Source organism: Ambystoma mexicanum, chromosome 1q (assembly GCF_040938575.1).
Source record: "Ambystoma mexicanum isolate Mex_15411 chromosome 1q, UKY_AmexF1_1, whole genome shotgun sequence".
Classification (NCBI taxonomy): domain Eukaryota; kingdom Metazoa; phylum Chordata; class Amphibia; order Caudata; family Ambystomatidae; genus Ambystoma; species Ambystoma mexicanum.
In genome coordinates, this window is record NC_090922.1 from 1,554,003,188 (window position 1) to 1,554,125,083 (window position 121,896).

General features: G+C 46.7%; 1 protein-coding gene across 1 annotated transcript; it reads left to right on the plus strand.

The window, feature by feature from the left end:
* Nucleotides 1–35,145: 35,145 nt before the first annotated feature.
* Nucleotides 35,146–118,687, plus strand: LOC138552279 (zinc finger protein 850-like). Its single transcript, XM_069642526.1, has 4 exons — nucleotides 35,146–35,209; nucleotides 42,142–42,242; nucleotides 69,608–69,670; nucleotides 113,698–118,687. The coding sequence occupies exon 4, from the start codon at nucleotides 114,420–114,422 to the stop codon at nucleotides 116,586–116,588; it is 2,169 nt and encodes a 722-aa protein (XP_069498627.1). The 5' UTR covers nucleotides 35,146–35,209; nucleotides 42,142–42,242; nucleotides 69,608–69,670; nucleotides 113,698–114,419; the 3' UTR covers nucleotides 116,589–118,687.
* Nucleotides 118,688–121,896: the final 3,209 nt, after the last annotated feature.

A 121,896-nucleotide genomic window follows, 5' to 3' on the forward strand; every position in this document is an offset into this window, starting at 1 on the left:
TGCTGGGGTAGATGTACCCGCCCTGTGTCCTACATCTATAATAGAGGTAGTAAGCCAGCCTCGTGCCTGCTATTATTAGATCAGGCCTTGAGCCTATGCTGGGGTAGATGGACCTGCTCTGTGTCCTGCATCTATAATAGAGGTAGAAAACCAGCCTCGTGCCTGCTATTATTAGATCAGGCCTTGAGCCTATGCTGGGGTAGATGTACCTGCTCTGTGCCCTGCATCTATACTAATGGAAGTAAACCAGCCTCGTCCCTGCTATTATTAGATCAGGCCTTGAGCCTATGCTGGGGTAGATGTACCTGCTCTGTGTCCTACATCTATACTAAAGGTAGTAACCCGCCTTGTGCCTGCTATTATTAGATCAGGCCTTGAGCCTATGCTGGGGTAGATGTACCTGCTCTGTGTCCTGCATCTATAATAGAGGTAGAAAACCAGCCTCGTGCCTGCTATTATTAGATCAGGCCTTGAGCCTATGCTGAGGTAGATGCACCTGCTCTGTGTCCTGCATCTATAATAAAGGTAGTAAGCCAGCCTCGTGCCTGCTATTATTAGATCAGGCCTTGAGCCTATGCTGGGGTAGATGTACCTGCTCTGTGTCCTACATCTATACTAAAGGTAGTAACCCGCCTTGTGCCTGCTATTATTAGATCAGGCCTTGAGCCTATGCTGGGGTAGATGTACCTGCTCTGTGTCCTGCATCTATAATAGAGGTAGAAAACCAGCCTCGTGCCTGCTATTATTAGATCAGGCCTTGAGCCTATGCTGAGGTAGATGCACCTGCTCTGTGTCCTGCATCTATAATAAAGGTAGTAAGCCAGCCTCGTGCCTGCTATTATTAGATCAGACCTTGAGCCTATGCTGGGGTAGATGTACCTGCTCTGTGTCCTACATCTATACTTAAGGTAGTAAACCCGCCTTGTGCCTGCTATTATTAGATCAGGCCTTGAGCCTATGCTGGGGTAGATGTACCCGCCCTGTGTCCTACATCTATAATAGAGGTAGTAAGCCAGCCTCGTGCCTGCTATTATTATATCAGGCCTTGAGCCTATGCTGTGGTAGATGTACCTGTCCTGTGCCCTGCATCTATACTAAAGGTAGTAAACCAGCCTCGTGCCTGCTATTATTAGATCAGGCCTTGAGCCTATGCCGGGGTAGTGGAACCTGCCCTGTGTCCTACATCTATAATAGAGGTAGTAAGCCGACCTCGTGCCTGCTATTATTAGATCAGGCCTTGAGCCTATGCTGGGATAGATGTACCTGCCCTGTGCCCTGCATCTATACTAAAGGTAGTAAACCAGCCTCGTGCCTGCTATTATTAGATCAGACCTTGAGCCTATGCCGGGGTAGTGGAACCTGCCCTGTCTCCTGCATCTATAATAAAGGTAGTAAACCAGCCTCATGCCTGCTATTATTAGATCAGGCCTTGAGTCTATGCTGGGATAGATGCACCTGCCCTGTGCCCTGCAGCTATACCAAAGGTAGTAAACCAGCCTCGTGCCTGCTATTATTAGATCAGGCCTTGAGCCTATGCTGGGGTAGATGTACCTGCCCTGTGTCCTGCATCTATACTAAAGCTAGTAAGCCAGCCTCGTGCCTGCTATTATTAGATCAGGCCTTGAGCCTATACTGGGGCAGATGTACCTGCCCTGTGTCCTGCATCTATAATAAAGGTAGGAAGCCAGCCTAGTGCCTGCTATTATTAGATCAGGCCGGGAGCCTATGCAGGGGTAGATGCACCTGCCCTGTGTCCTGCATCTATACTAAAGGTAGTAAACCAGCCTCGTGCCTGCTATTATTAGATCAGGCCTTGAGCCTATGCTGGGGTAGATGTATCTGCTCTGTGCCCTACATCTATACTAAAGCTAGTAAGCCAGCCTCGTGTCTGCTATTATTAGATCAGGCCTTGAGCCTATGCTCGGGTAGATGTACCTGCTCTGTGTCCTACATCTATACCAAAGGTAGTAAACCAGCCTCTTGCCTGCTATTATTAGATCAGGCCTTGAGCCTATGCTGGGGTAGATGCACCTGCTCTGTGTCCTGCATCTTTAATAAAGGTAGTAAACCAGCCTCGTGCCAGCTATTATTAGATCAGGCCTTGAGTCTATGCTGGGGTATATGTACCTTCTCTGTGTCCTACATCTATAATAAAGGTAGTAAACCGGCCTCGTGCCTGCTAATATTTGATCAGGCCTTGAGCCTATGCTGGGGTAGTGGAACCTGGCCTGTCTCCTGCATCTATAATAAAGGTAGTAAACCAACCTCGTGTCTGCTATTACTAGATCAGGCCTTGAGCCTATGCCAGGGTAGATGTACCTGCCCTGTGTCCTGCATCTATACTAAAGGAAGTAAACCAGCCTCGTGCCTGCTATTATTAGATCAGGCCTTGAGCCTATGCTGGGGTAGATGTACCTGCTCTGTGTCCTACATCTATACTAAAGGTAGTAAACCCACCTTGTGCCTGCTATTATTAGATCAGGCCTTGAGCCTATGCTGGGGTAGATGTACCTGCTCTGTGTCCTGCATCTATAATAGAGGTAGAAAACCAGCCTTGTGCCTGCTATTATTAGATCAGGCCTTGAGCCTATGCTGAGGTAGATGCACCTGCTCTGTGTCCTGCATCTATAATAAAGGTAGTAAGCCAGCCTCGTGCCTGCTATTATTAGATCAGGCCTGGAGCCTATGCTGGGCTAGATGTACCTGCTCTGTGTCCTGCTTCTATAATAGAGGTAGAAAACCAGCCTCGTGCCTGCTATTATTAGATCAGGCCTTGAGCCTATGCTGAGGTAGATGCACCTGCTCTGTGTCCTGCATCTATAATAAAGGTAGTAAGCCAGCCTCGTGCCTGCTATTATTAGATCAGGCCTGGAGCCTATGCTGGGCTAGATGTACCTGCTCTGTGTCCTACATCTATACTAAAGGTAGTAAACCCGCCTTGTGCTTGCTATTATTAGATCAGGCCTTGAGCCTATGCTGGGGTAGATGTACCCGCCCTGTGTCCTACATCTATAATAGAGGTAGTAAGCCAGCCTCGTGCCTGCTATTATTAGATCGGGCCTTGAGCCTATGCTGGGATAGATGTACCTGCCCTGTGCCCTGCATCTATACTAAAAGTAGTAAACCAGCCTCGTGCCTGCTATTATTAGATCAGGCCTTGAGCCTATGCCGGGGTAGTGGAAACTGCCCTGTCTCCTGCATCTATAATAAAGGTAGTAAACCAGCCTCATGCCTGCTATTATTAGATCAGGCCTTGAATCTATGCTGGTGTAGATGCACCTGCCCTGTGCCCTGCAGCTATACCAAAGGTAGTAAACCAGCCTCGTGCCTGCTATTATTAGATCAGGCCTTGAGCCTATGCTGGGGTAGATGTACCTGCCCTGTGTCCTGCATCTATACTAAAGCTAGTAAGCCAGCCTCGTGCCTGCTATTATTAGATCAGGCCTTGAGCCTATACTGGTTTAGATGTACCTGCCCTGTGTCCTGCATCTATAATAAAGGTAGGAAGCCAGCCTAGTGCCTGCTATTATTAGATCAGGCCATGAGCCTATGCTGAGGTAGATGCACCTGCTCTGTGTCCTGCATCTATAATAAAGGTAGTAAGCCAGCCTCGTGCCTGCTATTATTAGATCAGGCCTGGAGCCTATGCTAGGCTAGATGTACCTGCTCTGTGCCCTACATCTATACTAAAGCTAGTAAGCCAGCCTCGTACCTGCTATTATTAGATCAGGCCTTGTGCCTATGCTGGGGTAGATGTACCTGCTCTGTGCCCTACATCTATACTAAAGCTAGTATGCCAGCCTCATGCCTGCTATTATTAGATCAGGCCGTGAGCCTATGCAGGGGTAGATGCACCTGCCCTGTGTCCTGCATCTATACTAAAGGTAGTAAACCAGCCTCGTGCCTGCTATTATTAGATCAGGCCTTGAGCCTATGCTGGGTAGATGTACCTGCCCTGTGTCCTAGATCTATACCAAAGGTAGTAAACCAGCCTCTTGCCTGCTATTATTAGATCAGGCCTTGAGCCTATGCTGGGGTAGATGCACCTGCTCTGTGTCCTGCATCTTTAATAAAGGTAGTAAACCAGCCTCGTGCCTGCTAATATTTGAGCAGGCCTTGAGCCTATGCTGGGGTAGTGGAACCTGGCCTGTCTCCTGCATCTATAATAAAGGTAGTAAACCAACCTCGTGTCTGCTATTACTAGATCAGGCCTTGAGCCTATGCCGGGGTAGATGTCCCTGCCCTGTGTCCTGCATCTACACTACAGGAAGTAAACCAGCCTCGTGCCTGCTATTATTAGATCAGGCCTTGAGCCTATGCTGGGGTAGATGTACCTGCTCTGTGTCCTACATCTATACTAAAGGTAGTAAACCCACCTTGTGCCTGCTATTATTAGATCAGGCCTTGAGCCTATGCTGGGGTAGATGTACCTGCTCTGTGTCCTGCATCTATAATAGAGGTAGAAAACCAGCCTCGTGCCTGCTATTATTAGATCAGGCCTTGAGCCTATGCTGAGGTAGATGCACCTGCTCTGTGTCCTGCATCTATACTAAAGCTAGTAAGCCAGCCTCGTGCCTGCTATTATTAGATCAGGCCTTGAGTCTATGCTGGGGTAGATGTACCTGCCCTGTGTCCTACATCTATAATAAAGGTAGTAAACCAGCATAGTACCTGCTATTATTAGATCAGGCCTTGAGCCTGTGATGGGGTAGATGTACCTGCCCTGTGTCCTGCATCTATAATAAAGGTAGTAAGCCAGCCTCGTGCCTGCTATTATTAGATCAGGCCTTGAGCCTGTGATGGGGTAGATGTACCTGCCCTGTGTCCTGCATCTATAATAAAGGTAGTAAGCCAGCCTTGTGGCTGCTATTATTAGATCAGGCCTTGAGCCTATTCTGGGGTAGATGCATCTATACTAAAGGTAGTAAACAAGCCTTGTGCCTGCTAATATTAGTTCAGGCCTTGAGCTTATGCTGGGGTAGATGTACCTGCCTTGTGTCCTGCATCTATACTAAAGGTAGTAAACCAGCCTTGTGCCTGCTATTATTAGATCAGGTCTTGAGCCTATGCTGGGGTAGATGTACCTGCTCTGTGTCCTACATCTGTACTAAAGCTAGTAAACCAGCCTCGTGCCTGCTATTATTAGATCAGGCCCTGTGCCTATGCTGGGGTAGATGTACCTGCCCTGTGTCCAGCATCTATACTAAAGGTAGTAAACCAGCCTCGTGTCTGCTATTATTAGATAAGGCCTTGAGTCTATGCTGGGGTAGATGTACCTGCCCTGTGTCCTGCATCTAGAATAAAGGTAGAAAGCCAGCCTTGTGCTTGCTATAATTAGATCAGGCCTTGAGCCTATGCTGGGGTAGATGTACCTGCCCTGTGTCCTGCATCTATAATAAAGGTAGTAAGCCAGCCTCGTGCCTGCTATTATTAGATCAGGCCTTGAGCCTATGCTGGGGTAGATGTACCCGCTCTGTGTCCTGCATCTATCCTAAAGGTAGTAAACCAGTCTCGTGCCTGCTATTATTAGATCAGGCCTTGAGCCTATGCTGGGGTAGATGTACCCGCCCTGTGTCCTGCATCTATCCTAAAGGTAGTAAGCCAGCCTCGTGCCTGCTATTATTAGATCAGGCCTTGAGCCTATGCTGGGATAGATGTACCTGCCTTGTGCCCTGCATCTATAATAAAGGTAGTAAACCAGCAGCCTCGTGCCTGCTATTATTAGATCAGGCCTTGAGCCTATGCTGGGGTAGATGTACCTGCTCTGTGTCCTGCATCTATACTAAAGGTAGTAACCAGCCTCGTGCCTGTTATTAGATCAGACCTTGAGCCTATGCTGGGGTAGATGTACCTGCCCTTGCCCTGCATCTATACTAAAGGTAGTAAACCAGCCTTGCGCCTGCTATCATTAAATCAGGCCTTGAGCCTATGCTGGGGTAGATGCACCTGCCCTGTGTCCTACATCTATAATAAAGGTAGTAAACCAGCATCGTGCCTGCTATTATTAGATCAGGCCTTGAGTCTATGCTGGGGTAGATGTGCCTGCCCTGTGTCCTGCATCTATACTAAAGGTAGTAAACCAGCCTCGTTGCTGCTATTATTAGATCAGGCCTTGAGCCTACGCTGGGGTAGATGTACCTGCTCTGTGTCCTGCATCTATAATAAAGGTAGTAAACCAGCCTCGTGCCTGCTATTATTAGATCAGGCCTTGAGCCTATTCTGGGGTAGATGTACCTGCCCTGTTTCCTGCATCTATATTAAAGGTAGTAAACCAGCCTTGTGCCTGCTATTATTAGACCAGACCTTGAGCCTATGCTGGGGTAGATGTACCTGCCTTGTATCCTGCATCTGCAATAAAGGTAGTAAACCAGCAGCCTCGTGCCTGCTATTATTAGATCAGGCCTTGAGCCTATGCTGGGGTAGATGCACCTTCTCTGAGTTCTACATCTATACTAAAGGTAGTAAACCAGCCTTGTGCCTGCTATTATTAGATCAGGCCATGAGCCTATGAAGGGGTAGATGTACCTGCCCTGTTTCCTGCATCTATAATAAAGGTAGTAAACCAGCCTCGTGCCTTCTATTATTAGATCAGGCCTTGAGCCTATTCTGGGGTAGATGTACCTGCTCTGTGTCCTGCATCTATACTAAAGGTAGTAAGCCAGCCTTGTGCCTGCTATTATTAGATCAGGCCTTGAGCCTATGCTGGGGTAGATGTACCCGCTCTGTGTCCTGCATCTATACTAAAGGTAGTAAACCCGCCTCGTGCCTGCTATTATTAGATCAGGTCTTGAGCCTATGCTGGGGTAGATGTACCTGCCGTGTATCCTAGATCTATACTAAAGGCAGTACATCTATCCGGAGATCGAGTGCTCCTAAACTGTTGTTAGGTATGAGCTTCTATTACCGGACATCTGTTTTGTTATTGAATACTTGGCATTTGAATCTAGACCTTGCTTCTGTCTTGCCCTTTTTCTGTCTCCCGACGCTTGCCTCCCCGGACTGCCTCCCCTGGAAAACTCGAACCCGGCTTCTCCACCTCGACCTCCCATTTCTGAATCCTTACACTTGGGCGACCTGATAAACCTGAACAATTCTGCAATGGAACTAGAGTGAGGCGAACGCTCGTTCCTCTGGATATTTCTTTTACTATTTTTTTGTGGTTTTGTTCAACATTTTTTGACACGTGTGTTTATTCCTTGGTACACTTTTGGGACGCTTTGCTGTTTTGAACATTGGATTGCTGTGGTACACTTTTGGACGCTTTGCTGCCTCAACCCTGGATTGCTTTACACACTTTTGGGACGCTTTGCTGTTTTGAACATTGGATTGCTTTGGTACACCTTTGGACGCCTTGCTGTTTCCACATCGGTGTTCCTAAAATATTGGCACACCCCTCCTTCACTTTACAATCTCCTTGTTTCTGCACTCGATACTAGTAGGTTACTGGTATATTGTCTCTACGGAGCAGGTAAGAGCAGGTACTTGTGGGCGGTGTTGGCTGTCAGTATTTTGACACTGCATGGCTGTATTTCTTGAACAATTGTTTTGTTCTTTGTCCCTCTAGCTCTGACGATTCTGCTCCTGCCTTTTCACTCAAGCCCCCGGCCTACCAGGTGTGTTGATCCCTGTAGGCTGAGCTCTTGGGAGGGAAGTCTTTGGCACATCAGCATAAAGACTCCATATTCCCGGAGGAAAGGAAACCTCCCCAAAAGACTGGGAGACATTATCCGCAACAACTGGGATACCAGCCCTGAGTTGTGACAGCGCAGTAATACTTTGGCAAAAGGATTCGCAAATGAAAACTGAGCAAAATGGCACTTCACGTTTTAAAACAGTGGGAAGGAAGAGGGGCTTAAGAGATTGAGGTGCATCAAGACAATTCTATATGAAAACCAATTTAGAGAGAGCAGGTTTAACAACAATAGGCCTGTGCCAGAGTCAGTGGTACGGGTTCAAAAGTCTATGAGCAAAAAATTTTCTCGTAGCTGCAGTCACTTCTTTGTTAGACAAATATTTGAAGAGGTAGATGCAAGGCGAAAGACAATGTTAGTCGAGAGGGCGGCCGACCCCACAAGTAGATAAAGGATTTAAAACACCTTTAGGGCTACCACGGAGAAAAGGCGGCCTGGCGGAACAAAGTACCTTAATATGAAGAAGTGGCTCCTGCGGTGGCGGTTGTTCCTGGTAGTACTTGCAGTTCGGTGGATTCAGCAGAGGAAGAGAGGATCTCGTTGTGGAAGAAGGTCCGAGTTACTGCACTACCCAGGGATGAAACCAGCCGCGGTGCTGCCAAACGAATAAAAGGTACGTTCCCTTAAATCGCGCCCCGGGTGGACGGGTGCCTGGCTATCCGGCCTCCAAGTGCTGGGCACTGGCGATTCGACCAAGGCAGGTCCGAGGGTGCAATTGGTGAACTGGTTGATCCCACCAGCTCAGGGGAAGAAGGCTCTCGTCAAGAAGATCTTCTCTCGTCGTGTGGAAGAAAAGTGGTGAGACACTGCAGCAGGGCTTCACCGGTGGTTCAGGTGCTGAAGATGTCTTTGGCTTCTCTCCCCTTCGGTTCCGTAGTTCCAGTGGCGACGTCTTGCTCTTCCAGTCCTCAGGACCCTGCTTTTATGCAGGAAGAGACCCATTCATACAGCCTAGCTGTCACTCACACAGTGGAGTGGTCACTTTTTGGCGGGAGACCCTCCAGCCTATCAGGCTAGACCCTCCAGCCTATCAGGTTAGAGTGCGACTTGAGTTGCTGAGTCCCCCTCCCCAACAGTGGACCCACCCCAGACTCGGTGGCGCCGAAAGGACAAACAAAGGATCCCAAACCTGGTTTAGGAGTTTCGAGTAAGACACAAGAAAGAATTTATATAAAAGTTCTGGCAATAAAAACCCACCGGAGTAAAGTTAATAAAAGAATAAACCGGCGGTATGTTAGAGGCTGCCAGTAAAAGTGTTAGCCTCGAACAATGGGAAAATCCCATAGGGATTTATTCGCGGTCGAATAATCCCGGTAGTAACCACTGCCACCAGCCAGAAACCTTTGAGAGAGGGACTGTACGCTACCCTCTCGAAAATGAACGCAAGGGAAACTCTAATAACCCTTACCAGTACTTCCACAATATGATGGTTGGTACTGGTTTTATGCATAAGAGATGACTAGTAAAGTCAATGGGGAATTTACATGCCCTGGGAGACAGTAGTCAGTCCCAGGGTATGGAGTCTATGTTTGGGGGTCGCTACGACACTCCTGTGTTACGGCACGGAGGGTGCTGTGTAACACACAAGTGAATAAAGATGGTTCCTATGAGAGAGAGAGAACTCATAGGCAATAAACACATAAAAATAGCCTAGAACACACACAGCAAGAATGTCTAAGAGTGAGAAAAAGAGGCTCCTTCTTAGCAGGCAAAGAAAATAAATCCTTCGAATCCAGCAAAGCTGCTGGGGGACTCTATAGGTAAGGGAAATTAGCCATAACATGAGAATTCTCCCTATCACCCCTGAATGACAGGCCCTGTCAAAACAACGCTATGAAAAATCGACAAGAAACTTCACTTTCTGCCATGCACGGGAAACACTTTATTTTGTGCTACAAAGTGTCAAAGGAATGAGCCCTGCAAAAGAAATCATAGCCATTGTCCATTCCAGGAACCTTTGCCTTGTACAGACTGTTGTGTACAAGAAACTAACTACGGCTGCAAGACAATATTGGGAAGTCAGATGGCAAAATCGAATTTGAAAGGAAATGCTAGCAGTTTTCACCATATGTGTAAAATGGGCTTTGCAAACCAAAGACAAATAAATGCCCGTTTTAAATGAAAGCTTGTCTGTGCCTAGCAATGAGAAGGGGTTGGCTGCTGGGAAAAACATATGGGCTATTTTTATTCCACAGGCTTGTTTTCTTTGATTCAGGACCAAATAAAAGAAAAAAAAGGTTTTGAACTGACTTGGATAGATTTTGCAAGCTTCCAAAAACAAGTTATTCTAGTTGGCAGAGCTAAGGCTTCCCCCAAGGAAGGGAGCCGCCATAAACTTCCAGGGCACGAAAGTGATAATTGCTAGGTTGGAAAACTGTGACTGGCAAAAAGGTCTGTCGGAAGTCTTTTCACCTCATAAAAGTACAACCCCTAAACTGAGTCACATCCTATGGGAGGCATCCAACACTGATTGCCCACTCCAGTTGGCAGAGGCGTGTTTAGCAGACTGTGCCCAGCCATATACTTCTATGATGTCACTAGGCATTATAAATAAGAGTCCCTGACAAGACTCCAGAGACACACACTCTTCCTGAAGTTCCTGCGCTGCGTTCCTGTTCCATTCATCATCCAGATTCCAGACCCCGCTACAAGGCCAAAGCATTGCTGACCCTACTCCAAGGCCCACTACAAAACCCAAGCAGTGCTGATCCCATTCCCAGCAAGGCCTCAATTTTGAAAACCCACTAACCCCCCAATAAAACCGCGAAAGCTGTGGTCCCTTTTGCATCCTGAACCAGCCTGGCTTGCTGCCCACTAACTGCATGCCCGCTGCCATCCTGCCACCTAGCTGACCTTTAATATCCAGTGACCAGAATAGCCATTCCAAAAGTGCCATCCGGTGACCAGAACTGCCCCGCTGTTTGCCAGGCGTGCCGCCGTGTAGTGACCAGAACCGTTGACGGTGCAAAAATCCCAAAACTAAAAGTGCACTGTGAGTATAAATCACCACCCCATAGAATTCCAAAGTATACCTTGTCTTGCCTTTGTCCTTATCCCACTCTCTAAGTCATCCTATCCTTATCCTGATAACCTGTTAAAACTGTCAGAATTATCCGTGCAACCCTGCCCTTGGTTTCTAGTGCTCGCGCCATCTCTCTTTTCAATTTTGTCGTGTGTAATCCTATTCCATTAGTCATATTTCGAGTGATCGGACTGGTTTCCGCCAAGGTTGGGTGCTGGGGTGATAGGGTTGAACTCGCGAATCAACCTTGGATCTTACTGTGTCCATCTTTGGTGGTCTTGCCTGAATACTTTAGTGTAAAGTAAAACTGTTCTTGTCACAACTGCTTTCCTTATTTCACGGCTTCACTTTTTATATCTTGTATAACTCCTCCATTTTACCAGCTAGAGACTTACTTTCACTCCCAGAATATCCCTGTGATATACCTCCCCAGCCCAAAAACAAATCAGTGTATTTCACCCGTTTTTATTACAAACCGGTTGGGCAATTTAAGGCGGGAATTAAGAAAATGCAACTTTTACACGTGTCATTTTTCTGCAATCTGTTTTAAACTTTCCACTCATTTTCGAACTGTATGCTCTTGGTAATCCATTCTTTGTGATGGTTAGTGTCTTTGCATTGTTGCGTTAGTGAGGAATTATATTTGCTTAAAGGTTTTTAACACACATTCATTATTTATTTGTCCATTTCTGAGTGTCATTTCATAACTTTGCAAGGGGTTTCAAATCCCTTTTTCTCTCTTATTTGGGGAGGGGAGGTCAGATTTGGATTCCGTTTCCTGTTTCATATTCCTGATTACCTGCTGCTTCTTTCCTATCTTTCTATCCACTCAGAATTGATTATTTGTGTGTTGAGGGAACATTGCAGGGGGACATTTTCACTTGCGTGCAATCTTTCCTAAATCAAAAAGTGCTAATATTCCGCTGTGCTGTGTATATGTTCCACCAGAAGGTTAAACCCAGTTCATGGCTCACATTCTCATTGTAATTATCACCCCATTGGTGATTGCTGCACCATATTAAAAAGTATATGATTTATTTTTAATTTTAAAATAAATAAATAAAAATTGCATTTTACCAACCAGCCTGGTTCATGGTCCATTGTGACCCGGGGTATTTGAAAAGGGTGTGTGATATGAGTGGTGTACCATTTCAAAATTGAATCGGCATAAAAATAAGGAGAAAAGCATCTCAATTGTGCGCTACATACTAGGCCGAGACCAAGGTGTGTGTCGCTTGATTGAAATCCTTAACAACCCAATACAATAAAACAAACATTAGGCAGAAGACATTGGTAATGGCTGCACGAAATTCAGTTAAAACAGCTGTTTGTGGGTTAAAATAAACGTTTAAAAGAATGAATATTTAAATTTCGTGCAAGAGAGGATCAGGCCAAGTTATCTTACAACCCAGGATGTCAGAACGACCAACTTGTATATCAACAATGTTAGTGTTTGAAGAGACACGCCAAGCACAGAGTAAGCCTCCATAAGGGCGACCCTTTATGCCTTTCCTTGCTGGCTCATGTACGACAGTAAACCCATCAAGCAGAGGAACATCTAGCATAAGTGATTCCTGTATGCAGATAAGGTCTGCCTGAATGCTAAGTGTTGTATTTGTGCTCAAGTGGGCAAACCCACGTGTATTCCAGGAAACGGGTCTAATCATAGAGGGTCAGCCAGAATGACTTCTTGCTGGATTATGTGGAAGTAAGGAATTGATAATATGAGACCAGTCATAGGTCACCTGGCGCTTGATCGGACCTTTATGTCAATACGTGGATATCGCATGGACTATAATACCTCCGTCCCCAAGTACCAGCCAGGGAGGGTGAGATGACTCACTGGCCGGTCTTTATGGCCATAGGTGGCTGGAACAACAGCACCGGGTCCTCAGGTGGCTGCAAAGAAAACAAAGCAAGTAAGTGCCAAAGCGATATGTAATGAAAACACAAGACAAAACAACCAATCCTTTGACCTACCTAATAGAAGACTGCAAGGGCTCTGAAGCGGGGAATGTGAGCAGAACTCCTGATGGCATAGCTCTCAACTCTCACGCTTTGCAGAGGGATGAAAAGCCGGTTACAGCAGCTAGAGGGAGCCCTGATGGTGATTGGGAGTGGGGTGTCCCACCAACGGAGCAGGGAAATACTCCAGGATATTACAATGTCCCCAGTTCCAATGTGCATAGTAGAGGGAAATCCAAAAACAGGTCCATTCTTCGGGACTGTACCCCTTCCAATCGATAAGATACTGCAGGCGACCCCTGTGGATGCGTGAATTCAGAATGGCATGGACCTCATATTCATCGGTGGTAGAGCCATGCAACAGGGGCGTGGGAGGCAGCACCAGCCATGTGGAAGGAGGGCAAGGCTTCAGAAGAGAGGGGTGAAAGACGGGGTGGTTCTGCCAAGAGGTTGGCAAGGCCAGGCGGTAGGAGACAGTGTTGATAACTTTGGTGACTCTGTATGGGCCTATGTACCTGGGCAGCAGTTTGCGACAGCCTTGGATATTGAAATGCTTCGTCGACAACCAAACCCTGTCACCAACCACATGAACAGGAGCCGGGCTCCGTTTCTTGTCAGCTGAGCGACGCATAGCATCCTGGGCTTCTTGTAGATGAGTGAGGGCCTGTTCGTGTATGACTGTGAGATCCCTAAGACAGGCATAAGCTGCAGGAGTGGTGGAGACTGGGAGATCGGATAGGGGCAAGACACAGGGATGCTGACCATACTGAGAGTTAAAAGGCAAGAAACCGGTGGAGGAGTGGGGTGCATTGTTATAAGCAAACTCAGCGAGGGGAAGGACTTGATACCAAGTGCACTGATAATGTAGACAAAGGCAATGTAAGTATTGTTCGAGTGTTTGGTTCGCGCGTTCCATCTGTCCATCCGATTCTGGGTGATAAGATGATGAGAATCGTGAGTCGATGCCCAGAAGAGCCGTGAGAGCCCTCCAGAACCTAGACGTGAACTGGGAACCTCTGTCCAATATTAAGACTGAAAAGACAGAAGATGTTTCTAAGAAACTACCTGGCCAACGCCAGGACAGAAGGAACACCTGTGCAGGGGACAAAGTGAGCCAACTTAGTGAAGCTGTGCACTACTACCCATATAGTGTCGTAACCCTGCACTTTTGGTAGATCAGTGACGAAGTCCATGGTTACGGTGTGCCAAGGCTTCTGAGGGATGGGCATGGATTGCAAGAGCCCCAATGGCTTACCCTTCCGAATCTTGCACTGGGCACAAATGGAGCAGTTTCCAATGTAGTCGGCAACGTCCTGCCGCAAGGTGGGCCACCAGCACCAATGTTGGAGAAGGGAAAGGGTGCGTTTCTGTCCAGGATGGCCATTAACCACAGCGTCATGGGCCACTCTAGAGCTTGGAGCCGCGTATTATGGGTGGGTAAAAACAGCCAGTCCTGGACAAAAGGAAGGCCTTCAAGGAGTACAGGGCTCCAGTCACAAACCTGCTCTGGATGCTGGGAGACCCATTGGCATATGTCTGTGAGTAATGGCGGCAACGAGAGCCTGACAGGGAGATCAAGGCGCTGCATCTTGTTGCAAACAGTGTTCTTGGCAGAAAGAGGACTCAAAGGAAAGGCTACCCTGAGACCAATCAACAAGGGGATTGTGTTCCCGTAACCAAGGGAGGCCTAATATGATGTAAAATTGGGGAGTGGTGATCAGGTCGAATGTTACTGTTTCCCTGTGGATGCCATAGATTATCAGTGTGAGTGACACGGTCTGTTGTTTAATCGGGCTTGATACAAACTGGGACACGCTCACTGCTTGCACTAGCTCGGGTTTACTCTTATTTTGCATGGGCAGGTTCAGGGATGTGGCCGGGGCAATGTTGATGTAGTTGCCTGTGGCTCCTGAATCTAACACTAGGTGCACCAATTGGTTGCTACCGTCGGGAGACAAGAGAACGGCCTCTAGTGTTATCGGGGCAGTACGAGAAAAGGTGGGCTTGGTGTGTGGGGGCGTCATTGCTGGGCGCATCCGTGCCCCCTCCCCTAGGGATGAGCCTTCTGAAAACCCATGGGCCTTTTGGGTCGTTTGGGACATTCCTTCACATAGTGGCCATTTAGACCACAGTAAAAGCAGGCATTGGATAGACGGCAACGTTCCCGTTCAGTATGGGTCAGAGGACCACAGACGCCCCCTATCTGCATCGGGTCCCCTAACGCCTCGGACGAAGGAGAGCATGCCAAAAACAGGGACAAAGGGGACCTGCCGGACTCTGTCTTTCACTCAAACCTACGGGCGTCCACTTGTAAAGCTAGATCAACCAGTTCAGGGTACTGGACGGGTAGCATGGGTACCACGGCTAGTGTGTTTTTCATGGGATCACTAAGCCCTCTGTAACAAACCACTGCTTTTTTGTTTTCAGGCCTGGTTGTTTCAACAGTTAACTGTTTAAACGTGTGATATATTCAATGAGACTAGCTTTTCCTTGCACTAAATCCAGTTGCTTGAGATCTCGTGTTTGTGACTTATACCGTGTATCAAAAACCTGAGTCATTTCGGCCACTAGTTGGTCAAAGTCATAAAGCACCGGGCTATTGCTTTCAAGGAGAGGGTTGTCCCAAGCAGCCGCTATTCCGCTAAGATGAGACAGTGTAAAGGCGGCCTTGGTGGTAGGGTTCGGGAAAGCCTGGGGCGACGCAGGAAGTGAAACTTGCACTGATTGAGGAATGTATGAAATTTCCTGGGGTCTCCATGGAATTTTTCTGGGGCAGCCAAAGGAAAAGGGGTGGGGGTGTACACAGGATTTTGCGGCTACCTATTGCTAGATGCGGATGGCTGGGCAGGCGCATCCCCAAACTCATGGTCAGCAGGAAGGGCATGACACTCGCTCTGGATGGCGTCTAAATGCTGGTGAATGGCAGTGGTGGTGGCGGACATATCTGCCCTTAGCACCGTGATAGCCTGTACCAAAGCGGCCACTGGGCCCCCTGTTGCCATATTCATAGTCCACGTGATAAAGAAAGGCTTCTCAGTCTGTCAAGACGTGGATATCACGTGGACTATAATACCCCCGTCCCCAAGTACCAGCCACGGAGGGTGAGATGACTCCCTGGCCGGTCTTTAGAGCCACAGGTGGCTGAAACAACAGCACTGGGTCCCCAGGTGGCTGCAAAGGAAACAAAGCAAGTAAGTGCCAAAGCGATATGTAACAAGAACACAAGACAAAACAACCAATTCTTTGACCTACTTAATAGGAGACTGCAAGGGCTCTGAAGCGGGGAATGTGAGCAGAACTCCTGATGAACATGTCACAGTTCCCTACCCAACGTGGTGCAGAGGGATGAAAAGCCGGTTTCAGCAGCTGGAGGGAGCCTTGATGGTGATTGGGAGTGGGACCCACCAGCGGAGCAGGGAAATACTACAGGATATTACAATTTCCACTGTTCCAATGTGCATAGTAGAGGGAAATCCAAAAACAGTCCGATAAAGCAGTCCGAGTCCGTGCAAGGAGGTAATCCAGCAAGGAATCAGATGAGGAAGAAGGTTAATCCGTTATCGAAGTCCAAAGTCCAGAGTCAAAAGTTCAGAGGAGCCAAAAAACCTGAAGAACAAAAATGAAGAGCAACCTGAAACACAACCCGCCATCCAACGACACAGCTGAGAAGCGGTGTCAGTAGCGCTGGAACTGTATTTAAGCGGGTTGCCCCGGCAAGGGGTCACGTGACAGCCTACGCCGCACACATGCAACCGCAGGCGCTCTATGAGCGTCCTGCAGTCACCAGGGCAACCGCCAGTGTGACCAAGGCTGGAACCGCAAAGGATATGATCTCCGATGCAGCGGGTTGGCCCATTCTGGTGCGTGGTAATGGCGGGGGCGTGGCAAGGCCAGCAGGCACACAGAGTTGGCGGAGAGACGGATATCGGGGAAGGAGCTGACTCTGCAACCATTGCGTGAGTGTTGGCATGACACTTGAGGACCCTCGTTACCCACTGGCCCACCCTTTGCTTGGAGATTTATCTTTAGGGGTTCACACACATTGTGACCTTCCTCACCAACTGGATTAGACTTAGGCGTCACCTCTTCAGGGCAAACACTTGAGAGCAATTCCCATATTGCACAAACATTCCCCTTCGGCCATAACCAGGTTGTAAACTAGTTTTGAGTAGAACCCAATTTTGACCATTCAACTCGACGGAAGTCTGTAAAAAAAATTCTTGCAATATCTTTTGATGACAAAGATTGGCGGCTAGATATTTGGCTAAACAGGGCCGGAATATATTGGGCCTCATTACGAGAGGGGCAGTAAGGGGTTAATGGCGCCGGTATAGGTGCCTGTGCCGTTAACCCCTTACCACCCCATTACGAGGTCCTTTCGCGGGACCCGCTCTGGACGCCTGGTTTCGCCAGACGTCCTTAGCGGGTCCCGCGAGAGGCCAAGCATGCTAACAACGGGCCCGTTGTTAGCATGCTGCCCATTCCCATTCAGCCCTATGGGGGCTCAAATGGGAATGGGGATGTACCGGGTTCCCTGGATGGGGAAATACCAGGCCCTAAAAAGTCAGAATGGCACAGTATTTCCCCATTCAGGGAACCCGGACCCGGACCCGACTTTGGAGGCAACCATGTCCTTATTAAGGGCATGGCTGTCTCCAAACTCGTAATGAGGCCCATTGTCTGTTTAGTGGATAGAGGTCCTTGACCTTGAAGGTACGACTCAAACGACTTCAAAAAGCAACCACTTGCTTTGCAACTCGATTTTGCCAATAGATGAAAAATACTTGGGAAAAAGACAGCGGTTGCCATGCCTGTAATACAGGCAGGCTACCTCGGAACTTGCATACAAATCTGGCAACCGCGAATGGGCAATTACCGGGTCATGCCGACTTTGGCGGATCTGGTAATGGCCCATTCGCAGGTGCTGGTAATAAGGGACTCCCCATCCCCATTCGGCCCCATAGGGCTCAATGGAAATGGGGAGGGTGGTAGCATCGGTACCGTTAATAACGGTACCGGTATTACCATCAAGTTCTGCTCGCGGGTGCCGGTATGGCCACCTGGTCAGACCAGGTGGCTGCAAGGGCACCCTCGAGCAGAACTCATAGTATGGCGGTATGGTAACAACGGTGCCGGTAGCAATAGTGGCGCCGTTGTTGCCTAACCGCCATACTCGTAATGAGGCGCAGTGGCTTTTATTGATCGTGTGGATCATCTGGTGACTTATTGCCTTGCTTGGACTGCTGCACTTTGCGATGTTTTAAATCCCTGTTAGTTCAATCTGCCTTTGTTTGCTGTTTTTTCGCAGCATTTTTTCAAAATGGACACCGCATTTTCCCTGTAACAGTGGCTTCCTCTGTGGGCCTTTCCACCCTCATCTGTCCTGCGATTGCCCACTTAGCCAGCCTTATTGGCCAAACGGGGACCGGCAGGCTTTAGCCAGCCTGTTGTTCTAAGGCCCACTTCTAAGGCCCCTGTCAGCTTCCCTGCCTGCTGCCAGTTCGCTACATGAAGCCAATACCGCACCTTGACCCTTCCTTGGTGCTGTCAGTTCACAGGCATGATTCTGGTCTACTAAGACTTGTACCTCCCGCGCCATGGGTTAGTTTCCATCCTTCTGCTGACCCTTTCTATTCCCCTCATTGACTTTCACTCTTCCCTCTGCTAGCTTCAACTGGTCTCCCTGTACGCTATCAAATGCTCTAGGCTCAGCGCCTGCCTCTAACTCATACCTCATTTCTTTCACCAATGTCGCCTTAACATTACAATTTGGGTTGGTTCTGAAAGTCAAATTTGGGTGTGTTTTGTAACTGCATTTTGGGTTGTTCTGAAAGTCAAATTTGGGTGTGTTTTCCAGGTCCTAAATTGTAACCGGATAGCCCAGTGACTGTTCCTTACCGCTTCTCTTGCATATTTATCCTACTGCCCCCTCTCTCTACTCACTCATGGCGTTATCTATCTTTCCTATCTACTCCAACTGCTTCTCTATCAACTATCCTTCCCTTCTCACTAAGTCTGGTAAGAAGAAATTCAAAAAGGATATCCTGGCTTCAAACCCAGGTCTCCCCATCGCCAATACCTATTCTAGTGCCTCTGCCAGACAAACCCTCACTGACATTCTCTTTTTCGTTCCTTCACCTGATCTATGGACCCCTCATATGATCTCTGTGCTTTGTCCTGTCTCCTCCTCTCCCATTAATGGTGGCACTCGCTGGGAAGTCCTCATGGCTTTCTTTGACTCCTCCAGAGTCATCATTAATGTCTACCTAAGTGGCACTATCATGGTGCAAGGCCCTCAAGCTAATCTCCTACTCTTTGATAGACGGTCCCCTCGCCTCATCAACTTCCTCTCATCTCCAGCTGTCCCCTACTCTCCTCCATTGACTACCCAGCCCTCCTTTCCATCAGGCTCTGCCCCATCTTTAGCTCCCTCCACAACTCTGCACGGCGTACCCCTTAGTTGTACCCCCCAAAGTTTTTTAAGGCTGGCAACCTTCTTCATCTCGCCACTCTCAAACACTCATCTGACATCTGCCACCTCCTCGAAGAACTTGACCTTGATGTCCTCTGCCTTACCAAGACCTGGTTCACGGCCAGCTATTGGGATCATTCCGAGTTTGGAGGCAGCCATGGTGCTATTAACACCACGGCTGCCTCCAAACCCGGGTCCGGTGTCTCTGAATGGGGACTTACCGGGTCATTCCAACCTTGGAGGACCCGGTAAGTCCCCATTCAGAAAACCATTCCCCATTCTCATTTGAGCCCCCATAGGGCTCAATTGGAATGGGGAAGGCGCTAATAACGGGCCCGCAAATTACGGGCCCGCTATTAGCTCGAAGGTCCCTTAACGGGCTCCGCTAAGAACGGCTGGTCAGACCAGCCGTTCCTGGTGGGACCCACTAAGGGACCTCGGAATAGGGCGGTGCCAGTAACCCCTTACCGCCCAACTCGGAATGACCCCCTATGTCACGAGTTTTGACACTGTCCTCCCTGACGGCTACAAGATCCTCTCCGCTCCCAGATCCAACCAGCCTAGAGGGGGTGTAGCCCTGATCTACCCGGGGTGGATTCCAGCCTCTTTCATCCCTACTCAGACTTACTCTTCTTTCGAATGCCTTGTCTGCAGGCTCTCTCTCTCTCTCCTAGCCACTCTCTCAGTGTTGCTACTCTCTACCGGCACCCTGGTCAAATGACTTATTTTCTCTCTGAGTGGGCAGACCTCTCCTCCTCCCTCCTGGCCTCAACCACTCAACTCCTCCTCATTGGTGACCTCAATATCCATCTGGATTCTCCCTGTTCTTCATCTGTGCTCTTTCGCAACCTCTGCGATTCACTCTCCCTCTCCATCCTCCCCTCCGGCACAACTCACTCTGCCGGTCACACACTTGATGTCTCGATCTCCTCTGGCCTCCCCCTCTCCATCCCTCTGACTACTCCTCTATCCTGGAGTGACCACTGCCTCCTCTCCTCTCATCTCTCACTCTCTTCCCCCCAAGCCAAGACTACCCCAACACTGCCACCTACCTTCTCGGACATCCGGCCCATGAAGCGCATGTCAGTTGATGCTTTCGCTGACACATTCTCTCCTCCCCCTCATCCTCTGGCTGACTCAGAACCAGACACAGCCCTGTCCCTTCTCTACTCTTCTATTTCTGATACTTTTGATGCTCTTGCCCCTGTCATGAGGATCAGTTTGAAGTCCAAAGCCAAGTGCAATTCCTGGTATGAACTAGCTACACTTAAACGTAAGTGTAGGGCGGCTGAGAGGAAATGGAGGGCTTCTTGTTCATCCTCTGACAAACTGGCCTGCTGCCTGCTCCAAAGGCAATACAGACTCTCTGTCCGCACCAAGAAGAGAGTCCACATTCAAGCCCATGTCTCTGCGGCATCTGTCAACTCGGCTGAACTCTTTAAAATCTGCAAGGAACTGGCCAACCCTGCTGCAGTCTCCACCCCCCCTCTCACCTCTCAGGCTCTTTGCAATGCCCTTGCCGCTCAATTTATCTCTAAAACCCAGGACTTCTTGTCCACCCTCTCCACCGCTCCCCCCCTCTCCCCTCTCTGTCTCTGATTGCTGTCCCTCCTCCAGCTACCCCTCCCCCACCCTCTTTCTCCTCCTTTTCTTTTTTCTCCCCTGATGAGGTTGCCAGACAAGTCTGATCTATGAAAGCCTCATCACAGGTCCATCCCTGTTCCTCTAAAACTATTAAGGACCACATTGATACCCTCGCTCCGGCCCTCTCTGATTTCCGTAACCTCTCCTTTGCCTCTGGATCTTTCCCCTCCCCTCTGAAGCACTCTCTTATGCATCCTCTCCTCAAGAAACCCACAGCTGATCCTTCTTGTCCGGCTAACTATCGCCCAATTTCCATTAATCCCTTTTTGGGTAAACTCCTGGAAAAGCTGGCCATCTCTCAGCTAAACCTTCATTCCAATTCTGTTGGCTCTCTCCATGATCACCAATCTGGCTTCAGAGCTGCCAGAAGTACGGAAACTGCTCTCCTGAACAACCGTGAAGATCTGCTCTCCAATATTGACTCTAACATTCCCTCTGTCCTTATCCTACTTGATCTCTCCTCTGCCTTCGACAGAGTCAACCACACCACCCTGCTGAACCGTCTCTGTGACAACCTGGGTATCACTGAACAGGCTCTGGCCTGGCTGACCTCTTTCCTCGCTGATCGACCCTCCCAGGTACAACATGGGTTCTTCCTTTCATCGATCTCCCTCGCTACCTGTGATGTTCCCCAGGGGTCTAACCTCTCGCCCTGGCTTTTCAACCAATACCTGGCAGCTCTCGCCTACTGCATTTCCATTTTCTGTTCAAACTTCCAGTGCTATGCCGATGACACTCGACTCATTTTCAGGCTGACCTCGGCCACCGCCTCTCCCTCCCTCATTTCTGATTGCCTAATTGCCATTTAAAATTGGTGTAATGCCAACGATCTTTGTCTAAATGCAAACAAGACTGAGATCCTCCTCATCGGTACACCTTCACCATCCTTTCCCCTTACTCTCTGGCCGGCCTCCCTTGGCCCTCCTCCTACCCACACCTGCGAGGCCAAGAACCTCAGGGTCATCTTTGACTCCACACGTTCCTTCTCCGAACACATTTCTGACGTCTCAAAAAAGTCAAACTTCTTACTCCACCTCCTCAGAGGTACTCTGCCTTTCCTCTCCTTTCCCCAGAAGCTCACTGTCTCTCAAGCTCTGGTTCTCTCCAGGTTGGACTACTGTAACAGCCTCTTTCTAAATCTACCTGCCTCCACTCACCGCCCTCTACAATTAATCCAGAACAGGACTGCGCGACTTGTCCTTGGCCTCAAGCCCTGGCATCGTATCTCTCCAGCTATGAAATCCCTTCATTGGCTCCCAGTGGATGCAAGGATTACATTTAAAACTCACTCTCTGCATTGTCCACAAGGCTTTCTGGGGCCTGGGTCCAAAATACCTTCAACTATCCCTCTGCAAATACCTCCCCTCTCGAGCCCTTCACTCCTCTACCTCTAACTCCCTCAGGGTCAGTCGTTTTTCAAAGAAACGAGCTGGGGGCAGATCTCTGTCTTTGGCTGGGGCCTCCCTTTGGAAAAGCGTACCGGCCACCTTGAAACTTGAGGAGAACCGTCTCCGGTTCCGGAAGCACCTCAAGACCTTCCTCTTCGCTTCCCCCTTTGCCTCTCTTCTCCACTGCTGACCAGTTTTTCTCTCTTGGCACTGTGCACCTGGACACCCTCTGTCCTTCGGGCCCAGGTACCTGCTCACCCTGCCTCCCTCAAGCACTGCCTCCGGGCCTCCCATTGCACTGGGTTCTGTATCTGTACCCATACAGATCCCCACTCTTCCTCTGCACTTATCAGATATACCTTATCTGACTAATCTTGCACTTGCCACTTGCTGGCTGCACTACCACATTTTCATTGCCTGTATTTATTCATTTATTTAACTTATTCTTTTCTCTCCTCTGTTCTGCACTTTCCCTTTTCTCCCCCTTCCACACACCTTCCCCCTTTTCCCTTCTCCATGCACTTGCGCGTTCTTTATGTCACTGGGCCTAGTAAGATCGTTGTTTTTATTTTTTGTCCTCCCTTGTTCCCCTCCCTTTGCTTGGTCGCACTCTGCAACACTTGTGTACGAGCGCAATATAAATAAAATATCATATCATATATCATAAACGGACATAACTTAAAGGGAACTGGCTGGGAGGTGGACAGTGACACTGACGCTGCCTCAATGGCATCACTGCGTACTGGGAGTCGAAAAACTGAACCCCTGTTGGACTCCTGAGGGGTCTGTTGGGCAATAGCAGCCGACCGCCCAACACAGCTCCTGGAAGCAAAGACTTACTTCTCTCCTCCAAGGTCAGAAAATCCAAAGGAGCCATCCGAGAAAAAAGTTGGTTTCACAAGAGGCAAAAATTGACAAACTGGCAGATCAAGGTTAGTTGGGACACAACAGGGATCAGATGAGGACGCCTGAGCCTCTTGGCTACCCCCACTTAGAGCCCTCGATCGAGACGAGAGAACTAAGCCTTCTTCTTGGCGAGTATCAGTCTCAATTTCATCCGAGGCGTGACAATGGGCCTCATCAGGACCCAGGCGGTAAGTTACCGCCTGGGCCGTGACTTTACCACCATGGCGTAAACTATGTTTACGCCATGGTGGTTGGCGGACTTACCGCCCCATTCGGACCTTGGCGGGGCGGTAAGTCCCCAATCCCCATTTACCCTTCCCCATTCCCATTTTTGCCCCATAGGGGCAAAAGCAGGTGTTAAATTCGCCATGGCGCTAAGGGACCTCGTACTCAGGCGGTAAGGGTCGGCGCTGTTTACGGCGCCGTAAACCCCTTACCGCCTGGGTCGTGATGAGGCACAATATGTGTATAAAGAAGAAATATTAAGTTTGTCACCCTTAGCATCGACTTTCTGAGATGTAAGATAGTCAGTAATCAGCAATTTCGTATTCACTGTCACTGGAGCAGTGGGGCGAGGGCCCTCAGATAGATTAGGGCACCCACTTTTTCGCAGCCCCATTCCAGGTGCACCCTTCTCCTTCCGGTGGCCGCTCAACTTGCCCAAAGTGGGTCCTCGTCCTCCGAAAAGACTTCTGCCTGAGCCTTCAGAGATCTCAAAAATGTTACTGAGCCTTTGTCACTTCTGAAGGAAACCCATTTTGGTTGGGTGGACGGCTTGATTCTCTTTCTTCTTCTCCGCCCAACCATAGTTGTTACTGGTAAGCCTTCCCCACTCGCAGGTTCAGAATTAGAATCCCCTATTGTGACTCATGGTGTCAGGTGAGCAGGTTCAACCACCAAATCTGCACTTCCCCCTGAAGTAGGGATGGACGCTGGAGGATGATCCGTCACAGCCTAACCCAAGTGTGGCCCTTCCATGTTGTTCTTTTGGGAGCCAGAAGCTACAGTTTGAGTGGCTTCAGAGACTGTGCACACACCATTCAGTGCAAGGGTTTTCTCAGGTGTCCGTGGGACATTCATTGCCATAATAAAACCTTCCAAGAAATTCATTTTTCCCAATAGTTCTTTCACACAAGTTCAAACTTCTCTGAGTTCGTACATATTCATTGCGTGGCCCTGGTCCATGGTATCCAATATACGATTCAAAACAGGAAAAGAGAAGGAAGGTGTCAACAATGGGCACCTCGTGAATCTTTAGATTGAGAGATGACTCCATATGCTTGCTCTTAATGTCCGAAGAACTAGCATCCAACACTGGAGACAAGCAAACTGACCTTCCCAGCCCTGGTTGATTGAAGAAGGATCGAGCCTCCCCAATGGAGGGGAACCGTGATAGACAATAGCTGATTTATCTTCCTCACACCGATTTGCTAGCGGGGTAAGTGAGGCAGTGTTGTACAATATCACCTCGTCCTTGCATCTTGTGCAAGATGGGGATCCATGGATAGGCACTACATTAGGGCCACCCAAAGAAATGCAAACTATTTTTGCAAATTCCGAAGATACAACCGGTGCCAAAATAGAAATGTCTGAGATTAGATTAGAGGCCACACAATCTATAGGGACCTCTGAGTCAGCATGCATTAAAAAAGGAGTACCATCTGAAGTAAACGGTGTATCCAAAAGAATGGATTCTATGACAAGACAGGAGGCTCATATTACGCATTACAATCTTTACTCTGAAACCACAGCAGCAAAGAAAAAAACTTTTACAAACAAAAAAGTTGTAACAAACAGAACCAAATAGAGTTCAATGTCAATGTAAGGGAGCTTCCCAATCCATCATGGAGGACAGATCATGCCCTGCAGGGGATCAATGAGCAGGGACCCTCCCTTATATAAGTCCATTACTCTAATCCCAATTCCTCTTTCTTTGCTGCTGAAATCCACAGCTAAATCACTCCTCCTAGTTCTTGCCTTAGTGTTGAATTTATGGAGTTTAGAGTGTTATTTTATGTATATGGAAAGAGTTTGGTGATTTATTGCACTGTGCCAGTAAAAAGGTCATGTATTTTCATGTCATATTGGTAATTGGCTGAGTGCCGTGTTCGCGTTCAAACGCTGACTGCCAGGTCAAGTTGAGACTTGGTGGCGCTCCGCTGGGGACGTTCTACTTCTACAGTGTTCGTTTGTTTAGTCTTCGGCGGCGTTTTCGCCGCGTTCACTGTAATTTAATCGCTTCGCCTGCCTTCATTGAACTCAGGTGGTGTCGCAGGGAAGTTTGTTTATCTTTGCGCGCGTCTGCCTACAGTCCCCGGAATCAGCGCGCGCATTGCCCACATGTTATTCGAATTCCCCCGGGGCAAGTGGGTTTCTCTTGTGCGGCTGCCTCCAGTCCCCGGAGCCAGCGCGCAACGCCCACATGTCCGTTGGTGACGCGCGCGGTCTGTTTAAGAAGCTCAGCTTCTTACCGACACGTGTCACGGCTGCAAAGCAGTTCCGAGTAGTTTCATTTTTCTTCACACGCGCCGCGTGTGTGTTTTTTCTATTTATACGCTGCTCGCGTATGAAATCATGGGCACCCAGGCTATGCCTGTTCTTGGGACCCGGCTGGGAGCCAGTTTTGATAGACCCTCATTTCGTTGGTGAGCCTCTTTATTGAGCATTCCTACAACGTGCAGCTGTGCCCTCTCCCTTTTAATTTTAACACCTCCATGTTTTCTTTGTTATATTCATTAATATATTTATATGTATATGGTTCCAGGATGGCTTCTGTTTCAGCACACAAGCGACATAGCTCAAAGTGAAGGTTGCAGGTTTACCCTGCAGAGGGACCTGGGTTCGCTGCCCGCCATTGGCAGTGTGCACATATGGATGTGTGTTTATATATATGTTTATGTACATGTATTTACATATATGTATATACGTATTTATATATATTTAAAAATTGATATTTTATTTTGTGTTTAAATTGATATTTTCAGTATATATTAACACCAGTTTGCCTACTGAAGAGCCTCATACGCTGCCAAAATGCTGTTTTTTATTTTCTTATTTATTTAAGCGCTGCACAGGGCATAGGTGATTTGCCTTCATGGTAGGTGCCATAACCTGTTCGGCTTCAGGTTCTGCCTGACTTCTATGATGAGGTTAACCCCTCGTATACTGCTGGTTTCCAAACCCTGATGGGGTGAGCAGTTTCAGGTACACTGGCTCAGTATATTCCTCCCTTAAACTTGGCAGTTTTTGTTGAGGTGCTGCTGGTGGCAGATGGCATTATCCTCCCTGGAAAGGTACCGTCACCTGCTCGGTGACAGGATTGGCCTGTGTTTTTCTGCGAGGTGATCCCTCGTACACTGCTGGTTCCACACCCGGCTAGGGTGAGCAGTTTGAGGTACACTTGCTCAGTGTATTCATCACTTAAAGTTGGCAACTTTGTTGGCGTGCTGCATATGGCGTTGGTGATTACCTTAACAGTTTGTGTGCCATAACCTGTTCGGTTTCAGGTTTCTACCTGAGTTCTAATGCAAGGTTACCCCTCGTGTACTGCTGGTTATCACGCCCTGCTCGGGCGAGCAGTTGGAAGGAACAATTGCTCAGGGTATTCCTTCCTTAAGGTTAGCAGTCTGTTTAGATGCTGCATATGGCAGATGTCATTATTTCTGTAAGCACGCCATAACCTGCTCGGTTTCAGGCTTTGCCTGGATTCTACTGCGAGGGACCCCCTCGTGTACTGCTGGTTGCCACACCCTGCTAGGGTGAGCAGTTAAGGTGCACTTGCTCAGTGTACTCTTTTGCTAAACAATATGTTTAAGTGATGAATGGAACACATTTGCATTTTCAGAATTGTCAGTAGCCCGGATAGCTCAGTAAGTAGCCGCTTATAGAAGGGCCGGGGGTTCGGACCTCTGTGAGGGCGTAACCCCTCTTCTTTGGATGTTTTATATGTCTATTTTTATATAATCTATTAAGTACTTTAAAGAAAAGAGTGTGTGAAGGTTGTTGTAAGACAGGCCCATGTGGGGGGTTGTACCTTCCTCTCTAGACACTGGTGTTAACCTTTGTCTTTTAGTTAAACTTCTGTCGCCCTTTACCTTAGTTAGTTTCAGGACAACTCAGTCCTTTCCTTAGGTTTTGCTTTCCCGATATCAATTCTCCACCTAATACCTGTGCTGCTTAAGCCGCAGTATTTTCTCTCAACATGAGGAAGGAAAAGATGATGCGTTGCCTCTATTGAGGTCTGCAGGGCTTGAGGCTCTTTCCCTTTCGATTTGTCCCATTGGACATTCATTATTTTATTGAACTATTGGTGGAGAAAGGGTCAGCTCGAGGGTAACTGTTCAGTTTTGTTGCATGGTAAGGTGAGCAACCATTTTCTACTTGGAGGAAGTGTTTGGAAACACTTGATGGTATCAGATAGATGTGTTACCAAATAATAACTTTATGACGCCTGCCCATGGTTTTCCTCTCAAAGCTTGGCCTGTGGTTCAGCTACCCGTCTAACAGTGTGTTGCAATTATCCTCTGCTCGAGGAGTTCATGTCATGATGCCTGCCTCCAAGGAGCCAAACCAGGCCCGGCACCCTCAGAGACAGACACCATGCATTCAAGGAAAGTTCCAGCAGCCCCAGATGGGGGCCCTTTGGACTCAGTCCTGGCGCCGTTGGCGTCAGGCTCATAGGGGACATCAGTCCTGGCGCCATCGGCGCCAGGCTCATACAGAAGTAGGTTGGGAGTAGTGCTTGGTGTAAACTTACCTGTGCAGACCATGCTGCAACTTCCAAGACTGGAAGGAACTATTTTCTAGGGACTACTTGATCTCTAGGGTGTGACCGGTGGAGGAATACATATTTCTGGGGGAAGAATACATACCTGGAACTACTTGAAAGGCTATTTAAGCCACACCCAAGCAGCAGACCACGCTTCGCATTGTTCTGCACTTAGCAGCTGGGCGCTCACTGTGCCTGCTCCTGCCTTGGTCCTCCATCATGCCTGCCAGCATCCTGGAAACACCTAAAGAAGAAAAGGGAAGAGAACAGGTGAAAACAAGAAACTTACCTGATACATCTATACTCCGGATTCTGCACGCCGACGATCCTGCAAAGAAGGCAAACATTTTAAACGCGCATCGCGTCACGCGCAGCACGCTGCATTTCACTCACCTGCATGTGGCGTTGTCGAGTCCTGCGACGTCCATCCGGAGCTTCCACCGCCATCCAGCACCTATTGGAAGGAAGGAGAAAGAGAGGTGAGAAGGGAAACACAAATCTAAGTAGAACTTACCTGTGGTTCAATTCCCTCTCCGCCTTTGGGTTTGTGCCATACCTTCGGCATCTCAGCACCCCGGCCCCTAAGGGGAAAAGAAACAGACATTGTATTAGTGAGAGCATGTGAGAACATTAGCAATACGCTCACTCAAGACTTACCCATTTGCAAGAGAGACACAGCTGCTCTTTTCGGGTCGGCGCCTTACCTCCGGCATTGCCGTACCCCGGCCCCTATGGGGAAAAAGACATTGGACATTAAAGGAGATACTTAAAACTGCAAAGGAATCTCTCATCGGAATTCTTACCAGAATTTGGCTTCATTCAAATCGCCTGCAGCCCGGAATCTTCTCCAGCACCTGCGAAAGAAAAGAACAGATGAGTGAATATAAACCCAAACTTGCCATAAACATTTGCGGTACGACGGGAATGGACAAACTAGTTTAAACTCATCAATCCAGTGAAGTAACTGGAATCACAACGCGCCCCTGCATCAGAAGCAGGATGGAGAGCTCGTCATTTTGGTCTCTAAGGTGAGTCTTCGCAGGGAATCCCAAAAGGGTTTCACGGAGGGAGAGAAGGGAAGTGGGAGGTCGGAACATCACCCGCAGACTATTAACCCTTCCTTTTCACACACAGTGGGATATTCCTCCGAGCCAGAAAAGCCAGGTTGGGGAATCCAGTCCATCTTCCGGGTCTTACGCATCTCTGCAGAAGAGGTCACAGCAGTCCCAGCCACGCCCGCGCCTCCGTGGGAGCCAGGTGAGCGTTACAGTTCAAGCAGGTTTCTGTACCCTCAAGAGCGTTGTTTAGCCTCTTTTGTTATATATATTTTTGTCTACAGTGCAGCGAATAGAGTGCTGGTTTTCACATCCGGGCTGACCCTACTGATACAGGTTCCTAATTTCGAAAGGTCTAAATCAGTCTATTATCCTGCTGAGATCGATAAGTGGACACCTCACACCACACCCCATTCATAGTAGTGATAAGCACCACTCGTATACTTGAGGGTCGTAGTATTATATTAGTGCTGTTTGCTATGGACCATGTGCTTAATTTCCTTCCCCTGATTCCCTTATGGCCAGTCAGCCTCACACGAATACAGAGACTCAGACCTCAGGGGTTGAGGGGACAGTGGTCCCAGGTTTCTTTCACAACCTTTAATTTGCGGGGCATTGATAGTTATCCCAGAGTCCTTTTCTCCCTCGTTCCCTTTCCCGCCATCCCTTGGGGAGATTGCATCATGATATACACCTCTTGGAATGTCTCCCGATGGTTTTTTGTTCCTTTTTTACAGGAGTTCCGGCTCGTGACCAGTGCAGACTCGCGCTGAGCATTTCCCTCCCATCAGTTACTTTCCTTTGCCTAATTCCTGGTATTTCAATAAGTTAAGCGGAGCCCGTCCACGGTCAGGGGATTGGTTAGAAGTGCAAGAGTGTATGTATTTCTCTTAAGGGTGTAAAGCGGGGCTTTAATGTGGTCCTCAGGGTAGCCTTCTTCTGGGTTGCAAGGTTTTCCCCTGGATAAGTGAGGGAGGGTTCTCCCCCTTTGGGAAGGCCAAATATCCCTTGGGGGGATAGAGGGGTCTGGGAGTGATACTAATCTCCCATCCAAGTTATTATGACCCCCTATCACGATGCGTTCCAGCGTCTCTACATTAACTATCAGAAGGTGTCTGCCAGTGTGACTCCCAGAGGGCTGGAAATATACATTTAGTTAATGACTTGATTCTCCTAGTCTCCTGTATGACAGGTGGACCTTTGGGTTTTCACAAGAGTTTGTTTTGCAATAAGGTGCCAGCTCAGGGTGCTGTGAGCTTCAAGGATCTTCAAATTAGCTAAAATAGAGGTTAGACCTCTTCTGGTGAGCAACTTCAGTTTAACTGTTTGGTGATCAGTTCTTTGCAGTTTAGAGTCTTGTTAAGACTGGAATTTAGGAGTCCTCCTTCGGTTAGTTTTTGATCCTCTAGGGGTTTTATCAACCGGGGAGGAGGGAACAAGTTTCAAGCACTGGGCATATCTACAAAGGGGTTTACTTATCACTATAATGGTAAAGATTGGTTGTAAGATGCAGTTTTCTCCTTGCCAGGTTTGGCCTCTTAAGGGTCAGGTTTGTAAATATCTGCCTTTGTCATGGTAGCAGAGTTCTTTAAGAGCTCAGGAGGTCTAAAGGTCTCTGTGTTGGCAGTTCGACAGGTTTAGCTTCTCTGGTGGGGCTCCTCTCTTCCATTTTGCTTATGCCTCCAGAAGACATCCTTCCTTAGTATATACATATGTTTGAAGACAATTGTGGGTTAAGTCTATTGCTTTTCTGCTCAGCTCAGGATAGGTTGTTCTATTACAAATTAATAAAATGGCTTTTTACTCCCATTTTACCTTTCATGAAGGTTTGTCTTTCCCACCTGTTCTCCAGTGTAGTTATGTGACATGCCCTGTTTCCAATGCGATATCTTCCTTTAACGCATGGGATGGAGCCTACAAAACCTTCACCCCTATGGGGTTCTTTCTTTATCTCTAGGAGAGCTAGTGCTTATTTTTTCTTTGGTTTGCTATCTAGGTTCCCAAAGAGGGTATGAATTTAAGTGTTTTAATGTTTGATTAGACAACAAAGGCGTTTATTTCGATGGGGGTTTTTCCTAACCTATTGATATAGGAGAACTTTGTTCAATGTTTCCCCTATTGTAACCAGTTGGTTTTGGTGGCCTGTAGGGAACGCTGGAATTGGCACATCTTCCTGTTTTTCTTGCAGTGGATTTGTCTATGCCTTATAAGTCACTTATTTGGGCAGTCTAGTCTTAGGCAATTCTCTTGCGGTCTGCTGACTGACTTAATGAAAGCATTTAAAACATTTTCTTTCCTATTATTTTATTATATTATTCTATTATATGGATCATGTTGTACTAATGAGCTGCAAGGGCTTTGAACTTGCATAATATGAGCCTCCTGTCTTGTCATAGAATGACTAATCCCCCACACTAACGTGAGATGGGGGTTTAGATTCTATTAAAAAGAAGGAGGCGATTATTATCCCACCCACCCACCCTTGATATGATATATGATATGACAGTTATGACACGTATGCACACAGGTGGTTCAAGAGAGAAAATTCTTTGGTTTGTTGTTCTTCCCATCCACCCACCCTTCTTGCTTGTTGTTCTTTCAGCTACGAGTTGAGGTTCTGATCAGGAGTGTGGCTCGCAGTTACAAGTTATGGAGTGCGTGTACGAGAGCTTCACTGGATTTACCTTCATCGTTTATCATCTGATCTGTGCAGTGGACGTCTGGTTCAAGACAGCTACAGAAAGAGGAATTGGGATTAGAGTAATGGACTTATATAAGGGAGGGTCCCTTCTCATTGGTCCCCTGCAGGTCATGACCTGTCCTCCATGATGGATTGGGAAGCTCCCTTACATTGACATTGAACTCTATTTAGTTCTTTGTTACAACCTTTTTGTTTGTAAAGGTTTTTTTCTTTGCTGCTGTGGCTTCAGAGTAAAGATTGTAATGCATAATAATCATCTCCTTGTCTTTAGTAGAATCTAAACCCCCATCTCACGTTAGTGTGGGGGATTAGTCATTGTTGTATAGCATCAGAAAAGACCCCCTTCAAAGGATCAGCAATAGGTTGCGCTTCCATAAGGTCCAGATTGCAAGAAGTAAATCTCCCACTGAGCAGACCCGGCATGGTAAGCAGGAAGGCACTCATGAGGGGCTCAGACTAGGTGTTATGCACTGCAGAAACCAATGAGAAAAATCAGAAAACAAATCCAGGGCAGTTAGACTGCAAAAAACAGAAACCACCCAGAGAGCTCAAAGGCGTTCTGCCCACAGTAACTCTCTGTAGAGTAAGCCCAGAATACTGCTTGCAAACGACTCCCTTCAATGGTGGTAGATAGCTGCTATTATGCCACAACAACGGGTAAGTCTATAGACAGCTCAAAGGCAATGCGCCCACAGCCACTATCGGTACAGTGAACCCTGCACGCTGTTTCCAAACAAGCTTGCAGAAAGGTATAATTGACACTATTGTAGTAATAGTATTGAAGGAAGCTCCAAACCAAGAACGCAAAGACGTTCCGTCCGGAAATAAACACACTCCTTGCAATGTCACAGTACAGGCATTTAAGTCCTCGCTCTCACAAATACAATAAGCACCAGGGAGTGACTTACCGACATGTGAGCCATCTGCCACTGTTGGAGACATCAGAAGCCGAAGGAATAAAACCGGAGAGCGAGTGTTGGCCGGACCTAGCCACCCGCCAAACAGCAAACACTCGGGCGCACTCTGCGTTGCTCTGCTTCCCGCAAGGGTTTTAAAGAAGCACAGTAAACACTGAAAGCACACTCTGTTACTCCGCTGCGTAGTTTCAGCAAATGGAGCAAAAACAATGTAGCAATGTGTTCAGTTCACCAACCACTCTGACACACTGCGTGTTGCTCCCCTTCCTGCAAGAGGTTTTAACGAGGCACAGTAAACACTGAAAGCAGACACTGCTACTCCATTGCGTAGTTTCAGCAAATGGAGCAAAAAGAATGTAGCAATGTGTTCAGTTCACCAACCACTCTGACACACTGCGTGTTGCTCCCCTTCCTGCAAGAGGTTTTAACGAGGTGCAGTAACACTGAAAGCAGACTCTGTTACTCTGTTGCGTAGTTTCAGCAAATCGAGCAAAAACAATGTAGCAATGCGCTCTGTTTGTACTATTAATTCAATTATTTATCTTTGTTGTAATTCATGTCTACCTTCCCCTGTTCCCACCCTGTTGCCCTGTGGGCGCTTTGAAACAGGTTTTGCTAACGTATAAGCGCCTAACAAATGACCAATAAATAAATAAATAAAATATCTAGTATGTTATCACAATACAAAACATCAAGACTGTAACCCACCACACAGAACATTTTAGCTAAAAATATTCACAAACTCTAAAACCACCTAAATAATCTTGAAGAATGGTGAGAAAGAAATAGCTCTCTTTAGATGACTAGCACTTGTTTTCTTTTTGGTGGTGCATTAAGGCATTATTGTATTAGTGTCTGTTCTCTCCGCATCTACTGCGTCATTTCCTGTCTGGACCCTAGATCATCACTGCGCATGCTCTCTCTCATCTCCTATGCACGCGCGCACGATTGATCTTTTTCTCAGTAACGCGCATTCTCTGTCCTTTATGCTCATTCTGCGCACGCTCCGCTTAATCGGCTGTGCTGTGGAGCCTACTCTAAGGTCTCCCTTTCTGCGCATGCTCAATTAATTCACCTCTTCCCACTGCGCATGCTCGATCTAGTGTCTCGGTTCTGCGCAGGCTTGATTAATCGGCGTTTCTGCTTCAATGATAAGTATCGCTGCAATGCGCACGCTCACACCAGTAGCTCCAATCTACGCATGCTCGGATTGCCGTCATATCTGCAATGCGCATGCTTGAGAGACAAGTATCTCGGCAGTGCGCATGCTCAGGTTTTTCTCTCTCCGATTAACGCATGCTCCGGCGAATCGGTGCCTCTGCACTGCGCATGCTCGTGGCTTTGCTGCGGAAGTCGTGTCTCGGCCACCTGGAGTCACTCTTTGGTCGCCGCCGGGGCTAATCGTCAGACAAGGGAAGGTGCCAGGGAGGGGGGACTGGCATGTTTCGGGAAGGTGCTTGGGCTGTTGAGAGGTGTTGCGCGGATGGCGGTTGCGTTTGGAAGTGACGGGTAGTTGGCGGAGCTGGGGGGGGGTGAGTTGGTGGGGGCGTTTGTTTGCGGTCGGGTGGCTGGTGGTGTTGAATTGGGGGTAGTGGTTCTTTGTGGTTTGGTGGCTGGAGGTTCGTGTGGGTGTCGCTCGGGTTGGTCGCGGTGGGTGGGCGGCAGCGCGCGGTACCTCGCCTGAAGCGCATGTGTAGGGGGGTGGGGGTAGTCTACACCCCTGGGGTGAGAAGAGTCTACAGGAGGCATCTTGCCTTGCCTCTGCTTTCCCTTCTCAGGCCTTTCTCCTGTCTGTGCTATGGGGGGGGGGCAGTGTACACCCCTGGGGTGAGAAGAGTCTATAGGAGGCATCTAGCCTCTGCTTTCCCTTCTCAAGCCTTTCTACTGTCTGTGCTATGGGGGGGGGGCAGTGTACACCCCTGGGGTGAGAAGAGTCTATAGGAGGCATCTAGCCTCTGCTTTCCCTTCTCAAGCCTTTCTACTGTCTGTGCTATGGGGGGGGGGTCTACACCCTTGTGGTGAGAAGAGTCTATAGAAGGCATCTTGCCTTGCCTCTGCTTTCTCTTCTCAAGCCTTTCTACTGTCTGTGCTATGGGGGGGGGGCAGTGTACACCCCTGGGGTGAGAAGAGTCTATAGGAGGCATCTTGCCTTGCCTCTGCTTTCTCTTCTCAAGCCTTTCTACTGTCTGTGCTATGGGGTGGGGGCGAGTGTAGAGGGGGGAGGGGGTTGAAGTCGGGTGGGGGTATACATGTAAGGTATTTTAACGAAGCACAGTAAACACTGAAAGCAGACTCTATTTCTCCATTGCACAGTTTCAGCAAATCGAGCAAATCGAGCAAAAACAATGTAGCAATGTGTTCAGTTCACCAAACACTCTGACGCACTCCGTTTGTACTATTAATTTAATAATTTATCTTTGTTGTAATTCATGTCTAACTTCCCCTGTTCCCACCCTGTTGCCCTGTGAGGGCTGATACTATACTGGGAGGAAGGGGATGATATAGGCCGCTCCCGCTCACTCTTTGGACTTTCCGATTATATATGTAAATGCAGTATTTACTTTAGATCATTCTTATTGTAGATGAATTAATCATATGATAATGTTTGCTTCCTCCAGACCTGAAAACTCTATTGGTGTGTCCTCGTGTTCATCAATAAGTAAGAAGCAGACTACAAAAGGTAAATAATAATAATAATAATTTGGCATTTATATAGCGCTACGAACCCTCGGGTATCTGAGCGCTGCTGATTATTACCCATTAACTGCTGTCTCTCTGCACACATTGTGCTTTGCTTGCGCCCTTCCTGCCTGTGACACCCCCCCCCCCCTTACCTCTTCCATTTCTCTAATCTTTTTCCTCCCCTCGGACCAAGTGCTGAACCCAAAAGGGGCCCTGGAGAATGTTTTAAAAGTGGCCCCATGTTGCACTGAGGAGAGATGCATAACAAGCATTCCCAACGCAGAGTTTGAATGCTGGCTAAAGTGTGCATTTCAATGCACATTCTCTCCAAAAAGTCATGTTTTAAACTTTTTATTTTAGAGCTGATGCAGACAAATTTGCCTTTGGATTCAAGCCAAAGACCTAGAGAGATATCCAATAATCTCTGTTCCCCCACCACCGTTGCCCCTTTCATAACTCATAGCTTGATAAGCTGACCTGGCAGCGATCAACACCCGCTCTGTTGAAGTCTCCCCCCCCTTCCTCCCCATCCATGCTGGACACAATAATGAATAGATGCCTTTTCAAGGGCAGCATCAGCATTCCACAGTGATGGTATTTGCGTTCTAGCATAGGGACAAGGCTCAGTCTAATAATGGCAGGCATGGGGCTGGTTTACTACCTTTAATATAGACAGGTGCATCTACTCCAGCATAGGCTCAAGGCCTGATCTAATAATAGCAAGCACGAGGCTCGCTTACTACCTTTAGTATAGATGTAGGACACAGAGCAGGTACATCTACCCCAGCATAGGCTCAAGGCCTGTCTTAATAATAGCAGGCATGAGGCGGGTTTACTACCTTTAGTACAGATGCAGGACACAGAGCAGGTACATTTACCCCAGCATAGGCTCAAGGCCTGATCTAATAATAGCAGGCACAAGGCTGGTTTACTACCTTTATTATAGATGCAGGACACAGGGCGGGTACATCTACCCCAGCATAGACTCGAGGCCTGCTCTAATAATAGCAAGCACGAGGCTGGTTTACTACCTTTATTATAGATGCAGGACACAGGGCGGGTACATCTACCCCAGCATAGGCTCAAGGCCAGGTCTAATAATAGCAGGCACGAGGCTGGCTTACTACCTTTATTATAGATGTAGGACACCGAGCGGGTACATCTACTCGAGCATAGGCTGAAGGCCTGATCTAATAATAGCAGGCACGAGGCTGGTTAACTACCTTTAGTATAGATGTAGGACACAGGGCAGGTACATCTACCCCAGCATAGACTCAGGGCCTGATCTAATAATAGCAGGCACGAGGCTGGCTTACTACCTTTAGTATAGATGTAGGACACTGTCATAAAGCACCAAAGTATTGACTGAAAAGGATACAGTACTCAAAAGGATACAGATGGTAGGGTCTTCCGGATCCCTGTTCACACGATTTGATAGTTGTGAAGTCAAGTTTAGACCTTCCAAATGATACAACTCTCTGACTGATAAAACAGGCAGAGAGATGGATCACTGGAAAGGGCGTGGGTAAGGTATAGGAAGTCAGCCTAGAACAAAATAAAGTATCATAAGAAACTGCCCCAAATTGACTCTCTATGATAGAACAGTATTTGGCATTAATTCACACACTGACCTTATGCCTAGGGTAGAAGAATCCAGCAGAAGTCTCTTGAGGAAAATCCAGAAGTAGAACAAACGACAAGGAAGGGAAGATTAGTAAGGGAGACTTATCCCGAACGGAACGAGGCTCACGCTAGATACCGGGTTGATGCACCACAGGATAGCGTCCAAAGTACTGTTCACTATCACCTTCCAACAGTCCTTGAAAAGCTTCCTTCCCACGTAGAGAAAAGTATAGAAATGAATAAATCCACCTGTTAATATCACAGGTGCAGGAGTTGGAAATAGCGCCCTTTTGTGGAATAAACAAAGTACACGCGGTTCTGAACAGTCGCGAAGAAAGTAGTGTGCGCCTGTGGAATTACACGCGAATAGGATTCACGCAGTCTTGGAAGCAGGCTTGAAGACAACGTGTGCGTATGAAATTACACGCGAACAGGATTCACGCAATCCAGGCCAGCCGCGCTTGAAGACAGCGTGCGCTTGTGGAATTGCACGCGAACAGGATTCACGCAGCCCAGGCCAGCAGCGCTTGAAGACAACGTGTGCGTGTGGAATTACACGCAAACAGGATTCACGCAGTCCAGGCCAGCCGCGCTTGAAGACAGCGTGCGCTTGTGGATTTGCACGCGAACAGGATTCACGCACCCAGGCCAGCAGCGCTTGAAGACAACGTGTGCGTGTGGAATTACACGCGAACAGGATTCACGCAGCCCAGGTCCACTGCGCTTGAAGACAACGTGCGCTTGTGGATTTGCACGCTAACAGGATACACGCAGCCCAGGACAGCCGTGTTTGAAGACAACGTGCGCGTGTGGATTTGCACGCTAACAGGATACACGCAGCCCAGGACAGCCGCGTTTGAAGACAACGTGCGCGTGTGGAATTACACGCGAACAAACAGCTCCAGGAATCAGCGTGTGGCGGAAAACACGCTATAGAAGGCCCAAGAAGCAGCTGAGGAAAACTGCAAGGACGTAGATCGGAGGTTCAGCTACACAACGCCAAATGATTCGATCAGAAGCAGCGAGTGAAGTTTCCACGCTACTTATATACGTAATGCCGTAGTTCACGTGACGAAGCAGAATACACGTGAATTTAGCGACGTGAAAAGTGCAGACATCGTTTTCCCGGCAATGTATCGAACAACCGCCATTTGGAATAGAACGGTCTAGCTGTTCTATGAGCGTAAGAGGTAGAACCACGTCCAGCATGCATGACAGACACAGGGCAGGTACATCTACCCCAGCATAGGCTCAAGGCCTGATCTAATAATAGCAGGCACAAGGCTGGTTTACTACCTTTAGTATAGATGTAGGACACAGGGCAGGTACATCTACCCCAGCATAGGCTCAAGGCCTGTCGTAATAATAGCAGGCACGAGGTGGGTTTACTACCTTTAGTATAGATGCAGGACACAGGGAAGGTACATCTACCCCAGCATAGGCTCAAGGCCTGATCTAATAATAACAGGCACTAGGCTGGCTTACTACCTTTAGTATAGATGCAGGACACAGGGAAGGTACATCTACCCCAGCATAGGCTCAAGGCCTGATCTAATGATAGCAGGCACAAAGCTGGTTTACTACCTTTATTATAGATGAAGGATGCAGGGCAGGTACATCTACCCCAGCATAGGCTCAAGGCCTGATCTAATAGCAGGCACAAGGCTGGTTTACTACCTTTAGTATAGATGAAGGACACAGAGCAGGTACATCTACCCCAGCATAGGCTCAAGGCCTGATCTAATAATAGCAGGCACAAAGCTGGTTTACTACCTTTATTATAGATGAAGGACGCAGGGCAGGTACATCTACCCCAGCATAGGCTCAAGGCCTGATCTAATAGCAGGCACGAGGCTGGTTTACTACCTTTAGTATAGATGAAGGACACAGAGCGGGTACATCTACCCCAGCATAGGCTCAAGGCCTGATCTAATAATAGCAGGCACGAAGCTGGCTTACTACCTTTATTATAGATGCAGGACACAGGGCAGGTACATCTACCCCAGCATAGGCTCAAGGCCTGATCTAATAATAGCAGGCACGAGGCTGGTTTACTACCTTTAGTATAGATGAAGGACACAGAGCAGGTACATCTACCCCAGCATAGGCTCAAGGCCTGATCTAATAATAGCAGGCACAAAGCTGGTTTACTACCTTTATTATAGATGAAGGACGCAGGGCAGGTACATCTACCCCAGCATAGGCTCAAGGCCTGATGTAATAGCAGGCACGAGGCTGGTTTACTACCTTTAGTATAGATGAAGGACACAGAGCGGGTACATCTACCCCAGCATAGGCTCAAGGCCTGATCTAATAGCAGGCACGAGGCTGGTTTACTACCTTTAGTATAGATGAAGGACACAGAGCGGGTATTTATTTATTTATTCAAATTTGTTGAGCGCACATCAGCCCAGAAGCATCGTGGCGCTTGTTACAGACATCTTAGTTGCAAAGGAAACCGTAGTTACAAGCAGTACATAAATTACAGAGGAAATATATACAATAGCAAGGCAGTATATTTACCTGGCTTCCTGAGAGTTTGCTAATTATTTTGCAAGGAACAAGGTTTTCAGTTTCCTGCGAAAGATGGGAAGTGAGTTTTCCGTTCGGATGTCTGAAGGGAGAGCGTTCCATGTCTGTGCTACATCTACCCCAGCATAGGCTCAAGGCCTGATCTATTAATAGCAGGCACGAGGCTGGCTTACAACCTTTATTATAGATGCAGGACACAGGGCAGGTACATATACCCCTTCATATGCGCAACGCCTGATCTAATAATAGCAGGCACGAGGCTGGCTTACTACCTTTATTATAGATGTAGGACACAGAGCAGGTACATCTACCCCAGCATAGGGTCAAGGCCTGATCTAATAATAGCAGGCACGAGGCTGGTTTACTACCTTTTATTTATTTTTTAATTTGTTTGGCTGATAGCATCAACCTTTCAAATCATCAAATATAAATTGTTTGAAACAAATAACAATATAAAACATAAACAATCAAAAATAACAATTAGAATCACAGTCCACTTGAGTTTCTAAAGACACAATATTCAAGAACAGCTAAAAACAATGGCTAAAACAATATGTGCGTTTTAGTTTTGCATAGTGCAGTATTAAATGTCAAAGTAATATGCATTTCCATCATCACTTTGTTTGAGAAAAATACACTTTTTTGCCCACTTGGATTTTAAGAATGTATGATTAAAACTACTTCCCAAATAACAAGTGTGACGTTTTAGGTATTAGGAGTCAAGATTGAATCAAGGAAGTGCACTATTGCAATTTTAACAGCAAGCCTAGGACTGGGAAACATATGCTGTCAGAGTCTAATGGTCGATGTATACAGACTACATTTTTAAAGTACAATTGCCATTTGGCTATCAAAGCAGGACAGATCACAATGAGATGTTGTAATGTTTCTTTTTGCATAGCATTAGTGCAAAACCGACAAAAGTTCTGGCCTTTTGGTAGCTGGCCTCTTCTGGCTAAGACATCATTGGTATGCCATACATTTAACCTGAATCGTAGTGATTCCGAATTTGGGTCGATGGACATTTGACCAAATAGTCTGCCATCTCATCAAATCTCTTACAACCAAACACAGCCATATCCAAGTCTTTGTAGGTGTCACATTTCTCTCGATTGCAGACCAGTCATGTTCAAATAACTTGATCTTAGCACGAGCTGGATCTGCTAGTAGTAGATCCAGCATTATGGATGCATCCAAATGTGCCTCCAAAATATAAGTACACCCTTTACAAGGAAAATTATGTTTGGATTCCAGAAGATAATATGCTGCCACACTCAGGACATTTGCAGAGTAATGATGACATCTTCCATAGAATGTGGACATGTAAAGACAAGGAACCCAATTCATAACGTATAATCGGTAATGAGGTGCATTTCAGCAATTTTAGTACTTGCCTCCAAAATCGACCCTCAAGCATATCCCAACTTTTTTGTTCCTTCAGGAGCCTTGTCTCTGCGCCATAAAGGAGAATTGGTACTACTTTTTGTTGAAAAAACATCATGACACGAGTACAAGAAAATGTACCATATTTATAAGTCAATGGGCCTCATTCCGAGTATGGCGGTAAGGGATACCGGTCACCGTTAAGGAGACCGGTGCCGGTAATCCCTTACCGCCACATTCCGAGTTCCCTTTGCGCCCTCGTCCTTAACGCCTGCTTTTAGCAGGCGTTACGAACGAGGGCGCAAAGGGGCTTTTAAGCCAGTAACGGTGACCGTAAAGTACGGTCACCGTTATTTGCAATTTCCCCATTCCCATTGAGCCCTATGGGGGCTCATTTGGGGATGGGTAAGCGCCCTGGGGAATGGGAAATTACCGCCCTGGTCAACTCGGAATAGGGCGGTAATTTCCCATTCCACCAGGGCGGTGCCGGTACGGGTCCGGCGCCGACCAAGGCGCTAATAGCGCAATTGGTTAGCGCCAGACTCGGAATGAGGCCCAATATCTTAGATTGAGAGATTAAGGTAGTTAGTTTAAGACCTAAGCCATGTTCATAGATGGCATCAGACATTGAGTGATTAAATGGCATACCCATATAGTTGTATGGTGTCACTACCAATAGTTCAGACTTGTGTAAGAGCCATTTATATTTAGATGTACCTCTATTACAGACCATTATTTGTGTTTTATCTGTGTTTATTAACAGATTGTTTGCTGGTGCATATGAGTCGAGATTGTCTAAGATTTTGTAATCCTTTGGGTGTCTGGGAAAGGAGGAAAAGGTCGTCTGCATAGAGCAACCATGCAACTTGCTGTAAACCCAATTTTGGAGCATCTTGTATTGTGGCTGTGAAATATTCGCCCATATCTAAGATGAACAAGTTAAACAAAATAGAGGCCAAGATGCAACCCTGCTTTAAGCCTTTCTCGTCGAAATACATGAGGAAAGTAATCCTTCAAACGTTAATCTCACTTGCTGAATTGTATCTGTATGAAGATGTTTAATTAAAGAGATAAGTGAGCTAGGGCATTTATAGCGAGTTAGTTTATCATATAGTAGATAACGATCAATACAGTCAAATGCCACCCGGAAGTCAACAAATGCCAAGTATAGAGGTTGTCTCTGGGTGGCATATTGAGACTTGATCATGTTTAATATGACGATGTTAAGCGATGTACCCACGCCGGCCACAAACCCTGATTGGAATGGGTCTCTCATGTGCCTGTGAGGCACTGTGGGTAATAATAAGCAGCGCTCAGATACCTGCGGGTTCGTAGCGCTATATAATTGCTAAATTATTATTATTATTATTTTTATTATTATTATTTGTTTAGGTCCCTCAGAGTGATTAGACTGAAGATCTTACCGGGGGCATCCAGGAGGGCGATTGGCCTGTAACTAGTTGGTGCACTTCGGTCCCCCTTTTTGTAAACCGGTAAGATCATTTAATGTTTCAGAATGAGTGTGGAAGAAGTTGTGTATTATTTATATGATTGAAGATGTTATACAATCTCTGCCCAGATCTCAGGGTGCTGTTTTAACATAAAGTTAGAAAGGCAATCCGGGCCTGGAGCCCTAGAGCGACTCACTCTATTTATAAAGTACAGAATGTCTTCTTTGTCAAAATTAAGATGGAATTTCATGGTTTCTGGTGGAGCATTAGTATATGTTGTAACATCTGGAAGAGCATATAATTGTGAAAAGTATGTTATCCAATTATATTCTGATACCCCTTGTGATTGTAATTCCACTTGGTGCCCTGTAGATGCTTGATTAATAACTGTCCATATTTCTGCTGTATTCTTATTTTGTAAAGCACCTAGCATCTTGGCCCCATATGCTTGATAAATATATGATTTTCGACCTCGTAACCAGTTTTTGTATTTAGTTTTTATTTGAGTCAGATCTGCCCCTCGAACATCATCTGGTCATTTTAAAGCCTCTCGTTTTTCTGATCGAAACAGGGTTTTCTGCTCTTTTATTTCTTGACTGTAAACATGTAGTTTTAGTGCATTCTTCAGTTGTTGACGAGAGACAGGCTGATAGAGCTGCATCAGATCATGGTATATAATTTCCTGATCTGTTGTACCAGTAGAATGTCTGTGCTGTTCTGAAGTCAAATGGTTACTGAAAGTGAGCGTCCCCCAAATAGGCATTTAAAACTCCCCAGTGAGAGTCAATGATGGACACACCCCAGATGGGAATGAGACCAAGACCAAGTGCGGGTGAAGTCAAAAAGTAAAAGTTTATCCAAACCAATATAGGGCAAGCAGAGAACTCTGCAAACTCTGAGAGCGCTTTGCCAGACATCAGCAAACATTCACATTTTGTTACAAAAACACACCACCTATGACGTGGGAGCTAAGGGATACATGAATCAATGAGATTGGGCAATGGAGAAGGGCACCTATAGGTGCAAAGCTTAGGGATTGGTGAGGCTCCTTGAAGGGCCATGATGATGCGAGCAGGTCAGCTGGACTCATCAGGGTGGAGCTCCGGTCAGATGAGGGTTGATTGATACCTCTTGACTATTCTAACATTTGCCCTTGCGGCCACACATACTCACTCAGTGTCAATAGTAATTCATGATGCCCTGTAAAAGCAACTCGTTATTCTAACATCAAAAGAAAAATAACACATAACTCTAAGTGCAAGTATTTCATCATCACAGGATATATTATACACTAGGTGGGCTGCCACATGGGTTCAGGTGGCTTATGAAGGCAAGCGTCCCCAACCAGCACGATCCTCCCCGCAATGAGAGACAGTAAAGGACTCTCCCAAATCGGGAATAAAGCCAAGACAGAGTGCGGGTGAGCTTAAATGGGAGTTTATCAATCAGAATAGGGCATGCAAAGAACTCTGCAAACTCCGAGAGCGCTCTGTCTGACAATAGCAAAGACAGGCGTATATATTTACAAAATACGTCATAAGAACCTACATACTATAGGGGGCACAAGTTCAATGGGATTGGGTGGCGATGACTATCTATAGGTGCTGCTGCGAGGTGGTTGGCCTTGGCTGGAAGACGTCACTGGTCAGCCTCGTGGGTTGGGCTGGGCCTGGCGGGTTGGCTGAGTTCATCCGGGCGGTGTCGTTGTGCCATCGCGGCCAGTGTCAGAGATGAATGTCTTTTCCTGACTTATTTGCCCTAGGCCATGCACACCGCAGTCATTCAGTCATTGCAATATTATCTCCTTTAGTAAATCTTCCAATAGGTTATTCTACAGGTTAATGCAACACAGGAGGAATGCACCTTATGAAGGGTCTGATGGTAATACGTCAGGACATGGTTACCAGTGTCCTGTTGACCGGGGCCATAGGTTGAGGTGCTAAGCTTCAGGGCCTGGGACGGACGGTACAGGTCTTTCTGTCTTGTTAGAAGTTGTTATGGATGCGCCGCTGTTGGTTGTCAAAGTATTGGGTGTCCTGATTGCACAGGGCCATAAGTCTGAGATGATCCGGTGGGTTGTGGGGTTTACGAGGGGGCGCCTTTGGAAGTGTGTGTTCAGGCGGAGGTTTACTGCTGTGCTGTAAATAATGCAGGTGGCGGGCCGCGGCCTTGGGTGCTGCAGAGGGGGCTACAAATCTTTGAAGCGCCTCCAGTCTGGTTGGGGGAGGTGGGGAAGCGCAGCGCGGGCCTCTGCTCTCATGTCTTGGCAGCCTTCGCAGGGTGGGAGGGGGAATGGCCTTGCACCTATTCACAAAGGTATCTCCCTCGTGTGTTGCCGACTTTAGGTAAAAACATCACAAACATTTGAACACTCTATAATACTTATTCAAATCACTTTAAAACATGCATTTAAACTTTGCTGGATGTGTCTTGATTATACCCAGTCTGAGCACCGTATTCGTACACTATGTTTTAACAACTACAGTATTTAGTTACATGCATATACATTTGCAGTAAGTGTAGTAGTCGGGTTGGTGGAGTACATAGAAAATGACCCGCCACTGTACGTGACGGTGGTGGCACATAAGGGGCTTAGACATACACACATGACAAGTGCATTCTCGCGCATCCTTCACATGAGTCCACAGTATGGTTACATTCGTCTTCTCGTGTACTCTAGCAGCATTAGTTTGGTTATGGCGCAAAACCATGGAGTGTAGGTTTCCCAGTGATACACGTAACAAATAGATCCCTGGAACGCTCCTTTGTTATTAGCACCCAACTGCAGTGGTGTGGGCTCGCCATTGCTTATATCATGGAAGCATGCTTTCTTATGTTTATACATTTTACAGGCTTTTGTAATATAAGAGATTTTGTGGAGAAAAGCATACTTTGCAAGTGGTCCTGGCACTAATATGTAGAGACTTTCTGCCATCTGAGGACCATTTTACTGTTCTTTTCATTGCCCAGGCCTGCTGGCCGGGTCATGCTGGGACCGATGATACACTGCGGAAGGTGAACTGTTACAATGTTAGTGTATTACGCTAGCTCATGTCCGTCTTGTTCGTGGGAACGGGCTCGCAGCGGATCTGCCAGGGTGCTGCGGCGACAGGGATAACTGAAACTTCCCGAAGGTGGGGGCCGCGCTACAGTGCGCTGAGCTCACACCATCTTTAGTTGACAAAATGGTTTCTGAGGCCTAACTAAATTCAATACGTGCGGGCAATGTCTACAGCAGGTGAGCCATCCACCACCTGGGCCCTGGTGGTAAGGAGGGGACGCCCGATGAGCCATGGCCCTCACCTGGGGTGGAGGTGCAGGCAAGGGGGGGTCTTTTGGACCACTCCTCCCCTACATTTCCCCCCTTTGGTTACTTAAGTAACGAATACTTTAAGTCCTCCAACCTTCTACATTCTTCTTCGTCCATCACTGCCTCATCCCATGCAGGTGTGCCTTTTATGGGCATCCATGCTCTACACACTCCCCGTAAGCTTTCCCCTCTTCTGGCATATTCATCTGGGGTACAAGTCAGGTATATGCATCCGCCATCTCCCGCCAAATCTACCCACACCTCCTGGTACCATTCTAGTACACGGGCCTCTCTAATGGTGGTGTGCCATGCTTTATCTATGATATCTTTGTCGTGATAGATAGGCACTAGCTGATATCTTGGTGTGTCATCTGTTCCTGTTTGTGCCTGCACTTCCTGCATGTTTTGTGTTGTCCCACGGGTGTTGCCCATTGTCACCATCATCATTGCACCATTCGGTACTGCGTTGGCACAAACTCGAAGACCCACCTGGCACAGGCAAAAAATTAAAAGGAGGAACACCACAGCTGGCATCAAAAATTTCACAGTTGTTCCAAGCCATGAGGGGACCCAGGAGAAGAAGTTATCGAACCACGTATTGTCTTCTGCTCCACCTTCCATTTTCATTTTTTCTCCTAGGTTGTGGACTGCTTCGATCACATGGGACAGGGAGCCGTTCTCTGCGTCTTCAGAAGGTACGAAAGTGCAGCAGGAACTTCCTATTTTTCGGCAAACACCTCCATCCATTGCCGTCAACAGGTCCAGGACATACCTGTTCTGCATGGTCATCAGTCGTAAAGCCCTTAGTTCCACTTTTATTACGTTGAACCCTTCTTCCGTGTCGTTTGCCAGCTGAATCAATTCCCAGCGTGTTATCTGGAGCCATTTTGCGTTTGCTCTTGCTTGGACACTTGAGACGAGTGAGGCAAAGAATGTTTCTGCTGAGCTGAATAATCGATATTTATCTGGGATCTGAGCCAATAGTTCTGATGATTCCTTTGATATGTAGTTTGATGCACGTCTGTTACGGGTCAGCACTTCTCCCTTGTTTCCGGAAGACAGGACATACATTTGTGACTCCGCAGTTGGCTGGGCTGCACTCTGTTGCAGGTGTTCCTGTGTCTTTTTGCTCCCGTCGATGTGGCTTTCTGGTATTACCATTAGGGCTGAGTGCAGAGTGGCCATTGAGCAGCTGTCACTCCATGACTGGGGGAGGTGTAGGTATGCCCGGTTGCCGCATACCCAGTACGTGTCCATAAGGGCCGCTGTCCCTTTTCTTAGATCTGGGATGGTGAGGGTCCGGTTACAGTTCTTGTTTGTTCCCATGGAGGTCTTCCCCTCTCCTTTAAAACATAGTTCATAGTCTATTTCGTTCTGTAGTTTGAAAGGTTTTTCAATGGCGGTTACCCAAGTTAGTTTTGAAATGTGTTCTTTCCATATTGGTGTGCATGTTTCTTCTATCCACTGCAATTTCTCTGGTGCCACACCTCTCAGTGCTTCAGCTTTACACATTACTTCTTCATCCTTCCATTTGTTATCAGAAAAAAGTGTCCCTTGTATTACAAAAAACGGTTCTTTCAAACATACCACCCCTGCCGTCTTTGGATAGCACGTTTTCTCGTTCTGCAGCATTTGAAAAGTAACTTCATGTGCCTGGAAGGTGTTCTTAATCCTGCACAACGTGAGATGAAGGAGACATTGGGCATCTATAATGGGCAACTCTTTGGGTAGCAATACTTTGGGTGTACCTGAAGCGTGAGGGATGAGGGAGCAGACATAACAGCTCTCGTTTGTTGTTTGTTTAGCTGTGGCACTCATATCCGCATACCATTTGTTTGTTTGGTGGGGGTGTCGTGGGTCTTCCATCTTATCTAGACCTAGCCCATAATACTCATCATACTTCCTCCTCCCTGCTTCCCTCTTCCGTCTGTTGTTCTTGTTCCTCATGTACTTCCCACCTTCCTGGGCGAGGGATAAACTAGACCCCCCTTTCTCATTCCCGCCCCCCGTGACCCATGCATCATATAATATTTCGTGTATTGCTAGCAGCTTTTCCTTTTCGTCCCTGACGTTATCTTTCAGGTTCTTTTTTAGGATGGGGGCAGGCTGGCTGGTGGGGGTGTTATACAACCATGATATGGCAGACGGGTTTCGGTCATTTAAACTGCGGGCATTGTAATTAGATATCCCGGGTGGAGACACTGGGCCTCATTACACGGAAGGCGGTGATCCAGGGTGCTATTAGCACCCTGGACCATGCCGGTAAATTACCGGCACCGCCTTGGCGGTAAGGGGATTTACCGCCCCATTCCAAGGTCGGTGGGGCGGTAAATCCCCCTTCCGCCATTGCCCTTCCCCATTCCCATTTCTGCCCCATAGGGCTCTATGGGAATGGGGAAGGCGCTAATTACGGCACCGCAATTTTGCGGTGCCGTAATTAGCTCCGAGGTCCCTTAGCGGGTTGGTTTTTAACGCCTGCAAAAAGCAGGCGTTAGAGCACCAACCCGCTAAGGGACCTCGTAGTACGGCGGTAAGGGTTAACGGTCACCGTTGCCATTAACGGTGACCGTTAACCCTTACCGCCGTCCGTGTAATGAGGCCCACTGTGTTGTTTTGCATTCCACCCTGTGGCTTTTTCTTTTGTAAGATGACGGCACTGGATGGTGTGGTATGATAACCCCATACAAGTTTAATTCCGTCCCATACCAAAAAATCACCTTCCCTAGTATTGACACTTGTAGTTGTTTTGGTCCCAGTAGTGCTGTTAATCCCAGTGCTGTTAATCCCTCCCCCCTCGTTCATCTCGATAGAGATGAACGCTACAAACCAATATGTAACCAGGCCAAACATTACTATAAAAAACAACGTAATGCACACAGATAATCCACATTCATACGAATATCTGCATCTCTCATGTAATAATTCTCTCATTCTACTAATTCTATCCGTTGCAGGCTGCCCGTTAGATGCCATGGTAGCTCCTATTTGAGATATAAAAGTGCATTAAGTGCATGCATGTAAACATTTTGTTGGCACCATTAGTGCCAATATATATTGACGGGTAATGGAAGCGGGTGGGGTTGTGGGGAAGGGTATTCACAGACAAGGGTGTAAACATGTCATAATTTGTTCACTTCAATAATCACATATAAGTCTTTAAAAAAACCTTTTTTTTTTCCAGCAATATATATATATATATATATATATATATATATATAAAAAAAAATGCAGCAATACTTCATCAGTCACTTTCCCATTTGCGTTCATTGCTGACGTACATACACACAAGTCAATATTCAGACATTTTGTTCAGTTGAATTGGTTGCTGTTGTCTGTGCCTCCTCATCTACCTCCTCTTGCACATTATTATAAGCTCTTCGCGCATCTGTCAAGTGTACCCAGTACCTCAAGCCCTTCACTTTTACAGCTGTGGGCGTGCAGTACACTACCTCGTATGGGCCGTGGAACCGTGGTGCATTCCATCGACGCACAAAACTCCTGACATAAATTAGTTTGCCTGGCAGTAGCTGTAGCTGTTGCTCAGGCTCTGTGACAGACCCTGTTAGATTTCCCTCCTCTCTAGTGAAGGGTGGGGAGAGCTGCTTTGATAGTGCGCGCGCTGCTCTTGTTAATTTTTTCAAATAGTCCGTAAATTCTTCTCCCAATATCGCAGCGCTCCTGTGTGCATCTGAGTGTTCGCGCAGTGGGGAGTGTGCTGTGTGCATTCGTCTCCCAGTCACAATTTCGTGCGGGGACAAATGGTGGTCTTTACTTGGCTGGTTTCTCAGTTCAAATAGCGCAAGGGGCAGACAGTATATCCAATTCTTCTTCAATGAAAAGCATAGTTTTGATAACCTGCCTTTTAACAGTCCGTTCATCTTTTCCACTACGTCATTACTTTGAGGATGATAAATCGAACACAATTTATGTTTTATTCCCAATAATGTAGTGACTTCCTTGAAAAGTCCATTCACAAAATGAGTGCCATTGTCTGAGCGGATCACGTCACAAATTCCCCAGCGCGGGAACACCTCCCTCACTAGGAACTTGGCGGCGCTTTTGGCATCAGGTCGTGCACATGGTCCAGCTTCTACCCACCTTGAGAATGGGCACACAACCACGATCATGTACCGTGCGCCATTACACCTTTCCCCCATGTCTGCGTAATCAATATTCAGTTCTCTGAATGGGCCAATGGGTTTAGGAATTGTTCCCCGGAGTGTGCGTAATGTCATTCCTGAATTGTAGATCTGACATGTTGTGCATTCCATTGCTAATCGAGATACGTGCTCCTGGAGACAGGGCACCAACCATTCTTCCTGTATTTCTGCTGCAATGTGCTGTTTGGTATTATGTGCGGGGAAGTGTAGTTGTTGAAACGCAATTTCTAGTAACTGGATGGGCATTACCACCTTCCCTGAGTTATTTTGCCGCCACAGCAAGTCTGTTCCCGACTTGCTGCACCCTCGTTTTGTCCACATCAATTTTTCATCTGCACTAGCTCCTTCCTGCAATTCTAGTATTTGTGATATGGGCATCATGCTATACCCTTCTGGGGGCTCTTCGTTTCTCTTATGCTGCAGCATGTATTCACCTGCGTCATATTTCTGAAAATAGGAAGCCTCCTTGGCGGCAGCTTCCGCTGCCGCGTTCCCCAAAGACACAACGTCTGTGTTGGAGGTATGTGCTTGGCACTTTACTATTGCTACTGCAGTAGGGTTTTGTAGGGCCTCAATTAACTCTTTCAACAATTCTGCATGCTGTACTAGTGTCCCGTCTGCCCGTCGAAACCCCCTACGCCCCCATCTTGCTAGACCTGTACTGTCGTTGTCATGTAAGCTGAGTCTGTGTATATTGTCACTGCGCAACCCTTTGCTGCATGTAGTGCTTCTATGAGCGCAATCAGTTCTGCTGCTTGTGCGGAGTAATGTGATGGGAGGCGGTATTGTACTAGTGTTTCATACTCACCGTCTTCTAACCTCACTACTGCCATACCAACATGTTTTTCTCCCGTGTCCACGTCAATCGATGCAGACCCATCCACGAAGTACACTTCCCCCTCGCTCAGAGCGTTCTCACACACCACCGTGTCCTCCCCTTTTTCTCCTGTGTAGGTTGCGCAATCGTGGTCCTGCATGTCCTCTAGTGTGCACGCTTCGGTAATGAATGTGGCGGGGTTCACTGTCTTGCATCTCACCACATGGATGTTGGCGCTAGACAATATAATCCCGTAGGCTGTCGCCCGCTGTGTTGTCAGTGTGCTTTTTGACCTCTCAAGTATTGCAAATAATGAATGTTCCACAAACAATGTCGCAGGGCAACCCATTACTATTGTGGCACTTTTCTCAATCGCGAACGCGGCTGCAGCGAGTGATTGCTCGCACGCGAAATGGCCTTGCATCACGGCATCCAAAGTACCACTATAGTAAGCCAACGGCTTGTGTCCTAGGGACGTCTTTTGTGTCAGTACAGCTGTCATGAGTGTTCCCTTGCAGTGTGAGAATAGGTAAAATTCGCGTCCATAATCAGGGTTTGCTAGTACTGGAGCGCTTGAAATTAGCTCTTTTAATGATTGAAATGATGCGCTCATCTCTTCTGACCATTCTATTTTTTTGTTCTCCTGTTGTGCGTCCTTGAGTGCTTGTAGGAGGGGCCTCGTGTATGCTGCATAGTCTAATATCCATGCTCGGCAATAGTTGCACATCCCCAAGAATTTCTGCATGTCTTTCACTGTTGTGGGTTCTCCTACTGATCTTATTGCTTCTACCCTGTCGGGAATTATTCTTTTTCCATCTTTTGATATCAGCTGTCCCAAGTATAAGACCTCTGTCAGGCAGTACTGTAACTTCTCCTTGTCTACCTTGTACCCCTTGTCGGCCAGTAGAGTCAGGAGTGTTGTTGAATCCTTTCTACATGTTACTTCGTCTTGTGCACACACTAATAAATCGTCTACATACTGAATAATCGTACTCTCAACTGATAGGTTTCCCAAGTCTTCATGCAATATGCAGTTGAATATGCTCGGGCTCTCACAGTATCCCTGTGGTAGTCTGCAGTGTTCATATCTTTTACCCCCCAGTGTAAATGCTGTAAGGTATCTGCTCTCTTCAGCCAGGGGGATTGAGAAAAATGCGTTTTTCAAGTCCACTACTGTGAAATGTGATGCCACTTTCGGGATGCTGCATAATATTGATGCAGGGTTCGGGACCAGAGGGAACTCCTTCTGAATTACATCATTTAGGGGGCGTAAGTCCTGTATCATCCTCCAAGACCCTCCTTTTGCTTTTTTGATTGGATAAATACATGTGTTACATGGGGAGTTTGAAGGCACTATTATTCCTTGTGCTAGTAGTGCGTTTATCGTCTCTTTTATCCCTTCTTCAGCTTCACGGGACAATGGATACTGTTTCACTCGGGGTAAAATTGCTCCTTGCTTTAGTTTTATTACCACAGGTTGTACTCCGTGCAACAGCCCTACATCATGGGGGCCTGTTGTCCACAAATTATTCGGTACGAGCCTCATGTCGTCATCAAAAAATGACGGCGGTGCTCCCACCACTGCCATCAATTGGACTGGGGTTTCCCTGGTTTCAATCAAAATGTCACAGGGCATCGCTATTTCCATTACTATCTCACCATCCCCTTCTGTGTCTGAAAAGAGATCCTCATCTATTAACTCTCGTAGGGCGATGTTGGCATTTGTACACAGTACTGTACGCCACTCACATCCCTCCCTATCCATTCCAATTGCAGCGATCCTTTTCGCTGACACCTGTACAGCGTGCAAGTCTAATGATACCACCGATCCTGGTGCTGTGTCGGGACACACTATGGGGCGGAAGAGGAACGCCGCTGGGATCCTCCAGTCCTTTCTTCTTTGTTCCGGAATTATGAGGGCCAAAGTCTTTATCCCTTCAATAAACATTTCCTCATTTTCCGGCAGCCCTCGTACTTCCTGTGTGGTTGTGTAGGCTTGCACTACCAACATCGCACGCAAGGGGCATATCCCGGGTGTAGAACACACTATTCCTCTCTCGGTAAATGATATGGTCATGTTAAGTTTACTCAGGAGGTCCCTCCCTAACAAATTTATTGGTGAATGTTCATAATACAGTAAGGGTGCCTTTACAGTTTTACCCCCCACTGTTACATCCAAAGCTTCTGTGTAAGGAACTTCAATTACAGCCCCAGAGAACCCCTGCGTCTCTAACTTCCGGTTAGATAACGGGAACCGGCCCTCTTTGATACATGATTTCTCCGCTCCCGAATCAACCATGAATATGAACTGCTTGTCTCCTATCTGCGCCCCTACCAATGGTTCCTCTGCTGCATTGTAGGTGGTAGATAGAACTGGACACGCAAGTGTTCTCTGTGGGCTGTCCTATGCGGGGTGTCTCATCGCCCCCCCCCTTCATTAAAGACACTTCCTGAAACCACTGACATGCCGTTGTAAGGTGCTGGTGCGGGGGCCCCGTTTGCTGTTGTCGCGAAAGGGTTGCCTGGCGTATACTGCATATTGTCATTGTTTTGTGGGTGGTTCTGTGTTCTATACTGGTGTCCCTGTTGCTGCTCAGCATTACCTGGGCCTGGGTTTCTCAGTTGTTGTTGTCCCATTGGAAGACCATATGGGCTCCCCGGGTGGGGATGGCCATATTGTTCTACCTCTTGGAACCCGTTGTTGGATCTAGCTCTGCACTCCCTAGAGTAATGCCCCCACCTTCCGCAGTTCCAGCAACTCCCTTGTGCACCTCTGGGGCCCTGCCATCCATTTCCTCCCATTCCTCCGTATCCCGGCCCACCTCCTCTACGGCCCCTGTACCCACCTCGTCCCCCTCGAGGGGTCCACTCTTGCCACTGCGGACCTCCGCCTTGCTCCTGCTCGTTCCACTGCCGTTGTCCTGTTCCTGCCCAATTAGTTGCCATCCTTCCTTGTACCGCTTTTAGCCCCTCCTCCTCGTCATCTCCCTCCCTGCTGTGTGGGAGCGCGGCTACTGCTGCTGCAACCTTCACCAACTTTGTCTGTACTAACTTCGCTTCGTCTGCCAATCTTTTCTGCGCCACCTCCTTCTCCCTTTCCTTTATTCGCTTACAATGGTGTACTATTATGCTCTGAATCTCAGGCCATCCCTTTGCTTCAATACCTGCTATCTTGTCGAGCGCCTTCTGCACTTCCTTTGGGAGCCCTCTTTTTATAATGAAGTAAAATAAAGATGTCGATTGATACCAGGGCGTGCCCGTTTCTGCTCTCCACATCTCTTGGACCCGGAAAATGTAATCCATAGCCTCCTCCCCGTCATTCATTGTACACTGCATCACTGACTGTAAGTCTGGCGTATCTGGGAATGTTTCGCGTAAGGCATCCCACACCCTGGCACGCACTGTGTTAAAGGAGGCCCCATCATGGCGGTCACAGTCTAATGTTACTCCCGGGAAACCGGCCTTAACCCCATACTCTCTCAGCCTGATCTCCCACTGCTGATACGAGTAAGCTCTTCACATCTCCTATTGCTAGGGGTACCCCGGCAGTATGTTTCTCGAAAGCATATATCCACTTACTTGCCCCTCCTGATAACGGGGGCAATAGTTTTAATAAATTGGCTTTATCCATCTGAGCCCATGGGATATAATTCGGCCTCCCTCCTCCCCTATGTATCAATGGGAGTTGTAACCTTCCTTTCGTCGTTGAATCTACACCTGTTTTGGCTGCTGATGTTCCCAGTGATGCCATTTTCCCCACCCTGTTCCTTAATCGCCCCGTCCACTCATCATCCAGTGTTCTCAGTGAACATGTACCATCCACCCCTTCACTTCCCCCTCCCATTGCCATGCTCAACCTGTCGCTTTCTTCTACATCGTCCCTTATATCACATAGTAGTTCCTCTCTGGCCCCTATAGGCCTCTCTTCATTATCGATACCTCCCTCTTGTGCCCCTACTTCAATTATTCGCGTTGGTTCTTGCTCAATTCTGAACAGTATCTCACCTTTTTTCCACCCGTCTTCAAGTGTTCTATTCTCACTCGGCGCTCTAGACGTACGCCCTGATCTTGCAGCATTAAGTGCTGTTTGTTCACATATGTCTCTTATCCTTGAGAGCTCATCTTTCGCTATTGAGAGCCTTGATTGTAAATCATCTGTTAGCTTTTCTACGTCCACCCTTTGTGTACTTGTCTGGGCTCGCTCCCTTGTACTTTCATATGGTGGGGGTGCCGTTGGTCGGTGGGGTGTAGTAGTTGCCGGGGGAGGCACATAAGTGGGGTCACTGTACCCCTCTGCGGGCACAGATTTGTTCAATATCTGGTACAAACTTATTACCTCTGTTGGTGGCTCTACTTTTGACAATTCTTTAGTATCTTTCTGTATCATCAGTGGGTTGTCTGTGGTGGATGGTAGGTCAGGGTTTGCTGCTGGTGCCTTAGGCGGTGGTATCTCTTCAAATAATCTCCAGAGATCCAATAATTCCCTCCTATTATGCAAATGCTTCCCCTTGTATTTCAACCAAATGCATGTGGCTACCATATCCAGAACACTTTTATCAAAGGACCCTCCCTCGGCCCATATCTGGGGTAACCCCTCTCCCTTCAACTCGGTTATCCATTGGTCGTGATATTTCTTAATCCGCTCCGCGTACCCTGGTAGATTCTTACAAATATGTGATAAGGGTGTTTCGGCCCCCATCTCTATGCCCTCCTAGTACTTGTGTGTCCCTGTGTGTCTGCAACCACAATGTAGATGTGTTATCAATATTATTTTACGTTTTCTACTTCACATTCAATAATGGGCTCCTTTGTGCTCTTCCCCCTCCCTGCACAATACAAAACTGGCTGTACACAGTTTCTATTCTATTCTCTTTGGGGGGCACATACAAGAGCAAACCATCATTTATTTTGACAATATCAACCCGGAAATCAAAAAGGTACCCACTCACTTCACTGTGTCATTTTTGTCTTCAAAAGGTTCTGTCCGGTCACACTTACCATGACCATTCAATTACTATACATTTACAACCATTTTACACATTCACAACATCAAATTGTCGTCTGACACATACGAGGTGCACACACCTCTTGGTAACACTCTGTTCACAATTCAAGCTGCCCTCCCTTTCCTCCCTAGCCGGCTGTCCCTGTCGGTCTTACTCGGATATATGGATGCGCATATATATATAAATATATATTGGTCTGCTCTTCCCTCTTCAAGTAGGACTCTTTCTCTCTTCCTTTCTCCCTAAGTTTGTGCCAATCTCACTTTTTATTTTCCCCCTAACCCTAAAGAAAAGAAAAGAAAGAAGTAATAGCGGTCACTAATATATTCTCAGTGCCCCCTTTTGCTGGACACTTATATTCCACTTCTTCATATATTCCCAGTACTAGTCAAGATAGCACTATGCGGCGCCGCCTTCCACCCCCTTTCGGAGCTAGGTTCCCGTCACTTTTATCTCTTATTCACCTCTTAATCCTAATGGCCATATGCAAAGAAAAAGCAAGGAAAGTTTAGGATGATCCTTAGTAGATTTGCGCACCCCCTCTTCGTTCCCTGTCCTACACTTCTTTCCCCACTCCCTTTACAATCGCTCGCACTCAATACTCAAGTGCCCGTCTTGAACCGATAGTCTCCGAAACTGGGTCCGTCCAGGCAGTGTTGCCGTCAGCTCAACAGTCACCCCGGCTCCGGCGAGCGGTACTCGAAGGGGATTTTTCAACCGGAATCCCGTACCCTCTCTCTATTGAGTGCGCACTTCTTAGTGTACCGGTCGCCGTTGGCGGGCAGCCTCCCGGAGCCGGCTCACCGTGCGTATCCCTTTTCGACCGGAGATTCTCGTGCCAAAAGGGGACGGTAATGTTAGGTCGGGAAAGAAGAATAATAATAATAAAAATCACGCTTTCGGGGTCACCACTGAAGGCAAGCGTCCCCAACCAGCACGATCCTCCCCGCAATGAGAGACAGTAAAGGACTCTCCCAAATTGGGAATAAAGCCAAGACAGAGTGCGGGTGAGCTTAAATGGGAGTTTATCAATCAGAATATGGCATGCAAAGAACTCTGCAAACTCCGAGAGCGCTCTGTCTGACAATAGCAAAGACAGGCGTATATATTTACAAAATACGTCATAAGAACCTACATACTATAGGGGGCACAAGTTCAATGGGATTGGGTGGCGATGACTAGCTATAGGTGCTGCTGCGAGGTGGTTGGCCTTGGCTGGAAGACGTCACTGGTCAGCCTCGTGGGTTGGGCTGGGCCTGGCGGGTTGGCCGAGTTCATCCGGGCGGTGTCGTTGTACCATCGCAGCCAGTGTCAGAGATGAATGTCTTTTCCTGACTTATTTGCCCTAGGCCATGCACACCGCAGTCATTCAGTCATTGCAATATTATCTCCTTTAGTAAATCTTCCAATAGGTTATTCTACAGGTTAATGCAACACAGGAGGAATGCACCTTGTGAGGGGTCTGATGGTAATACGTCAAGACATGGTTACCAGTGTCCTGTTGACCGGGGCCATAGGTCGAGGTGCTAAGCTTCAGGGCCTGGGACGGGCGGTACAGGTCTTCCTGTCTTGTTAGAAGTTGTTATGGATGTGCCGCTGTGTGTTGTCAAAGTATTGGGTGTCCTGATTGCACAGGGCCATAAGTCTAAGATGATCCGGGGGTTGTGGGGTTTACGAGGGGGCGCCTTTGGAAGTGTGTGTTCAGGCGGAGGTTTACTGCTGTGCTGTAAATAATGCAGGTGGCGGGCCGCGGCCTTGGGTGCTGCAGAGGGGGCTACAAATCTTTGAAGCGGCTCCAGTCTGGTTGGGGGAGGTGGGGAAGCGCAGCACGGGCCTCTGCTCTCATGTCTTGGCAGCCTTCGCAGGGTGGGAGGGGGAATGGCCTTGCACGTATTCACAAAGGTATCTCCCTCGTGTGTTGCCGACTTTAGGTAAAAACATCACAAACATTTGAACACTCTATAATACTTATTCAAATCACTTCAAAACATGCATTTAAACTTTGCTGGATGTGTCTTGATTATACCCAGTCTGAGCACCGTATTCGTACACTATGTTTTAACAACTACAGTATTTAGTTACATGCATATACATTTGCAGTAAGTGAGGTAGTAGTCGGGTTGGTGGAGTACATAGAAAATGACCCGCCACTGTACGTGACGGTGGTGGCACATAAGGGGCTTAGACATACACACATGACAAGTGCATTCTCGCGCATCCTTCACATGAGTCCACAGTATGGTTACATTTGTCTTCTCGTGTACTCTAGCAGCATTAGTTTGGTTATGGCGCAAAACCATGGAGTGTAGGTTTCCCAGTGATACACGTAACAAATAGATCCCTGGAACGCTCCTTTGTTATTAGCACCCAACTGCAGTGGTGTGGGCTCGCCATTGCTTATATCATGGAAGCATGCTTTCTTATGTTTATACATTTTACAGGCTTTTGTAATATAAGAGATTTTGTGGAGAAAAGCATACTTTGCAAGTGGTCCTGGCACTAATATGTAGAGACTTTCTGCCATCTGAGGACCATTTTACTGTTCTTTTCATTGCCCAGGCCTGCTGGCCGGGTCATGCTGGGACCGATGATACACTGCGGAAGGTGAACTGTTACAATGTTAGTGTATTACGCTAGCTCATGTCCGTCTTGTTCGTGGGAACGGGCTCGCAGCGGATCTGCCAGGGTGCCGCGGTGACAGGGATAACTGAAACTTCCCGAAGGTGGGGGCCGCGCTACAGTGCGCTGAGCTCACACCATCTTTAGTTGACAAAATGGTTTCTGAGGCCTAACTAAATTCAATACGTGCGGGAAATGTCTACAGCAGGTGAGCCATCCACCACCTGGGCCCTGGTGGTAAGGAGGGGACGCCCGATGAGCCATGGCCCTCACCTGGGGTGGAGGTGCAGGCAAGGGGGGGTCTTTTGGACCACTCCTCCCCTACACTTATCAGGGGGCACATTCCAGGGATACATCTATCACGTTCTCTTCGTTAGATCTAGCAGAGGGGGGGGCATCTCTATAGCATGTTAGTATAAGAGTAAATATATGGCCACCATGGTCAGTCAGGATTGGGGTGAACTGGACTGCTTTCCAGTCAGGGGGCACATGATATACATCAGTGAAGCGGTGGGATGCGAGGGGCCTGAGGGCACGGGAGGGTGAATACCTGGTGCAGACTCCGGGGGGAGGTGAGAGGTTACAATCACAGCATCACATCGCCGGTAGAACCAAGGCTTTACATCTCTGCCTGGCTAGAGGGGGGAAGAAAGGTGGGGGCTGGCATGCGGTGCTGCTGGAGAGGGAAGAAGAGGCCCTGTATTCCTGCTGGCCGTGCCTTGTTTAGTTGTGCAGGGGACACACACACGGAGCATATGAGGTAGGAATAGGTTAGTATGTGTGTAAATACAATAACAGGGTGTACAATACGCCACTTATTACATGGGTTTCACGATTCAATACTCAGGAATTATACGATTGAGAAAACTGCTCTATATACACTTTGCCACATACCATGAAAAGACCATACATATGGCGATGCTGATTGGTCATGCAGAGAATTATACATGTTTAGAAAATCATTGGGCCTCATTACCAGTTTGGAGGCAGCATGGCTGCCTCCAAACTCGGGTCTGTGGTCCCTGAATGGGGAAATACTGGGCCATTCCGCCTTTGGAGGGCCCGGTATTTCCCCATTCAGGGAACCCGGACCATTCCCATTCGAGCCCCTATAGGGCTCAATGGGAATGGGGAGCATGCTAACAATGGGCCCGTTAATGACGGACCTGTTAGCATGCTGATCGCCTCGCGGGATCCGCAAAGGACGTCTGGTCTGACCAGACGTCCAGAGCGGTTCCCGCAAGGGAACCTCGTAATGAGGCGGTATGGGGTTAACGGCGCCAGCACATTTACCGGCGCCGTTAACCCCTAACCACCTCACTTGTAATGAGGCCCATTGAGTACATATTGGTATTAAACATTGCCTTGTGCAGTCTACAGCAACCAATGCTATTTGATCGAGGGCGAGGAGCTTAAACATACAATTCATGGCGTCTCTCTGTGCAGTTGGGGGATAGTTGCGGGTCACCTTGTTTCATTATTTGCAATCAATCTCGTGGTATACAACAACAGAAGTGAATTTATAGTCCCTTAAGAGGGATTATCTGCATAGGTGAAACAGGGTGGCACACGGGCTTGGCATACGTGTCTGGCACTTCAAACGGGGTACAGGATTGGGGGGTTATCCACAGCATATGTTGAGGGGACAGGACAAGTTTTATGGAGACAGCTTGTTTTTCTCAAACCCCGGCTTCGGCCCGGTCATTTGCTGGTCAACGATGGACTGCGGAAGGTGAAAGAAAGTGTTTGTCATGTAACTTGTTTGCGCCTATTCTCCCATGAGAACAGGCCTGCAGCAGGGCCGCCGGGGGGAGGAGGACGAGGGAGTTGACTTGCTAGCTGTGCGCGATCAGGAGGGGAGAGCTGCAGCCCTGCAGGCCGCTTGTGCCAGTGAGGCCTAAGTTATGTTCAAAATGGAGTCTGAGTGTGTCACAAAATGGAGTCTGTTACCATACTACTGGATGAGCATTGCAGCCACATGTGTCAACCCGCAGTCATCCCGCATCCCTGGCCACAGGCGAATGGGTGGCTGCTGGACGAGTCATAGGGGGTCATTCTGAGATTGGAGGTAGCCATGGCGCTATTTGTGCCATGGCTGCCTACAATAACGGGTCCGGCACCGGTCTGGTTCAATGGGGACTTACCGGTGCATTCTGACCCTGGAGGGACCGTTAAGCCCCCATTGAACCAACCATTACCGATTCCCATTTGAGCCCACATAGGGCTCAATGGGAATGGGGAGAGCGCTAATAACGGGCTCGAGTATAGCAGGCCCGTTATTAGCGCTTTGGTCCCTTAGCGGGACCCGTAAAGGACGTGTGGTCAGAGCACACGTCCTTTACGGTTCCCGCTAAGGGACCTTGGAATTGGGCGCTAAGGGATTACCGGCACCGGTCTCCTTAATGGTGCCTGGTATCCCTTACTGCCCAACTTGTAATGACCCCCCCATAGTCTGAATGCTGGTGGGAATGGAGGGGAGGTGGGCCTTGAAGACCTTTCAATCCATACATTACTAAACAACTTCAAAGATGTTTCTGACCAGCGTAGTCTATTACCACTAGAGTTGAGTGAAAAATATCCTTGTGTTTGTTTGGTTAAGTAAGTGACTTGGGAGTTGTCTACAGTCCATGCCATGGTAAGCATATTATGGTCACTCAAATCTGTTGTTAGAACTCGAAAGTCTGTTACTTGAGATATGAGGGCAGAATCCACATAGTCAATGATAGCCGCATAATGTCCTCTATACCATGTGGGTTTAGGTGGAATGTCTGCTACAAAAGTTCCATTCTTTCACAAAGTGGTTCCGTTTTGTCAATCTCCCGATAGATTTGGGTGATATGTTCTGTAAGCAATGAAGATTCAAAACCCCAGCTATTATGATTTCTGAGATGTTCGGATCAAGAAGAATGAGATCCATCAGATGATTTAGATCTTTAAAATATCGATCATCTGATATCCCCATTGGGTTCCAGTAAAGACTGACTAGAGCATAAGACGTGCAAGAATAGCAAAGTTTTGTCATCTGGAGTAAGGCATTGGGAGAAGCCCAGGCCTCCAATGTAAAATTCAAGCTTAATTTAGCAGCAGTTAACATCCGTGATGTGGGTTACCACGTGTGGCTTTATTGGCTAGAATGAGTTGTACGTCATAATTGTCCCAAATGGGGACAGAAGTAAGCCACGTCTCCTGCAAAAGTACAACATCAAATTTACTAATCTCGATGGAATGATTATTTAGCAGATGTGTAAAACCTCGAGAATTCCAACTAAGTAAGGTGAGTAATCGAGGTAAAAGTAATCGGTCCAGTTACTGTTGATTGTTAAATTTGCAGGCACATTTTGATCCCAACTGATTAGGTTTTTCATGTCGCAGTTTCAGGGGCACTGTTGGTGTGGGACCTGAAGAGGAAGCAAGTGATACTGAGCTCAAGTTATTACCCGAGGACGTACCTGCTAGCAGGGTAACGTCCATACTGCGGCACAGTGTTTTTGCAAGCCATATGGTGTTTTGGACTAGTCGAGATTTCATCCAGATCTCTACTGAATTTAACTTATTTTCATGAGTGAATTGAACCAGTTCTATGTCTGAAGATACAATGGGCTTCATTGTAAGTATGGCAGTACGGTAACAACAGTGCCGTAAGCTACCGGCACCGTTGCTACTGTACCGCCATACTGTGAGCTGTGCATGCCGGCGCCTGACAGCCCGCCAGGTCTGACCTGGCGGGCAGAGCGGCACCCGCGAGCACAGCTCGTCGGATGCACCATTGGGGCTCAAATGGAAATGGGGATCTATCGGTACCGGCACACGTGAAAGGGCAATTACTGCATCCGCTGAACTCGGCATGACCCAGTAATTGCCCATTTGCCGGTGCCGGGCCCGGATGCAACTGCCGGTTTTACAGGCACGGCTACCGCCGGGGTTGTAATGAGGCCCTATGTCTTCTAATACTGGAACATCGGAAAAGATCTCCATAATTGATTGCCTGTTCAAATCATATTGTATGTATGGAAGAGGCCTGTTGGATAATACCAGAGAAAAAGGGGCTGGACGTTTAGTTGTCCGATTGGGTTGAGATTTTGATTTGGCCAAAATGTGTTGACTTTTATCTGGCTTTACCAGTGGAGAGCTCTTTGTAACTTTAATGTTTGTCAGAGCAGTTTCAATTAATTGTAATATCGCAGGTGCAAGAGAAGCCAGAGAGTTGGCATCAGGCACACGTTCTATGTCGGAGACGGGAATCACATGATATGCTTTTTCGAGCACCAGAGTGTTTTGTGAGCCTAGAGTATTTTCATGGACCTTCGTTGCAGTCGAGTCAGCGCGTATATGCGTCTACTCCTTTCCTAATGTCCTGCGATAGAGGTCATGAACAGGCTGTGCAATCATTTTATTGGAGGGCGCAGCCTTTAGTGGATCACAAACAGATTGTAAATGTGTTTGTGGATCTCTTTCAGCAGTAGGTCGTCAAATGGGGCATAGGGAAGGATATTCAGATTGGCGCTGCTGAGGGTATTACTTTTTCTGGCTTGGGCTTGTAGAACATATTTCTTGGTCACGGCCTTAGAGGCTAGAGACGAGGCTCTCACTGGTTGGTTCATCGATTTGAAAAATTGTTTTGTTTTTGTTGAACATTTTACAGATTTAAGATTTTTCGTTTTTTTCAACTGCTGGTTAGGTAGTGATGTATGATTATTTTTGGAAGTAGCAGAATCAAAGATCGTATATGCACGTTTAATATTGCGAGCTGTCAACGAGTCCCCAAACAGCTAACACATTTGATGGCACCACACTTTGCGATTCAGTATTTTCATCCTGAATAATATCTGCAAAATGTGGCAACATAGATGACATCTCTGTTACGCAATCACAAACCACAGCAGAAGGTAGATCTTGTTCTTTTGTACAAATAGTAGTTTGACATCCTTTAGAGACATAATAGATTTCCATCGAGAGGAATCCATGTAGGCTCGTGCCTCGGGGCTCAAGATGTTGTGTTTGTTATTCTGCCAAATTAAAATTGTGTCCATTTGAGCAGCCTGTTGTGAGATCTTTACATCAAGGGTTTCGTATAATTTGGCCATCGAGTGTAAAGCAAGATTCATTGCATTAAGCGTTATTTCCAGCAACTTAAGGGAAGACTCAGATTGGCTGCGAGACTTAGAACCCACTGAAGACTCGCGCAATTTGCGTGGAATGGGAGCTGTATATGAGACTGCTAAAGCTGAATTTGACTGACTTGGGTCAGGGAAAAAGGTCAGGCGAACCAGAAAAGTTATGAAAAGATGCATGTGCCGAGAAGCACGAGCCATTTGATTCTAGATCAATCACGGCCATGTCAATTGGTTCAAATTGTTTTTGTTCATTGCCGACAGATTGTGCCAGAGCAGATAAAGCATTGCATAGAATAATACTATCGGTTAAGGAAGCATTTATATCCCGGTTTGTTTGCGAAATATTTACAATAGATGACTCCAAAGTTGTTGGGTTTGCAGAAAAGGAAGTTGCTTTTGGCGAAAGATCATCAACCCAGGGGGTCGTTTCTATGACAGGCAACAAGCCCGTTGGCAAATTTGTCAGGCCAGTATTCACGTCGGATGAAATGGACATCTGTTGATGGAAGAGTAGAGAAGAGACAGGGTTGTGTCCGACTCCTGATAATAGGAGCGTATATCCGCGTTCGTGGCTGGCTTAGACAATGTTGATGTTGATTTCTTGATAGATCGTAAAGTTGGGGTGGAACATGTTTTTTTGGGTTCCCTTTTCCTGACGTAAACAGGTGATTTGAATAGGGCAGTGTTAGTTTGAGTGAGAACCGGAGGAGGCATGCCGGTTGTCAAAGTGAAAATGCCTCGTTGCATTTGAATATCAAAATAAAATAAAGAAAATGGAACCAAATACCGCTACAAGAATTTTCTAATTTGCGAACGTACCGACCAAGTAAACCGACCTAGCTGCAATGCCGCGACAAGCAGCACTTCACAGGTACTTCGCTCAAGTGCGCGCGCAGGTGGGCGCGCATGCTACCTTTTGTAGCAACACGTCCAAAGAGGCGGGGCTTTAATTGTTAAAGAGCTAATCTGCTCAAAATAAGCCAGTTAAACAAAGTGATGATGGCGTAATCCACAAGGTGACGAGCAGGGAGAGCGGCCAAGAGGCACTTCACAGGTACTTCGCTCAGGTGCGCCTTTATTATAGATGTAGGAAACAGGGCAGGTACATCTACCCCAGCATAGGCTCAAGGCCTGATCTAATAATAGCATGCACGAGGCTGGCTTACTACCTTTATTATAGATGAAGGACACAGGTCAGGTGCATCTACCCGAGCAGAGGCTCAAGGCCTGATCTAATAATAGCAGGCACGAGGCTGGTTTACTATCTTTAGTATAGATGTAGAACTCGGTGTTAGGGAGAATTCTGTGTTTAGGCTGAATGTCCTAACCTAGTGAGTCCCCCAGTAGCTTTGCTGGATTTCTGGAATTTGTTTTTTTCTCCTGCCAAGAGTGAGACTCTTTTCCTCCCACTCTTGGACATGATTTGAGGTGTTCCTTTGACTGTTAATGGGCCTCATTACGACCCAGGCGGTAAGTTACCGCCTGGGCCGTGACTTTACCACCATGGCGTAAACTACGTTTACGCCATGGTGGTTGGCGGACTTACCGCCCCATTCCGACCTTGGCGGGGCGGTAAGTCCCCAATCCCCATTTACCCTTCCCCATTCCCATTTTTGCCCCATAGGGCATAATGGGAGTGGGGAAGGTGTTAATTACGCCACCGTAAATTACGGTGGCGTAATTAACTCCATGGTCCCTTAGCGCCATGGATTTTAACACCTGCTAAAAGCAGGTGTTAAATCCGCCATGGCGCTAAGGGACCTCGTACTCAGACGGTAAGGGTCGGCGCTGTTTACGCTGCCATAAACCCCTTACCGCCTGGGTCGTAATGAGGCCCAATGTGTTTTATGGGCTATGGGGTCTTTTACTCCATAGGGTCTCATGTGTTTTTACTATGTGTGTTACACAGCACCCTCAGTGCAGTGACACAGGGGTGTCATGGTGACACCCCCCCATAGACACCATACCCTGGGACTGACTACTGTCTCCCAGGGCATGTAAAGTCACCATTGGCTTTACTAGTCTCAAATTATGAACAGAACCAGTACAAACCATCATATTGTGGGCGTACTGGTAGGGGTAATTCGATTGCCCCTGGGTCTGTTTTTCGAGGGGTACTGTGCAGTCCTCCCTCGTCGAGTTTCTGGCTGGTGGCAGTGGTTACCACGCGTAATATTCCTTAAGAATATTCCCTATGGGATTTTCCCATGTATTTTAAACGCACCACTTTTGGTGCAATATTAAAGATACCGCTGGTTTATTTATTTAATATTAATTCACTGGTAGGGTCTTTTTGCAATGGCGTTTGTGTTCGCCTCTGTAAGTCCAAACCCAAGTCGAGCCCTTTGTTCCACTTTTGTCCGGCTTCTACGCAGAAGCCCTCCAAAGTGGTGCCACTCTGTCTGGGTACCACAGGGGGTGTGGGAGGGGGTTTAGGCACCTTGGACTGAGTTGCCTTGCCAACTCAGGTCGCACTCTTGCGTGATTGGCCCAAGTGGTGAGCCGCCCCGCTCACCACTTAGCATGTTTGATTAACAGCTAGGCTGAATGAATGGGGGTTTTCTGCATAAAAGCAGGGCTTTGGGGACTGGAACTTCAGAAGTCGCCACAGGACCTGAAAATCCAAAGAGGGAGAAGCTGAGCCGACCTGCAACGACGACACCACCGGTAGAGCCCTGCTGAACCGTCTCACCACTTCCCAACGACAGAGGAGATCTTCGTCAAGGAAAGTCTCTTCCCCTTGAACTGGTGGGGACAACCAGTTCGCCTTCTTTTCGCCTACCAGGACGTCGAGTAGTCGAATTGCCCGCGCCAAGCACCCCGGCAACCGGATAGCCACTTACCACTGAACCGCGAATAAAAGGACCGTACCTTTTAACCCGAGAACTCCGCGGCTGGTTTCTTCCCTGGCAGTGCAACGACCTCCTGCTTTCCTCCACGACGAGATCTTCTCTTCCCCCGGACAAAGCACCGCTGCCAGGAACAACTGCCCCCGCTGGAGCGTTCTCACCCTTTCAAGGTACTGTGTCCGTCTGGCCTCCCTTTCTACAGATTGCTACAAGGTGACAGTAACTCCTTAGCCTTCTATACTGGGTTGGTCACTCAACCTTCTAACTGGTCTCTTTCTGTTGGTCCAACTTCTTTCTGAACCTTTACAAGACTTTTATGCACTTTTTAAACCGTGTGACCTTGGACACATTTCGTTCTGATCCTCTTAAAGTGGGTCCGGCTTTCTGAACTCTAACTTCACGGTTTTATTCTGCCTTCCTATCTTGTTGTGTTCTACTGAAAGTGTTGGGATCTGTTTCAATTTATGCTCTGCCTTTCTCTTCCTTTTAAACCGATTTATTAGAGTGCCATCTTCGTTAAGCGCTCACCGCTGTCTGAAAATAAGTGGTGCTTTACTTTAGACTTGTCTAATAATCTTTTAAGGGAGTGTATATACTTTAGTAACTGTGTTTTGAACTTGCATGATATTAGTGCCAGTGTGTTTTCTTAGATGTGTTTTTAAATAAATAATTATATATCTTTTACACCAAAGCTCTGGTCAGTGTTTGCTTGTTTTACTGTGTTTTTCTGCCCTATTGTGTATGCTCTGTATACTGCCTAACTCTTCTTGAGAGAAGTCTGACTGCTCAGCCACAGCTACCAGGTAAATCTGGGTGGTACAGACTGCTACCAATTGGGTTTACTGCTAACTCCTGTGGTCTTAAACGTTTTGCAGTGGTCCCTAAGGGAACTGCACAGGTTTCTGCCTAACACTCGGAGGAGGTACATCCCAGCATAGGCTCAAGGCCTGATCTAATAATAGCAGGCAAGAGGCTGGTTTACTACCTTTAGTATAGATGCAGGACACAGGGCAGGTATATCTACCCCAGCATAGGCACAGGACCCCTCTCTCAGCACTGAGTATGTCTGTTTACCAGCTCTGTATTCTGGCTTTGCTGGTGAAGATGCAGCTCGAGTATCTTCAGTCACTCTGCGAAGTTCTGAGCAGTGCTTGTGTTCCTGAGGCTTCTTGCCCTCTCTCCTGCTCATTTACATCTCAAATGCTGTATGGGGAAAGTGCAGCACAAACAAAGCAGTATGGCTAGTCCACACTCTTGTAGTGAAAAAAGTTTTTTTAGGCGAACTTTTGACTTGTCTGCTTTTCCTACGCAACCCTTCCATTAAGCATTTCTCTAGTGTATATGATGGAGGACGGGTTATGATGGTGGGGGATGAGATACTCGTCTCTTTCTTTGGAAATTTGATTATATATTTTCTCCATCATATAAAACAAGGCGTACATTAGTTTTCAAAAATTGATTAACAGAGTTTGCTAATCAAAATGTTTTTGATTAGCAAACAGACCAATTTGATTAGCGATTTTTTACTATTACTGTTAATGTCACCAGAGGTTATTTGTACCCAAGACATGAAATGAGCAATACAGCTGTTTTGCATACCGCTGAAATAAGACATTAGTGAGAGGAGTCCGGCCTGGCAAATTCTTTAAACTTCAGCTAGACCTGCAGGTCGGGTAACTTAGTTTACCTATTAAACCTAAGAGAAATGCACTTGACCCATAGCAACGGAGGACAACACATTTTAAAATGATTTCTGTAAAATGGTGCATGTCACTACAAACCCACTTAATGTTAGGCACACTGCTGCCACTCAGAGGCCAGCCATGCACAGTGAAACTTGTATTTGACATTTATTGCAAACAAAGTAAATGTTAAAGAAAAGTTTCAAACATCTCTTGTTAATGCTAGTCGCCCTTCATAAAAATCTACACAACTGCGCAAGTGGGCGAAAAGACTTTGCGAGCCATAGGCAAGTGTCTGTGAAATGTAAAAGGTTAGCTGCATGAATGGGCACAAATATATATAATAAAAGGGCTCTGAAAACAGTTTGGCCAGCTGTCTCCTGCAGCTGGTAATATATAATGCAATCATAAAGCAAAACAAGCTCTAGAGGCTAACTACAGTGTTTGGTATTGCAGTAGATCTGTGGATGTACATACTGGATGGAACTATTGATCACTACTTTGCGTAATCCTTTAGTTTGATGTGTGTATTCATTATGTAAGAGGAAAGAAAGACTAAGGGCCTCATTACGAGTATGGAGGTAGCCATGGTGCTATTAGCGCCATGGCTGCCTTCATACCGGACTCCTAATACCGGGTTCCTGCAATGAGGACTTACTGGGTCATTCCGACATAGGAGGACCCGGTAATTCCTCCTTGCAGGAACCCATCCCCATTCGAGCCCCCAAAGGGTTCAATGGGAATGGGGTGGGAGGTAATAACGGGCACATTAGAAATGGCCCGTTATTGGCTCCCTCTTACCCTCGCAGGACCCGGAAAGGACGTCTGGTTTACCCGACGTCTGTTGCGAGTCGCGCAAAGGGATCCTAGTAATAGGCGCTCCCGTAATGAAGGGTGCCGGTCCCGTACCGGCACCCTTCATTACGGGAGCACCAGGGTCGTAATGAGGCCCAAGTGTGGATTGCGTAGCAGGCAGAGAACTGGCCAAACTAGGTAGAATATTGTACTTTGTGGTCATCTCACTTTTAGGGTCCCTGGTATAAAGCAACAGGGTGATAAAAGAATCTCAAGGAGTATGATATATAATATTTTATTTATAGCGTGCCTATACAAAGTGTTTAAATGGGTTTGGTTATGGGTTGAGTACCATTTGCAAGATGTATGCAACCTGCAGGTTACATATCTAGGTTTGCCATCACAAGGATTTCATCATGTGATCATGTGATCATGTACATTTCCAAACGTTCAATCGTCAACATGATGCATCTTCCCCAACAAAATGAGATATAGTTGACACTATGAAATTCAGATCCACGAACATAAACTTTACTCTAAAGCATGGAGATAATGCAGTGTTTTACAGTTTCAATACTATAATTATGCATTATGTAACAATTTACATTTTAGGAATGGAATTGCATGACTCTTTTTTTTAAAAGATATAAAGTTGACACATACTGGTCTTTGCCAGACAGGATAAAGAACGCTTAATAAAAGTCTCATCCCAATTACTTCTGGTTTGCAATTATTTGAAAAATACATTCTTGCCTAGCACTCCTACACATGCCTTTGGCACTGAAGAGTGGAGGAGATTATTACTGCTTCACTTTCCCTCCATTAGCACTTGAAGTGAACAGTGAAGAGAGGGTCTAGAGAGGATTGCAGGGCAAGTTGTGCTTTCATTGAAGAGGCCAACTTAAATGGCTAACTTTGCTACACAAGTGTTCATTTGATTAGCAAACCTACAGAATTGCATAACAAATTGCTATGCAACACTGCTTATTTTATGCATTTTAAATGCTTGCAGTATGTAGATGAATTAATCATATGATAATGTTTGCTTTCCCCAGGGTTGAATACATTATTGGTGCGTCGTTGTGTTTAGCAAAAGTAAGAAGCACAGACCATAAAAGGTAAATAACTTCTGTGATATATGTATGTTTCTCTGCACACATTGCTCTTTGCTCATGAGCCAGCTTGTCTCCTGCCCTGCCTGCCCGTGCCCTCCCTGTTACCTCTTCCATTTCTCTATGATTCTTCCTCCCCTTGTGCCAAGCGCTGAACTAAGAATCATAAGTAGCCCTGGAAAATGTGTTCAAAGTGGCCCCACGTCGCACCGAATATAGAAGCATAAGGAGCAACCCAGCCCCTTAACAAGACTTTAAATGGGGGTAAACATGTGCATTTCAAAGCACGGAATCCATATACAGTGATTCAAATGGAATTTAAAAGAAATATGTTGTAGGGGCTGATACAGACAAATGTGCCCCCTTTCACCTCTGTCAAAGCCCATAGCTTGATAAGCTGACCTGGTTGGAATCAGAAAAACAGCTCTATAAGCCCCCCCCCCCCCATCTATTCTGGACACAGAATAATGAACAGTAGGCTTTTCAAGCACAACATAAGCATTCCACAATGAGAGTATTTGTGTTCTCGCATAGGAACAGGATCCGTTCTATTGATGGGTATGCAGCAGGTCTACGAGCTGTAGTATAGATGTAGAACTCGGAGCAGGTACATCTACCCCAGCATAGACACGGAACTCAGATTAGTAGCCTCATGGAATGTCTAAGTGCCCAAGCATGGATACAGTAGACAGAGGAATCTACATGCAAGATCCAAATGCCATTGCATAAATACATGCCATGGCAGCAACATGGAAGATAGACATACCATAGCATAAGCAAATCCCCTCCTCTCCTTCCTTGGCTAACTTCACCACTCTTCCCTCCTCCTCTGCCCCTCTTCAGGCTACCTTCACAACGCTGCAGGGCGTACCTCTGATTTGTACCCCTCCCCAGAAGCTCTTTAAGGCCGGCAACCTTCTTCAATTTGCCACTCTCAACTCTCGCTCTGCTGTCAAACACTCCTCTGACATCTGCCACCTCCTTGAAGAATTGGACCTTGATGTCCTCCGTGTTACGGAGACACGGTTCACGGCCAACTCTGTCACAAGCTTTGACACTCTCCTCCCTGATGGTTACAAGATCCTCTCCGCACACAGATCCACCCGGCCCAGAGGGAGTGTAGCCCTGATCTTTTTCCGAGTGGATTCCTGCCACTATCATTCGTACTCGGATGTACTCCTCTTTCGAATGCCTTGTCTGCAGGCTCTCAATCTCTCCTAGCCACTCTTACTGTTGGTACTTTCTACTGACCCCCCCCCCCCCTGGGCAAATCACCTCTTTTCTTTCTAAGTGAGCTGACCTCTCCTCCCTCCTGACCTCTACCACTCAACTCCTCCTCCTTGGTGACCTCAACATCCACCTTGATTCCTCCTGTCCCTCAACTCTGCTCTTTCGTGACCTTTGCGATTCCCTCTCCCTCTCTATCCTCCCCTCTGGCCCGACGCACTCTGCAGGACACACACTCGATGTCCTGATCTCATCTGGCCTCCCCTTCTCTATCCGTCTGACCCCTCCTCTCTTCTGGAGTGACCACTGCCTTCTCTCCTCATATCTCTCACTCTCTTCCCCCCAAGCCAAGCTCACCCCAATACTGCCACCCACCTTCTTGGACATCCGCCCTATGAAGCGTGTGTCAGTTGAGGCTTTCTTCTCTACTCTTCCATCAACAGATGTCCATTTCATCCGACGTGAATACTGGCCTTACAAATTTGCCAACGGGCTTGTTGCCTGTCATAGAAACGACCCCCTGGGTTGATGATCTTTCGCCAAAAGCAACTTCCTTTTCTGCAAACCCAACAACTTTGGAGTCATCTATTGTAAATATTTCGCAAACAAACTGGGATATAAATGCTTCCTTAACCGATAGTATTATTCTATGCAATGCTTTATCTGCTCTGGCACAATCTGTCGGCAATGAACAAAAACAATTTGAACCAATTGACATGGCCGTGATTGATCTAGAATCAAATGGCTCGTGCTTCTCGGCACATGCATCTTTTCATAACTTTTCTGGTACGCCCGACCTTTTCCCTGACCTAAGTCAGTCGAATTCAGCTTTAGCAGTCTCATATACAGCTCCCATTCCATGCAAATTGCGCGAGTCTTCAGTGGGTTCTAAGTCTCACAGCCAATCTGAGTCTTCCATTAAGTTGCTGGAAATAACGCTTAATGCAATGAATCTTGCTATACACTCGATGGCCAAATTATACGAAACCCTTGATGTAAAGATCTCACAACAGGCTGCTCAAATGGACACAAATTTAATTTGGCAGAATAACAAACACAACATCTTGAGCCCCGAGGCACGAGCCTACATGGATTCCTCTCGATGGAAATCTATTATGGTCTCTAAAGGATGTCAAACTACTATTTGTACAAAAGAACAAGATCTACCTTCTGCTGTGGTTTGTAATTGCGTAACTGAAGATGTGTCATCTGGATGCTCTTGCCCCTGTCATGAGGATCCGCTTGAAGTTGAAAGCCAAGTGTAATTCCTGGTATGACTCGGACCTAGTTAGAGTTAAACATAAGTGTAGAGCGGCTGAGAGGAAATGGAGGGGTTCTTGTGCATCCTCTGACAAACTGGTCTGTCGCCTGCTCCAAAGGCAATACTGACTCTCTGTCCGCACCAAGAAGAGAGTCCACATTCAAGCCTGTGTCTCTGCGACATCTAACAACTCGGCTGATCAGGCCTGAAAGTTGCAAAAGTTGTACGAAATTTCATCGCGGGAGATACATTCTCGATTGGGTTTTCACAATACCTTTTGAATGAAGAAAAGATGCAGCACAGATGTTTGTTCCTGGCAGTTCCTGCAGATCTCGCTGTTCCTGAGCCTCAGTCGTGGGGACAAGATGGAGGACCTCGGGGGACTCCTGTACTGCACGGGGACTGGTCCACAAGCTGGCAAAACTTTGGTTTCAGGTAGCTGTTCCTTAAAGCCCACCAGCTATTGTCCTTCTCAATGGCTATCCGGTTTTCCTCAGCACTCTGGAAAATTCGACCAGTATGGAGACGGTGTCCAGGCGGCTTATGAGTTGATTGGTCCTACCAACTCGAAGGAAGAAGTCGTCCTTGAAGGGGTTTCTCTGTTGAGGGAGTTTCAGGTGATTCAAACCTGCAGCAGGGCTTCACCGGGCAAACCAACGGTCCAGGAGTTGCAGCAGTCGTCTTCCTTCAGTCTTCGGTTCTTTCATTCCAGTGGTCTACTCTGCCTTCCAAGCCTTGAGGCTTGCCTTTTATCCAGTTTCCTCTCATTCATTCCAGCCTAGCTGCCACTCGCCCAGCAGGGTGGCTGTCCTTGCCGGACAGTCAGCCAGCCAATCGCGCCAGAGTGCATTTGGGTCTCCTAGGAGACTAAGCACAGGGAGTTTTGGGCACCTCCCTCGCATCCTGTTCACTCCAGACACTCGGGCGCCATAGGCGGTCTTCAGTACTGAAGCCCGCCAAAGGCAACGAAACAAAGGGACCAAACCTGGTTTGGCACAGAGAGACAAAAACTAGAAGGACCTTGCCAAAAAGAAATGGCGAAAAAAGATTGGGATCTGTTTTTACAGAGGGGGCTCAGACGCCATCATGAAAAACATGGCTCCGGTGGATTTTAGCTACCGGAGCTAACAAATAGTTTGCAGTCGGGAAAATCATGGTAATACCACTGCCACCAGCCATTCTGAGAGGAAAGGGTAGCATTTGACTGCTACATGAGTTTGCAGACACGGGGGGATACTAGGTAACCCCTCCAGCACTCTGTTGTAAGACAGGCTGTGCTGGGTCTAGGAATTGAAAAAGACTAGTAAAGGCAATTTAACTTTACATTCTCTGGGGAACAGTAGTTCATCTCAGAGAAGGTACTTAAACCTTGGGAGAGCCTATAAGGCTTCCCTATGTCACAGCAATGAGGGTGCTGTGTGACACATTAGAAAAGATGATGCCCATGGAGTTGTCTAAAACTCCACATCCAAAGAACACACAAGTGAAACACACACAAAAATACATGAGAGAGTGGGAAGAAAAGGGTCACACTCTCTCCAGGTAAAAAATGAAACCCCAAAAATCCAACAAAATTGCTGGGGGTCTCTAAGGTGAAGGGAATTAGCACATTTTTGAGAATTCTCCCTGACTGGCATTACCTTTTCCCTATTGGAATATTCTTCGTGCCTACCATTGGGGCAGTTGATAAGGGTCCCAGGGGTAAAGAGAAGTTTGAATTGCACGCACCATATTAGTGGCTGGGGTGACGGCGATGTTGACATAAGGTGGCTGTTTAGCATGAAGCCATTGTAGCGAATGGGAATGAGATATGCGTTATTTTCAGCATGATAAATGTCAACACTGCTGATACAATATAAACTCAATACAGGTGTGTCAGGCCACATAGCGCTTAACAACCAGGCAGCGAGGAGCTCTACATGTGCATGGGAGCTAGATATGCAATGGGAAAATCAGTGTGAGGGGATGCAGTAGTCCTGAACATACATGCATAGGTACACATACATGAGCATCTCTAGGGAAATAGTTTTTGGGCAGTATAAATATACAGATCTGTTTTGACGCAGAGTTCTCTGACAAGTTAGGAATTGGGTTGGGCAATTGAACTCTGTGTGACTGAGAAACTAGTTTTACAAGGTTGGGGGAAGGACAGCAGTAGTTGCGATGAATATCAGATGGTCATTTTCGGGCAGGCCTTTTTTATGGCCTACGTGCATTGTGAAGGGGAGATGCAATCTCTGTAAATCTATAGGAGTCTGTTATTGAATCACGGGCGGATTCCGGCCACCTGGTAAGTCTGGAATTTAGAGCCGGACAAATAAGCGAGATGCGGGTTGCCTGCAGGGAAAGGAGCACCAATAGATCATGGATTTTCAATAGAGTTGTCAAGGTTTGGGTTGGGCCATGTGGGCTGGAATGGTAAGTCGCATATTTTAGAGTAGAATGCGGCCACCAACATGTTTGGGTGATAAAATCAGCAACAATAGATCAAAAGGAAATGTTTGTGCCCCTCCTCTTCACACCAATGGTATTTTCATAGACTAGCAGTGTGTGTCACAAGTGGGGGTAAAGGTTCCTAACCAGATGGACCCTATGATAATTTAAATTGTTTGTAAGTTGTGTAAACTGTGTAAACGGGAGATGAGGCTATTGAAGGCCTGCCCCTAAATGCTCACACCAGAGAGAATACAGCCCACTAGGGAAGAAATACCCAAGTCGATCTTGTAAGGATAACCAGTTTTAATCTTACACGCAGATGAGAGCAACAGCAAAGAACTCTGCTACCAGGAACGTTCTGCCAAAAAGAGGTACAAGCAGAAACTTTTAAAGATACACAGCGTCATAGTGATGCAACAACATACAGTAAAAACCTGCACGGCTGTTTGGATGGACCCTATACATATTCCACCTTTACCCATAACGGGTGCCGGCCTATTGGTTCTAGCCTGATCTGTCCGTCGTCCATCACGTGGGTGCTGCAGGGATCTTCTTCTCACGTCGAATGTCAGAAAACAAATTCCTTATTCTCCTACTCAAATTTCAACGTCTGGACTCCAATATCGACATGGAGACCCTGCACAAGATTGTCAAAAAAGCGCCAAATGCCCACCTAGAACTAGCAAGGTAAACTTCTATCTATCTAAACACAACTGTTGGGGAAAAAAAGACAAATTATAAACCTGCTCTGTCTGGTAATAGAACGGCTTGAGAAAGAGAAGGATGGCCTGATACTGAACAGGAAAAACGCACTTAGACTTTTCCATCATATTCCACAGTTGAGGACTGTGGCTACTGATGATATTCAAACCGTTGAATTTGAGGATGAATGCACATATGATTGTGTAGTACTGCATATTGCCTCGAATATCATACGCGATTTGATACTGAATACATCCCCTCTTATCATTTCTTTGGGGTTTGATATCACAGAAATCAAGGCGAGAAAAGCGATTACATCAACTATTGGACGTGACACATTACACACCCAGATATCATCTGTAAGGCAAGCCTCTGAGAATTCAACAACGGAGAAGATGATACCTACCCAGACCTATAAAAAAACATTGGTGAAAATGGATCGAGTGGGTCTACAGACAAGGGTAAGATAAGAATCACAGTGACCAAGACGAACCAGACAGAAGAGAGAAACATCGTTCATGATATAGATGAACACAACTGGAATTGGATAGCTAAGACATTGTGACAACAAGAGCTAATGCCAACGCTCGCAACAAGTGGGAAAATTCCACATTGGATCGTGAACACAAGAGGACATGCTCATTTATTTGACGCCGGACCCGTGACATTATGAGGCATAGATATACTATGCCTGCAGGAAACGTGACTTCTGAAAATACTGATTGCGGCCGGATACGAGATTGCATTTAATCAGAGTGCACAAATTCTACATGATGAAAATGTATCTTCATAATTGCAAGTCGTCACTATTTTGCTACCAATTCAATTGGGAAACATAGGCAAAATTCTTGTGCTGATGAACATTTATTGGCAACGTGATGTAATGGGATGGGAAAACTTTATTAATCAGGTTTCAAGGACGATAACAGCCATCTATGAGAAAAATGAAGACGTGAACATATTAATTTGCGGGAATATCAACATAGACTGTCAACACAAAAACAAGACCCCCAAACAAGAAACTAGATCAAGAAACGGCTATCGAGCCGCGGATGCATGGCTTTGCAAAATGAAAGTGTGGAACCTAAAGATGCTAAATGGGAACATCTTAGGTGACATTCCATCACAACCTACGTGGCAGAGAAAACAGCAAGTGTCAACGATTGACTACATGTTTGCATCCAAAAAAGTCACACTTCAGGTTGATAGGCTGTAAGTAATAAAGATGCCGCAAAGCGATCATCACATGCTCAAAATTGTGAAGATAGATCATCTGTCTGTTGAACCGGGACGTAATCGCCTACGGTTAGAAGGTCCAAAGAGGTTTTCCTTGCTTAAGACCTTAGAGAAAAGGCAAGAGGAGGACCAGATAGAATATACTGCGTTATTGGAAATATATCGAGAAACACGGGTAAAGAAGAGGAAACCAGATTTCAGAAAACTACATGCCTGGGATCCTGAAGTAGCTGAAAAGAAAAAAGAGCTAAACAAAGTAGTCAGAAAATGTAACATTCTCCAGCTGGAAGAATGTAAAAGAGTGATTAAACAAGAAAAGCAATGGTATAAAAATTGGTTAATCAGCCACAGATCTATTATGCTGCAATGTGATGCGGAACTCATGATGGAAACACTCGCCAAAAGAAATTCAAGCGCCTTTTGGAGATACTTGAATGATTAACAGCGCCACAAGGTGCTTTAATAAATAACATGGTGTCTGAAAAAACATGGGTCTTGTATTACAACAAAACATTTACAACCCTAGGATCAAAAGATCTTAGTCAACTAGCATCCGAGTGCGAGTGGGCAATTAAGATTGACAAAGATGACATCTTAAGTAACATCATGAGACTCGGCACCTCCAGAGCACCTGACGAGCTTACAAACCATCTTCTGAAACAACACCCACATTTCTGGATGAAATTTTGCCATGTCCTGTTTGAGTCAATTCTGCGGCACCGAAAGATCCCAACATCTTGGAGGAGCGCAATCGTGGTGCCTATTTTTAAGAAAGGATCCGACCGTGAGCCTAAGAACTACTGACCGATTGCGCTCCTCGATGTGCTGGGTAAAATATTTGCAACACAACTACAGGTACAGCTTTGAAAGTGGATCCAAGAAGCCAGCAGATTTGACCCACGTCAGTCAGGTTTTGTAAAAGGAGTGGGCTGTAGCTTAAACTTAATCATCATACATTTTCTGAAGACGGCAGCAATACGACAAAAAAAGAAAATCTACATAGCTTTCGTCGACTTGTGACACTGTCAATCGTAAAACCTTTATGGGCGAAACAAACGAAATGGAAATGGCCAGAAAAGCTACTATATCCTCTCAAAGAACTCCGCACAGAGACGGAAATGAAAATCAGACTGGACAATGCCGGAACTCTAAGTATGCCGATAGTGACCAATCACGGCGTAAAGCAGGGATGCCCTCTAGTGGCCACCCTGTTTTGCCTATTCTTATCTGACATCGGAGAAACACTCGGAGCCGTGAGTTCATTTCCTCCAAAAAATTAATGGCACCACAATAAACTGGCTACGACATTGTCCTGTTGGACCTGACACCCATTGGTCTCAAACGGAAACTAGCAGCTTTAGAAAGCTACGTGATTGAGAACCACCTAAGAATCAATCCAGCAAAGTCTGAAGTCTTGATTGTGCAAGACCTCACAAGAGCAAATAGATTTCACAAAATCAACGAACCAACATGGTGGCTGAACAATGAACCGCTGAAATGTGTAAAAATGGTTAAGTACTTTGGCATGTGGATAAATAGCAACCTGAACGGCGATTCTTGGGTTGAAAATGCAAAGCAAAAATGTAAAGAACCGGCGTGCCAAGGTGCCATAATAAACAGGAAATATGGCAAATTTTCCCTGAAGCTGGTGATCACTCATTACAACCAGAAAACAGTACCAACTCTAATCTACGGAGCAGAATGCGCCTTAGGAGCCCCCGCTGTGCTGTGGCCTCAATTAGAAAATCTATACTGGAGATGCATACTAAATCTACGGAAAGGTATGCCAGTTGCATGTTTGCGATATGAATTGGGTCTGGTGTCGATTAACGCGAGAGTCCTTTGGAATATGCTTTCTATATATGGCAAGACCATCTACAACCACACACCACAGTTTGACATTCTAGCTGACTTGGCAAATGGGAGCGCTGACTCAATGCCAGCTAAATGGGCTGTGCCCTGTGAAAACCATCTAAAAGAGCTACAAACAGACTGTGAAATTCTAAAAACAAATCCAAACCAGGTGAAAAAAAAAACTATGGGAGCTGGACTGGTGTCCAACAATAGCAGACAGGAACCGCTATAAATTGATGGAAGACGCAGCAAAAGAAGGGACAGGCCGGAAAAACCTACCTCAATATATGGTGAAAGCTCCAAACATTAACCATCAAAGGACTCTTCTGAAGTTCCGTCTCAACTTATTTGACACGAAAGTAAGTCTAAATCTTAGATTCAGAAAAAAAGTCTCAAATCTGACATGTCGATATTGTGCAAATCAGCCAGAGACACTAAAGCACTTAGCTTTGTTCTGCCCTGGCCTGAGATCGATCAGAACAATGCACTTCGGACATGTGGTCATGCAAAACTCGACACTTAGCGGAGAAGACATGTGGACTATGTTCGCTAATGCAAACTATAAAGCAGCGTACGCCCTGGTGAACTTCTTGTGTAAAATGAACTTGATGCTTATGGACTCAAATGAGGTTGAGATCGACACTTGTCTGCAGTACGAATAATGAACAAAAAATTAAATGCTCACGAACGAATCACATTTAAAATGGACTAGTACAGAGTAATGTGATAATCATGAAGTGAATGTGGGAGCTTAAACAGGCAGCTTAGTGCGTTATTTTTTTTGTTTAAGTTTGTTATAAACTAAATAAAAAATAAAAAATATATATATGCTCCTACTATACAGCTTGTTATATCGCTCATACTGTGCACGTGGCAGGCCTTAAAATGGACACAGAGGAGGTTCTGGGCACTCTAACCTTCACACACACATTTCACTCACTCCCCTCTGCCCCAAGGTCTCCACCCTCGTTTTGAACTATAATGCATCCCTCCTAGCACCTCGCAATACAAATCACACGATTGTCGCTTCAAGGATATGCCCTGTCCGTCCTCTTTGAACATTTCAGGACTTGCTACTTTGGGGCTGGTGCTGAAAGGGCACTTGGTGCCATGGAATTCAGGGATATATTGGTTATAACTGGTGGTCACCTGGGAACGCTTTGGCCAGTGTGAGATAACGTGCACACCAGGCGCCGGTCTCTGATTGCGGCCTTGTAGGCAATGTTTCCTTTAATGATTTTTCTCTAAGTGTGGAAGTGCTTCGTTTTCCTGTAAACGAGGTAAGGCATTTTGTGAGTATGTATAGTGAGCTATCATCTGTGAAGAGAGTTTGGAGGGGATTTTCCCCTCCCCAACTCTTCAATTCTTTACAAATCAGTATAAAAGGTGCAGGTTAAAAAAGTGTGCATGTGATTATAGGGAGAGCTAATCAATCTGTTCATGATTTCAAGATCTGTCACCCTATGTACCAAATGCAAAGAAGAAAAATGTGTTGGCACAAAAAACATTGTGTGCTCAGTATAAACAATAGTTTTAGGTGCAGCCAATAATGTGTTGACACTGCTTAGAGACCATGCAGAACGTGATTTATGACATTAGAAAACAAAACACTTGTGTATTACAAAAAACAAATATTGCTTATCACAACCGATGCGGCTGGAAAACAATGCAGACATGATACATAATTTGCCAGATCAAACAATAGCCGCTAAAAGGAGTGTATCAGAAAGCATGCCAGTAATAGTTCATGTGCCCCTTTAGTGAAGTAAATCAACGGCCAGGAGAACACGCCTCTCAACATGTGTCAGGAGATAATTGCTCAAGAGTAAGATAATCGGAATGCCTGTGCAACTGCTTAGCATGAACAGTAGAGTGTCCGGTGAAGAGCGCTGTGGCGGTACTGCTTTGAGACCAGCCCTACTCTTAAGAGTCATACACATCTGAAAATGGACTAAAACAAGGATGCCCCCTAGCGGCCACATTATACAACCTCTTTACCGCAGACATTGATATTCTCCTACAAGCAGATGCCCTCAACCCTCCAAAGCTCAACTCCATACCAATCAAAATCATGACATATGAGGATGACATCATTCTCCTGGATAAGACCCCTTCAGGTCTACAAAACAGTCTCACTCAGCTAAATCACTACATGAATCTCAACGAACTTACCATCAATACAAAGGAGACAACAATCATGCAACTAAGTAGAACAACTAAAACAATGAGAAACAACTAAAAATCAATCTAAACGGAAATCAACTTGAGGAAGTCACAACATTTAAATACTTTGGAATCAGAAAAAGAATGGACAGCGAACCTAAAACAAAAGATCCAATCTCTCGCAAGACAAGGATGCATGATCCATCGAAAATACGGTAAATACTCACTTAAACCGATATTAACCTATTACAAACAAAAAGCAATACCAACACAGTCTATGGAACAGAAGCCATGCTAAACACAACAAATTACGGCTGGACAAAACTGGAAGCCTCCTTCTGGCGCAAAATACTACACTTGCCACCCTCCTTCCCTATGACCAGAATCAGACATGAAGTTGCAATAGTCCATCAGCTCCATTGTTTTATGGAAACAACTAGACCTATACCGCAAGATACTCACCGACGAGAAAACACCAGCAATTCAAATCCTAAGGTCTCATGAAGGAGCAATGAACAACACAATCCTTACCAAGTGGAAAGACAATCTTGAGCAACTCATGAAAACAGAAGAAATTTCACACGAAATGCTCACACTACGTCCACAACACGCAAAAATAAAAATGAGAAATGACTGGATAAAAACCATCGAAGAAAAAACAAAATACAACTTGAATATACAATGTAAGACATATATCGGATCCATCAACGAACTGCCAGCCTATGTGACTTTATTTCCCGATCCCAAAATGCGAGCAATCTACCTGAAAATCCGAATGAACACAATACCAACGCGGTTCTATCTGGCCAAAACCAGAGAAATCCCAACGAAAGAACACTTCTGTCGCTTCTGTTCAGACGGTCAAAAGTCAGAAACACTTTTCCACCTACTAATGGAATGCAACGAACTTTCCGAACAAAGATCCAGACTCGGCACCTACTATATGATTAGAGAACAGACAGTGGAGACTGAAGAAAGATAGACAGAGATGCTAAACGGCACCTCAAACAAACTCATTTTCACAATATGCCAATTCCTACAGGAAATTCTAAAACTTGGCACACATGCAACAAATTGAAAGGAATCTTGGCAAATCTGGGGACAAATGAAAAGTTTAAAATTAAACTATAACATTTTAATTAAAAAAAAGTCATACACAGCACTCAGTTTTAATTACTAAAAACAGAACATTTGCACAACAAGAAAACGGAGTACAAATAAGCCCAACAAAAATGGGAATCAATAAACACATTGGTGCCTTCCCTCCGCTTCTACCCATTAAGTTCTACTGTTATTGACCAGCACAGCAATGGCATAAAGCGGCGTTCTAAGGGGGAAAGAACATCTTTTAATAAGTATAAAGTAGCCCTTTAGCAAAGCAAATTACTTTTTTACTCCACAAACAATCATTTGATTTCAAGTCGGGAGTAAAATCTGACCAGAATCATGCTTGTAAACCTCACGTATTAAGTGAAATGACTGGGCACATAATGCAGCCTGCAGTTGTTTTCCCGACCCTTGCTCGCGCCAGGCTAGATGAAATTCTCGAAGAGCTTCATTGAGGTTTCCCTTGGAGCCCCTCTGAAGGACATCATATAGATTGCAGTGGTACAACAGATAGATTAACTTCTCCTGTAACTAGGTGCCCCTCTTCTGCAATTCTCAGTTTAAAAAAAAATGCACTGGGATGTTACAAGCATTAAACACAGGACACACAATTATATTGAAAAGCCCTTAGCAGCTGAGCACAGAAAGAACAGAAGGTGCAGTTTTCTAGACCGTTGATATAGTTTACTATTCCTGAATGCAAAGAAACTGCACATTTCCTTAACTGTCGCTGACCGCTGAGATTGTTGCCCAGGGCCCTTATGTGCCCGTGTTAGGCAAGATTGTATGCAGTACCCTGTGAGAGACTGCACCAGCCTTGTCCTCTTGGCAATAGTTAACCCAACCTTTGGTATAGGCATGCACTGCACAAGTTGGTAGAGTGACTGAGCAGTCAGGCTTATCTCAAGTGGGGTCAATGTGACCTGTAGATGTTAGGGAGAATTCTCAGAAATCTGCTAATTCATCTATACCTTAGAGACCCCCAGCAACTTTGCTGGATGTTAAGACTTTTATTTATTTTTTAACCTGGAGAGAGTGAGACCCTTTCTTTTCCCACTCTCTCATGTATTGTACTATGATTTGGATTCTGTATTTCTTAAGTATGGAGTCTGACAAACTCCATAGGCATAATCTTTTATATTGTGTCACACAGCACCTTCAGTGCAGTGGCACAGGGAAGTCTTTCAGATTTCCCAAGGTTTAAATACCTTCTCTTGGATAAACTACTGTTTCCCAGAGCAGTGAAGTGAAATTGACTTTATCTACATTTATAACTTTCTAGACCCAGCACACACTATCTTACATAGTATCCCCTCTGTCTAGTTTCTCATGTAACATTTTTATGTTACCCTTTCCTCGATAAATGGCTGGTGGCAGTGGTTTACTTTTTTACTACCATTGTGTGTTTTTACTGCAGGCTGCAATTGCAGCCTTGGTAAAGCACCCATGGGTGCCCATTTTGTCAAAATGGCCCCGGTCTTCTTTTTTTGCAATTTCTTTGTGGAAAGGTCCTTCTTGATATTTACTCTGTGCCCCAAACCAGGTTTGATCCCTTTGTCCGTTTTGTCTTTGGCGGGATTCATGAGTGAAGCCCGCATCTAGCTCCAGGGTGTCTGGCAGGGGCAGGAAGTTGTGCCCGACACTCCCTGTGCTTAGTGTCCTAGGAGACAGGAATGCACTCTTAGGTGATTGGCCGGCTGGCTGTCCGGCAAGGATAGCCACCCTGCTTTTTGACTGACAGCTAGGCTGGAATGAATGGGGGGAAACCTGCATAAAAGGTGCAGCTTTTTGGCTTGGAAGGCAGAGTCGACCACTGGACGAAGGAATCCGAAGAAAAACTTGGAAGAGATGCCTGCTGCAACTCCTGGACCATTGGTTTGCCCAGTGAAGCCCTGCTGCTGTGCTGAAACTCTGAATTTGCCTCGACTAGAGAAGCCCTGCAAGGACGACTTCTCCCCTTGAGTTGGTAGGGCCAATCAACTCCAAAGTAAGCCCGTCTGGACATCCTCTCGAAGCTGGTTGTATTTCCACAGCATTGTTGCTGGAACCGAAGCCAGGGAGAGGAACACCAGATTGTGTGCACTGCTTTTAAGTTGGCCAAGAGCTCCAGGAAGATCTTCCAGACTTCCAGGAAGCAGGACTGACCGGACCTGAGCCACCTCAACACAGTGCTGGACCCCAGATCTGATGGGAACAGGCAGGGTGTTCCAAAGCTTTGAGGCTAGATGGCTCTATTACCCCGAGATCAAGCATCCTGTTAACCTCTTTATGTGGGTTCTTACATGATCTGACATCCTGTAACCTCTGCTTTTAATGGGTAAACAGTCACCAGTGAGAATATCATGCTGGCCCCAAGGGGCCAAGCCTGCTGATAGTGAAAACAGGGAGGCAAACTGATTTAACAAACTTGCACTCCTCCTGTTGTTCCAGTGTCAGATTAGAAGAGAGATTAGGTCCTTCTATCTTTCCATCTAAAGGTTGTCCCCTGAGGAGGTCAGGTAGAGGTTCACTCTCCTCCTCCTGAGCAGAGGCAAAAAGCAAAGCTCCAACTTCTGGTCTAGACATAGGCTTTTAGATAGTTGGTGTGAAAGTCCCAGGATTGCCTTAGTCCACCAAATAATTGACCTCTCCAGGTTTTCCCTCAACCTTGAAGGGTCCAATCCATTTGTCCTGTAAGGCCCTGTGCCTTGTAGGTACCTTAACTAGAATGTGCTGGTTTTGAATAAATTCGACCATGTTGGCCTTCTGGTCATGCCATTGCTTCACCAGAGCTGACCTGCTTTCAAGTTATCAGATGCTTCTGCCATCATGTGTGACATTCTCCTCCGGAGACCCAACACATAGTCAGTGACTCTCACTGACTTCGGGGAAGGAGGACACCCAACCCCTCCTTAATTAGGGCCAATGGACCTCTAACTGGATGACCACGGAGAAGATGAAACTGACTAAATCCAACTCCCTCCTGAGGGACGTCTCTATAAGCAAAGAGAAGGTATGGCAATAGAAGGTCCACCTTGCTTCTAAGTGGTTCCTCTAAAGCACCTATCATGCTCTTCATAGTATGGTTAAACCTCTCTACCAACCCATTCGTTTGGGGATGGTAGGCAGTTGAGAACTTGTAAGTCACTCCACAGTTTTTCTACATGGCCTGCATGTAGTGGGACATACAGTTTGATCCCCTGTCAGAGATGACTTCCTTAGGAAAACCTACCCTGGTAAAAATACAAAGTAGGGCCTTAGCACCAGCCTGAGCTGTAACAATCCTCATAGGTAAAGCGTCAGGATACCTAGTAGCATGGTCTACTACAACCAATATAAATCGATTGCCTGAAGAGGTTGGAGGGTCTAAGGGATCAATAATGTGTATTCCTACCCTCTCAAAAGGGATTCCCACCACTGGGAGAGGCACCAGAGGTACCACATTCTTGGCTCCACTCTTGTCTGACAAGTGTGTCAGCTCCTACAGAATTTATCTACATCAGACCCCAACTTAGGCCAGTAGAAATAGAGAGAAAGCCTTTCCTTGGTCTTCTTAAAGTTCAAGTGACCAGCCAAAGGAATCTCATGGGCTAGGAACTGGTGTCTTGTCTCTAGAGGCACTACAAGTCTTCTGTAGTCCCCTGGGATAGACTCAGTTGGTTCACTGTAGAAGAGGCCCTCTTCCCAGTATATCCTGGGCTTCCCTGCCCGTCCAGCTGGGAAGCTGCCTGTTGGCATAGTCCTTCAAGAGTAGGACACTCTCTTTGACCTCTGCTGAAGTCTGTCCTACAGGGGCCACCTTCTGCCAGTAAAGACTGCAGCTCAGGATGGTCTTTAGGATCCAGATCTCCAACAGGGGAAGGTCTTCCAACTCTGAATCTTCAGCACCTGATTCAACCTCGCCTGGTTGTTTCTCGCACTCAGCCTCAGCTGGTGGAGTAGGCACAGGTGTGACTTTGGACAGTCCCCTCAGGGATGTCCTTGTTGGTTGCACAGGAGTGCTCTCTTGTTTTTTTCCTTGAGACCTTGGGTTTCCCCTGTCTCTTTCTTCTTGGAAGTAGCAGTTAGTAACTCCTGTGGACTGGGTGTTAGACTCTTCTGTAACATCCCCTTGAGAGCCTGTTAAGGTACTCTCTAGTCTTCCTGGTCTGCTCCTGTTTCTGTTTACTTGAAGGCCTGGGGGTGCGTGATACAACTCCAAGAGTTTTAAGGTCATTACCCAACAGGACTCTCCCAGGCACCTCACTTTGTAAACTAACAGGTATCTTGACAGTCATGTTGCTGCACTGGATGAGAGCTGGCAGTCTTGAAAGCATTTGGACAGGGCCTCCAGCAAGCTTAGTGAGGCCTGTGGGTGCGTTAGCAACATCCTAAGGTTTGAAAAAAGATTCATCCGCCACTGTAATGCTGGCCCCAGTGTCTCTAATGGCAGGGGTCTCCTGACCATTTACAAGTACACTGTCCTTGTAATATTCTTTTGTGTTATCTGCAATTGAATTATAGACATCTAAATTCTGCTGTTCCCATAGACCCAGGGACACTAAAGAAACACTGGCAGAGACTCCAATGGGGTCTTCAGCCAGTACTTGAAAGGTTCTACTTGCCATATGTACTTCTCCCTCAGGGATGAAGGCTAAGGGGGCAGTGTGGACCCCTGAAGGTTTACCCTTGCATCGGGGATCCCCTTTCACATGGTCAGTTGACCCACAAGCATAACATTTTCCAAATGTTTTGACAAATGGGGGCTTCTGCTGACCTCCCTCTGGTTTGGCACCAGAGGTTTCACTAGCCTCATTTGGTTTCCCATATGGCTTACCCTGCTTATGTGTGTGGCCCTCTTTTGGATGGGAGGTATTAGAATTCTCTTTATCAGCCCAGAATCCTTGTGAGTAGCCCTGTTGGCAACCCACAAGTCAGCAGCCTTTGCTAGCTTCTTGGGATCAAGCTCTTTGGAGCCAGCAAATGTTGTCACAGCTCAGGAGAGCAGGCCTAAAAAATAGATTCTAACAAAATAGATTTCTCCTTCCTTCAAAACAGTTAACTCTGTAACCCTCATCTACGTTCTTCAAACATTCACACACCCAGGTAGCCCAAGGGGTACCATCATGTTTTTGAGGGTCCTAAACCTCTTAAGGTACTGGGAAGGAGTTTGTCCAAATCTAGCTATCAAAGATAGCTTCACATTTTCATACTCCAATCTTTCAAGTTCCCTCACCTCCATTACAGCATCAGTTGCAACTTGGGGGAGCCTAGACACAAGCCAAGGAATCAGCTGATTTCCTGAAAAACCCCGAATCCCATGGTTATACTCAAAAGCACCCAACCAATCTAAAATATCAAGCTTCATCTCATACATACTCACAGCTTCCTTAGGCATGCAAGGTCTCTTGAGACTGGAAGACCTAGAAGACTCTGGGATAGAAACATTTTCAAGAGCATGTTGCATTTCCATTTCTGAGTTTAAGTTCTTGATGTTTACTTTCAGTTTGCATTTGGAGCCTTTTGAACTCTAACTCAAGTCTCATTTATTCAAGAGAGACACATTCTGGACTCAGTACTGGACCTGGTAGGGTCCTTGTGGCTAAAGGTTGTGGCATAAGGGCCTTTTGATGTAAAGGGGGGCTCTCTTCCTGAGCTTCCTCCAACTCTTCTGACTCTTCAACACTATTAGAGGTAGACTCTACAATATCACCCTCATCATTTTCCACATTTTCTGAAGGAGTAGGTGTAACATACCTACCACTCAGACTTTTATAATTCAACAACCTTTCAATCAGTTCATTTTTGTTTCCTTTAACAGGGAGATTCCTGACCTTACACATATCTTTCAGTTGCTCTACTGTAAGAATGACCAGTGCTTCCTGTAGTTATCCATATCAGGCATGATTACATTACTTTTCTAGTGGTGCTTAGCCTTGTGTAGGTTACTATTTGAACAAAAGTAAATCAGAACTCTAAATGTAACAACTATTCAATGTATTCTCACCGCCTGCCACCAGTGCTAGGCAGATCTTGTACGCAGTACCCTTTGGGACCACTATACACAATTCTGACTACAGGTGTAAGCAAAACCAACCTGTGCTATAAGTCTGTACTACAGTTTTTGGCTTATCTCAAGAGGGAATGTGACCTGTAAGGGTGTTACACAGAAGTCTGCAATCACAGGGGTTCAAATAAACTCTTACAGTCAAGGTTTCCGGTTCATCAGCACTCCCCATTCCCATTCAGCCATGAGGGGCCGAATGGGGATGGGAAATCCGTTATTACCGGCACCCGTGAATGGGCAATTACCGGGTCCGCCGAACTCGGCATGACCTGGTAATTGTCCATTCACGGGTGCCGGTAAAAATTGCAAGTTTGGCGGTAGCCTTGCCGGTAAAACCGGCAGGCTACCGCCAAACTTGTAATGAGGTCAGTGTAGAAAAGATGATGCCTATGGAGTTTCAGACTCACAAACCAAAAGAAACAGTGTTCAAATCAAAGACAAATACATGAGAGAGTGGGAAAAAGGTCTCACTCTCTCCAGGATAAAAATGAAAAGTCCTAAAGTCCAGCAAAAGAGCTGGGGGTCTCTAAGGTAGAAGGGAATTAGCACATTACTGAGAATTCTCCCCTACAGTCCTTCAGCCTCTGGCCGCTCCCAGTACTTGCCTTGTGCCCATCGGCCTGTGCTATCACAGGCCTGCACTTATTTATTGGCATTTGACCACTCTTACCAAGTGATCTCTGCCAGTCACTTAATAGCTGCTTGCAACTCACTCCCTAGCACTTCCCTCCTTGTTACTCCCAGCCCTTACCCCCTCCTTCATCCCTTCTCTCTCTCTGCACTTGCACATTCTAAATGCTCACACTACCTAGTAGGACCGCCTCTCTCTTTCATTGTTATATTTGCCTTTTATTGCGCCTTACAAATGCACAATCAATAAAAATAAATAAATACACTGTACTATACAATCCTAACATCTGACTTGGTTTTTTAAACTTGCTGATTTGTTCTCCACCCCCAAATAGTGTTCTGCTGCGCACCTCCGCTCTCATCCCTGAATCTGTGCTAGCCTCCAACACTAGTTGAGAGAGCTCTGTAAAAGGTGAGGGATTGTAGCATTAAAACACTTGCTGAGAAATGTACATACCCACAATACTTCGCAAGCAAAACTCATTTTAAGCCTTAACATGATGTTATGGGCAGTTTAAGAAAATATCATGAACATGCACATGCACAACTATTTTGTAGTGCACCCCCCCCCCTCCCCTGGCACTTCTTCCCTTCCACATCCTTGCACTTGCGCTATCTGAATGACACAGGGCCTAGTAAGATCGTTGTTTTTTCCTCCCCATGTTTCCCTTGTCTTGTCGTTCCTAGACCGACTTGTGACGACTTGTGTTCATGTGCGTTATAAATGAATACTGCCAAACCAAGAAACCCCTAAAAAATCAACGTGAACACAGCAAGTGGGGTTAGAAGTACCTACTGCTACACTAAAAAAAGAGAAGTCTGAAGTAAATCCTAAGAGTATTCTTGGGATTGGCTCGCGAAATGTCTGGCCACAAGGTCTGAGAAGTAGTGCCCAGAGGAGAATCAAAAAGGAAACATCATAATAGTATCCTGGAACTCAAAAGGTTTTCAACATATTTTTCTTAACTCAGACTGGGACTGGAAAAGAGCAGATATTATTTGCCTACAAGAGACATGGCTCAGGGAAAAACCACCTATCAATGGGTTCTTTGTATTCCTCAAACCAACCATAAAAGGAATGAAAAGCCGACTGGAACCCAGCCTAATAATCATTATTAGTAATAACCTTAACTGGAAGGTAGTAGGAATCACGGATACCAGTTCATATATTAAACACTTGCTGATAATATTGGGAAAGGGCGCGCCTGATCACTGCAAATGGCTACTCCTAATAAACATCTACTGGAACCCGGCAGAGATAGAAAATTCAAAGATGGCCGAACAGACAACAGATTTGATAGACTGGGGAAAAAACATCTTATAACAACCTGAAGATCATAATCTGTGAAGCCCTGAACATTTTATTTGTCATTTTCATCGTGCTGCCATTTTTTTTAGCTTTTTAATACCTGGAGCTGCCGTGCTATTTTGAAAGCACACGTTTTCCCACTATTGCCTGCTTATTTGACTGTTTATGTGCCCTTCCAAGATGGCTGCCGTGGTTTTTTTTGTTGTGTAGGCAGGCTGTGCTGAACCACCTCTCCCTGTGCAGCACTCCCATTGGTTGCTGAGTGTTTTCTTCCATCCATACAGGGACCGGCAGGCTTTAGCCAGCCCTCTCAGCACAGGCCCAATTCTAAGGCCCCTGTCTGCTCCCTGTCCGCTTCTGGAACGCTAATGGGGGTCCTCCCTGCACCTTAATGACAGTGATGCTGCCACCTCACTCCTCTAAGAAATCCGGACTGCCTTGACTTTGCCTCCTCCAGAACTATGGGTTAGTTCCCTCCTTATGGACTCACTCCTACCACCTTTGACTATCACTGTTCTTTCTGCTTGTTACTCCCATGTTGTCGTCCTGATACACAGTGCTTACTAAAACCCTTTGCTAACATCTGATTCCAAGATTGAAAAGTCAAATCTTGCTATTTTTGCTTTGTGCTAAAAAGTCAAATCTTGCTGTTTTTGCTTTGTTCTAAAAAGTCAAATCTTGCTTTTTTTGCTTTGTACTAAAATGTCAAATCTTGCTGTTTTTGCTTTGTGCTAAAATGTCAAATCTTGCTGTTTTTGCTTTGTGCTAAAAAGTCAAATCTTGCTGCCCACTGCAAAATTCTCTGTATTTTTCTTGTTTAATGATGCTCCTCTGTAATGCGCCAGCCCAGTGAACTCACCTCTCTTTTGCCCACACCTACCTGCCTTTGCCCCCCAGTTTCTCCATCCTCTACTCACTTCCACACCCTTGGCGCTTTCTGATTCTCCTATCCTTTCCAACTGCTTCTCCATTGACTATCCTTCCTTTCTCACAAGGTCTGGTAGGAAGAAGTTCAAAAAGGATATCTTGGCCTCTAATCCTGGTCTTCCTATCACCGACACCTACTCCAATACTTCCTCCAGACAGGCCCTCACCGACATCCTTTTTGTCATTCCTTCGCCAGATCTATGGACTCCTCATATGATCTGTGCTCTGCCCTATCTCCTCATCTCCCATTAATGGTGGCACTCGCTGGGACGTTCTCATGGCTTCCTTCGACTCCTCTAAAGTCATCATTAATGTCTACCTAAAAGGCACTGTCATGGTCCAAGGCCCTCAGGCCAATCTCCTCCGCTTTGATAGGCGCTTCCCTCACATCATCAATTTCCTCTCATCTCCTGCTGTCCTACCCTCTCCCCCCTTGGCTACCTTACTCTCCATCTCCTCCTCTGCCCCTTCTAGGGCTCTTTCTCCTCCGCAGGACATACCCCTGATCTGTACCCCTCCCCGGAAGGTGTTTAAGGTTGGCAACCTTCTTCATATTGCCACTCTCAACTCTCGCTCTGCTGTCAAACACTCCTCTGACATCTGCCACCTCCTTGAAGAGCTAGACCTTGATGTCCTTGGTCTCACTGAGACATGGTTCACGGCCAGCTCTGTCACGAGATTTGACACTCTCCTCCCTGATGGCTACAAGATCCTCAACGCACCCAGATCCTCCCGGTCCGGTTGGGGGAGGGGTTGCCCTGATCTTTCCTGAGTGGATTCCTGCCTCTATCATTCCCACTCAGACCTACTCATCTTTTGAATGCCTTGTCTGTAGGCTTTGTCTCTCGCCTACCCATTCTCTTACTGTGGCTACCATCTACCGGTCTCCTGGTCAAATCACCTAATTTCTCTCTGAGTGGCCTCCTCCTCCCTCCTGGCCTCTACCACTCAACTCCTGCTCCTCGGTGACCTCAATATACATTTAGACTCTCCTTGTTCCTCCTCTGAACTCTTCCATGACCTCTGTGACTCCCTCTCCTTGTCCATCCTCCCCTCTGGCTGACTCACTCTGCAGGCACACACTCGATGTCTTGATCTCCTCTGACCACTCCTCTCTCCTGGAGCGATCACTCCCTCCTCTCCTCTCTCCCTCTCTTCCCCCCCCAAGCCAAGACTACCCCAACACTGCTACCTACCTTCTCGGACATCCTCTGTCCTACGGGCCAAGGTACCTGCTCACCCTGCCACCCTCCTGCACTGCCTCCGGGCCACCCCTTGCACTGGGGTCTGTATCTGTACCCATAAAGCCCCCCCCCCCCCTCTTTTTTTCTTCCTGCACTTTTCAGACCTACCCTGTCTGCTGCTTTAAACCTAGCACTTGCAAATTGCTGGCTGCACTACCACTGTTTGTTGCATTTATTATTTATTTATTGTTATTTATCTGTTTCTCCTCTGCTTCGCACTTTCCACTTCTCCCCCTCTCCCATGCACTTGCGCGTTCTCAATGTCACTGGGCCTAGTAAGATCGCTGTTTTGTTCTCCCCTGTTCCCCTTCCCTCCCTTGCCTTGTCGCGCTCTGAAACACTTGTGTCAGAGCGCGAAAGAAATAAAATATCAAAATCAATATCAAATGTAGTGATATGCAATGGAACGTCTGAATAGACAGAGATGAATTGCTTGGCCTTATGAAAAATGCAAGTGCGTCTGGTCCTGATGGCCTTTTGAATTCAATACTGAAAGCGGACCCAGAACACGGGGCAGATTCCTGCCTCGCCCTATTCAAAAATCCCTCCAACCTGGAAAAGTGCAATTCTGGTTCCAATTTTTAAGAAGGGGGATCAATTGTCCTGGGAGGGTAGCTCAGCGGCAACGTGCTCGCCTTGGAAGCAAGACGACATGAAGCAACACAGGTTCGATCCCCGGCTCCGCGCTTAGAAACCTCTGGGTATTTAAGCGTGTTATAAATACGCAACTAAAACACACAAAAAAAACGTTTAAGCAACTGAAAAACAAACAATTCCTGTAACAGCGCCTCGATGCCTGCGGGCTGTGTGAGCGCTTTTAAAATGCAAAATAAAAAAATAAATTGGACCCTACTAACTATAGGCCAATCGCCTTATTGGATGTCTTAGAAACTTTTTGCAGCAAATTTATTGAAACAACTGAACTGGGCATTGAAATCTGGCAATTTCGACAAAATACAGACGGGTTTCACTAAAAGAGTAGGATGTAATGTCAATCTGTTGTTACTTAATCCTTTAAAATTAGTGCATTGAAATCAGGAAGGCCAATATATCCAGCCTTCATTGCCCTAAAACGGGCCTTTGATATTGTTGACCGGAACATATTATGGAACAAACGGAGAGCCTGGGAGTGCCCCCAGAGCTCCTGTCACCAATAATGGCCTTTCACACGGACACAACAATTCAAATAAGGCTAGATGGCGCTGGACAATTGTCTACGAAGATCGCAAAAGACAAAGGGCTGAAGCAGGGATGCTCGCTTACTCCAGCCCTGTTTGGTCTTTACATATTAGACTTGAAACATGCTCTAAATACAACATCAACCTGTCCCCCGAAAATGAATGGAGTGCCCCTGGGCTGGATGATCAATGCGGACGACCTAGTCCTTTTGGACCAAACACTGGTCGGCCTACAAAGAAGTTTGGAAACCCTGCAGAGATATACAGATCAAAACTACTTAAATATCAATGTAGAGAAATCCGAAATTGTAGTGTTACAAAATCGGACAGGAAAGAAAAAGAAGCTGTTGTGCTGGTGCAGGGAAAGGAGTTGATGCGAGTTGTGGGGGTTACGAAATACCTCGGTATACTTATCACCTTGAACTTATCTGTGAACCACGGAACTATGGAGGAACACAAACAACCTGAGGTCACAAGCCCTAACAATTAACAGGATGTATGGGAAATTGTCTCTATCACCGACCATACTATTTTACAAGCAGATGGTTATTCCTGTTCTGACCTATGGTGCAGAGACGGCCCTTACTACATCTTGGGAGATATGGGACCCGTTAGAAGGCCCCCTCTGGAAAAGGTTAATGGGCCTACCAAACTCGTTACCCATCGCAGCCATAAGATGGGAATTGGACTTTGTCTCTATGTATGGGAGAGGCCAGTGGAATTCCCTCAGTCTATACAGGAACATAGTCATGGAAGACAGCCCGGCACAATTTGAGATCTTCAAGGAAAAGCCAGGATTCACCCTGGAAGAGGTAATGAGATCCTGGTCTTCGAATTGCAGACTAATCTTGAATAACACTGATTCTTGTGACAAACAGCTTAAGACCAGCCCAGGAAAGGTGAAGCAAAAACTGTGGTGCGCAGACTGGAACATGAATGGCCAAACAGGGGTCTTTGGCTAAAAACAACAGCAGATCTCTGAACACAGTGCCCAAATATTTGATAAAAGTCCCAGGCCCGGCTTAGAGAAATGTATTCCTCGGATTTAGGCTGCACCTCCTACACACTAGAGAGGTTCTATTTGTAAGGGGCCAAAATGGGGCCATGGACTCAATTTGCAGATTCTTCAAGGACCATTCAGAAAGTCTACAACACCTACTCCTGGAATGCGTGTCGCTTAGAGCACCGAGATCAAAGCACTTGGGGGATTTAATCATGCACGTTGCAGAGGTGGTGGGAACGATTCTACTGCAGAAATGGTTTGAAGTTGATTTTTACATTATCAAATTGCTTCAAGGACATATTACCAGATTTAAAAAATGTTTAGAAAAGAGTGAGCCAGTTCGGTGATACTAAACATGGGGACACTGGGGATCCTAGAAGGAACTGAAGGAAAGAGACTATGATGACCTTACAGCCTGGCCTGGTATGACAGCGCATATGTAGCATACCTACTCTCTTAGACCCTGCCGCTCTCATCGTCAGTACCTTGTCCCTCTCATTTAGATTTTGATTTTTCTGATTTTTTTTTTCTCATTTTAAATTTCTTTTTTATTCTCTACATTCTTCTCATTTCTTTACTTGTTTAGGAATTTTAGGTAAAAGTTTGTAATATACTGTACACCAATACAAACTAAGAAAAAATGCAATATACCAAATTGTTTGCAACATGTACTATTGATGGGTGGGATTATACGTGTGTTCAGTGTCATCGTGTGTGTATAGCGGAGCATTACCACAGCATGTGTTCAGGTGTGTGCCCACTGGAACTCTGAACACCTGGAAAGCATGCAGGTTGTGTGAAAAGCAATGAAGCTGTTTGAATAGTTATTGGCCGAATGCTATGTATTAGTCGAGCCAGGCATATTCCATACCCATAATAGGATATGATACTGCCATGTTGCTCTCCACTTCTAAGGTAACGATAGATTGAGCAGGATATTTACACGCATCCAAGTAGCCTGCTTACTAATTGTCCGTATCTCATATTTGAGCTGAGTTGGGTTACATAGTGTGGGTGACGCTGTTGCTGAGCCTGCATTGGCCATAGGCATTCTTGTACTTGAATTGCATCCATATTACAACCAACCTAGAAATGCTATGACTTGTGCTTTTTTAGTTCTAGGGAAGGTGGGAATTGTCTTTGTGCATAGCTAAATTCCTTCTGAGCAGCACCCAGAGGGAAGCTGGGCTAGCGCACATGCGCACATGCGCGCACAGCTTAGAGGGAACATTGCTTGTGGGGCACATTCCTCCAGGGTAAAAAACACATCTATCTTTGCAACACTGTTGGAACAATGAGCTGTCCTCATAGGAGCTCGGGCATGGCTGGGGATTTTGCGGTCTCATGAATTTGGGCCTAGTGCATGCACTGCCGCATTTACCGCACATGCCTTCCCTTCTACGTATGATTAATAATATGTATGCAGAAATGGCAATGCTGCTCGCGCCTTGGGCTATATTACATAGTTAAGACTATAGTTGGTTATATTAAAATGGGGTCCTTTTAGACGGGATGGCGTCCCTCTCGCTGTCCCTCCTCCCCCATGGCCCATCACAGTGCCTCGAATGCATCTCGCCTCACTTTAAAGTGTCTAGGTGGGTGGGACGGGGCTTTCCCCTTCCCAACACTATGACCAAATATGGAAAAGCCCCAAGGGGTGTAGTGTTAATATGAAACGTGCAATTATAAGTTAGAGGATGGTGCTTAGATGAATGCATCCAATAAGAAGTGTGTGAACTAAAGGGACTATGGCTACATTGCATAGGTTTAACCTATCATGTGTGGGGGTTGACAAAACCTTCGGGAGTGTTTTAACTGTTGCAAATTGTATAAAATGTGTGTTCTTTGTGTGGTTCGGGGAGACAGATTAGGTTGACTCTTGGATGTCATCTAACCCTTCCCACCTGTTTATACAATAAACTTGCTTTACAGACAAAGCGTGTTAGTACTGTTTAAGGGTGGGCCTGCTTTTGGTTACGGTGATCAAAAGTGTCCAGTCCTACACTACCTTCTTCCTTCCTTCCCTCCACAAAAACAAACTTCTTTTTTATTTTTAAAATTTCACTCTTTCTACACACAACCCCACTCTTTCACTGTTTAAACTTACCACTTTGCTCAATCACCCTACTTTTGTCCACTCTGGCCTACTCCACAAGACCTGCCCTTTCACACCTCACACTCAACGCTTGCACAAAGTGGCCTTCTATAGAGGCCTGCCCTTTCACACCTCACACTCAATGCTTGCACACAGTGGCCTTCTATAGAGGCATGCCCTTTCACACCTCACACTCAACGCTTGCACACAGTGGCCTTCTATAGAGGCCCGCCCTTTCACACCTCACACTCAATGCTTGCACACAGTGGCCTTCTATAGAGGCCCGCCCTTTCACACCTCACACTCAATGCTTGCACACAGTGGCCTTCTATAGAGGCACGCCCTTTCGCACCTCACACTCAACGCGTGCACACAGTGGCCTTCTACAGAGGCCCGCCCTTTCACACCTCACACTCAATGCTTGCACACAGTGGCCTTCTATAGAGGCCCGCCCTTGTTAAATCGTATTAGTATGGAAGAAGCCTTCTCCACAGGCCCACCACCTTAACAATAAAGCCCTTTATTAGTGAGTTAGAAGAAGTTGCTACTTTTCTCCTTTTCAACTATATCGGCAACTCGCGCTACGCAGCTTTGCGCTATGTCCACGTTAATTTGGCTCTGGCTCTTGCGCCCCTTCCACAGCCACATAAAATGAACACTACAATCACATTTTACAACACTGAAAAACGAACTGCTGCTACCAAAAAACATGTGCGCGCATATACCCTAATAAGCTCTTCCCCAACAAAAGAAATTACACAACTATAGCAATTGCCTGTTCTACGTGCAACTCTTGTCTAACAAGCCCGCCACCTACTACGCAACCCTCTGCTCTAATGCGCCACCATCTACTTGCTCCCTATCGGAACAGCAGACCTGATATCTAAGACTAGCACGGTCAATCGCCCTCTTCACCACTAACTAGGGTACATCCTATACACTGTAAAGAGACCCTCCCTATGAAGGGGCCCCTAGGGGACCCTCGCGTATGGAAACAAGGCACAATCACCACACAACGAACTGATACGCCAGACACAAGGTTGTATTCCCAAAATCTAGGGTTTATTGCAAAGCAAATAGTCTCAGTTGGCCAACTGGGTCCCACGCCCCGCGACGTGTGTTTCCAGACCCCGGGGGACACAAGAGAGAGAAAAACGCCAAACAGTTACATATATATAAAACAAGCATCTTGCAATCAGTAGTGTCACATCAAATACCGCCCCTAATACATTTCCTTTGAATTGGGTACGATGATTGACAATGGTGACGAGTATGACGCCTTCAAACATTCATTTAGCAACAGTTTGCAATTTTGCGAGCCTACTGACACAAGTCTTTGTTTGAAAGAACATAATGCTTCTGTTTTCGCAAGCAAGCTGCCTGCAGGGGAGAGACACATTCCAGGCCTTGCTGTCTCCTAGTTTCTATTCGTGTACTGGGGTCAACTTTCTCTCCAGGGCTCAAGAAAGGGGGGCCGCAAGAAGAGCATAATTCAAGCCATTTAATGTTCGCTTCTAACATTTCTACAGTATTACCGAGACTAACTGGCACCTGTGTACTGATTAGAATGCCTTGCTGCTCACTTCCAAGGATATGTGAGGGAGGAGACCGGGCATTTCGGTCTGGGTTGCTGCGTTATGTTTCAACATTTCTCTCGCGGCCTTGCGTTATGCACTAGTGGAGCAGAGTAATATTTCAGCAAAGCAGTTTAACAGAAGGCAAAAGGCAAACGTTGGAGAAAACAAAATGGCAATTTCAGTCACCTTAAAATGGCCGCATTTTAGTCAAGTTTATGGCTATATATTTCTAATACTAAACACATGAGGCGGTTGGTCTTCGGCCAACAAAGTACATTACCTTATGATTGAGGGGTGTCTTTTCTGGACTGACACCTGTTAGGGAGAATTCTCTGTAAAGGCTAATTTCCCAAACCTAGTGAGTCCCCCAGCAGCTTTGCTGGATTTTGGGGTTTATTTTTTTTCTCCTGCTAAGAGTGAGACTCTTTTTCTCCCACTCGTAGACATGATTTGAGGTGTCCCTTTGACTTTGAATGTGTTTTATGGGCTATGGGGTCCTTTTCCCCATAGGGTTTCATGTGTTTTTGATATGTGGGTTACACAGCACCCTCCGTGCTGTATCCCAGGGGTGTCGTAGCGACCCCCAAACATAGACTCCATACCCTGGGACTGACTACTGTCTCCCAGGGCATGTAAAGTCACCATTGGCTTTACTAGTCCCAAATTGTGAACAGAACCAGTACAAACCATCATATTGTGGACGTACTGGTCGGGGCAATTCGATTGCCCCTGGGTTTGTTGTTTGAGGGGGGCACTATCCAGTCCCGCCCGACCGAGTTTTGGCTGGTGGCAGTGGATACTACTTTTTATATTCGACCGTGAATATATCCCTATGGGATTTTCCCATTGTTCGAGGCTACCACTTTTTAAAATAGCCGGTTTATTAAATTGATATAAATTCACCGGTTGGTATTTTTTGCTGAAACTTGGTTCCAAAATGGCGTTTGTGTTCTCTTCTGTGACTCCAACCCAAGTCGAGCCCTTTGTTCCACTTTTTGGCGGGCTTCTCCACAGAAGCCTCCAAAAGCGGTGCCACTCTGTCTGGGTACCACAGGGGGTGTGGGAGGGGGTTTAGGCACCCTGGACTGAGTTGCCTCGGCAACTCAAGTCGCACTCTTGTGTGATTGGCCCAAGCGGTGAGCCGCCCAGCTCACCACTTAGCATGTTTGAGTGACAGCTAGGCTGAATGAATGGGGGTTTTCTGCATAAAAGCAGGGCTTTGGGGACTGGAACTTTAGAAGTTGCCACAGGACCTAAAGAATCCGAGGAGGGAGAAGTCGAGCCGACCTGCAACGACACTACCGGTGGAGCCCTGCTGAACCGTCTCACCACTTTTCCCGACGACAGAGGAGATCTCCAGCCCGGAGAGTCTTCTTCCTTTGACCCGTGGGGATAACCAGTTTGCCCGTCTTTTTCGCCTTCTGGACCATCTTGTGGCCACCTTGCCCGTGCCAAGCACCCCGGCAACCGGAATACCACGGTTTACCACTACTGCGAAGAAAAGGGTGGTACCTTGTAACCGGGAAACTCCGCGGCTGGTTTCTTCCCTGGCAGTGCAACAACCTCCAGCTTTCCTCCACGTCGAGACCTCCTCTTCCTCTGGACGAAACACATACTTGCACCCACTGCCAGGAACAACTGCCCCCGCTGGATCATTCTTCCCACTTTCAGGTACTGTGTCCCGCCGTGCTTCCCTTGCGACAGATCGTTCGGGGTGACAGTAAATCCTTGACTTTCTAACCTGGCCCAACAGTGATTTCTTTTGCACACACACACACGCGCACGCACACGCACACATACGGTTACACACACACGCACACATATGGTTACACACACACACACACGCGCACACACACGGTTACACGCACACACACACGCACACACGCACACACACGGTCTTACACACACACACACACACACACACACACACACACACACACACACACACACACACACACACACACACACACACACACACACACACACACACACACACACACACACACACACACACACACACGGTTACACACATTAAGGTACTGTGAACCCTTTAGTTCACAGTACCTTAGATCTGAAGAAAAGGTTCCAGCTGGCTTCTGTTCCTGTTGTAGTTCTTGCAGATCCTGTTGTTCCTGGGCCTCAGTCGTGGTGACAAGAGGGAGGACGTCTGGGGACTCCTGCACTACAGTTCGAAGGTCGCGGAACTTCGCGGTTTCAGCTACTCGGAAATAGCACCACTGCGGTTCTTGGACACCTTGTGGACTTTCCTTGTTTCTGGGGTCCAGCACTCTGTTGAGGTGGCTAAGGCTTGGTCAGCCCTGCTTTGAAGGAGTCTGGAGGATCTTCCTGGAGCTCGGGTCCGGCTTAAAAACGATGCACTTGATGCTGGTGTTCCTGTCCCCTGGCACTCGATTCCTGCAGCAGCAATGGAAGTACAGCCAGCAGAGAGAGGGTTTTCAGTCGAGTTCATCTTGGGGTCGATTGGTCCCACCAACCCAAGGGGAGAAGTCCTCCTTTACGGGCTTCTCTAGTCGATGTCGAAATAGGAGCTTCACAAGTAGCGGAAAACCCGTGTCCTCCACCGTCGCCACGGACACGGACCCGGAATTACCATGATCGCTGAAACCGGAAACAGAGGTGGCCATCATATAAAGCACAATCCATTGCCATCCAGAGTAAGCCCAAGCAGAATTTACACTGCGAGAAGCCAAAAGGGACCACCAGCATGTCTGCCAGGATTCCAGCCCAGAGGCAGCGCAAACAGCGCTTTAATGAGGCAGAGCTAACTGTTCTTGTCGAGCACATAGTGGAGCATGCTGAGATGCTGTTCAGTGCCGATCAACGGCGTGCCACACTGCAGCGGAGGAAGGAAGTGTGGGCGGAAGCAGCACACAAGTGCACCGCTGTGGGCGTGACTGTGAGGAGTGTGAAGGACTGCCACAAGCGGTGGGACGACCTCAGGCTGAGGGTGCGGAACCTGATCTCCACACACCGTCAATGCAGCAGTGGGACAGGTGGAGGACCCCCTTCCCCCCTGAGGCTGCAAGCATGGGAGGAGGGTTGCAGCAGTGTCCTCCACCTGGAGGGCATCCATGGGATTGGGGAGGCTGAGGCAGGAGTGAGCCCACCTGCAGATGCTGGTAAGTGCGCAAACATGAATGCCATTTGAGGGCAGGAGTGGCCCAAAGGACCCACTAACAACCCCCCCCCCCCACCCCCAGGCAGTGCATGACTGGGCCAAAAGACCCAGTAACAACCCCCCCTCCCCCAGGCAGTGCATGACTGGGCCAAAAGACCCAGTAACAACCCCCCCACTCCCCAGGCAGTGCATGACTGGGCCAAAGGACCCACTAACAACCCCTCCCCCCCCCCGGCAGTGCATGACTGGGCCAAAGGACCCATCATGAACCAGATGGTGACCCATATCACTACAATGCAATACCGGCAACAAGCAGATGCATGTAAATGCCACTATTAAATGAACAACCTGCACCACCACATAACTAACTGCATGCCCTCTGTGTCCCCACTGCCGTATAAAGTGACAGTGATACTCCCCAACAGCCCAGGCAATCAGCTCCTGCACGTGTCCAAGCCAGCGCCCCTGCCCAGGAGGATGCTGCCAGCAGTTTGGCATCCCTGCCCCCAGTAGCAACTGCAACACATGTGCCGGCTACCACCACTAACATCTCAACCGTCTCCACGCTGCCTGATGGAACACAGGTGCCACGGGCACCCATCATCCCTACGCCAACACACCACAGATAGCATCTGCAGAGGAGGCAGCCTGTAACAACAGTGCCCCGGCAGTGCAGTCTGATACAGGGCCATAGGGGGAGATGCCCACATTGGATGACTTGGAATACTTCCATCAGCTGGAGTTCAGCCCCACATCACTCCGGAGTCCCATGAGGTCACCTACCCCCTCAATGGCAGAGCTAAATTCCTGCATGCAGCGGATGGAGGAGCAGCAGGCTACCCTCACCCAGCTGGTGGAGAGGCAGCTCGAGGAATCCAGGCTGCAGAGGGAGTGCTACAGCACATCAGTATGTCGCCTCTCAAGGTCCATTGGACGCTTTGCAAGCACAATAGTCACCCTGGCACGCCATGTGCGGCAGGGCAATAACAACACCTTGAGGATCATGTTGATTGGCCAACAGGCAACTCTTGCACACATGCCACCTATTCCTGATTCTGTGCCATCCAACACCACCACCCCATCCAGCTCCACCAGTGCCAGTCCACGGAGGCGCTCGAGTCGGCTGACAGAGCTCTCGGGCAAGGATTCACAAGCACAGAAGCGCAAACGGAAGTGATGGCATGTGTGCCGGGCACTGCATGACACATATGGACTTGAAGGGTGTGAGGGGTGGGTACGTTTGGGTGGTGGGAGAGGTCCATTAGGGGGTTAGTGATTTGGGGCCTGGTTGGGGGTGGGTACGTTTGGGTGGTGGGGGAGGTCCATTAGGGGGTTAGTGTTTTGGGGCCTGGTTGGGGGTGGGTACGTTTGGGTGGTGGGTGGGAACGGGTGTACAGCTTCCCTAACCATTGCACCTCCATCCCTGTTGTAATGTCATCAATATATCATCATTGAAAAAAAACATTCATGAGTGGACATCCATCATTTCATTTGCAGTCCATCAATTCATTTAGTGGCATCACCATGCCCATGCATTGCTGTGGATGTGCTGTCTCTCAAAAGTAAATGCAAATCAGTGCATCCCGTGCTCGCTGTCCATCTAGTGGACCCCCAGGAGGAGGTTATCCCATACCATTGAGTCATGGGTTGAGCCCGGGAAACGTGCGCAGCAATGTGTTATCACTTGCGTGGCATCACATACCATGTGTACATTCAGTGAGTGGTACTGTTTCCCATTGCGGAACACCATCTCGATTGCACGTGGTACTGTCAGCTCAATGTGGGTGCAGTCGACTGCACCTATGCAATGTGGCATGCCTGCTATGGCATGGAAGGCCAACTTGGTGGCAATTACCTGGGGGAGGGTACGGGGTAGGGCAATCTGTTCAGACACATGGCGCAACAGGGCATCCAGTACCTGAACCAGGATTTTGGAGAAACAGGGTTGTGATAGGCCGTGCAGCTCACCAACTGTGTGTTGATAGGTACTGGTGCCAAGAAAGTGCAGTACAGACACGACCTTCAGGAGGGGGGGGGGTGGCGGTGGGGGTGTCTATGTGGCTGCTGATGTCATCCTCTATCAGGCCGGTGATGTATAGGATTGTTGGACGGTCCAGCCGGTATAATGTGTGGATCTGTCCTGGGGTGAGGTTCCAGGGTGAGGCCCTGATGCGTGGTATTGCAGGCTGCCTGCGGTGTGGTGCCGGCTGCACAATGGGGTTTGCCATGGGTACAGGTTTAGTTGGTTGTCGCCTGCGCTTCCTATGCCTCCGCCTCCTCCTCTGCAACATTACTGCCATCATGTGCAGTGCTGCCTGTTGGTTGAGTAGGCCCAGTCCCAATGCTACTGGAGCTGCTGCCTGCATGGTTCTGTTTTGAGTTGGGCTGGGTGTGGCCCTTTTGTAGGCTCCCAGTGGCCTGCTGGGTCCAGCTGGGCTGATTTGGTGCACCTGTGGCATGATTCAGGTCACCAGGCACTGTTAAACGTCATGTTCGCGGTGGCAGATCACGGTTTTACCGCCATTTTTCTGGCGGTGTTTCCATGTCCGCGCTACTTGTGATGCTCGCAGTGTTTCGTATTGCCGGTAACAGAGGGGTTTCCGTGCAGGCCGAGTTTACGGGAGCTTTAACTTCACGGTGGCGGTTGAAGGTGGTGCTATTTCCTGGTCCGCAGGTCATGGTTAGGCGGAAGCGGAAACAGTGCCGGTATGGTTTTATCGCTGCCGTTAAGTCCGGACCGCCCGACCTGTAATGAGGCCCATTGTTTATCATACCGAATTGTCGGTTTATTCCCCGTTAAGTCACTTTGGCCAACAAGTACCTCTTCGACGAAGACTATGGGGGAATCGTCTATGGCTGTGGGTTCCGGCGCCTAAGATCCGGCGTCTGGACTTCTACGTGGTCAGGCCCTCTGGCCGGCCTATACAGTAGGGAGAGTGGGTTCGGGGTGGCCATATTGTTATTATGGGCCTCATTACACGGTAGGCGGTAAGGGTTTACCGGTACCGGTATTTTACTGGTACCGGTAAATCCTTACCGCCTTACTACGAGGTTCCTTTGCGGGTTGGGGAATTTAACGCCTGCTTTTTGCAGGCGTTAAAAACCAACCTGCAAAGGGACCAGTAGAGCTAATTACGGCACCGCAATTTGCGGTACCGTAATTGGTGCCTTCCCCATTCCCATAGAGCCCTATTGGGCAAAAATGGGAATGGGGAAGGGCAATGGTGGAAGGGGGAATTACCGCCCCGCCAACCTTGGAATGGGGCGGTAATTCCCCTTTCCACCAAGGCGGTGCCGGTATTTTACCGGCATGAACCATGGTGCTAATAGCGCCATGGTTCACCGACTTCCGTGTAATGAGGCCCTATGTCTTTCCTTCTTTCCACTGCTTTCCCTTTTTGTCTGGTCAACCTTCCCTTCTGCTATGGAAAGGACTCCATTTAGATTCTGCCCTGTGTGTAGGGTCAGATATGTTTGGAAAGACGAGCACACGACGTGTAACGCTTGTCTCCCCCTAGAGCATGACGAGAAGCAGTGTTTGGCGTGTAAACTCCTTAAGCCTAAAACCCTTAAGGAGCGCCGGGTAAAGCGGTGGGCTGCGTATGGCATGTCACGCGTGGAGCCCCCCCCTACCGCGACACCAGCCGAAAGTGACAGGGGTACTTTGGATGACCAAACGTCCAATGCGGATGTTATAGACCTTGAGGTGGACACTTCTAGGTCTGCCACGCCCGTCCCCGACCCTTCCAGGCTCGACTCTGGTCTTGCTACAGGGACCACACCCGGCGACAGGGGCGTACAATCGCATCACACTAAGCACACAACCCCTACGCTGTCCTCGACAACATCGTCGAAGAAAGCGAAAGTGCTAACGGGCCCGCCGGAAAGTTCGGCAGTGCCTACGGATCGTTCAGATCCAAAGCCTTCCCCGCATCTGCAGCAGCGCATGACGACTGGGCATAATAAACATAACAAGGGCGCTACACCCCAAACGACACGTGCCAAAGTTTCGGGACAAGAAATTTCAACAGTTTCCAAGGCCTCTACAGGCCTGAAAACTACGACTAGGCCTCTACCCGGGAAACAGTCCATCGGCCCTTCTGGTGCCGCGGAAGGAATTTCTACTACCGACTCATCATCGGAAGCTTTGTCTCACGATGATTCAGTTACTACCTGTAAGAGCATTGATAGGATCGCAGCGGCGGTGGGCCTAATGCCGGTTCCGCCCAAAGTTATGGGCCAATCCGGCGAAAAGTTTTTGATGGATTTGGGCCGCGATTCCGAGGATACTTACGAGGATAGCCAAGAGCCCCTCTCAAGCACCCTGAGAAGCTCCTCTCAACGCCTTACGGCAGATAACATTGTTTCTACTCACCCGGGTCCATTTGGGTCCTCTAAATGGACTATGGAGAAGTTTGAGGGGTGTATGGATCGGCTGGAGCACTTTATCAGGGCTTCTGATCAGCCTCTGCCGAAAAAGGCTCGGGTAGACCCTAACCTTCAAACACAAGATGTTCAGCCCCAGGTTATCTATCAGGAAGACCTCCAGATGGACACATATAGGGACATCTATACAGAAGAAGAAGAGTCCTCTTTTCTCAACAATTATGGAGAAGATCAAGAAGCAATGGACAACTGGGAGGAAACCCAGCAGGATACACAGGATCCTTGGTCACATCAGGATCAGGACTCTGATATCGTGTGCGTTGACTCTTCCCCGGCTCGACAGGCCTCCCCGGTGGATGACCAAATGGCTTTCAACTCCATGTTGAAAAAAGCAGCGGAATTCTTCAAAATTGCCACGCTAGAGGCTTTGCCCAAGCAGGATTTTGTGGAGGACATTATCAAGGAAAAACCTCTGTCAAGCCAATCCATTCCTCTCCTGAACTCTGTAAAGAGACGAATAGCTCCATCTTTAGTCACACCCGCCCAGACTAGGGCTGTGAACCCGAGGGTCAAAAAGTTATTTCGGCCCTCCCCCACCGACCCTCTGTATATTAGGGGACACGCCGTCCCGGACTCACTGGTAGTGACCAACACTCGTAAGAGAGCAGGGGTTCCCCTTGCCACGGGAGAGTCACCTCCGGACAAGAAGTCCAAGAAATTGTATGCTTTAGGCAAACTGGTCACGTCAGCAGCGGCTTATACCGTTCGGGTTGCTAACAACACCACGCTATTAGCAAGCTATGCTGACGCCCAATGGAACTTGCTCCAGGAAGGCCTCCAAGAGGTTCCTGAGCCAGCCAGAACTAAGCTTCTCGCCATTGTTTCAGAGGGAAAACTTGTCAACCAGAATGTGGAAAAGAATACCCTGGACACCGCAGAGACAGCAGGCAGGTCTCTTTCACAGGGTACTCTCCTAAAAAGACACGCGTGGCTGCGCACGTCGGGCTTCAGGCCTGAGACCCAGGCCTCTCTTATTAACAAACCCATCGAAGAGACTAACCTCTTCGGGAAAGCGGTAGATGAAGCTTTGGAGACAGCCAAGAAGGAGCACGAGACTATTAAGTCTTTGCACCAAATTTCACAGAAGCCCTCTTCCCAGAGGGGCAATAATTCTCGGCAGTCCTTTCGAGGACAGGCCCGTGCCGGTCAGAATAACTACGACACGGGTAGCTTCAACACAAATCAATCTTCCGGAAGCCCCACCTACTACCCCCCCAAGGGGTCAGAAGCGCGGCAAAGGTAGAGGCAGAGGCTCCAATCCCAGAGGAGCCTCAACCTCGGGTCAAAAATGACCACCATGTCCAGGTCCCCTCCCATGTCTCCCCGGTCAGGGGACGATTAACATCTTTCCTCAAGGCATGGGAGGGGATAACTTCAGACCAGTGGGTCTTAAAGACGGTTGCCCACGGTTACTGCGTGGAATTTGCCCGACCTCCACAGTTCAGACTGCCGCGACCACGACACCTTTCACCGGAACATCTGCAGATCCTGATCCAAGAGGTGGAAGCGCTGCTGGGAAAGGACGCCATAGAAGCCGTCCCGATTCTTCAGGTAAACGAGGGTATCTATTCAGTGTACTTCCTTGTACCCAAAAAGGATCTCACCATGCGTCCTGTTCTAGACCTGCGCCCAGCGAACAAGTTCATAAAACCCCAGAAGTTTTGCATGGTAACACTGCAGGAGGTGATTCCATTGCTGAAACAGGCGGACTTCATGGCAACACTGGACATGAAAGATGCATACTTTCATATTCCAATGTTGCCAGTGCACAGGAAATACCTAAGGTTCATGATTCAGGACAAACACTACCAGTTCAAGTTACTCCCCTTCGGCATCGCCTCAGCGCCAAGGGTGTTTACCAAAGTCCTGGCAGTACCAGCAGCACACCTGCGCGGACTATCAGTTCCAGTTTACCCTTACCTCGACGACTGGCTCATCACGGGGGACTCGTTCGACGCTTGGTTTTCGAACACCCAAAAAACAGTAGATCTCCTATTCAGCCTGGGATTTTCTATCAACGAAAAGGAATCCAGCTTAGTCCCCAGCCAAGTAAAACAGCTCCTGTGAGCACTAATTCGGACGGAAGACGGTCTGGTCTTCCCCTCCAGCGAGAGGGTTCAGAACATGCTCTCTCGGGTTCCTCACGATGTAGCCAGTCGGGAGGTGACGGTACGCAAAGCCATGCGTTTGCTAGGGATGATGGCGTCATGCATATACTTGGTTCCCCACGCGCAGCTGCGCATGCATCCCATGCAAGAGTGGCTCAACAGCCAGTGGTGTCAGGCCAGTGGACAATGGGAAGATCTGGTAGTTGTCTCGCCAGCCCTCGTTCTCTCGCTGCAGTGGTGGTCAAGGGAAAACCTCTTGAAGGGCAAGACCTTCACCACCCCTGCAGTGGAAGCCACTCTCACGACAGACGCATCTCTCACGGGGTGGGGGGCCTCACCTGCTTCAGCAGACAGCACACGGAGTGTGGTCCCCTCAAGTAGCGGCCAACCATATAAACTTACTGGAGCTACTAGCGGTGTTCAAACCATTGAAAGCCTTTCAGGAGCAACTGCAAGGGAAGACAGTGCTGATCCTAACAGACAGCACTACAGTAATGTATTACCTGAACAAATAGGGGGGCACTCACTCTCCAGGGCTATCCAAACTGTCCCAAAACATTTGGATATGGGCTCTCAAACACAAGATGTTTTTGTTGTCCCAACGTGTTCCAGGGGAACTCAATCTTCTGGCAGACGTACTCAGCAGACATTTTCCTCTGCCAGTAGAATACGAATGGCGACTGCATGAAGACATTGTCTCCAACGTCTTCGCAGAATGGGGGTTCCCAGAGATCGACCTGTTCGCTACTCAGGAGAACGCCCAATGCCAAGACTACGCCTCCAGGTACCCCCAGAACCGATCCAAGGGGAACGGTCTCTGGATAACTTGGTCGGGGGAATTTGTCTACGCTTCTCATACCCCCCCCCCCGGAGTCCCCGTCTCAACAAGATAGTGCACAAGATGCCCCGGGAACCAGTTACCATGATACTGGTGGCCCCCATGTGGGCCCGCCAACCCTGGTTCGCTCACCTGATGGAAATGTCCCTCTCCCCACCAGTCAAGCTGCCCTGCCCGTACAACATGTTATCTCAGGACAGGGGGGAGACCCTCCACCCATGCCCACAAACTCTGAACTTAGCAGCCTGGCTCCTGAGGTCATAGAGTTTGGACATCTGCAACTCCCTCAAAGATGCATGGACATACTGAGGGAGGCGAGAAAGCCTAACACACGGGATTGCTATGCCAGCAAATGGAAACGTTTTGTCATCTGGTGCAATTCCAAAGGCGTCAATCCCATCGATTGCTCGCGCTCACACATTGTGTTGTATCTAACCCATCTGTTAGACTCTGTGTTAGTCTTCAATTCCTTAAAGGTTCATCTAGCTGCGTTGTCAGCCTACACCACATCACAGCAAAAGGTGTTGTGGTGGAAGATACCAGTAATTAAGGCCTTTATGGAAGGGGCTCAGAGGATTTATCCTCCCGTCTCTCACCCAGCCCCTGGGTGAGATCTGAACATGGTTTTGACCAGGCTCATGGGGACCCCCCTTTGAGCCTATGCATAAAGCAAGTCTGAAAGACCTGACTTATAAGACAGCCTTCCTAGTGGCTATCACTTTTATCAGAAGGGTTAGCGAACTACAGGCTCTCTCTGTTTTAGACCCCTTTGTTACAGTCCACAAAGATAAGGTAGTTCTGCGCCCACATCCCAGGTTTGCGCCAAAATTTATTTCGAAGTTCCATGTGAACCAGTCAATCGAACTACCCACGTTCTTCCAGAGACCTACTAACATGGCCGAAAGAAGCCTTCACACATTAGATGTGCGCAGGGCAGTCATGTTCTACATGGATAGAACTAAACCACTGAGGAAAACTAAACAATTCTTTGTTTCAGTGGCAGCTGGTAGAGAAGGGGACCCTGTCTCTAAATCAGCAATCTCAAGGTGGATTGTCAAATGCATCACACTATGTTACGCTCTTGCAAAGAGAGAACTGCCCTTCAAGCCTAAAGCACACTCTACTCGAGGCTCTGGGGCGTCCATAGCATTCAATGCAAATGTTCCCCTAGAGTCCATTTGCAAAGCGGCAACCTGGAGTTCTGTACACACCTTTACAAAACACTTTTGTCTAGATGCTCACTCTAGATCTGATTCCCAGGTGGGACAAGCAGTACTAAGACATCTTTTCTCTACTGTTCCTTCTCACAACCCACCTCCAACTCCGGGTACTGCTCGCTAGTCTATGCACAGCATGTGATTCTAAGCAGATTAACAAGCATCAGAAGACATGCATTACTCACCGTAATAGCATTTCTGATGGTTGTATCTGCTTAGATTCACATGCGCCCTCCCTCCCCGCTCGGGGTGGAAGGAACATAGACATCTTTACTACTTTCTCTCTTCATTTACACACTCACTATAGCCTTGGGCTCCCTTATTGCAGAAAAAATACAATCGGAGGGACCTCGGTGCGTGAGGGATTTTGGGTACTACACACGTCACGATAGGGATAGTGTTACAGACACGCCTATGCCAACGTCCCCTTTCGGTCCCCGAAAGACAAGATGCAATACTCCGTGGTTACCACTGGATGTCGGACCATATGCACAGTATGTGAATCTAAGCAGATACAATCATCAGAAATGCTTTTACGGTAAGTAATGGATGTCTTATCAGAAAATTCTTCAGTGGGCACTTACCCGCTTGTCCACAATCCCTATTTTTCTATTATTTGGCATATTTTTCAGTTTTTCTTAATCTTGTTTCTTTAACTATAAGAATTTGCATTCATCACATTTTCTAGGCTTTGATTAATCAGTGATTCTTCAATACACTTTAGTCAATCTGTGTTTACCTGTAACAACATATATTGACGGTTTTTAATGTAACGGTTCTTCAATGTATACAACAAAAACCAACGCAGACTTCCTCCTGCTCCTGCATTTCAACATATTCCCAATTTTCTGAACCAAGTTCACACCCTGATGTTATAAAACATATACACTTCTAATTGACCAAACTTCAATTTGTAAATGATTTTAAACAGGAAACCATATTTTATTCTTTACTCATCTTGAGTGCCTGTTTTTCACAAAACCATTTATTATTTTTAAAAACACTTTAAACATGTATCACACATGATATAAACACATTGGACACATTGTCATGTACATATATTACTTCAGGGTTCATGTAACAAAACAACCAGTTACAGTACATCAAAAGGTACCAATCCAACACGTCTTATATCAAGTGACCCAAAATGAAAAAATTGAAAACAGTTTCTTTGTTGTTTATAAGGTGCTTACTACCTATCACCTCTAGGGGCTTGATTGGCAATGGATGTGATTGCAAAAAGTAGTGTCGACGCGGTGTGTTTCGGCCCATTTGGTAGAGATAGAGCGCATCCAACCTTGGTCTTCTCATTAATCTTGACAGGCCTTCATCAGGACAGGGATAAATGGTCTTTTGGGATTTTTTATCTTCTAAATAGATGGATAGGCATTCACTACGACGAAACGAGACAGGAACCACATTGATGACGCCAAGAAACGTTTGCCACCAGGATATAAGAAGCGACTGTCTCTCAGATACCAGTGTTGTACTTAAGACACCTTGATAAAAGAGTGTTTGTGCAGAAGCATACCTAGAGGGTTTTGGACATGAAGGCAACACCAAAGTCCCCTATCCACCAGTCCTGAGGAAAGCATGAGAGAAACTACTGTAACAACTGTATAGATTCTACACATGCTGGAAACACCAACATTGTCGACTTGAAAAGTGTATTGAAATGAGAGCAACTACACTGAGTCAATGTATACTAACCTCACACCATCGTATGTTCAAGATCACCCCATAATAGCACTATATGAATGTAAATATGGTACTGGGGGGAGGAGGGAAATATGACTGTATTTAATTTATAGCCTGTGGAGAGGCCAATTTCCTAAAATTGTTTGATGATAAATAAAATTGTATTTTGCAATGATTTCTAAGTGATAAAAACAGACCAATTTGTAGATTTGTAAGAGTGGGGTGCATCACACATATCTGCGGTGTGAAAAGGAGGGGTAGCCTATGTCCCGTTCATAAATGTGCCGTCTGCCTCTACTAGACACACATCAAAATTCAATACCATAGGACTGACTGTCTGACGGGCAGGTGGATGGATGATGGCTTGCCCTTCCTTGGCCGTCTGACTATGCATACTATTCCCACCTAATAAATCTTGTCCCACCATTTGATGCCATATGGGTCACACCAAACTTCATTACATTTTCATCAGATGCTGACATCGGAGTCATCTACCTTTCAGATTATGCTGAGCAAACTCACCTAGGGTAGGAGTGGGGGGGGGGGGGTCTCTCCACATTAGATCAGCAGGAATCATCTGTATGAACAGTAAATGGTGACAAGAGTCAGAGTTCTTGGATATTAACGATGATGGGGCTACAGCTCCACTAGAGAGGTAACTAAAGTGCTTCACGGGATAAGATATAGTGAATTCTCCGTCACAGCATAAAGGGTGCAGGGGCTTGTTGAGGATGAATCTAGGCTCCCCTTATCAGAATCCACAAAAAAGAAGGGGGTCTGTATCGGGTTATGAGGAACTGCCAAGTGATATGACCATTTACATGCACCCCTTAACAATACAGCTGAGTTCCAGCCCCCCACCCCTTACTGAAAATTACCCTGTGATATATTGAACAGGGCAATACAAGTGGCACCCTTTTGCACATTAACTATAGTGCATAGCAATAGGGCGTTTGTGTAAACAATTAGGAAGGGTGTTGGGATGATTGTTGGGATCTGGGGGTGGAGTGGGCGTCTCAGAAACACTTTGCCTCATTGGCAAACATGTAATTGTATCAGTCTGATACAAGCTTGATCATTCTGTGAATTCCGGGGGAGAATGATTTGTTTGGAGTTTATTGGGGTTTAAAGTCAATGTTTGAATGCAGTACTATTCTAACTGTGGGAAGTGACTGGTGTTTTTTCTTTAAATCTCAATTCAGCCCTCTTAATCTTCCAGCGCCTAGATTCCTTTTTAGTCTTAGTATGCGCTCTATTCATTTTCAAATAATACTGCTGTTGGTTATACATTTGTGTCTGGAAAATAAACATTTGCCGCAAAGGTTATGAGGAGGTCATCACTAATGACATAATAGACTGGTCAAGCGAGGTGTCTGATTAGGTGAGCAGTTTTATCACCAGTGTCAAACACCTGCCCTTATCATTTGTATCGGGAAATTGGGAGCTTTCATGTACATTACAGAAGAAGTAAAATGGTAGAAAAATATATGCATTGTCCTCATGATTAAAATATCCACATGAAATGTTTTCTTCACCGAGGCTGTACGATTTGTTTTTTACATGCTTTTGGATACAGAACGGTTCTGTATAAAAATGAATCACATATCACCTCTATTGCATTTTATCATTTGAGAATCACTACTCTGACAGCTATGAGGGGGCCTATATCCATTAGATGGCACTTCACAGTCTTAATAGATACTCTGTGAGTAATTAAGTAACGCACACCACTACTACTGAGAGCCAGGCATTGATAAGTGTGGGTGTACTCCCCATTTTACAAGCTGACATAAAAATGTCCTTTCCATTCGTAACATATATGGCCTTCTTAGAAGCCAAAATAGTGGCGACACACATGTCAAGGATAAGAACCTTTGAAAAATGAACTAAAAGAGGATGAGGATTATTAAAGACTAGACTAGACAGCAACATTTTTCTTAATAATATAAAATGTAAGAAGGACATTTGTGGATTTAGAAATGAGCAAAATTGATGCATTTGAAAACAAGAGGATGACTGTGAACATTGACTTTGATGTAAGCACTGCAATATTTGCAAATTGAAATCATTTAATAAATAATGGAAGTGATAACTAAACAGCTGAAATCTGTTATTAAACAAAAAGCAATATTTACAATTTTGGAGTGCAATATTCATTGCTGAGTCTATTGTTATGACGTGTGCGGCTTACTATATTTAAAAGGTGGCCCTGCAGAAAATTCCAACTTTAACCTTGTAGAAAGAAAGAAAAGAGCTTTTATTTTTACTTGTAACTCTAATTTTAAGTTTTCAATGTATGTTGTGATAAACTTTAATGTGATTGATTTTGAATTTTTACTTTGTGGTTTTTATTATCTGTATACCATTGGCTAAAGGTTTGTATTTAACCAAATGCTAATAAAAATATAATACGATTTATACTAGAATTCCCACACTTATCAATACCTAAATCACTATATAGAAATAAAAGCTGTTTATTTCTAGTGGATTACAAGAATTGTATAACTGCTCCTTAATATATAGTAACTACTGAGAACCAGTTGGCCTGTTGGTGATGCCTGCGACTGTGAACATGCTGAAACTAATCATGTGTTTCTCCTTTTTCTTCAATAGGTGATTGATGACCCAAAAAACACAAGCTTGATTGTTAAATTGTCTGGACTAATGCAGTGCCGACCTTCATTGACGCAATGTGCAATTTCCTAACAACAAGCAGACACGTTTGTGGTCCAAATTTCTTTTCGGATTATTTAGGGAATGAGATTGAGAAGCCGATAGAATACATGATGGGTGTCATCCATTCAACACACGTGTGGTAGCATCCAGCAACACAGACCTACAATACATATCCAACATTACAGAGCAATAATAGCAACAGTGCTTGAGGTGCCGTAAAACCAGGCTTTTTCTTTTGCCTATTCCTGAGGGAACACAAGCGAGTGCTATTTTATATACATTCTGAGATTAGTTTATCAGATTTTGCGAAACACCTGTATATGGTCAAACAGTATCCATGAACTGAATAGTTTAAAATCTTCAGCCAGAAGAAACATCTTTTGTCACTAGAAAAGACCTACACGTGGGAAAGCTCACCTTCACTGTGAGTCTGGGAAATGATTCAGTGGAACGAGTCAACCTGACAAAATAAACAGGAAAAACATTGGTGAAAAACCTTGCCAGCGCACTAAATTTGGGAATAAAGATATGCTTATTTCCCCCCAGAGGACACATTCAGGTGGAAAGCTTTCAGTCAAAAGGGAGATCTTATTTACCATCAGTTCTCACATACAGGTGAAAAACCTCATCAGTGTACTGAATGTGGTAAGAGTTTCATTATGAAGGGGGATCTTATTTCTCACCAGAGAACTCATGCAGGTGGGAAACCTCATGAGTGCACTGAATGTGGGAAAGCTTTCAGTCAAAAGGGAGATCTTATTTACCATCAGTTCTCACATACAGGTGAAAAACCTCATCAGTGTACTGAATGTGGTAAGAGTTTCATTATGAAGGGGGATCTTATTTCTCACCAGAGAACTCATGCAGGTGGGAAACCTCATGAGTGCACTGAATGTGGGAAAGCTTTCAGTCAAAAGGGAGATCTTATTTACCATCAGTTCTCACATACAGGTGAAAAACCTCATCAGTGTTCTGAATGTGGTAAGAGTTTCATTACGAAGGGACGTCTTATTTCTCACCAGAGAACTCATACGGGTGAGAAACCTCATCAGTGTACTGAATGTGGTAAGAGTTTCACTATGAAGGGAAATCTTATTTCTCACCAGAGAACTCATACATGTGAGAAACCTCATGAGTGTACTGAATGTGCTAAGAGTTTCAGTACAAAGGGAAGTCTTATTTTCCACCAGAGAACACATACAGGTGAGAAACCTCATCAGTGTACTGAATGTGGAAAGAGCTTCATTACGAAGGGAACTCTTATTACTCACCAGAGAACTCATACAGGTGAGAAACCTCATAAGTGTACTGAATGTGGTAAGAGTTTCATTACGAAGGGAACTCTTATTACTCACCAGAGAATTCATACAGGTGAGAAACCTCATCAGTGTACTGAATGTGGTAAGAGCTTCATTACAAAGGGAAATCTTATTTCTCACCAGAGAACACATACAGGTGAAAAACCTCATGAGTGCACTGAATGTGGTAAGAGCTTTACTCGGAAGGGACGTCTTATTTCTCACCAGAGAACTCATACAGGTGAGAAACCTCATGAGTGCACTGAATGTGGGAAAGCTTTCAGAAGCAAGCAAGGTCTCATTTCTCATCAGTTCTCACATACAGGTGAGAAACCTCATCAGTGTTCTGAATGTGGTAAGAATTTCATCACAAAGGGAAATCTTATTTCTCACCAGAGAACTCATACAGGTGAGAAACCTCATGAGTGCACTGAATGTGGGAAAGGTTTCAGAAGCAAGAGAGGTCTCATTTCTCATCAGTTCTCACATACAGGTGAGAAACCTCATCAGTGTTCTGAATGTGGTAAGAATTTCATCACACAGGGAAATCTTATTTCTCACCAGAGATCTCATACAGGTGAGAAACCTTATGTGTGCACTGAATGTGGGGAAAGGTTCTGTCGGCAGGATGGTCTCATTTACCATCAGTTCTCACATACAGGTGAGAAACCTCATGAGTGCACTGAATGTGGGAAGAGCTTTATTCGGAAGGAACGTCTTATTTGTCACCAAAGAACACATACAGGTGAGAAACCTTACGTGTGCACTGAATGTGGGGAAAGGTTCTGTCGGCAGGATGGTCTAATTTCTCATCAGTTTTCACATACAGGTGGGAAACCTCATCAGTGTACTGAATGTATTAAGAGTTTCATTACAAAGGGAAGTCTTATTTCTCACCAGAGAACTCATACAGGTGAGAAACCTCATCAGTGTACTGAATGTGGTAAGAGTTGCATTACGAAGGGAAATCTCATTTCTCACCAGAGAACTCATACAGGTGAGAAACCTTATGAGTGCACTGAATGTGGGAAAGCTTTCAGAAGCAAGCAAGGTCTTCTTTTCCATCAGTTCTCACATACAGGCGAGAAACCTCATCAGTGTACTGAATGTGTTAAGAGTTTCATTACGAAGGGAAGTCTTATTTCTCACCAGAGAACTCATACAGGTGAGAAACCGCATCAGTGTTCTGAATGTGGTAAGAGTTTCATTACGAAGGGAAATCTTATTTCTCACCAGAGAACTCATACAAGTGAGAAACCTCATGAGTGCACTGAATGTGGGAAAGCTTTCAGAAGCAAGCGAGGTCTTATTTTCCATCAGTTCTCACATACAGGCGAGAAACCTCATCAGTGTACTGAATGTAGTAAGAGTTTCATTACAAAGGGACGTCTTATTTCTCACCAGAAAACTCATACAGGCGAGAAACCTCATCAGTGTACTGAATGTGGTAAGAGTTTCGTTACAAAGGGAAATCTTATTTCTCACCAGAGAATTCATACAGGTGGGAAACCTTATGAGTGCACTGAATGAGGGAAAGCTTTCAGTCAAAAGGGAGGTCTTATTTACCATCAGTTCTCACATACAGGCGAGAAACCTCATCAGTGTACCGAATGTGGGAATAGATTTATTCTGAAGGGAAGTCGTATTTGTCACCAAAAAACACATACAGGTGATAAAGCTGATCAGTGAGATAAATAACCTAAATGGGCACCAGACGAAACGTGCATGCAAGGGTCCATTTCAGGGTAGTGTGTGTGGGAAATACTTCACTGCGCAGGATATTCTTATCTGCTGTTAGGCAAGATTGGATGCAGTACCCCGTGGGAGACTGCACCAGCCTTGTCCTTGTGGCAATAGTTAACCCAACCTTTGGTATAAGCATGTAAATAACCTTCCCTGGACCCTAGCATACCCACCAATTATACGCCCATCACCACTGTTATCTTTTTGCTAAACATTTTGGGCAGATATGCATATCTGCAGATCCAGGACTACCTGGAAACTAACAAATTACTCAATCTCAGACAATATGGTTTCCGACCTAGGCGCAGAACTGAAACTGCCCTCATCGATTTAAAAACCCAAATTGAGGATTTAAAAGACAATGGAAAACTGGCCCTCCTGCTATTACTTGAATTTTCGGCTGCTTTTGATTTGGTTAACCACCAAATTCTCTGCCGACATCTAAAATCAGCAGCCTATTTTTCAGACAAAGCTACCATGTGGATTAGTTCATTCCTGGCCAATAGATCCATGAGAGTCTTCTCCCCGTCTGCTTCCGCTGAACCCTCTCCAGTCCCTTGTAGGGTCCCTCAAGGATCTTGTGTTTCACCTCTGCTCTATAACGCTCAGGAGACCACACACTGGACACTAAAGCCCTAAACGATGTCTATCTGGTCATCCAGGCTTGGATGGCTCAACACAAGCTATGTCTTAACGGCGATAACACGAGCTCCTCATCCTGGGTTCCCACCACCGACTTAATAGGCTAGATCCCATCTTCAAATCCTTCATCATCGATGGCAACACCATCAAAGTATCTAACGATACTAAAACACTAGGCGTCTATCTTGATTCTACACTATCACTCTCCAGACAAACTAATGCTGTAATCTCAACATCTGCCTACATGTGCAAACTTATTACAGCCTCCCGCCCATTCCTCACTACCTCAAACTGCATCACCCTTGCGAGATCCCTTATTATGTTGAAACTCAACTACTGTAATGCACTCTACCTAGGGACTAGCCAACAAAATCTTAGCAAGCTTCAGGTCATCCAAAACAACGCCATCAGGGCAGCACTGAATATTCCCAGAAATCAGCACATATCTGACACTAGATGCAGCCTACATTAGCTCTCAGTAGCCCAACGATTCTCCCTCAAATCTCTTGCTCTAACACATAACTCTCTTGCCAACCAGGCCCCTAACTATCTGGTGCGCCGGTTCACACCCCACACTTCTTGCCGCCCTCAGAGAGCTGCCCAAGCTCATTGTCTATCCATACCTAAATTCAACGTTCAAAAAGCTGGCGGGACCAGTTTCCTGATCCTTGACTCCAAATTATGGAACTCACTTCACAACCCGTTCAGACCAGATCCCTTCTTCCACTCTTTCCAAAGTAAAGCCAAATTGTGGCTTATGAGTTTGAGTTGATTTATTTGATATACATGTAGCAACAAGGCACATAACATACAAAAAGGTAAAATACATTCAGCATATTCATTACAATCTGATTAAAAGCACAAATCAGCTTATCGAAGACATGTTAAAATTGCAACTACATGAAGATAAAACTTAACAATACAATACATTAGGTTGATATGGTTGCCATAGTTGCTTATTAATCAAGACATGCTAACCACAGGTCTCATCGGCCTTAACTCCAACTCATAATGACCTCCAATGTAGCCTTCAGCTTTCTAAATGTAAATACTAATGTATATTCACTGCAATTTAAGTATTATGTATGTATTTAGCTCTATAGTATTTTGTATGCATCTCCTGTTTCAATGCCTGGCTGTCTTTTGATGTATATTATGTCACTGTAACATTTGTAACCTAAGACATGCGCCCAGATGCCTTTGGTCCAGGCGTGCTATACAAATAAATAAAATACGAAATACTACACACTTTGTAAGCGTAACTGAGCAGCCAGGCTTATCTCAAGAGGGGTCAATGTGAGCTTTAAGTTTGTAACAGAGTTTCACAGTGACAGTTGTTCAAATAAACACTTATATACAACGTTTCTTGATTAAACAATTATTAATTTATGAGTCAGTTATATAAGCCTTCCTCAGAAGGGAGCAACACATGTAACACTTTAAAATATACTTCAAAACACTCTTAGTTTCTCTAAATCAGATGATACCCATTGGGGATCGCACACAGACACTCCCTACACCCTCAGGTGACGTAAATAGCTAGGACACTGTGGACATTGATTTATCACTGGTACATTTAGAGCAATAATGAGTTTGGTGTAAAAGATTAGATATGGGAATGAAACAACAGGTTAAAACGAATTCATAAACTGGTAAGTACTTTTTGAACCCACCAATGGAAAGTAAATGACCCCCTTCCCGGAGGAAAGGTAAAAGAACAAAGTCAGTGGTAAGAAGTGTCTCTCAGGGAGCCAGGGCAGCCAATGTTAGTTGGACAAAGTCTAGGAGAGCTGAGGATCTTCTTGCAGATGAGTAAAAGTCTTGCACAATGTTTTAGAAAAGTTTGTGGAGCTAAAATCACAGAAGGGCCACAAGCTCTTCAGGCTTGTGGGGGGCAGAGCTGCAAGCAACTCGGCAAAAGGGCATCCAAAACACGCCTCAACTGAGAACTAGTAAGGTTACACCACAAGAGGTAAGTCCCCTTTGGTTTTACAGTACCTTTGGTTTGAAGAACTGGATCCAGCCGGCTTAAGTTCCAGTGTAGGTCTGCAGGTCCTTTGTTCCTGGGCCTCAGTCATGGAGACAAGAGGGAGGACATCTGGGGACTCCTGCACTACGAATGGAAAGTCAGCGGCAGCAATGGGCAAACTTCAGATCAGTGGCATTTCCTGGTTTCAGCTCCTCGCATCTCTCACAAATAGCACCACTGCGGTTCTCGGCTACTGTAATGGACTTTCCTCGCATTTGGTGTCCAGCACTCTTTTGAGGTGGCTCAGGTTTGGTCAGTCCTGCTTCATGGGAGTCCGGAGGATCTTCCATGAGCTTGGGTCCAACTTAAAAACGAGACACTCGATTCTGGTGTTCCTCTCCCTGGCAATCGGCTCCTGCAGAAGCTCAGAGAGGATGTCCAGATGAGTTCGCTTTGGGGTTTATTGGTGTTAGGCAGAAACCTGTGCAGTTCCCTCTGGGACCACTGCAAAAGATTTAAGACTACACGTGTTTGGCATTAAACCCACTTGGTAGCAGTCTGTACCACACAGATTCACTTGGTAGCTGTGGCTGAGCAGTCAGACTTCCCTCAAGAAGAGTTAGGCAGTATACAGAGTATTCACAATAGGTCAAAAAACACAGTAGAACAAGTAAACCCTGACCAGAGCTTGGTGTAAAAGAGATATAATTATTTATTTAAAACCACATCTAGAAAAACACACAGGCACTAATAGTAAGCAATTCAAAAACACGGTCACTAAAAGATATACACTCCCTCAAAAGAATATTAGACAATTCTTTGGTAAAGCCCCACTTATTTTCAGACAGCGGTGAGCGCTTAACACAGATGGCACTCTAATAATTAGTTTAAAAAAGGAGAGAAAAGCAGAGTATAAATTGAAACAGATCCCAACACTTTTCTTAAGAACACGACAAGAGAGTGAGGCAAAGTAAAACCGTGAGGTTAGAGTCAGTAGGCCGGATCCACTTTTAAGAGGATCAAAATGAAATGTATCCAAGGTCACACGGTTGAAGTGCACAAGAGTCTTGCAAAGGTTCAAAAAGAGTTGGACCAAAAGAAAGGGACCAGTTAGAGGGTCAAGGCGGCCAGCCAGTCCAGAAGGTTAAGGGGTTATTATGACCTTGTAGCAATCTTTAGAAAGGGAAGCCTGGCGGACACGTAAAGTGGTGAGAATACTCCAGCGGGGCAGTTGTTCCTGGCAGCGGATGCAAGTCGGTGATTCGTCCGGGGGAAGAGAGGATCTCGTCGGGGAGGAAGACAGGAGTCCATTGCACTGCCAGGGAAGAAACCAGCGCGGAGCTCTCGGGTAAAGGGAGCGGTCCTTTTATTCGCGGTCCAGTGGTAAGTGGCTATCCGGTTGCCGGGGTGCTTGGCAAGGGCAATTCGACCACAAGACGGCCTGGGATGCGAAGAGAAGAAGGTAAACTGGTTGTGCCCACCAGTCAGGGGAAGAAGCCTCTCCAGCCGGGAGATCTTCTTTGTCGTCGGGAAGTGGTGAGTCGGTTCCGCAGGGCTCCACCGGTGGTGTCGTCATGGTAGGTCAGCTCAGCTTCTCCCTCGTTGGATTCTCAGGTCCTGTGGCGACTTCTGAAGTTCCAGTCCCCAAAGCCCTGCTTTTATGCAGCACACCCCCATTCACTTAGCCTAGCTGTCAATCAATCAAACATGCTAAGTGGTGAGCCAGCCGGCTCACCACTTGGGCCAATCACACAAGAGTGCGACTTGAGTTACCAAGGTAACTCAGTCCAGGGTGCCTAAACCCCCTCCCGCACCCCCTGCGGTACGCAGACAGAGTGGCACCTCTTTTGGAGGTTTCTGTGGAGAAGCCCGCCAAAAAGTGGAACAAAGGGCTCCACTTGGGTTGGAGTCACAGAGGAGAACACAAAGACCATTTTAGAATCGAGTCCTGGCAAAAAATACCAACTGGCGAATTAATATTAAATAAATAAACCGGCGGTATGTTCGAGGCTATGAGAATTAAATAATTAAAGTTGGTAGCCTCGAACAATGGGAAAATCCCATAGGGATATATTCGCGGTCGAATATAAAAAGTAGTATTCACTGACACCAGCCAAAACTCGATCAGGGGGGACGGAGACGTGCCCCCTCGACTAACATACCTCGGAGCAATCGAATTGCCCCGACCAGTACGTCCACAATATGATGGGTCGTACTGGTTTCTGTTCATAATTTGGGACTAGTAAAGCCAATGGTGACTTTACATGCCCTGGGAGACATTAGTCAGTCCCAGGGTATGGAGTCTATGGTGGGTTGTCACTATGACACCCCTGTGTTACTGCACGGAGGGTGCTGTGTAACACACAAAGTAAAAACACATGAGACCCTATGGGGTAAAGGACCCCATAGCCCATAAAACACATTATCAGTCAAAGGAACACCATAAATCATGTCCAAGAGTGGGAGAAAAAGAGTCTCACTCTT

What these genes read in the sequence shown, in the direction of transcription:
- LOC138552279 (XM_069642526.1), top strand. Translation starts at nt 114,420, where the DNA reads ATGAAGGGGGATCTTATTTCTCACCAGAGAACTCATGCAGGTGGGAAA.